Genomic DNA, 141404 nt, shown 5'->3' with positions numbered 1-141404 from the left:
CTCTAAGTTCTCTGATCAACTACTCTAATGTCAAGCGTATCATTATGAAGCTGACTAACGTCATGAATTATATTGAGAACTTTTTGCATAAAAGTAATTATTACCCCATACATCTTTACAAATGTTTTTATGAGCCCTAAAGTTTCGCAAAGTTTACTGTGGAGCAAGTTTTTATAATGTGTTTGTGTCAATCTGACGTTACCTTTGAACCAATGGAAGTTTACCGCAATAGCGAGCTCGACAGCACATTTATTTGCGACTTTGAGCAAATTTTCACAACAGGGCGGCTTTTGTGGCCAAGCGCCCGACCCATATAACAGATTTTATTTGTAAATCGCTCATATTGTAAAAAACAACAAATTCTATGCTCCAAAATTTTTGCACGAGTTAGTAACGCTTGAGCAAACAATAATATTTATACATGTACAAAAACGCAAAAGTTAATTGAAAATAGACTCGAAACTGATGAAGAAGAACGTACACATAATGTGAACTCATACAAACCCGTTGATGGACGACCAATAAATCAGAAGGCGAAAAGGTTTTACGAAGAAAGCGATTTGTGCTGGGGTTAAGGTTTTCTCTGGCGGTCCGGATTAAGTAACATTGTGTGGTGAACTTGAGCGTGACAACGTTGCACGCGAGTCTCTACGAAAAGCTTGTGGAGCCAGATGTGGCGCTGGGTTAAATGCTTGTCATTACTCCTATTTGTACAGAAGTCCTGATAAGTCTTATATATACAGAAATTTTGAGCCAATATACAATTCTAATTATGGTAATTACACAAAAATAAAAATATAAAGTCGTTTTCGTACCACAAATCTTTGTGAAATAACAATGTAGGAAATATAATCATCAAACCGTCAGGCATGGCACACATAATTTTTACATAAGATCAATGGAAGTTTTTCGCTTGGTTGCTCGAAGAGATGGCGTCTAATATGTTCCGTTCGTACTTTATACTGTGTTGCATCTAAAAGTCAGTGAGGCTTCAACAAATTGCAAATATGAATTTGTATGCCATTGGTATGTAAAGCAAAACAAGGTACAACAGAAACTTACATTACCAGAACGGTGAAATAACTTGAACGTTAAGTGCTCTTTGTCCGAGATCACGCGAAAAGGTTTCGCTTGTTTGCCCATCCAAAAATAGGCTACAAAGCTGCATTTGGAGGTGTGCCATGTTTGTATTTGCTGACTTAGGGTTCATTCAGCAGTTTTCCGCAATTTTGGGTTAGTAAGCTCGCACTTACCGACGTTCATTGGACCGTGTTGGACAATTCTTTCTTTTGGTCGAGGACTTAGGAAAATCTGCAATGCCAAACTCTGTGTGGTGATTACAGATACATTTGAAACATTCGACCGATAAATGTTTTTTACTGAAAAGGGTTCCGCTTGCCTGCCCATCCAAAAATCGGATGTGAAGCTGCCAAAGTTGTAATTTGAGGTGTGTCAAGTTTGTTTTTGCTGACTTGTCCTTCACTGAGCAGCGTTCAGCACGAAATTGGGTTGGGCCAGCTTTGTAGTTGTGCATTGGACCATGACATGAAGGGACAAACCTCGCGTTTGGTTTGTTCGTCCATTTCAACTTTAAGTTATCTAATTACTTCCAATGCGCCTATTATTTTTTATAATTTTGTGTTTTGGAGACCAATAATATTTAGTAAACTTGTTCCAGTCCTTACCTATTGATCCACTAGATACACAAGCGGTTCTGAAATGCGTGAAATAACTCAGCAAAGCTCACACAAAACGTTTGTGTTCGGTTTTGTATTTGTTTTTTTACAGCTAAGCCAGATTAAGCCATGTGCTTACAGAAATTGCCAACTTGCGAAATCAAAAATAAAATCGTAATTTTCACTTTATTCAAAGATTAAGGTTTTTACTGTCGTTTGATTTCAAACGTTAATGATTTAAAATGTTTGTCTTCGTAACCATATTCTGAGAAATATTTGGAGTGACAAAATGTAACTTAAATAAACGTCGGCAGGCCTAAACACGGTATACATCAAGCCAAGCTACTACGTTTCATTTGATTTAGTAAAAAATCTTAACGTTTCAATAAGAGTTTAGTATTATTCACAATTTTAGTCCTGGCGTAATCCCAGCGGAGGCGCTATTTTTATGTTTTTGTTGAATCCGACTGGAGGTCTCACCATATCCGAATCTCTTTTTTGTCGAATTTCTGCATTATCCTTGAATCCATTTGGAGGTGCCACCATATCCGAATCTCTTTTTTGTCGAGTTTCTGCATTATCCTTGAATCCCTTTGGAGGTCTCACCATATCCGAATCTCTTTTTTGTCGATTTTCTGCATTATCCTTGAATCGCTTTGGAGGTCTCACCATATCCGAATCTCTTTTTTGTCGATTTTCTGCATTATCCTTGAATCCATTTGGAGGTGCCACCATATCCGAATCCCTTTTTTGTCGATTTTCTGCATTATCCTTGAATCCCGATGGAGGTGCCACCATATCCGAATCCCTTTTTTGCCGATTTTCTGCATAATCCTTGAATCCCAATGGAGGTCTCACCATATCCGAATCCCTTTTATCGTTGAACGCTTTTCCGTGAGAACGAAAGCAGAATCCACACAATATCATGAAAAGTAACGTAATGTGTACTCTACTTTCCATGCTGTTTAAATCCTGACTCTCAATTTGCAATTTCAAATACTCGGGCTTTCATACGTTCCCAAGTATAAGTGATTTTTGTCTGTGAGGAAAAAAGGCTTTATAATAACGGAAAACCAATAGCGCCATCATGTGCTTAACTTTCCATAACGATTCTACTTTGCTGTAGACCAGGCAAATTTTTACGTTTTTTGTCGATAAAAACAATTTTATGTGATGAAAGTAAACATGTACCACATTGTGGTGCCTTTCGGTTAACGTGGATCCGTCAATAGAGACGAACCAGAAAGTATAAAATTTGACTTGAAAAGTTTTAGTTCGAAGGCTAGCGCTATTAAATGGAAAATTACAATGCAATAGTTGGTTAATAATGTGCTTATAGACGTTTGTTGGCTTAGGGTATTTTGCATACTAGGCAGGGAATTTTCATGACAGTTCAAATGATCCGGAAACATTTTTGTCATGAAAAAAGAACAACTGTCAGCTTGCATATGTAGACAACAAACACATTGATGCACTGGGACAATTGGAATAAGCACTAAACAAAGCAATTGCAATGTGTTTATGTATTATAATTATAAAAAAATGATGAAAACTCGGTATTTTCTAACTATAGTAGATTTAAGTTTTTTCCACAATTTGTTTTGCTTTCCTTGATTTATTGTCCTCCATTTGCAGTGCTTCTTCTTTTTTGCAAACTTTTTATGATCATATTATATTATTTATATTGTTGCAAAACTGACAGTTTAATATTTACTATTATTGTGAGTCTCAATGTCTACAATACGGCAAAGATAACAATTGGTTTTACAAACACGTAATTTTGAAATATAATGTTTCTGTTGCTGCCAGGTATATTGTAATTTAATAGTCTGTTCTTCAGGCACAAAAAAACGTAACTTCATTAACCGACGAAACACAGCTATTGTGTTCTGGACCAGTACCATTACCCTGAAGAAGCCTTGTTGGATAACAGGCGAAACGTCGGTCAATAAAGTTACGTTTTTATTGTGCCAGAAGAGAAGACTATTAAATGTAATTTTGATTTGTTAAGTTTTTAATACATGGAAAACAATCATACAGTTAGTGACACTTCCTGTGATGACCACGAATGCAGCATGGCTCTGAATGATATGACTTGCAACCCTGTGCAGGTGGTTAGCATTTGTGAAAAGCACGTTCTTCCAATTTAATTGTCAGTTTATCTCCAAATTCAAATATGTGATAATGGTACATTCAAGCTAATCAATATCCTGCTGTTATCAGTGTGTGGCAGTTTGTATGTGTCTTTTCCTTTTTCTCAGTACAATAAATACATTTGATCAACAATTAAGAAGCATTTCGAAGCTATCAAATATTCTCAGGCTTTCTTCTTTTCAATACTTGACCAACATGTCATGGAGAATAATAAAAATGTCAGTTTTGGAACTGTTTACACACACAGCAGTTGGATTTGGTTTCCCAGCGACCTGCGCAACCAAGCGTAAATTCGAACGATAACGGATACTGTGTACAGTGCCTTTTAACGGATGGTTCGGGACGAAAATTCGTTCCGTTTACGTGCGTAATCTATCGGTCCGTTTTCGCATGCTATTTATGGCCTTAACGCAACACAAATGCTGTGTAGAACTTTATGATTTTTACTGTCGTTAGATTTCAAAGTTTAAAGTTTAACAATTTTGGCTTCATAACAATATTATGAGAAATGTTTGCAGTGAAAAAATGTTACTATGAAAAACGTCGGTAGATATAAACACGGTAATCAGAAAGAAGCTCTTTTTTGTCGAATTTCTACATTATCATTGAATTATATCGAAAGAACACCAATGTTCTTCAAAATCGTTTTTAGCCCAATATCGTTAAACTCTTTTCCGTGCGAACAAAAGCACAATCCACACAAAATTTTTAAATGTCACTTTCCTTTCCATGCTTTAAATCACAATATCGAACAGTCGTGTTTTCATAAGTTCCCAAGTATGACCATCGATCACTTATAAAGTCCTTTTTTCTCCACAGGCATTAATATATTTATGCAAAATTAGGTGGAAATGACCTCATAACTAAATAAAAAAACGCACACATGAGATGAACAATTACAAAGCCCGTTGACGGACGAAGAAAGCGAGTTGTGTGGTTAAGGTTTTCTCCGCCGGTCTAGATGAACTAACATTTTGTGGTGAATTTAAGCGTGACAACGTTGCCCGCGAGTCTCTACGAAAAACATGTGAAGTCAGATGTGGCCTTAGGATTTTAATAACTTATGTTTAAACTCCTTCCATTGTTTTCTATTTGTACAAAAGTCCTGATTAGCCTTACATATGTACAGAATTTTTGCGCTTATATATAATTCCAATCAAGGTAATTACACAAAAATAAAAATATAAAGTCGTTATCGTACCACAAATCTTTGTAAAACAACAGCGTAGGAAATATAATTATCAAACCGTCAGGGATGGCATATATAATTTTTATCTGAGATCAATGAAAGTTTTCCGCTTGGTTGCTCGTAGAGATGGAGGCTAAAATGTTGCGTACGTAATTTTTACTGTGTTGCAACTAAAAGTCAGTTAAGTTTAACAAATTGCAAATATGAATTGGTATGCTATTGGTATGTAAAGCAAAAAAAAGGCACAACCCATACTCTTTTGGCTTAATCTTCAGGAAAACTTACATTGCCAGAACAGTGAAAGAACTGGAACGTTAAGTGTTCTTTGTTCAAGATCACGCGAAAGAGTTCCGCTTCACTGCCCATCCAAAAATAGGCTACAAAGTTGCTTTTGGAGGTGTGTCATGTTTGTTTTTGCTGACTTGGCGTTTACCGACTTGTAAAGGCTGATTCCTGTAGTCAATTTTTTGACGTTTTCTCTATTGGCGTTTACTGAGCAGTGTTCCGCACGAAATACGGTTAGACAGCTATGTGGATGTGCATTGGACCACGACATGGTGGGACAAACCTCTAGTTTGGTTGGGACGAGGATTTTCCGTTGTTTGTAAATCTTAACTTTAAGTTATTAATGTACTTATAATGCGCTTATAAATTTTTATAAATTTTGTGATTGGGAGAGGTATTCGTGACATAACAATATACATCGATTAGATTTGTTAATTATGAATTCGTTGCAAATGCGTTTGCTGCACAGGGGCTTAAATCATATTGGGAACTTTTTGCATCAAACTAGCTACTAGAAGCCCATGAAGCTTTTCAGGTTTTTATGGAACTCTAAAGTTCCGCGAAATCCACTATGCAATTGGCTTTTATAATCTATTGTGTTAATCTGACGTTATGTTCGGGGCATTTGAATTTGACCGCAAGAGCGAACAGACAACACATTCATTTGCGACTTATCGACAATAAAAAAAAGTCAGGGCGGGTGATTGGCAGCATTGGCCAAGCGCCCGACCCGTGAACCAAGAAGAAAACCTGATCGGGATTCGTGCCCAGGATGACCTGGGTTCAAATCCCGGAGTGGTAAAAAAAAATCACTTCAGGGCGGGAATAGTGACCCAGGGCCTGACCCATATTACAGATGGAAAACCTGATTTGGATTTTTTTTCCTGGCTAACCTGGATACAAACATTGGTGTGGGAAAAAAAATTATTTCATAATTAAACTATGCATATTGTAAAAAAAAACAAGATTTATGCAGTCCAATATTTTTGCGCAAGTTACTAACGACATTTCTTTTTGCTTGAATAAACAACAATATTTATAAATGAACAAACTCTAATTTAATTAGTTTGAAATAGACTCAAAACTTATCAAGAAAAGTGCACAAATAACGCCCGTTTGCAGAATGAATCAGAAGGCTACAAGGTTTTCACGACCAAAGCAAGTTGTGCTAGGGATAATATTTTGTCCGCCGGTCCGGATTAAGTAACATTGTGTGGTGAACTTGAGCGTGACAACGTTGCCCGCGAGTTTCTATGAAAAGCTTGTGGAGCCAGATGTGGCGCTGGAATTTAATAACTTATGGTTTAATGCTTCCCATTGCTTTCTGTTTCTACAGAAGTCCCGATAAGTCTTATATATACAGAATTTTTGCGCCCATATTTCATGCTGATCATGGTAATTACGCAAAAATACAAATATAAAGTCGTTATATCGTACCACAAATCTCTGTAAAACAGCAGTGTAGGAAATGTATTTATCAAGCCGTCAGGTATGGCCCATATAATTTTTTTTAAGATCAATAAAAGTTTTCCGCTTGGTTGCTCTTAGGGATGGCGGCTAAAATGTTGCGTACGTACTTATTACTGTGTTGCATCTAAAAGTCAGTTTTAACAAATTTGCAAATATGAATTGGTATGCTATTGGTATGTAAAGCAAAAAAGGGTACAACTCATACTCTTTTGGCTTAATCTTCAGGAAAACTTACATTGCCAGAACATTAAGTGTTCTTTGTCCGAGATCACGCGAAAAGGTTCCGCTTGACTGTCCATCTAAAAAATAGACTACAAAGCTGCATTTGGAGGTGTGTCATGTTTGTTTTTGCTGACTTGGGGTTCACTCAACAGTGTTCCGCAGTTTTGTGTTAGTAAGCTCGCACTTACCGACGTGCATTGGACCGTGTCGTGATTGGACAATTCATTCTTGTGGTCGAGGACTTGAAACCTCAACTATAATTCATTTTATTATACTTTATGCGCTGTAGATATGCCTCTTTTATTTTTTATACCTAATTGTGTTCTGGAGATTTGCAAATTTTGTTGCACATCATCTAATTCTTTTACGTCGCCGTTGAGCTTTTCAGAAATCCTTACAATAAAGAAAAAAGTTCATACCAAAATTTGTTTTGTATTTGCTTTTTACAGCTAAGCGAGGTAAGCGTTGTGTTACAAAAAGGTAATACATCTAAATCGTCATTTACACTTCATTCTCGGATTACAATGGATACAAATCTTGTCGATAGATTTTCAAGGTTTTTGAAAATTTAGCCATCATAACATTATTCACATAAGCGTTTGTGGAGACACAATGTAAATTCGTAAAACATAGCTTTATTTCAATTGAGGTTTCACTTCGTGTTTGGGTATAAGATTGGCGCGACCACGAGTCATCAAACTGTTGCCAAAAATTGAAACTTACTCAGTCGTTCAATGATGTTAAAAATTGCAAAAAAAAATTTGGCATGTCAAAAGTATATCAAGCAAAAAAGCACATATTTAGGAAAGTTTGCAATGCCAAACTCTGTGTTTTGACTACAGATGCATGTAAAACATTAAACGATGAATTTCCTTTACGAAAAAGGGTTCCGCTTGCCTGCCCATCCAAAAGTCGGATACCAAGCTGCAAAGTTGTACATGGAGGTGTGTCAGGATTGTTTTCGCTAACTTGGCGTTCACTTAGCCGTGTTTAGCACGAAATTGGGTTAGACTGCTTTGTGGATGTGCATTGGACCATGACATGATGGGACAAACCTCGCGTTTGATTGGGACGAGGATATTCTGTTGTTCGTAAATCTTAACATTAGGTTATGTAATTACTTCCAATCCGCTTATCAATTTTTATAAATTTCGTGATTTGGAGACCAACATTCAGTATCTACATCTGTTTCATTCCTCAACTAGTACCCCACTAGATCTAAAAGAGGATCTGAAATGTGTAAAATAAATCACAGAAGTTCACATAAAACTTTTGTACTTGGTTTTGTATTTGTTTTTTGCAGCTAAGCCAGATAAGCGTCGTGTTTACGGAAATTTGCAAGTTGCAAAGTCACAGTTTAAATCGTCATTTTTACTTTTTTTAAAGATTAAATATTTCATGTCGTTACATTTTGAAGGTTAGATTTTAAAATTTGTTTCTTTGTTACAATATTATGAGAAATGTTTGCAGTAACAAATGGTTACTTTGAATAACGTCGGCAGGCCTAAACACGGTATATAGAAAGACAAGCTACTACATTTCATTTGAGTTAGTTAAAATCTACACATTTCAAGAAGAGTTTACTATTTTTTCACAATTTTAGTCCTTGCGTAATCCCTCCGGAGGCGCTATTCCTGCGTATTCGTTGAATCCCATTGGGATTTTTGGAGCTGCCACCATATTCGAACTCCTTTTTTGTCGATCTTCTGCATTATCGTTGAATCCGGCTGGATGTCGGACAATATCTGAATCCATTTTACCGTTGAACGCTTTTCCGTGAGAACAAAAGCACATTCCACACAAAATCAAGAAAATTAAGGCAACGTGAACTTTCCTTTCCATGCTTATCGAATCTAGACTTTTAGACCTCTGTATCAAATACTCCTGTTTTCATACGACTTCAAGCATAGGTGATTTTGGTCTGTGAGAAAAAAGGACTTCATAATATTGGAAGTGAAGAAGATGCAATCCTTTAGCGCCATCGTGTGCTATCATTACCATACTGTTTCTATTTTACCACGCCCAATTCCAATAATCTTCTTGAAGCTGTTTGAGAAACTTTTTACGGCATCTCTTATTGCATACATATATTGCTTTTTGTAGTTTTACGTGGTAAATCTCACATATTGATATAAATAGTTTTGAAATCTTACAGCAGAACTTCTCAACACCTTTACAATACTGACAACGCACGAGAATCAACATGGCATTTAATTGTTCGTTAAAAGAATAACTTTATTCTTAGGCGGCAACTTTCAAATACAAGTCTCGATTACGACAGTAAACGTAAATCTCTCCGGTTATTTCCATTATTGATAATTTTGTGGGCTTTTGATATTCAGCTAATTAGATACTCACCTAACACTTTGATACCCACAAATCATACATATTTTTATTGTCCACGACCCAGAGATGGTAGAGTAGATAAGTGATATCAAAACGTTTATGGAAGATATTGGAGTTTTTTTGTTTACCGGTTCAGAGTCCGTGTCGCAATAAAGACGGGCGGTCAAAAACCTGGCCAGGTTAAACAAAAAAAAATTGTAAAATTTAAGTCAGGCGAAGATGGGGAACTTGTCATTCTCAATGAGACATGGTACAACAACATTATGAAAAGAGAACTACGACTAATAAAGCAATTGAACTGAAAACATGAATCCATGAAACCTCACTGGCATAGTAAGGCCTGGTGCGAAAAATTTGTGAAGGATCTACGTCATACTGGTGCCATAAATGATAAAGTTTTGCTTAGACACATAACAAGTATGAAACTTATGAACGGAAAATATGAGCCTGGTCAGACTGCTAAATTCCACACCTGTCAAGGATCTGCATATACATATGCATATGTTTACCTGCTTTGAGGTCACGCAAACTTGAGGTGAACCAACTGCTTAACACGCTTATTAAAGATATACCTGTTAGGCTTGTGCAGGCTGCATGCAATATTACCACCATGCGGACGACTGCTTTTCTCTAATGCATTTCACAGTATACGTAAAAATTTCTGTCGTGTCTTAATTCATAAGTTTTTAAGGTATAGCAGAATATATATTATCAATAGGCCTAAGCTTGACTGGTAGGAAGCTAACAACAACAGCATACCACAACATCTAGAGGCAAATCCGTTAATAATTGTTACGGTCAATGTGTTTTTTTTGTACACAAATGTCAAACATTCTCTTTTGACACTAATAACCAGCACTCTAAGTTCTCTGATCAACTACTCTAATGTCAAGCGTATCATTACGAAGCTGACTAACGTCATCAGTTTTATTGAAAACTTTTTGCATAAAAGTAGTTATTACCCCATACAGCTTTTTAAATGTTTTTATGAGCCCCAAAGTTTCGCAAAGTCTTCTTTGGAGCACGTTTTTATAATCTGTTGTGTCAATCTGACGTTACCTTTGAACCAGTTGAAGTTGACCGCAAGAGCGAGCTCGAGAGCACATTTATTTGCGACTTTGACCAAACTTTCACAACAGGGCGGGTTTTGCGGCCAAGCGCCCGACCCATATAACAGATGGAAAACCTGATTTGTTTTTTTTTCCTGCCGAACCTGGCTTCCAACATTGGTGCGGGAAAAACATATTTCATTTGTAAATTGCGCATAATGCAAAAAACAAAACAAATTCTATGCTGTCCAAAATTTTAGCACGAGTTACTAACGGCAGTTTTCTCGTTTGAGCAAACAATAAAATTTATATTTTTATAAAAACGTAAAATTAGTAGAAAATAGACTCGAAACTTATAAAGAAGAACATACACACAATATGGACTAATACAAACCTATTAATGGGCGACCAATAAATCAGAAGGCGAAAAGTTTTTATGAAGAAAGCGATTTGTACTGGGGTTAAGGTTTTGTCCGCCGGACCTGATGTATTAACATTGTGTGGTGAACTTGAGCGTGACAACGTTGCACGCGAGTCTCTACGAAAAGCTTGTGGAGCCAAATGTGGCGCTGGGTTAAATGCTTTCCATTGCTTTCTATTTGTACAGAGGTCCTGATAAGTCTTTTATATATATACAAACTTTTTGTGCTTATATATAATTCTGATCATGATAATTACACAAAAATAGAAATAAAAAGCCGTTATCGTACCACAAATTTTTGTAACACAACAATTTATGAAATATAATTATTAAACCGTCAGGCATGGCACAAATAATTTTTACCTAACATCAATAAAATATTTCCGGTTGGTTGCTCGTAGAGATGGCGGCTAAAATGTTGCGTACCTACTTTTTACTGTGTTGCATCTAAAGGTCAGTAAAAGATCAACAAATTGCAAAAAATGGATTGACATGCCATTGGTATATATGTTCTTTGTCCGAGATCACACGAAAGAGTTCCGCATGCCTGCCCATCCGAAAATCGACTACAAAGCTGCCAAAGTTGTATTTTGAGGTGTGTCAAGTTTGTTTTTGCTGACTTGGCGTTCAATGAGCAGTGTTCCGTACGAAATTGGTTTAGACCGCTTTGTAGTTGTGCATTGGACCATGACATGGTGGGGCCTTTGGCTGGGAAAAGGATTTTCTGTTGTACGTCCATTTCAACTTTAAGTTATTTAATTACTTCCAATGCGCTTATATTTTTTTAAATTTTGATATTTGGAGGCCAACAATGTTCAGTACATTTATTCCAGTCCTCACCTACAACCCCACTAGATCCATAAGCGGATCTGAAATATGTAAAATAAATCAGCAAAGTCTATACAGCACTTTTGTGTTTGATTTTGTATTTGTTTTTTTACAGCTAAGCCAGACAAGCGTCGTGCTTCCGGAAATTTGCAAGTTGCGTCATCAAAATTAAAATCATCATTTCCACTGTTTCCAAAGATTAGGATATTTACCGCCGTTAGATTTCAAATGTTGAAGTTTTTGAAATGATTGTCTTCATAACAATATTCTGATAAATATTTGCGGTGATAAAATGTAACTTAAAAAAACGTGGGTAGGCTAAAATATGGTATATAGAAAGCCAAGCTATTACATATCTTTTTTGTTAGTTAAAATCTACACCTTATAAGAAGAGTTTAGTATTTTTCCACAATTTTAGGCCTTCCGTAATTCCCGCGGAGGGGATATTCCTGCGTTTTCGTTGAATCCGGATGGAGGTGCCACCATATCCGAATCTCTTTTTTTTCGATTTTCTGCATTATCGTTCAATCCGTTTGGAGGTCCCACCATATCCGAATCTCTTTTTTGTCGATCTTCTGCATTATCATTGAATCCTGGTAGAGGAGGTCCCATCATATCCGAATCCCTTTTTTGTCGATCTTCTGCATTATCATTGAAACCTGGTAGAGGAGGTCTCACACTATCCGAATCCCTTTTTTGTCGATCTTCTGCATTATCATTGAAACCTAGTGGAGGAAGTCTCACACTATCCAAATCCCTTTTTTGTCGATTTTCCACAATATCATTGTATAATCGTGTAAGACCTCCAATGTTTTCCGAGATCGTTTTTAGCCGATTATCGTTCAAATCATTTCCGTGAGAACAAAAACACAATCCACACAAAATTAGGAAAATTAACGTAATGCTAACTTTCCCTTGCATGTTTTTCGAAGTCTCTCAACTAACAATATCAAATACTCGTGTTTTCATAAGTTTCCAAGTATAAGTGATTTTGGTCTGGGAGAAAAAAGGGTCTTGACACTGAAGGAGGTGATGCACATACAACCCTTTAGCGCCATCGTGTGCTATCATTTCCATACAGTTTCTATTTTACTGCGCCCAGTTTCAATATTCTTCTTGAAGATGTTTGAGAAAAATTGTACCACCTTTCTCATTATATATGTATGTGGATTTTCTAGTTTTACTTGGTAAACCTCACTTATTAATATCAATGGTTTTGGAACTTATAGCAATACTTCTCAGCCCGTTTACAATACTGACAGTCATGTGTTGTATCTACATTTTAACGCACAAGAAACAACATTGCATCATGTAGTTTTGTTAAAATAACAATATTTTTTGGTGACCACTTGTAAATGCAAGACTCGATTTCGTCAATAAATGTTAATTTCTCCGGTTATTTCCTTTATTGAAAATTCAATGTGCTTTTAATATTCAGAGAATTATATATGCACGTAACATTTTGCTACACACATAAATTACTTATTTACAATATCCACTACCAAGAGCTGGTAGAGCTCTGCAAATAGGTGATATCTAAACGTTTATTGGAGTTTTTTGGTCCGGTACAGAGTCCGTGTCGCAATGAAGGCGGAAAGGCAAAAACCTAGCCATGTTCCAGGCAAAAGTCAGGTAAGATTAATAGTTTATGCCATCACTGCGCTGAGCACGGTGCAAAAAAAGCCAAACCACTATATTTCAAGTTTTAAGGATAGTTTAGTATTTTTCCACAATTTTGTAATTGTGTAATCCCAACAGAGGTCCTTTTTCTGCATTATTATTGAATCCCTTTTTTGTCGATTTTCTGCATTGTTGTTGAATCTGTTCCACATTACTCGAAGTCCCTGTTTAGTCGAATTTGCATATCATCATTAAATACTTGCGAGTGAACTAAATGTTTTTCAAAATCGCTGTCAGCCGATTATCATCAAACGTTTTTTCCGTGGGAACAAAAGCACAATCCACAGAAAAGTAGTAAGATTACTATACTGCGAACTTTCCTTCCATGCTTTCAATCACAATATCCAAAATCTTTGATCACGCTATCATACAGCCCATTAGCGCCATCGTGTGCTTTCTTTACCATTTTTTTCCTAAAGATGTTAGAGAAAGTTTATCTCATTATTGTTTGTATATACGTACATGGCCTTTAAGGTTATACTTGGTGAACCCCACTCGTTTATACCAATGGACTAAGAAACTTGTAGCAAAACTTCTTTGCAAGATTACAATACTCTCAAACCTGTATTGTATTTATGTTTCAGCGCAATGGAGAAACAACATGCTATTGAATTGCTTTTCTAAATCAATAGTTTTATTATTAGGTGGCAACTTGCAAATGCAATTCTCGATTTCGTCAATAAATATAAATATTTTGAGTTGTTTCCTTTACTGAAAATTCTATGGTCTTTTAATATGTAGCAAATTATATACGCACCTAATCTTTTTTGCATGCTCCTAATGTCCAGAGCAGGTAGGGTTCTGCAAAAACGTGATGTCAACACGTTTTTGGTTTACGGTCGTACCGCAAGAAGGACGGCAAGCAAAAACGTGGTCAGTCTCAAAAAAAAGCTTTTTTTTAATTTCAAGTGCCCTGAGGCGCACGGACGGGCTCTTCGACTATCAGTCCTCAATCAGTGAAAGTAAGGCGCCTTCTACGGCCGCAGATAGCAAAACTTAGCCACGCGAAATTTGCACAGCGATACCCTCGCCTCATAGTGAAGTTGTGAGTAAATTAACCACTATGAGCAGGCATAAGTACTGGAAGGATATGGACCGAATTTGCAGGATATGGAAGATCCATACGTGACAAAACGTTGAAATTACATCATAACGAAAAACAAAAACAAAAAGTGTTACGAATGACACCCGCCTGTGAAGGTTGGTACTGACCTATGGGTTTGCCTTCTACGCGTTTTCTGCAACCTTAAAACGATGATAGTAGGTTACGCTTTTCGAGGAAACTCAAGACAATGAAATAATTACTGTTACTTTGACCTTAAACAGTACAAACAACATAATTTCGCGTAAACCATTCTATCAAGTTACTATATCAATGTTCTTGTACATCGGGGTCTTGTTTATTGTTTACACGCCTGCGATTGGTGAACGTTCTGACTATTAGACCGTAAATTTTTCTGCTTAAGTAGGTTACATCTCGTAATCGTCCAATGAGGCGTAACGGTTAGAAAACAACACGCCTGTGTCAGAAACACAGTTTACGATTCTGGGTACATTGTACAGAAGATGTCAGGTGTATGTAATGTTTTGATTTCTCTCACATTTTAACAAGGGTGAGAAAAGCGTTATCTGCAAAATAAAAAATTTTAATCACCAAACAAGTTTTTTCTGATCAAAAAAATAATTGCAGCGAAACGGTATATAGTCCAATCAAGTGAACGAGAATATTGGAGAATTGGAGATAAAGCCTAGAGCAGAAGGTCAAAGAATTGTTTGACCAATAAAAGAACGGGCTGAGTTGGTAGTAAACGTATTAAAACGAAAAACCTTTAAGAAGCTGTGGTGTGTTTCAGCGGATTTCAGCTTTACTAAGCGATAAAAATGAAGGTGATAGCTGCTGGGTTGCCGAAGACTGGAACAAAAACAATTAATGCTGCTCTGACGCTGCTTGGATACGAAGTTTATGATTGCATGGAACATTTCTGGTACCTTGGTGATGATTGGATCAAACAAGTGAGGGGAGGTTTTAGAATGGAAGATATGAGACGGATGTATGAAAATGTGGACGCAGTGGTCGACAATCCCTGTTGCTATTACTGGGAGGAAATTTTCGACGCGTTTCCGGGTGCAAAAGTAAGAACCATAAGCCACATTTACAAAATACTACAAATCTCATTTTCGATTAGTGTTAAACGCTAAATACCCACTCTCAATTTAGTTAAATAGGCCCTGAAGGCGAAAAAAACAGTTAATTTCTTTCGATTTTTGGCTGACATATACAACATCTATATAGGGCACACACTCTCAAGTTTGGTAAAGAGGATGTTTTTAAAACAACTGCATTTATCTCGTACAGTATTTTTTTTATTTATTATTGTTACGTCAGGTGATTTTGAACGTAAGAGATGAGGATTCTTGGTACCAGAGTTTTCAGTATCAAACTGTCCACACAAATAATGACATTATCATGCGACTTATGGCCCTCCTTACTTACAACGGCCATCGTTGTCGGGCATTCTTTGAAGAAACATGTAATCATATTAATTGCATTTTTAACGTAATTAACTTTATTTTATAGTTAAACTGTGTGCATTTTGTTATCTGTATTTGTAATTGTGACTTCCGACAACAAAGGGAAAATGTACGAATAAATCATCAGACAACTTTTTAGCCGGCGTAAAAGTCAGCATAAGTGGATGCAATCGGTGGCCATGGTACAAAATTTACCCAAAAAACGAGGAGTCGATAAGAAGAATGTATCGGAGACACTGCAAGCACGTGCAACATGTATGTATTTCCCTGTATCTTTCCTAGTTAAGTGATCAATCGCATATGATACTTGGTACTATTTACAACAGCGATTATCAAAGTGGAGCGGTTGAATATCATCCGCTTTGGCCGGAAGGAACTCAGTTTGGCCGACAGGTTAAGCAAGCATATATGCATGTGCTGTTGCCAGCATAATTTCATCGTGGTTCAAAAAGGTTTTAGTGGGTTTGGAGTTTTTCGAAATCAACTTGTTACTTGGTGATGGATGCTGAAGAAAGTTGAACTCAGAAAGCAACTCAAACTACAGGCTGTATTTACAGAAAAATATCCATCGTTGATGGGCACAGTCATTTGTGATTTGATTACAGATCCATTCAGAGAAAGTGATTTTTTGTGTGTGCGTTAAAGTTTGCCTTGAAAAATAATCAATAAACAGTTAATTACTTTTTTAATACTGCACAATTTAAAAAGACAACTTTATGTTTAGGTTGTTCCTAAGGAGCAGCTTTTGGTTTATGAAGTGAAAGAAGGTTGGAAACCGCTGTGTGAATTCCTCGGTCTCCCCATTCCAGATGTTCCCTTTCCTCACAAGAATAAACGAGGAAACTTTGTTCAAGAAATGAGAAAAGAAAATCCAATAATGAAACGATTGGACATGGAGTTAAAATTCTCACTGGGGTGTTTGTTTGCATTGTTTGCCTTCGCTGTTTACAAAATTTTATGCCATATATCAGGGGTTGGCGAACTTGCTCCGTGAAAGAGTCATTTTACCAGCGAGCCACAAAATTAGTGTGTGTATATAGTCGTCAAACTGTAATGTAACAACTCCATGGATAAAGTGGGATTTGGTGGCCTGTACACTTTTCTGAACCGATGCAAAACGTGTTTCTTCTTATTTCAAATAAAGTGCGATTGCAAAAAGTGCGTTGCGTAAATTGATCAATGCGTTAAGCAAGCTGGCTATAATTCTCCCTGGCCACAGCACATGCATGTGTGCTCACTCAATTTTAAATAATACACTCTTGATGGAGCTAGAGAAGTATTTCAATAATATACGCACGATGGAGCTAGAGGTCTACTTAAAGTAACATCCGTATGGTTGGAGCTAGATGGCTATTTTAAATAACATTCGCTCGATGAAGCTTGATTATGATGGCGGGTGAAAGCTTTAGTATATTATTTTTACGTCCGTGTGGTGGAGCTAGTAAATTACAACATTCACGTTGTGGAGTTGAAGATTATTTTGTATGACATCCGTGTGATGTCGTTACACAAATACGCATTTCAACAGAATATTTCAGTATTTAATGACTTGCATGGAAACTTTGAAGTTAACCCGGGACATTAAGGTTCCGCGAAACCCAGTTTGTAGCGCTCTGATCTAAACTCCTATTTTAAAACCACCAAAATAATGGTGGGTGTATTCAAATAATAACTAGTTTTAAGCCGGTCCGCGTTGATTTCCCCGTCTCACCATATATATTATTTTAACACTGCTTCGGTAATTTCCAAATCACATGTAAGCAAACCTTTTTCTCCTAAAAAAGTAGCGGCGACAAAAAATCGTAAAAAGTTTTCGCTGTAACGCCTTGTCTGACGTCACTCAATACAGCGAAAACTTCTTAAGATTTTTTGTCGCCGCTACTTTTTTGCAATTATATCCTTCAAAATTTATCGAAAATATGTTTGATAAGTATATAATGGCTTGCAGTAATACTTAAATGTGTTCATTACCGAATTATGAGCAAAATAAATTAGTGTTGACGAGATTACCAATTGGTATCCCATAATCACGCAAGTGAAAAAGCTGTTCGGTTTAATCTTTGAAAACTGGATTGAAAATTAAACGCGCTGCTTTGTTTGCCGTCCAAAACCTGTTGTATTGCGGTGATTTATTTTACTCCAGGATTATCTGCAATCTTTGCAAAGAGATCCTGTTAATGATCTACGTACGCGCCCCAAAACAGGAATAGGCATGTGTGTTAGGATGCTCACAGGAACAACATTTCACCATATAACGTTAGCAAGATAACAGATTCAAACTTCACGCTTCGAGTATTTTCCACTGAAAAAGAATCTGATCCAGACAAAGTTGTGCTGGAAATCATTCATGCAGAACTTTAACTAAAGGAGAGAGGTATGAGAAACGTTGCAGTTGAGAGTAAAACTTGTTCAACAATCGTCGTACATTATTGCAGCAAGACGGTATATCGTGCATCAAGGGAACGAGAATATTGTAGAATATAGAATAGGAGATACCCCGTAGAGCAGAATATAAAAGAATTTTTTGATCATTAAATACACGGACTGAGTTGGCACCTTGCAAACATATAAACCCTTAAGAAGCTTTGGTGTGTTTCAGCGGATTTCAGCTTAACTAAGCGATAAAAATGAAGGTGATAGTTGTTGGTTTGCCGAAGACTGGAACAAAATCAATTAATGCGGCTCTGACGCTGCTTGGATACGAAGTTTATGACATCATGGAAAACTTCTGGGCTGCCAACCTCATGATCGCGTTACGTTTAGCCAAGAATAGACCTGCGCAGTGGGGCGATCCTGCCTATCGTGCCATTGTATGCAATATTACCTCGTTAGTACTGATAAATTTATAAAAACTAATATAATTAGATGGAAATTGACTCATAACTAATCAAGAAAAACGCACACACCATGTGAACAAGTACAAAGCCCGTTGATGGACGACCGATGAATCAGAGCGCTACAACGATTTTACGAAAAAAGCGAGTCGTGGGATTAAGGTTTTCTCCGGCGGTCCGGATTAAGTAACATTGTGTAGTGAACTTGAGCGTGACAACGTTGCACGTGAGTCTCTACGAAAAGCTTGTGGAGCAAGATGTGGCGCTGGGTTAAACTCTTTCGATTGTTTTCTATTTGTGTAGAAGTCCTGATGAGCCTTATATATACACAGAATTTTTGCGCCCATACATAATTCCGATCATGGTAAATACACAAAAATAAAAATATAAAATCGTTATCGTACCACAATTCTTTGTAAAACAACAGTGCAGGAAATATAATTATCAAACCGTCAGACCTGGCACATATAATTTTTACCTAAGATTAATCAAAGTTTTTCGCTTAGTTGCTCGTAGAGATAGCGGCTAAAATGTTGCGTATGTAGCGACTACTGCGTATTTATCGAACCGTGACATGCGTCGATTGCCTTTTTCTACATGTGTCTCGTTTTATGTTGCTCGTTGAAGTGCCAGTCAGTCTGATTTGTTGGCGCCTGAATAAACATCGCCACACGTACGTACTTTTACTAAGTTTCAACATATTGCAAACAAATTGTATGCCATTGGTATATAAAGCAAAACAAGGCACAATTGATACTTTTTTGGCTTAATTTTCGGGAAAGCATACATTGCCAGAACATTAAAAGAATTTGAACGCCAATTGTTCTTTGTCTGAGATCACGCGAAAGAGTTCCGCTTGACTGCCCATCCAAAAATAAAAAGTTAATACATCACTATCTTAAACGTCATTATTACGCTTCTTTTTCGGATTACAATCTTACCTGTCGATAGATTATCCAAGTTTTTAAAAATTTAGCCATCAAAACATTATTCACAGAAGCGTTTGTGGAGACACAATGTAGATTCGAAAAACATAGCCTTATTTCAATTAATGTCTCACCTCGTGTTTGGGTAAAAGATTGGCGCGACCAACAACTCATGAACCTGTTGCAACAAACTTAAACTTACTCGTTCAATGATGTTGAAAATTGCACAATAATTTATTGGTATGTCAAAAGCATTTTAAGCAAAAAAGCACATATTTAGGAAAATCTACAATGGCAAACTCTGTGTAGTGACTACAGGTACAGTTGAAACATTCAACCGATGAATGTCCTTCACGAAAAAAAGTTGTTATTTGAGGTGTGTCAAGTTTGTTTTTGCTGACTTGGCGTTCACTCAGTAGTGTTCAGCACGAAATTGTGTTAGACAGCTTTGTAGATGTGCATTTTACCATGACATGATGGGACAAACCTCGCGTTTGGTTGGGACGAGGATTTTCCTTTGTTCGTAAATCTCAACTTTGAGTTATTTAATTACTTCCAATGCACTTATCAATTCAGATAATTTTGTGATTTGGAGACCAATAATATTTAGTAAACTTGTTCCAATCCCTACCTATTGATTCACTAGATACACAAGCGGTTCTGAAATGTGTGAAATAACTCAGCAAAGTTCATACAAAACTGCAGATAGGCATTGTTTACAGAAATTTGCAAGTTAATACATCACACTATTACTCTTCATGACGATCGAGTTTACTTTTTTTACGGATTAAAATTTTACTTGTCAACAAATGGGTTTAAAAACTTTAGTTCAAGAACAGTAATTACAGAAATGTTTGTGAAGACAAAATGAAAAATGTCGAACGCCACTGCGCTGAATTGGATACAAAGAAACCAAGCTACTATATTTCTTTTGCGTTAGTAAACAATCTACACGTTTAAATGGAAATTTTAGTATTTTTTTACAATTTTAATCCTTCCGTTATTCCATCGAAGGCCCGTTTGGAGGTCCCACTAAATTCGAATCTCTTTTTTGTCAATTTTCTGCATTGTCGCTGAATCCTGGTGGAGGTATCACCATATCCGAATCCCTTTTTTGTCGATTTTCTGCATTATCATTGAATCCCCGCGGAGGTCTCACCATATCCGAATCTCGTTTTTGTCGATTTTGTACATTATCGTTGAATCCAGCTGGAGGTCGGACAATATCTAAATCTCTTTTATCGTTTAACTCTTTTCCGTGGATACAAAAGCACAATCCACACAAAATCAAGAAAGGTAACGAAATGTGTACTTTCATTTCCATGCTGGTAAAATCCTGACTCTCAACTCACAATATCAAATATTCGTGTTTTCGTACGTTCCCAAGTACAAGTGTCTTGGTCGGGGAGAAAAAGGGACTGATAATGACGGATATTAAGTGGATAAAGTCCTTTAGCGCCATCGTGTGCTATCATTACCATACTATTTCTATTTACTACGCCGAATTTCCATAATCTTCTTGAAGATATTTGAGAAAGTTTATACAACGTCTCTTATTGCATACATATATGGCTTTTCTAGTTAGCTTGGTGAATCTCACATATCAGTATCAATGGTTTTGGAAACTTACAGCAAAACTTCTCAGCACCTTTGCAACACTGACAATCATAATTTGTACCTATATTTTAATGCACGACAAACAACATGGCAATTCACCGTTTTGTTAAAAAAATGTCTCGATCACGAAAGTAAATGTAAATGTCTCCGGTTATTTTTGTGGGCTTTTAATATTCAGCTAATTAGATACTCACCTAACACTTTGCTGCTTACAAATCATACGTATTTTTACTGTCCACGACCCAGAGCTGGTAGAGTAAATAAGTGATATCAAAACGTTTATGGAAGATATAGGATTATTTTTTGTTCACCGGTTCAGGGTCCGTGTCGCAATAAAGACAGGCGGTCAAAAACCTGGCCAAGTTCCAGGTCAAAAAACAGCAGTAAGGAAAGTTTCTGTCATGTTTGAGAAGCACATCCCTGGGTACGGCTACAGGGCAAGCAATGTTTATCGGAACTTGACCCAAAGGTTGACACGTATGTCAAGAATATATTAAGCAAAAAAGCACATGCATTCTTATTATTTTGCGGTTGGTGACACTCATTAACATAGTAAAATTCAAATCAGAAGAAGAACGCGGAACTGGTTATACTTAACGAGACATGGTACAACAACATTATGAAAAGAGAACTACGACTAATAAAGCAATTGAACTGAAAACATGAATCTATAAAACCTCACTGGCATAGTAAAGCCTGGTGCGAAAAATTTGTGAAGGACCTACGTCAAACTGGTGCCATAAATAATGATGTTATGCTCAGACACATAACAAGTATGAAACTTATGAACGGGAAAGTATGAGTCAGGTCAGATTGCTAAATTCCTCACCTGTCAAGGATCTGCATATACATATACATATGCTTACCTGCTTTAAGGTCACGCAAACTGGAGGTGAACCAACTGCATAACACGCTTATTGAAGACATAACTGTTACGCTTGTGCAGGCTGCAGGCAATGCTACCACCACGCGGACGACTGCTTTTCTTTAATGCATTTTACAATCTACGTAAAAATTTCTGTCATGTCTTAATTCATAAGTTTTTTAGGTATAGCAGAATATATATTATCAATAGGCCTAAGCTTGACTGGTAGGAAGCTAACATCAACAGCATACCACAACAGCTAGAGGCAAATCCGTTATTAATTGTTACAGTCAATGTGGTTTCATTTTACACAAATGTCAAACATTCTCTTTTGAGACTAATAACCAGCACTCTAAGTTCTCTGATCAACCACTCTAATGTCAATCGTATCATTATGAAGCTGACTAACGTCATCAATTACATTGAGAACTTTATTTTTTATACTTTATTGTGTTCTGGGGATTAGCAAAATTTGTTGCACATCATCTAATTCTTTTACGTCGCCTTTGAACTTTTCAGAAATCTGTGTGATAAAGTATGAAAGTTCATACCAAATTTTTGTGTTTTGTTTTGTAGTTGCTTTTTACAGCTAAGCGAGATAAGCGTTGTGTTACAAAAAGTTAATACATCACTACAAAAATCGTCATTTACACTTCTTTCTCGGATTACAATTTTACCTGTCGATAGATTTTCCAGGTTTTTAAAAATTTATCCATCAAAACAAAATACACAGAAGCGTTTGTGAAGACACAATGTAAATTCGAAAAACAAAGCCCGCTTTCGATTAAAGGGTTAAGGTCTCACTTCGTGTTTGAGCATAAGATTGGCGCGACCACAACTCATGACACTTTTGCCAAAAATTTATACTTACCGAAATATCTGCAATGCCAAACTCTGTGTGGTGACTACAGATATAGTTGAAACATTTAACGGATAAATTTTCTTCACGAAAAAGGGTTTCGCTTGCCTGCCCATCCAAAAATCGGATTCAAAGCTGCCAAAGTTGTAATTTGAGGTGTGTCAAGTTTGTTTTTGCTGACTTGGCGTTCACTCAGCAGTGTTCCGTACGAAATTGGTTTAGACAGCTTTGTAGTTGTGCATTAGACCATGACATGGTGGGGCCTTTGGCTGGGACGAGGATTTTCTGTTGTTCGTCCATTTCAACTTGAAGTTATTTAATTACTTCCAATGCGCTTATATTTTTTTTGAATTTTGAGATTTGGAGGCCAACAATGTTCAGTACATTTATTCCAGTCCCCACCTACAACCCCACTAGATCCAAAAGCGGATCTGAAATGTGTAAAATAAATCAGCAAAGTTCATACAACACTTTTGTGTTTGGTTTTGTATTTGGTTTTTACATCTAAGCCAGACAAGCGTCGTGGTTACGAAAATTTGCAAGTTGCGGCATCAAAAATAAAATCATCATTTTAACTTTTTTGGATATTTAAGGGCGTTAGATTTCAAATGTTGAAGTTTTTGCAATGATTGTCTTCATAACAATATTCTGATAAATATTTGCGGTGAAAATCTACAAGGGTGTAGTTATAAGAAGGGTTTAGTATTTTTCCACAATTTTAGTCCTTCCGTAATCCCCGCGGAGGGGATATTCCTGCGTTGAATCCCCTCGGAGGTCTCACGCTATCCGAATCTCTTTTTTGTCGATCTTCTGCATTATCATTGAATCTCTTTGGAGGTCCCATCATATCCGAATCCCTTTTTTGTCGATCTTGCGCATTATCATTGAAACCTGGTGGAGGAGGTCTCACACTATCCGAATCCCTTTTTTGTCGATTTTCCACAATATCATCGAATAATCGTGTAAGACCTCCAATGTTTTCCGAGTTCGTTTTCAGCCGTTTATTGTTCAAATCATTACCGTGAGAACAAAAACACAATCCACACAAAATTAGGAAAGTTAACGTGATGCAAACTTTCCCTTGCATGTTTTTCGAAGTCTCTCAACTTACAATATCAAATACTCGTGTTTTCATACGTCTCCAAGTATAAGTGATTTTGGTTTGGGGGAAAAAAGGGACTTGACACTGAAGGAGGTGATGCACATACAACCCTTTAGCGCCACTATCATTTCCATACAGTTTCTATTTTACTGCGCCCAGTTTCAATATTCTTCTTGAAGATGTTTGAGAAAATTTTTACCACCTTTCTCATTGTATATGTATGTGGATTTTCTAGTTTTACTTGGTAAATCTCAATTATTAATATCAATGGTTTTGGAACTTATAGCAATACTTCTCAGCACGTTTACAATACTGACAGTCATGTGTTGTATCTACATTTTAACGCAGGAGAAACAACATTGCATTATGTAGTTTTGTTAAAATAACAATATTTTTTGGTGCCCACTTGTAAATGCTAGTCTCGATTTCGTCAATAAATGTAAATTTCTCCGGTTATTTCCTATGTTGAAAATTCTATGTGATTTTAATATTCAGCGAATTAAATATGCACGTAACATTTTGCTACACACATAAATTACTTATTTACAATATCCACTACCAAGAGCTGGTACAGTTCTGCAAATAGGTGATATCTAAACGTTTATTGGAGTTTTTTGGTCCGGTACAGAGTCCGTGTCGCAATGAAGGCGGAAAGGCAAAAACCTAGCCATGTTCCAGGCAAAAGTCAGGTAAGATTAATAGTTTCTGCCATCACTGCGCTGAGCACGGTGCAAAAAAAGCCAAACTACTATATTTCAAGTTTTAAGGATAGTTTAGTATTTTTCCACAATTTTGTAATTATGTAATCCCAACAGAGGTCCTATTTCTGCATTATTATTGAATCCCTTTTTTGTCGATTTTCTGCATTGTTGTTGAATCTGTTCCACATTACTCGAAGTCCCTGTTTAGTCGAATTTGCACATCATTAAATACTTGCGAGTGAACTAAATGTTTTTCAAAATCGCTGTCAGCCGATTATCATCAAACGTTTTTTCCGTGGGAACAAAAGCACAATCCACAGAAAAGTAGTAAGATTACTATACTGCGAACTTTCCTTCCATGCTTTCAATCACAATATCCAAAATCTTTGATCACGCTATCATACAGCCCTTTAGCGCCATCGTGTGCTTTCTTTACCATTTTTTTCCTAAAGATGTTTGAGAAAGTTTATCTCATTATTGTTTGCATATACGTACATGGCCTTTAAGGTTATACTTGGTGAGCCCCACTCGTTTATACCAATGGACTAAGAAACTTATAGCAAAACTTCTTTCCAAGATTACAATACTCTCAAACCTGTATTGTATTTATGTTTAAGCGCAATGGAGAAACAACATGCTATTGAATTGCTTTTCTAAATCAATAGTTTTGTTATTAGGTGGCAACTTGCAAATGCAATTCTCGATTTCGTCAATAAATATAACTTTTTTGGGTTGTTTCCTTCACTGAAAATTATATGGTTTTCTCATATGTAGCGAATTATATACGCACCTAACTTTTGCATGCTCCTAATGTCCAGAGCAGGTAGGGCTCTGCAAATAAGTGATGTCAAAACGTTTTTGGTTTACAGTCACAATGTTTGTGCCGCAAGAAGTACGGCAAGCAAAAACGTGGCCAGTCTCAAGAAAAACTTTTTTTTTAATTTCAAGTGCCCTGAGGCGCACGGACGAGCTCTTCGACTATCAATCCTAAATCAGTGAAAGTAAGGCGCCTTCTACGGTCGCACATAGCAAAACTTAGCCACGCGAAATTTGCACAGCGATACCCTCGCCTCGTGTCAAAGGTGAAGTTGTGAGTAAATTAACCACTATGAGCAGACAGAAGTACTGGAAGGATATGGACCGAATTTGCAGGATGTGGAAGATCCATACGCGAAAAACGTTAAAATTACAACATAACGAAAAACAAGAAAAAATGTGTCACGAATGACTCCCGCCTGTGAAGGTTGGCATTGACCAACGGGTTTGCCTTTTACGCGTTTTCTGCAACCTCAAAACGATGATAGTAGGTTACGCTTTTCGAAACAACGAAATAAATTTACACTGTAACTTTGACCTTAAACAGAACAAACAACATAATTTCGCGTAAATCATTCTATCAAGTTACAATATCAATGTTCTTGTACATCGCGGTATTTTTTATTGTTTACACGCCTGCGATTGGTGAACGCTCTGCCTATTAGACCGTAATTTTTTCTGCTTAAGTAGGTTACATCTCGTAATCGTCCAATGAGGCGTAACGGTTAGAAAACAACAGGCCTGTGTCAGAAACACAGTTTACGATTCTGGGTTCATTGTACAGAAGATGTCAGGTGTATGTAATGTTTTGATTTCTCTCACATTTTAACAAGGGTGAGAAAAGCGTTATCTGCAAAATAAAAAATTGTAATCAGCAAACAAGTTTTTTTATCATCAAAAAGTAATCTAACATTATTGCAGCGGAACGGTATATAGTCCAATCAAGTGAAAGAGAATATTGGAGAATTGGAGATAAAGCGTAGAGGAGAAGGTCAAAGAGTTGTTTGACCAATAAAAGCACGGACTGAGTTGGCACTAAACGCATTCAACGTAAAACATTTCATAAAACTTTTAAGAATCTGTGGTGTGTTTCCGCGGATTTTAGCTTTACTAAGCAATAAAAATGAAGGTGATAGCTGCTGGGTTGCCGAAGACTGGAACAAAAACAATTAATGCTGCTCTGACGCTGCTTGGATACGAAGTTTATGACTGCATGGAAAACTTCTGGTACCTTGGTGATGATTGGATTAAACAAGTGAGGGGAGGTTTTAGAATGGAAGATATGAGACGGATGTATGAAAATGTGGACGCAGTGGTCGATAGTCCCTGTTGGTATTTCTGGGAGGAAATTTTCGACGCGTTTCCAGGTGCAAAAGTAAGAACCATAACCCACCATAGACAAAATACTACAAAAATCTCGTTTTTGAGTAGTTTTAAACGCTAAATACCCAATTTATATTTCGTTAGTTTGCCGAAAGAAATGACGGGGGTTCTTAACCTGTGAAAGACCACCAACATTTGACGTAAATCTTGACCATTTTGGATAGTTTGGTTGACAAAAAATCGTATAAATATTAGCTAAGTTATCATGACGTCACACTTAATGATAGTCATGTGTGAGAATTTGGGAAAAAAAGACGTGCTGAGAGTAAATATAAAGTGTAACCATTCGCATTTTATGTGCCGTAGAAGATGTTTGTGTAATGTACCATACACTACAAACGAAATATCATTGCATTAAAACACAAAAATTCAAAATACAAGAATTCAAATAATGTCCGGAACAAGCATCCTCAGCAGTAAAAGAGATACGCTATATGACCACAAGGCATGTGGAAACAAGTGTGAGTTTACTCCCAGTTCACCGTGTAAAAGATTTAACTCAGTGAGTTTTTGCTTTTCACTATTTTCCCGCCAGTGGTCAAACGTATCCGACTAAAGGTTGGTTGAAGTTGCACAACTTCACCCTTAATTAGTTTTGATTCATATAAAATAAACTTAGGATAGGACCCGGCCAATTTACGTCGTAAAAGACTCATAAGACGGAAAACATGCTTAGACAATAACTCATTGACGGTGCCAGGTATATTAATAACAAGAAAGAGGCCAATCTGGCGAAACAAAACAGTTAATTTTTACGATTTTTTGCAGTCATATGCAACATCTACATCGTGCTCATTATCAGGTTTCGCAAAGCGGATTATTGTTCATTTGGTTTTTGAGGATGCCGGTTTAAAATCAGGAGCAGGCAGGTTCAGATAACCACGTTACAAAATATTGCACATACATTATTGCACACAAAAACCTGCATTTACCTCATAGAATGATTTTATCTACTTATCATTGTCTCGTCAGGTTATTTTGACCGTAAGGCCAGAGGATTCTTGGTACCAAAGTTTTCAGTATCAAACTGTCCACACAAATAACAACATTATCATGCGACTTATGGCCCTTCTTACTTACAACGGCCGACGTTGTCGGGCATTCTTTGAGGAAACAGGTCATATCATATTATTTACATTTTAACGTAGTTAACTTTAAGGAACAGTTAAGCTGTGTGCATTTTCTTATGTGTATTTGTAATTGTGACTTCCGGCAACAAGGGGAAAATGTACGAGTTAAACATTTGACAACTTTTTAGTCGGCGCAAAAGTCAACGTAAATGGATGCAATCGGTGGCCATGGTACAAAATTTACCCAAGACACGAGGAGTCGACAAGAAGAATGTATCGGAGACATTGCAAGCACGTGAAACATGTATGTATTCCCCTGTATCTTTCCTAGTTATGTGATCAATCACATATGATACTTTGTACTGTTTACAACAGCGATTATCAAAGTGGAGCGGTTGATTATCATCCGCTTTGGCCGGCATGAACTCAGTTTGGCGGGCAGGTTAAGCGAGCATATATTCATGTGCTGTTGCCAGCATGTGTGGTAAAAGATTGAAAGTTTTTGAAAGTTTTTTTGGGAGTGTGGTAAAAGATTGCTTTGGAAAATAATCAATAAACAGATTGTTATTTTTTTATTAATAAAAAACACAACTTTATGTTCAGGTAGTTCCTAAGGAGCAGCTTTTGGTTTATGAAGTGAAAGAAGGTTGGAAACCGCTGTGTGAATTCCTCGGTCTCCCCATTCCAGATGTTCCCTTTCCTCACAAGAATAAACGAGGAAATTTTGTTCAAGAAATGAGAAAAGAAAATCCAATCATGAAACGATTGGACATGGAGTTAAAATTCTCACTGGGGTGTTTGTTTTCATTGTTTGCCTTCGCAGTTTACAAAATTTTATGCCATATATCAGGGGTTGGCGAACTTGTTCCATGAGAGAGTCGTTTGCGAACACCAGCAAGCCACAAAATCAGTGTGTGTATATAGTCGTCAAACTGTAATGTAACATCTCAGTGGGTAAAGTTGGATATTGTGGCATGTACATTTTCCCGATCCGATGTAAAACGAGTTTCTGCTTATTTCAAACAAAGTGCGATTGCAAGGATTTTGTTATCACAAATATAATTTAGTGCAAAAATTTGTAAAGTTCCACCTTAATTACCAGTGCAACCGCTACGTTGTGTAAAATGCAATACAATCTATGTTTTTGTTTAAGCATTGAGAGTAAATGTTAATTTAAACATGAAGCAGTTCACGACAGTTTTGCAGAGCTGCAGACAACGGACTAATAGATACGCCTTAATATCATGCACCAGATGCGTATATGATGGCTTGCAGTAATATAAAATTTGTTTGTATTTAAACAAGTTAAAGTTGTTTCCCAGAATCGAGCAACCGAAAAAGCAGTTTGGTTCATTCATTGAAAACCGTGTAGAAAATTAAACGCGCTGCTTTGTTTGCCAGACAAAATTCTGGTAACTGTTGACAAAGAGATTTGTTAGTAATGTACGTACACGTCCCAGAACAGGGATAGGCATGTTGTTTATGTGTATACTCACTAAAACAACAATTCATCAAAGAACGTTAGCAAGGTAAAGATTTCAACTTCCACGCAGTCACGCTTCGAGTGTTTTCTTACGAATGTGAAAAAACAACTTCAAGAATCTGGTCTGGAAATCATTCATGAAGAACTTAAAACTAACGAAGTGTGGGGAACGTTGTGTGCAAGTGAACGAGAATATTGGAGAATAAGAAATACCCCGTAGAGCAGAATATCAAAGAGTTGTTTCATCATTAAAACCACGGACTGAGTTGGCACTTTGCAAACACATTAAACGTGGACCATCATAAAACTAAAGGTCTATTTAAAGTAACATCCGTGTGATGGAGCTAGAGGTCTATATAAAGTAACATCCGTGTGGTTGAGCCAATAGATTGTTTTAAACATCATTCACTTGGTAGAGTTGAAGAGCGTTTTATGAAACATTCGTGTGATGTCGTTCCACAAATACGCATTTCAACAAAATATTTCAGTATTTAATGACATACATGGAACCTGTGAAGTTGACTCGGGACATTACGGTTCCGCGAAACCCAGTTTGTAGCGCTCTGATCTAAGCTACTATTATAAAATCACCACAATAATTGTGTATTTTTTTAAATAACCACTAGTTTTCCTCCGATTCGCGTTGATTTCCCCGTCTTACTATATATATATTTTGCTTCGGTAATTTCCAAATGAGGCGCTTGTCACATGTAAGCAAAGCCTTTTCTCCTGAGGAAAGGCGCCTTGTCTGACGTCACTCAATAGATTTTTTTGTCGCCGCTACATTTTTGCAATTATATTCTTCAAAATTTATCAAAAATATGTTTGATAAGTATATAATGGCTTGCAGTAGCACTCAAACCTGTTCATTACCAAATTATGAGTGCAATAAATTTGTGTTTCCAAGATTACCAATTGGTATCCCATAATCACGCAACTGAAAAAGCTGTTCGATTCGATTTTGAAAGACTGGAATGAAAATTTAACTGCTTTGTTTGCCGGACAAAAACTGTTTTGTATTGTGGTGATATATTTTACTCCAGGACTTTTTTATGTTCACAAAGAGATCTTGTTAATGATCTTCGACGCGCCCAAAACAGGAATAGGCATGTGCGTTAGGAAGACTCACTGGAACGACATTTCACCATATAACGTTAGTAAGATAACAGATTTAAACTTCACGCTTCGAGTATTTTCCACTGAAAAAAAAAACTCTGATCCAGACAAAGTTGAGCTGGAAATCATTCATGCAGAACTTTAACTAAAGGAGAGGTATGAGAAACGTTGCAGTTGAGTTGAACAGTCGTCATACATTATTGCAGGAAGACGGTATACAGTGCATCAAGTGAACAAGTATATTGTAGAAAATAGAATAGGAGATACCCCATAGAGCAGAATATCAAAGAATTTTTTGAACATAAATACACGGACTGAGTTGGCACTTTGCAAACATATTAAACGTGGATCATTATAAAACCCTGTTTCAGCGGATTTCAGCTTAACTAAACGATAAAAATGAAGGTGGTGGTTGTTGGTTTGCCGAAGACTGGAACAAAATCAATTAATGCGGCTCTGACGCTGCTTGGATACGAAGTTTATGACATCATGGAAAACTTCTGGTACCTTGGTGATGATTGGATCAAACAAGTGAGGGAAGGTTTCAGAATGGAAGATATGAGACGGATGTATGGAAATGTGGACGCAGTTATCGAAAATCCTTGCTGCTATTACTGGGAGGAAATTTTCGACGCGTTTCCAGGTGCAAAAGTAAGAACCATAAGCCACCATTTACAAAATACTACAAATCTCATTTTTGACTAGCGTTAAACGATAAATACCCATCTGTATATTTTGTTGGCGTGCAAAAAAAATGACGGGGGTTCTTATTGACTTGTAAAAGAGCACCACCATTTGAAGTAAATTGGATTACATAAAGCTTATCTTTCTTATAATGCTCCGTATTAACACAAAGCATCCATGCGTAACGATAAGGTGCTGTGCTGTGTTGTGCTGTGCTGTGGTGTGCGAAGTGGCCAGCGGTGTGTGTCTGGCTGTCCTATTCCATCATTATTACACCTTCACACACCGCTACCACCAGAGTATTTTAGCGTAGCATCCTGAACAATCAGAATCTAAAAGTAAACGTGAAATGTTGGGCGAAACAAATAAAACTGAAAAAAATTTCTAAGTTATCATGACGTCACACTTAACCATTGCAATTAATTGTTTTGGTCACGCACGGGCATCAAAGTTAGTCCTGTGTGAGAAGGTGGGAAAAAAGACGTGCTGAGAGTAAATATAAAGTGTAACCATTTGCATTTTATGTGCTGTAGAAGATGTTTGTTTAATGTACCATACACTACAAACGAAATATGTTTGCATTAAAACGTAAAAATTCAAAATAGAAGGGTTTAAATAATGTCAGGAACAAGCATCCTCAGCAGAAAAATAGATACGCTATGTGACCACAAGGCATGTGGAAACAAGTGTGAGGTTACTCCCAGTTCACCATGTAAAAGATTTAACTCAGTGAGTTTTTGCTTTTCACTATTTTCCTGCCAGTGGTCAAACGTATCGGACAAAGGTTGATTGAAGTTGCATAACTTCACCCGTAAATAGGTTTGCTTTTTTAACTCAGAAATATACAAAATAAACGTAGGATAGGATTCCGGCCAATTTTCGCCACAAAAAGACTCACAAGACGGGAATAGACAATATGTCGCTTACGGTGCCAGGTATATATTAATAATAAGAAAGACCAATCCGGCGAAACAAAACAGTTAATTTCTTTCGATTTTTGGCTGTCATTCACAACATCTACATCAGTGGTTCCCAAAGTGGGCGCCAGCGCCCCCCTAGGGGAGCGCTGGAGACTGAATGGGCGATTGGGGGCGCTTGGTGACATGGCAAATTTTCTCTTATAGCGTAAGTCAGTGTTTCCCACGGTGGTACGTTTACCACTAGTGATATGCGACCGCATTCCAGGTGGTACACGAGCACCTTTCCGTAATTTTCTTAGCTTCAACTTGGTGGAACGTGCGTTCAGCGCATACACCACTCTTTTAGATGGAAAAAGAAATCGTCTTGATATCGACAATTGAGGGGACTTACGATTGTTTTTGTCCGACATGAAACCTTATATTGAGAAATTAGTGTCATTGCACCAACCCCACACATCGCGTTAATTGACAACAACAAATAAATTTGTTGTGTTTTTTGTTTGTTCTGTTGGGCGTTGTTAAATGACTAAGGTGTTTTGGGGGCGGTACAGAAAAAAAGTTTAAAAAACACTGATCTACATCGTCCACCTTGTCACACGCTCGGGTTTCGCTAAGCGGACTTTTTCACCTGTTTTTTGAGGATGCCAGTTAAAATCAGAAGCGGACAGGTTCAGAGAACCACGTTACAAAAATATTTCACAGACATTATTGCACACAAAAAACCTGCATTAACATCGTACAGTATTTTTAACTATAAGGTTCACAGGCTTCGCAGCCAAGGCATTACAGCCAAGCTGGATCAGCATTACTTCTGCGTATTTTTAACTACCGATTATTGTTACGTCAGGTTATTTTGAACGTAAGAGATGAGGATTCTTGGTACCAGAGTTTTCAGCATCAAACTGTCAACACAAATAATGACATTATCCTGCGACTTATGGCCCTCCTTACTTATAACGGCCGTCGTTTTCGAACATTCTTTGAAGAAGCAGGTCATATTATATTATTCACATTTAACCGTAGTTAACTTTAAGCAACAGTTAAACTTTGGGCATTTTCTTATGTGTATTTGTAATTGTGACTTCCGTCAACAAGGGGAAAATGTACGAATAAATCATCAGACAACTTTTTAGCCGGCGCAAAATGAAACGTAAATGGATGCAATCGGTGGCCATGGTACAAAATTTACCTAAAACATGAGGAGTCGATAAGAAGAATGTATCGGAGACACTGCAAGCACGTGCGACAGGTATGTATTCCCCAGTATCTTTTCTAGTCATGTGATCGAACGCATATGAAATTTGGTGAACCACTGATTTCGAACACACATTATATTTCTATTGAAATAAGTCTCGCCTGCGGGTTGAGCATATATGCATATATGCATGTACTGTTGCTGACAAGATTTTAACGTGCTTCGAAAATGTATTAGTGGGTTTTTCAAACACCTCGTTACTTCGTGATAGAAGCTGATTTCAGGCGGTAATTACAGATCTGGTTAAATTTAAAGAAAGTGATTTTTTTTTCTGTGTGGTTAAAGTTTGCTTTGGAAAATAAATCAATAAACAGATAATCATTTTTTTTAATACTGCACCATCAAAAAACACACCTTTTAGTTCAGGTAGTCCCTGAGGAGCAGCTTTTGGTTTATGAAGTGAAAGAAGGTTGGAAACCGCTGTGTGAATTCCTCGGTCTCCCCATTCCAGATGTTCCCTTTCCTCACAAGAATAAACGAGGAAACTTTGTTCAAGAAATGAGAAAAGAAAATCGAATCATGAAACGATTGGACATGGAGTTAAAATTCTCACTGGGGTGTTTGTTTGCATTGTTTGCCTTCGCAGTTTACAAACTTTTATGCCATATATCAGGGGTTGGCGAACTTGTTCCATGAGAGAGTCGTTTGCGAACTCCAGCAAGCCACAAAATCAGTGTGTGTTTATAGTCGTCAAACTGTAATGCAACATCTAAGTGGGTAAAGTTGGATATTGTGGCATGTACATTTTTCCGATCCGATGCAAAACGAGTTTCTGCTTATTTCCAAAAAAGTGCGATTGCAAGGATTGTGTAATCACAAACATAATTTAGTGCAAAAATTTGTAAAGTTTCACCTCAATCACCAGTGCAACCGCTACGTTTTGTAAATTACAATACAATCTATGTTTTTGTTTAAGCATTGAGAGTAAATGTTAATTTAAACATGAAGCAGTTCACGACAGTTTTGCAGAGCTGCAGACAACGGACTAATAGATACGCCTTAATATCATGCACCAGACGCGTTTATGATGGCTTGCAGTGATATAAAATTGTGTTTCAAGTAAACCACACCACCAAAAACCCTCATTTCAATATTTAGCGCTGATTGATGACACATTAGCCCTGTTTACATGAAATGGTTTGCGAACGAGCTTGCGGCATCGAGCCGTGAAGAACTAACAGACCATAACGAGCGAGCTTCGGGGCTCAATTTACATGAGCGCGCGAAATTCGGTTCTCGCAAAATGGATATGGCGGTAACAGATAGTTTATTGGAAGTTAGGGCTTTATTTTTGCTTCATAATTATCAAAAACGCTGCAAACGAAGAAAGGCTTTGCTGTTGTTGCATGTCAATGCGTTGCTTTCTCACAATCGAAGACTTGGACGGCCGTGGCGATAACAGAGGTGAGGTATTGGTGGTATATATAGGCCAGGCTTTATGCTTACTGGAATACTGTGCTTCGTTTTGAATCTTGGTTAAGTTAAATGTTATTTTCATTTGTTTTTAGGTCAGGGCAATGGTGGAATGTTATAGTTCCCGGATTTAATGATTCCCAGTGGTTGACCCATTTCAGATTGAGTAAAGAATGCTTTGTGTGAAGAAGTGTGGGATGATATAAAACCTGGTAGGGACGATTACAGATTAATTGTATGCCTCAAATAGATTGTACATAACTTTTAAATTGTTTTTTTTTCAGATGATTTAACAATTAGACAACCAATTTCAGCAACAAAGAGGGCAGCAATAGCACTGTTTAAACTGGCATCTTCTGCCGAATATAGGACTGTTGCTGAACTTTTTGGAGTTAGTTTATCTTCCGTTCACAATTGTTTGAAGTGGTAAGAATAAATTTGAACATCGATTGCATTTAGTACTTGTGCAATATTTCTAGGCTTTGTTTTGCACTTTGCAAAAAAGTGAAAAAGTTTATTTCCATCCCAGTACTTGATGATGCAGTTAAAATTGCAAAACGTGTTGAAGCAAATCACCACTTTCCTCAGGTATGACACATACAAAACTTTTGCTTTTGTGCAACACACGACATATTTCTAGGTGTTTGGTTGTATTGATGGCACACATATTGCTGTAACTGCGCCCAGCATTGGAAAAAAAGATTACACAAACAGAAAGGGTTGGGATTCCCTCATATTACAAGGAGTCGTTGATGACAGTGGAAAGTAAACAATTTGCTTCATAGCCTATTAGGCTGAAATGCAAAAAAAAAACATTTTAATTTGTAGATTTATTGACATCAGTGTAAAAATGCCTGGCAGCTGTCATGACGCTTCCGTCTTCAAAGAATCATATGTCTTTCCTTTTTGTGTAGTACTGTTTTTTGAGATTTCTCCATTTATCACGAACTTCCTCCCTGAAAAAAAAGTTTATAACAAATCTGTATGTATATAGCCTACATGTAGTTTTCTTACCATGAATACATTAATCCTTGATTTAGAAGACTTTCTTCTATTTGTTTATAAAGAATTTGGTTTCTGATCCCCTTTCCATCAATTAAAGTCAGGACTTTTCTTTCTTCAACATTTTTTAACAACTCGTGTATTGCTTCGTTGGTCCAAATTACTGGACTTTTTCGCAATCTTTTTTCATGAAATAAATACTAATACCAAACACAAATTCAAAACCTCAAAAAGAATATCCTTGAAAAACATCAACAAGCAAACCTAACCTAACTTGATTTTACCGCCAAATTTTTCGATCAGCTGATACGCGAAAAGAAGCTAGTTGGGCGAACTAGCTTCCGAACCCACCCCTATTAAGCTAGTTCGCCGAAACCGCTTCCGAACTAGCTTGGGCTGTGATGCGTAACGCTTTTTGCGATAATGGCGGGAAGCGGGTAAGAAGCGTGCCGCGAACCCGCTTTAGACGTCCATGTAAACAGGGCTATTGTAACATACATAAAATTCGTTGTGACTTTAGAATCATAAACTTCTAGTTCAGCATGCGAGAAAAGTCCTAATTGAAGTAGCATAAACCACACAAAGATTGGACGGAATCACTTGGGTCAGTGATTCCCAACTTTTTGTGGTTGAGTACCACTCGGAGGTAAAACAATTTTGTCGTGCACCACCTAATTCAGTGTTGCGAAGTAAGGAAGGTAATGAACAATAGAAAATTTTGACATTACTTACGATTTTTCAATTTCGAACCATACCCGCAAATTACGGAAAGGTGCTTACGTAGCACCTGGAATGCAGTCGCGTACCGCTAGTGGTAAATGTACCTCCGGTTGGGAAATTTGCCACGTCACCACGCGCCAACGATCGACTATTATCTCCAATTTGGTCTCCAGCGCCCTCCGTATACGATTGCAAATGCCTCCAGGGGTGCGCTGGCGCCCACTTTGAGAACCACAGTAAACCTGTGCTTTCACGCACATGGAAAACATAGCAATTTGAAAAGTAAAATTCCTAAATAAACTTGCTGGGAACTTAAACATTTGTTTTACTTTTTTGATCACGAAAAACCTAAAACGAATTTCCTGGAAAATAAGGCGCCAAACCAAAAAACAATTCTTTTTAGCGATTTTATAACAACCACGTGGCCTAAACAAACATTTCCCGCCACTTTCTGCTCTGGTAGAACCGCGTTGGGTGCGGAAGGGTTGAAACATATGACATATGTTTCAACCGTACACCCAAAATGCGCGTAAAATTAAGAAGTATTGGTTACGGTCAAGTATTGGTTACTGCTGGGCTTGATATTGATTTCATCATACTTGAACTATCACCACGTTAGGTACTACATTGTATTTTGTGTTGCTTTAAACTAAATCTATTAAAGAACCGATATTTTGATGGTGTAAATAGTGCAACAACAGACATTTCATGGCGTATTACGAACTATTAAACTCGCTTTCTTCTCCGTCCACACTTGCATCTGTAAACATTAATTGGTGTTGGTTTGCAAAATTAAAGCTTAAGGAAAGTCTGCAGGCGGGATACCATGGTGTGCATCTTGACAATTCCGTTTAGATGCGAATTCGCCACCGGGTACTTGGTCCAGAAATTGATCATTATCTTGATCCCAACCTCTTCCATTTACTCTGCAATTTGTTAACAACTTATTTAAAAAGATATTCTTACCGTCGATAGACCTATAAGTTATAAATTTAACAAATGATTTGTTTCCTAACATTATTACGACCAAACAATATACTTATTCGTAACCACGATAGTAAGACACCAACAAATATACCCTGTCCCTCACAATCAAATATACCCCATGCTAAATTCTCATGGTTAAGTATTTTTAAACATTTTAAAACTATGTCAAAAAAACAACTCTCATAATATCGTTTAATTAGACTTTATCGTGTTTCAATGATCAAAATATTGTTAGTTCAAAACAGGTTATGTGATACAACACACTTACTCTTGGCAAGCAATCATCTTCATTAATCAGGCAACACATACAATAAATTTGATCATTGTTGAAGTAATATCAGAACTTTGATACCTAAATTTTCCGAAAAAAAAAACGCACTTTTCCATTAAGTATTTTCCTTACATTTCTGTCAACTTGCATCAACTGAATACAAACAATACAAACAAACACGCTATAGAAATCATAAGTTCCGTTTCAATCCGTTGCATTGCAGGAGGTTTTTCGCTTCTGTATTCATCCAAAAATCATAATCCTTATTCTTGTGTGGAAAAGGTTGGTCGGGGACTGGAAGGTCCAGGAATTCACACAATGGTTTCAAACCTTCCTTTAATTCGTATATTAGCTGATGCTCTTCGGGAACTATCTAATCTTTCCAGATATAGTTACTACAATAAGGATAGAAGATTTAATGTTTGGCAATTTTCCACACTGAAAACAACCGTTCATTATTTGTACAGTTTTAAATAAAAAACTGATTTATTGCACCTGCTTTATGTTGCGTTCGTGTCTCCTCTAAAACGTGTCAGAGCTTCGTCGCAAAGCGGAATGCTTTTAAAGTTTGGCCACCGTTTGTATCTTGCAGGAAAATGATCTGCAAAGCAAAATTCTCCGTCAAAAGTTAGTAAAAACTTGTTGTGCATTTGTTTGTCAGGGTCAAAGGAGGTCGTGGTTTATTGGCAGGCCCCAAGGATGTCTTGTTTATCTTATAGTTAATCAAGCAATGTACTCCCTAACAGCAGCCGTGAGCGATTGAGAAAAATATCCGTTTATGGTGTTGTAGTAAAGTTAATTTGTAATAAAAAATGTACTGATCTTCTGGCATAAACGTACTGTATTCTTGCGACGTTCCGTCTGCCATGCGGCGAGACTTCATCAGGTATATATATGTTAATTTGTGTTTGAATGCTTTGACGTGTTAGACAGGTCCTTGCGTGGCGACTAAAGTTACTAGATTGGCAGTCAAGGCATTGCAGTCAAGCCGGATCAGCCACTTTTTCCAAACAAGTCGAAACGAGATCTAAAAATATCAAGCTACCGCGGGAAGTTTGAACTCTCGATTCTGAGCTAACCAGGCCCAACACTCTATACCAACTGAGCTGGTTAAACGGTATATGTTGGCGCCAAGACAAACTGGTGCGCAGGCGCACAACTTGCCGGACGACCTTTACACATACGTGGGGAACAAACACAGACGGTTTCGTGCAAACGAATGACAGGCAGGTATGCCCGATTGCGCAAGTCCTTATTTTGCGATTACAGTCAGGCTAGATTGCCTATTAATCGAGGAGTAATGTCAAAATCAAAACCGTGATAAAAAAACTAAAAATGTACTCTTTATTCTAATCAAACTGCATGCGTGTTCAAAGGCATTGATAGGCTTCCTTTCCAGCTAAACAGTCAAGCAAAACTTTCACTTTGTGGTGACTGTACAGTCGCCGTTAATTATTTTGCACCAAACTAGGTGTATCCTGCCGAAACTAACCAAGGTGGAAACACTGTGGCCAAGCAAAAGCTAAAACCAACAGTGCCGTCAGACTCCGCGTCACAAAGACACCACATACAAGCAATAGAGTCAATGGTGTATTTTTTTGCAGTGAGCTGCAGACACGGCACGATCTAATAGCGTTTGTTTTGCTTTTATTCGTATTTGTGAATTTGTTGAAGGTCATATAAGCTGTAATAACTCACATTGAATTTACTGTACAGCATTTGCAGAGAGTAGAAAACATCGAATAGGCAGCTATATAACGTATGAGCAACGACATTCCTTTGAAACATATTACAAAACCTATACCTAAACAAAGCACAAAAGCGACAAGTGAATTTCAATGACGCATAAAATACATGGACGTCGAGTATGGATTCTAATATTCTGTGAGCATTCCTTTGAAGCACAAGCTAACCGCAAGCGAATCGCCGTATCAGCTGAACGAGGCTAATCATTGACCGAATCATTACGCAAACACCGAATTGCTTCCGCCACCTACGCCACTGTCGACAGCGAGGCAATTGGAGCTGTTTATTATGCAGGAAAGTCGCAGAGCAATGAGACGTGTAGACCCACCTGATGGTGGATGGGGTTGGGTTGTAGTTGCAGCAGTTTTTATAACAGCCATGTTAACCTTCGGTTCAATGTCTGTTTACCCATTGTTTTATGAACCACTGATGCGAGAATTCGACGTTGGTCTTGGCGAAGTTACGTGGCTGACTGGGTGTACAGAGTTTGGAAGAATATTTGGATGTAAGACCTACTTCGTACCTAATACCTAAAACCGTTGCCATGCCGAACTTACGTGTATGTAGATGTTACCACTGGAACACTGATAGCTAAGATGGGATTTCGAGGAACAAGTTTATGTGTATCGATATTATGCGGAATTTCCATTTCTGTTGCTTCATTGGCAAATAGTCTGGTACTGGTTTTCGTGTTTGTTGGGCTTGCAACTGGTGAGAGTAGTTTTCATTTCCTTTCTCAGAATATTAATCTCTAAGGTTACAACACGACACCAAAAAAACTTTTTCTGTCAACTTAAATGATATCTATATGGACATATAGTTTTTAAGATATAGAAGAGCAAGCCTTTGCCTGTCTCAAATTGACTTACAAAAGCATCTTATTATATGACGCAAATCTCATTTTATAATATTTTTTTCAGAACAACTATATAAAATTTTTTTAGGTGTAATTCTTTCCATTTGTGGGGTAACATATGCAGCGTTAATCCCCCGATACTTCAAAAAGAAAAGAGTAATGGCTATATCACTAGCATTGTCCGGAACACCTGTGGGTTTATTGGCACTGGCACCTTTCATGCAATTCCTGATCGAATTTTACAACTGGAGAGGAGCTGTATTAATACTAGGTGGCCTGACATTGAATTGTGCAGTGGCTGCGTCTTTGTACAGACCTATATTATTAAATTCTGACCCAACTCCATCGGAAGAAAACTCTACTGAAGACAAGAACTGGAGACAAGCCTTAAAACCACTTAAAGAGGTTTTGGTTTTGCCAAAGTTTTGGATATTTTCGGTGATATGGTTACTCATGCTTAGTACTTGGTTACTCTACATGAGGTTTCTAGTGCCCTATTCACTGTCACTGGATGTGGAACCTATGATGGCGTCACTGCTCCTTTCAATATACAGCGGAGTAAGCATTTTTGCAAGGATAGCATTCGGGATTCTTGGTGACAGGAAGAACGTTAATATTGTTTGGGTTCTGATCATCACCGGAACGATGGGGGCTTTTGTTACAGCTTCTATGTGGTTCGTGCATAACCTTGTGGGTCTTATACTCAACTGCATTGCTCATAGCTTAGTGAGCGGTGGAATACACAGTATGTACGCACAAGTTATGGCCAGTGTATTAGACGACAAAAACTTGACCTGGGGCTTCAACACCAGCGGTCTGTTATACTCAATTTTAGGATCGTGGGTTACCCCACTTGTGGGTAAGGAACCATTGCAAGGTTAATCGCTATATTTGTGTCATATTTTGTTTTTGTTCAGGTATGCTTGTCGATGAGCTCAGCGACATTCGATATGCGTTTATTGTTGCAGCGCTGATGCAACTTTTGGCAATATTTCTCCACATTCCACTGCTAAATATTAAACGCCGCTAGTTTGGAGACTGGTTTTGTGAAAGTTCCAACACCGTTCAGCAGTTTGCACGGAAACTAGTTGTTGTGGAAACTGCGGTTTAACTGCCTTGGTATCTATACAATACGTTGTTGATTCATTTTCGTACACTCGGAATAAACGAACATAAACACTTAGAAGAGGGTGACTTCTCGCGAAAAATGCATTCATTATGTTAAACTTTTCTTTCGTTATTCAACAAAACCTTTAGGATGAAAAATACAGAATGTTTGTTAAGTCGATCAATATTCATTACACATCGCTAAGAATGATAAGAACTTGCCCAGCATCTCTGCATAGCCTGTGTACCAGCACGCATTTTGTTGTTACTACGTAGATCACAGGTCGGCAACACATTACACTTTCATGTTTGAACAAAGCTCAAACATGTTTAGAGCCTAAACAGTTAGAGGGGATTATTTTAAATCTTCAACGCAGAAGAAACAGGAAAGTCGCAGCACAATGATACGTGTTAACCCACCTGATGGTGGATGGGGTTGATAATTTATTTTTACACTTTTCCCCGACAAGTTGCAGCGTGATCTGAAAAATCCACAAATCCACAACAAATATAGGCCACAATAAAATAGGTCACTGCAGTCATTGTTGTTGGCAGCAGCCAGTTCTCCTCATACTCAACAGATATATTCCGAAGATTTTGCCAGAAATTACCTCATGGAACTTTATAGATTTTTTATGTCAAAGTGTCTTAAGTTTGAAATAAAATTGACCGCAAGAGCGAGCTCGAGAGCTTATTGCTATGCGACTTGGGCGGTAACTGGCAGCAATGGTCAAATATCCGACCTATATACCTAGAAGAAAACGTGTTCGGGATAAGAGAAGAGTACAGATTATCCTCGGTTCAAATCCCAGTTTGGTCAAATGAAGTAATTTTTTCATCGTGTAAGATGTTGTTGCTATACCCGTTACAGCGCAAGATATTACTACAACAATTTTTTTCATATTGTAACCTTCCACTTGATTTTCGCATGATTTAGTAATGGTAACTTTATAATATCACGTATTTGCAAAAACTACGAAGATAATTGACAGAAAACTCCATAAGGAAAACGTTGTCCTGAACAAACGCAATGTCCTATGATAGACAGCGGAAGACCACCATAGTCAATGTGCACAACAATGCGGGATGTGGGGTTCGGTTGTTCGGTAGTGCGGATATAGCAACTTTGTGTGGTGCACCTGAGCGTAACGACTTGGCACGCTAGACTCCAAGAAATGCTGGAATATGATTAAGCAATGTTAGAATGTTTTTGTATGGTCACAAGCAATGCTCAGCACAACTTGACACAAAACATGGCGCGACAGACAACTCATAAAAGAGTGACCAAGCATTTAAACTTTCTCAGATGACTTAAAAAGATATTTTATTTTCAAGAAATTACAAAACAATTTATTGAAATGTCAAAAGAAAATGGAGCAAGATGAAGCACAAACCATCTTTTTTATAGCTCCATTTTTAAGGACACCCCACAACGACGAATTTAAAGTGGTGCCTACAGTACAGTGAAAATATTTAAACCGTTGAATATCCTTTGTCGAAGATCAAAGAAAAGGGTTTCGCTTGCCTGCCCATCGAAATATCGGATACAAAGCTGCCAAAATTGTTATTTGGGGTGTGTCAAGTTTGATTTTGCTGACTTGGCGTTCACTCAGCAGTGTTCTGCACGAAATTGGGTTAGACAGCTTTGTGGATGTGCATTGGACCATGACATGGCGGGACAAACCTCGTTTGGCTGGGACGTTGATTTTAAATTAGCTGCAAATCTCAATTTTATGTTAGTTAATTACTCTTAATGCGCTTGCGAAATGCCTGTTTATTTTGAAACATGTTATTATTTGGAGACCAACAACGTTCAGTACATTTGATCCAATCCATACCTAATGATCCACTAGATCCACATGCGGAACTGAAGTGTGCACTGAAACTTAGAAAAATTCATACAAAAATTTCGTGTATTGGTTTCTATTTGCTTTTTACAATGGAAAACGACATAAGCCTTGTGTTTTCTGAAAGTTACTAGATTGCAATTGAAAATTGGTTATTTTCACATTTTTCACGGATTAAAATTTTACTTGTCGATGAATGTTGATGGTGGGGCATAAAATCTTTAGTAATAGAACAATCATTGCAAAAACGTTTGTGAATACAAAATGTAAATTTGAAAAATGTCGCCCTTCACTACGCTAAACTCGATACAATGAAAACCAAACTACTATATTTCCTTTGTATTAGTAAACAATCTACACGTTTTAAGGATAGTTTCGTAGTTTTCCACAATTTTAGTTTTTTCGTAATCCAGTCGGAGGTCCTATTTCTGCATTATCATTCAATCCTTGCGGGGGTCTCACGCTATCCGAATCCCTTTTATGTCGAATTTCTGCATTATCGTTGAATCCAGTTGGAGGGGCCACCATATCCGAATCCCTTTTTTGTCGATTTTCTGCATTATCGTTGAATCCAGTTGGAGGGGCCACCATATCCGAATCCCTTTTTTGTCGATTTTCTGCATTATCGTTGAATCCAGTTGGAGGGGCCACCATATCCGAATCCCTTTTTTGTCGATTTTCTGCATTATCGTTGAATCCAGTTGGAGGGGCCACCATATCCGAATCCCTTTTTTGTCGATTTTCTGCGTTATCATTAAATCCCCTTGGAGGTCGGACAACATCCGAATTCCTTTTATTGTTAGACTCTTTTCCGTGGGAACAAATGCACAATCCACACAAAATCAAGAAAATTAACTCAATGTAAACTTTCCTTTCCATGCTTTCGTATGCTGACTCTCAACTTACAATATCAAATACTCGTGCTTTCCTACGTCTCCAAGTATAAGTGATTGAGGTCTGGGAGAAAAAAAGATTTATATTGACGGAAATTAAGTGGATACAGTCCTTTAGCGCCATCGCGTGCTATCATTACCATACTATTTCTATTTTACTACGCCCAATTTCAATAATCTTCTTGAAGCTGTTTGAGAAAATTTTTACTACTTCTCTTATTACATACAAATATGGCTGTTCTTGTTTTACTTCTCACATAATAATCCATGGTTTCGGAAAGTGAATTGGGTAAGTCAGCTTTGTAGATATGCATTTCACTAAGACAACAATAATTAAGTAAACTTTATGAAAGCAATATGTAACTTTGCAAATGTTTCACACCATTGCGCTAAACACATTGCAAAGGAAGCTAAATTACTATATCCTGTCTGTTAGTAAACAATCTACGCGTTTTAAAGAAAAGTTAGTTGATTTTAACAATTTGATTCCCTGCGTTATCCCGTGGGATGGTCTATTTCTGGATTATTAATAAAATCCCATCGGATGGTCTATTTCTGGATTATCAATAAAATCCCGTCGGATGGTCTATTTCTGGATTATTGATAAAATCACTTTTTTGTCGATTTTCTGGGTTTTTTTTCAATCCGTGTTGAGGTCTCACAAAGTTCGAATCTCTTTTTTGTCGAATTTACACATTATCATTGAATTCTCGCGAAAGAACTCTAATGTTCTTCAAAATGCTTTTCATCTGTTTATCATCAAACTCTTTTCCGTGGGAACAAAAGAATATTCCACACATAATAAGTAAAAGTAACACATTGCGAACTTCCATGCTTTCAATCACAATATCCAAACTCTTCAAACATGATATCGAATATACGTGTTTACATATGTTTCCAAGTATAAACAACGATCATTTATAAAGTCTTTTTTTCTCCCAGACCTAGGGAAAAAAAGTAGTAATTTTCGGTCAAAGTCAATAGTCAGGCCAAGCTGTGACGTCACAAACCAAAGGCTGTTTCTGTCCGATTATTGGCAAATCGAAAGGTACAGCAGCATAACGACATTACCCTGCACCTTAACAAGGCGGCTTTCTTTACTCAGTGTAAAAACAATAAAAACTTGCAATTCCAGACGTTTCGCGCTTTAACATAATCGGTATCTGCTGCTTCCCAAACAAAACAATTTCCCTCATAATCACCCTCTTGAGATGTCTACGTAAGATTTTACGGATGGTGACACGCAATAACATCGTATAATGTAAATCTGACAAAGATGGGGTACTGGTCATTCTCAACGAGACATCGTACAACAACATTATGAAAAGAGAATTATAACGAATGAATAAATTGGACTTGAACCATGAAGTTATAAAACACACTGATGCTACGCTCAGACACGTAACTAGTATGAAACTAGTAAACGGGAAATATGAACGCATATCAGGTCCGATTGCTAAATTCCTTACCTGTCAAGGATCTGCATTTGCATGCCTGATTTTTAGGACACACAAACTGGAAGTGAACCAACTGGTTAACACGCACATTAAAAATATACTTGTTAAGCATGTGCAGGTCGCAAGTAATATTACCATTACGCGGGCCGCTGCTTGTCTGCATTTATAGGAAAAAATTTCGGCCATACCTTAATTCATGAGTTGTGCAGATGAAGCAGATTGTATATTATCAATATGCTGGACTAGAAAAAAGTTAACGTTAACAACATACAACAACATTCAGAGTTATTCCTTTATTTATTGTCGCCATGGTTTCATAAAACCGAAATATCAAACATTCTTTGTTGGCATCTTATGTAAAAACGCAAATGATAACCACTCTAAGTACTTTGATAACGTCAAGCGTATTGTTATCAAAACTCACTAACTTCACCATCGAAAATGTGGTCACCTAATATAAAGATTGACTTGACATGGGCCAAGTTTGGAAGAAGGCAGCGAAACGACGGAACGGCACTTTTACATCACTTGCGTTTGCAACAAGCATTCGCAAAAATGCGCAAAAATAAAAATGATTGCTGTCGTGAGTGTTGCTTACAACCGTTGAAGAACGTATCCCGCAATACGTAGCGTTTAGTTTAGGCATAGAGTTCCCAGGTGAACCTCACACACAAGAGTTTAAGGTCCTTGGCCTTTAAAAAGCATGAGTCTTGGTACTAAAAAATATATACAATTTTTTTCATACCGAGTGCCAATATGAAGACACAAGGCAGGCAATGTTAACTTCAATCCTGTTCACATACGCAGTTTACGTGGCAACCGATGGAGTACAGAAAAAAATATCTGGGCAAACGCAAACTATGTTTAGAGAAGAAATGGCAGCGCCAGTGTGAAACAACGTTGTACAACATACATTGAAGGCAAAGCACACTGGCGTTGACATGGTTAGACTTGGACCTACGCCAGAAACGACGATATACTGGAAATAACACACAACACAACGACCAACTTCGCTTTCGTGACATAGTAATATGACTTTTATGCATCAATTAGATTTGTTAACTATTGAATTCGTTGCAAATGCGTCAGCTGCACAAAGGGTCATATTAGGAACATTTGCATGAACTAGCTATTAGCCCATGAAACTTTCAGTTCAAGTTCCGGAACTCCAGTGTGGAACAGACTTTTATAATCCATTGTGTTAATCTGACGTTATGTTTTAGGGCATTTGAATTTGACCGCAAGAGCGAACTCGAGAGCACATTCATTTGCGACTCATCGACAACAAAATAAATCACCTCAGGGCGGGCTTTGTGGCCCAGCGCCTGACCTATATAACAGATGGAAAACGTGATTGGGATTTTTTCCTGGCTAAACTGGCTTCCAAGATTGGGGTTATAATAATAATTCATTATTAAATCGAACACATTGTGAAAAAAACAACAAGATTTATGCTGAACAAAATATTTGCGCGAGTTACTAACGACAGTTTTTTTGCTTGATTAAACAACAATATTTACAAATTAACAAAATCTAATTTAATTAGTTGGAAATAGATTCAAAACTTTAACAAAAGTGCACATATAACGCCCGTTTGAAGGACGACCAATGAATCAGAAGGCTACAAGGTTTTCACGACCAAAGCAAGTTGTCTTGGGGTTAAGGTTTTGTCCGCCGGTCCGGATGTACTAATATTGTGTGAAACTTGAGCGTGACAACATTGAACGCGAGTCTCTACGAAAAGCTTGTGGAGACAGATGTGGCTTTGGAATTTTAACTTATGGTTAAATGATTTTCATTGTTTTCTATTTGCGTACGTTTTCTATTTGCGTACGTACTTTTTACTGTGTTGCACCTAAAAGTCATTTAAGTTTCAACAAATTGCAAGTATGAATTTGTATGCCATTGTTATATAAAGCAAAACAAGGCACAATTCATAATATTTTGGCATAATTTTCAGAAAAGCCTACATTGTCAAAAAAAAATTATTTATGGAGCCAAAACAGGAAAAAGAACTGAAACGTGAATTGTTCTTTGTCCGAGATCACGCGAAAGAGTTCCGCTTGCTTGCCCATCAAAAAATAGGCTAGAAAGCTGCATAGTGAGGTGTGTCATGTTTGTTTTTGCTGACTTGGGGTTCATTCGACAGTGTTCCGCAATTTTTGGGTTAGTAAGCTCGCACTCCCAGACCTAGGGAAAATTGACTTACATTGATATATTTATGAAAACTTACAAAATTAGGTGGAAATGGACTTGGGTTGAAATGGAAAAGCACACACATGATATGAACAATTACAAAGCCCGTTGACGGACGACCAATGAACCAGAAGGCTACAAGGTTTTCCCGAAGAAAGCGAGTAGTGGGGTCAAGGTTTTCTCCGGCTCTCCGGATTAAGTAAAATTGTGGTGAACTTAAGCGTGACAAGGTTGCCAGCGAGTCTCTTCGAAAAGCTTGTGGAGCCAGATGTAGCGATGGAATTTTAATAAATTATAGTTAAATGCTTTTCATTGTTTTCTATTGGTACAGAGGTCCTGATGAGTCTTATATATATAGAATGTATAGCGCCCATACATAATTCTGATCATGGTAATTACACAGATATAAAAATATAAAGTCGTTATCGTACCACACATTTTTGTAAAACAACAATTTATGAGTAATAAGTATCAAACCGTCAGACATGGCACATATAATTTTTACCTAAGATCAATGAAAGTTTTTCGCTTGGTTGCTCGTAGAGATGGCGGCTAAAATGTTGCGCACGTACATTTTACTGTGTTGCATCTAAAAGTCAGCTAAGTTTCAACAAATTGCAAATATGAATTTGCATGCCATCGGTATGTAAAGCAAAAAAGGGTACAACTCATACTCTTTTGGCTTAATCTTCAGGAAAACTTACATTTCGAGAACAATGAAAGAACTTAAACGTTAAGTGTTCTTTGTCCGAGATCAGGCGAAAGAGTTCCGCTTGCCTGCCCATCCAAAAATAGGCTACAAAGCTGCATTTGGAGGTGCGTCATGTTTGTTTTTGTTGACTTGGAGCAGCGTTCCGCTCGATATTAGGTTAGACAGCTTTGTACATGTGCATTTGACCATGACATGATGGGTCAAACCTCGCGATTGTTGGGACGAGGATATTCCATTGTTCGTAAATCTCAACTTTGATTTATCTAATTACTACCAATGCCCTCATGAACTTTAATAAATTTAAGATTTGGAGACCAACAATGTTCAGTACATCTGTTTCATTCCTCACCTAATACCCCACTAGATCCACAAGCTAATCAGAAAAGTTCACATAAAACTTTTGTTTTTGGTTTTGTATTGATTTTTTTTGCAGCTTAGCCAGATAAGCGTCGTGCTTACGAAAATTTGCAAATTGCGAAATCAAAATCAAAATCGTCATTTTTACATTTTTCCAAGATTAGGATAATAATTGCCGTTAGTTTTTGAAGGTTGAAATTTTATAATTTTTGTTTTCATAACAACAATCTGAGAAATGTTTGCAGTGATCAAATGTAAAAAAAAACGTAAAACCGTCGGCAGGCCTAAACACGGTATACAGAAAGCCAAACTACATTTTTTTTTGGTCAAAATGTACACTTTTTTTAAGGAGAATTTAGTATTTTCCTTAATTGTAGTCCTTCCGTAATCCCCTCGAAGAGGATCTTCCATTTGGAGGTCCCACCATATTCGAATCCCTTTTTAGTCGAGTTTCTGCATTATCCTTGAATCCCATTGGAGGTCCCACCATATCCGAATCTCTTTTTTGTCGATTTTCTGCATTATCCTTGAATCCCAATGGAGGTCTCACCATATCCGAATCCCTTTTATCGTTGAACGCTTTTCCGTGAGAACGAAAGCACAATCCACACAATATCATGAAAAGTAACGTAATGTCTACTCTACTTTCCATGCTGTTTAAATCCTGACTCTCAACTTGCAATATCAAATACTCGTGCTTTCATACGTTCCAAAGTATAAGTGATTTTGGTCTGGGAGGAAAAAGGGCTTTATAATAACGGAAAACCTTTAGCGCCATCGTGTGCTTAACTTTCCATAACGATTCTACTTTGCTGTAAACCAGTCAAATTTTTACATTTTTTGTCGAAAAAACAGTTTTATGTGATAAAAGTAAACATGTATTAAGAGCTGCAGACAGAGGGTAGGCTTCCATATTGTGGTGCCTTTCGGTTAACGTGGATCCGCCAATACAGACGAACCAGAAAGTATAAAATTTGACTTGAAAAGTTTTAATTCGAAGGCTACCGCTATTAAATGGACAATTACAATGCATTAGTTGGTTAATAATGTGCTTATGGTCGTGTGTTGGCTTAGGGTATTTTACATCATAGGCAAGGAATTTTCATGACAGTTCAAATGATCCGGAAACATTTTTGTCATGACAAAAGAACAACTGCCAGCTTGCATACGTAGACAACAAACACATTGATGCATTGGGACAATTGGAATAAGCATTAAATACAGCAATTGCAATGTGTTCATGAAATATAATTATAAAAAATCATGAGAAATAGGTATTTGTCAACTCAAGTAGATATAAGTTTTTTCTACAATTTGTTTTGCTTTCCGTGAATAATTGTCCTCCATTTGCAGTGCTTCTTTTTTATGATCATATTATATTATTTATATTGTTGCAAAACTGACAGTTTAATATTTACTATTATTGTGAGTCTCAATGTCTACAATACGGCAAAGATAGCAATTGGTTTTACAAACATGTAATTTTGAAATATAATGTTTCTGTTGCTGCCAGGGATGTGGTAATTTAATAGTCTGTTCTTCAGGCACAATAAAAACGTAACTTCATTAACCGACGAAACACAACTGTTGTGTTCTGGACTAGTACCCTGAGGAAGCCTTGTTGAATAACAGGCGAAACGTCGGTCAATAAAGTTACGTTTTTAGTGTGTCAGAAGAACAGACTATTAAATGTAATTTTGATTTGTCAAGTTTTTAATACATGGAAAACAATCATACAGTTAGTGACACTTCCTGTGATCACCAAGAATGCAGCATGGTTCTGAATCATATGACTTGCAACCATGTGCAGGTGGTTAGCATTTGTGAAAAGCACGTTCTACCAATTTAATAGTCAGTTTACCTCCAGATTCAAATATGTGATAATGGTATATTCAAGCTAAATATCCTGGTGTTATCAGTGTGTGGCAGTTTGTATGTGTCTTTTCCTTTTTCTCAGTACAACAAATACATTTGATCACAAAATAAGAAGCATTTCGTAGCTATCAAACATTCTAAGGATTTTTTCTTTTCAATAGTTGACCAACATGTCATGGAGAACAATTAAAATGATAGTTTTGGAACTGTTTACACACACAGCAGTTGGATTTGGTTTCCCAGCGACCTGCGCACAAAAGCGTAAATTCGAACGATAACGGATACTGTGTACAGTGCCTTTTAACGGATGGTTCGGGACGAAAATTCGTTCCGTTTACGTGCGTAATCTATCGGTCCGTTTTCGCATGCTATTTACGGCCTTAACTCAACACAAATGCTGTGTAGAACTTAATGATTTTTACTGTCGTTAGATTTCAAAGTTTAAAGTTTAACAATTTTGGCTTCATAACAATATTATGAGAAATGTTTGCAGTGAAAAAATGTTACTATGAAAAACATCGGTTGACATTAACACGGCAAACAGAGAGAATCTATTTTTTGTCGAATTGCTACATTATCATTGAATTATATCGAAAGAACACCAATGTTCTTCAAAATCGTTTTTAGCCCAATATCGTTAAACTATTTTCCGTGCGAACAAAAGCACAATCCATACAAAATAAGTAAAAGTAACTTTTCTTTGCATGCTTTTAATCACAATATCCAAACTCTTAAAACACAATATCGAATATTAGTGTTTTCATAAGTTCCCAAGTATTACCATCGATCACTTATAAAGTGCTTTTTTCTCCACAGGGAATAATATAGTAAAAAAAACTTATAAAATTAGGTGGAAATGGACTCATAACTAATTAAAAAAACGCACACATGATATGAACAATTACAAAGCCCGTTGACGGACGATGAAAGCGAGTTGTGTGGTTAAGGTTTCGTCCGCCGGTCTAGTTGAACTAACATTTTGTGGTGAATGTAAGCGTGACAACGTTGCCCGCGAGTCTCTACGAAAAACAAGTGAAGTCAGATGTGGCCTTAGGATTTTAATAACTTATGTTTAAACTCCTTCCATTGTTGTCTATTTGTACAGAAGTCCTGATTAGCCTTACATATGTACAGATTTTTTGCGCTTACATATAATTCCAATCATGGTAATTACACAAAAAAACAAATATAAAGTCGTTATCGTGCCACAAATCTTTGTAAAACAACAGCGTTGGAAATATAATTATCAAACCGTCAGGCAGGCATATATAATTTTTACCTGAGATCGATAAAAGTTTTCCGCTTGGTTTTTACTGTGTCGCATCTAAAAGTCATTTAAGTTTAACAAATTGCAAATATGAATTGGCATGCTATTGGTATGTAAAGCAAAAAAGGGTACAACTCATACTCTTTTGGCTTAATCTTCAGGAAAACTTACATTGCCAGAACAGTGAAAGAACGTAAACGTTAAGTGTTCTTTGTCCAAGATCACGCAAAAGAGTTCCGCTTGACTGCCCATCCAAAAATAGGCTACAAAGTTGCTTTTGGAGGTGCGTCATTTTTGTTTTTGCTGACTTGGCCTACACTGAGCAGCGTTCCGCACGAAATACGGTTAGACAGCTATGTGGATGGGCATTGGACCACGACGAGACAAACCTCTCGTTTGGTTGGGACGAGGATTTTCCGTTGTTCGTAAATCTTAACTTTAAGTTATTTATGTACTTCCAATGCGCTTATAAATTTTTATAAATTTTGTGATTTGGAGACCAACAATGTTCAGTTCAACTGTTCCAATCCTCACCTACTGCCCTACTAGATCTATAAGCGGATCTGAAATTTGTGAAATCAGAAAAGTTCACACAAAACTTTTGTGTTTGGTTTTGTATTTGCTTTTTACAGCTTAGGCAGATAAGCGTAGTGCTTGCGACATCAAAATTAAAATCGTAATTTTCACATTTTCAAAGATTAGGAAATTAACTTTCGTTAGATTTTGAAGGTTGAAGTTTTATAATTTTTGTTTTCATAACAACATTCTACGAAATGTTTGCAGTAATCAAATCTAAAAAAAACTTAAAACCGTAAGTAGGCCTAAATACGGTATATAGAAAGCCAAGCTACTACATTTCTTTTTAGGTTAGTTAAAATGTACACGTTATTCGGAGAGTTTGGTATTTTTCCACAATTTTAGTCCTTCCGTAATCCCTGCGGAGGGGATATTCCTGCGTTGAATCCTGGTGGAGGTGCCACCATATCCGAATCTCTTTTTTGTCGATTTTCTGCATTATCGTTGATTCCTGGTGGAGGTGCCACCATATCCGAATCCCTTTTATCGTTGAATGATTTTCCGTGAGAACAAAAGCACAATCCACGCAAAATCAAGAAAAGTAACGTAATGTGTACTTTCATTTCCATGCTGTTTAAATCCTGACTCTCAACTAACAAGATCTAAAATTCGTGTTTTCGTACGTTCCCAAGTACAAGTGTTTTGTTCGGGGAGAAAAAGGTATTTTTGAGACGGAAATTAAGTGGATACAATCCTGTAGCGCCATCGTGTGCTAACATTAACATACTGTTTCTACTTTACTATGCCCAATTTCAATATTCTTCTTGAAGCGCTTATAGAGAAAATAACCACTTCTCTTATTACATACAAATATGGCTGTACTAGTTTTACATGGTGATTTATACTTCTCACATATTAATCAATGGTTTCGGAAACTTAATTGGGTAAGTCAGCTTTGTAGATATGCATTTCACTAAGACAACAGTAATTAAGAAACGTTTATGAAAGCAAAATGTAACTTGGCAAATATTGCACATCATTGCTCTAAACACATTGCAAAGGAAGCTAAATTACTATATCCTGTCTGTTATAAAAACAATTTACGCGTTTTAAAAAAAGGTTAGTTGATTTTCACAAATTTAGTTTTAAAGAAAGGTTAGTTGATATTCACAAATTTCCTGCCTAATCCTGTCGGATGGTCTATTTCTGGATTATCATTGAGGTTTCACACTATCCCAATCTCTGTTTATTCTATATTTTACATTGTCACAGAAAGGGAGGTAACAAAATATCCGAATCACTTTTTTGTTGATTTTCTGGGTTATTGTTCAATCCGTGTTGAGGTCTCACAAAGTCCGAATCTCTTTTTTGTCGAATTTTCGCATGATCATTGAATTCTCGCGAAAGAAATCTAATGTTTTCAAAATCGTTTTCACCCGTTTATCATCAAACTCTTTTCCGTGGGAACAAAAGAATATTCCACACATAATAAGTAAAAGTAACATATTGCGAACTTCCATGCTTTTAATCACAATATCCAAACTCTCAAAACATATTATCGAATATTCGTGTTTTCATATACGTTTCCAAGTACAAACGTCGATCATTCATAAAGTCTTTTTTTCTCCCAGACCTGGGGAAAAAAGGACTTCATAAATGATCGAAGTTAAGTTGATACAACCCTTTAGCGCCATCTTGTGCTTTCCTTACCATACCGATTCTATTTTGCTGCAGTCATCTTCCAAATTTTTGAAGATAAACCCTAATTTATGCTGCATTAGAAAACATAAATCTACAGCTGCAGACAGGATGTATACACGGTTTTGACCTGCAAGCTATTATTATTTCAGCTGTTGACTGTGGTATTGCGATAGCAGTTACACTAGCAGGTAAACAGATTTCCATTTCGTAGTACTTTCCGGTCAACCCAACTGGGTACAAACCAATATGGACAAACCACCTATCTGCAGCTCTCAATGAGTATTATGGCCCTAAAAAAACATAAATCGGTCTGTTATGCTTTAATTACAATTACTGGCATTCCAAGTGAATTCTCAGGCGACCAAACTTAAGGTCGTGACGCATTGGTTGAAAAAACTGTAATACAGTTGTAACAATAACATGCGACAATTCGTTTCGAAATTCCGGCCAGGATTAAAGTGCATGTGGTTAGGCTATGGCAACTTAATGAGATTGAAAACTGCACTGAAAATAGCGGCGATCAATGATCATTAACCTTTATCGCTGTAGCGAATTCAAATCTAGAAAACCCCCAAATAACGTTTCATCAAATGTCTGGGCAAGCTGTGACGTCACACACCAAAGGCTATTTCTGACCGATTATTGGCAAATCGAAAGGTTCAGTAGCATAACAACATTACTCTGTACTTCAACAAGACGGGTTTCTTCACTCAGTGCAAAAGAAAAGAAAAACTTTCAATTCCAGACGTTTCGCGCTTTAACATAATCGGTATTTGAAAATCAAGAACTACACGGAATCGATATTTACCAAGGTACTCAATAAACAAGCAGAAGCAGCAAATGCTTCCCAAACAAAACAATTTCCCTCATAATCTCCTTCCTGAGATGCAGTCTACGTAAGATTTTACGGATGGTGACACGAAATAACATCGTATAATGTAAATCTGACAAAGATGGGGTACTGGTCATTCTCAACGAGACATCGTACAACAACATTATGAAAAGAGAAATATAACGAATGAAGAAATTGGACTTGAACCATGAAGTTATAAAACACACTGAGGCTATGCTCAGACACGTAACTAGTATGAAACTTGTAAACGGGAAATATGAACGCATATCAGGTCCGATTGCTAAATTCCTTACCTGTCAAGGATCTGCATTTGCAAGCCTGATTTTTAGGATACACAAACTGGAGGTGAACCGTAGGTCATGTTACCATTACGCGGGCTACTGCCTGTCTACATTTATAGAGGAAAATTTCGGCCGTACCTTAATTCATGAGATGTGCAGATAAAGCAGATTGTATATTATCAATATGCTTGACTAGGAAAAAGTTAACGTTAACAGCATACAACAACATTCAGAGGCAATCGTTTATTTATTGTCGATATGGTTTCATTATACCAAAAAATTTCTGCATTCTTTGTTAAAATCTTCTACAAAAATGCGATTGATAACCACACTAAGAACTATGATAACGTCAAGCGTATTGTTTTCAAACCTCACTAACTTCACCATCGAAAATGTGGTCACCTAATACAATGATTGACTTGACATGGGCCAAGTTTGGAAGAACGCAGCAAAACGACGGAACGACACTTTTACATCACTTGCATTTGCCACAAACATGGTCAAAAATGCGCAACAATAAAATTTATTGCTGTCGTGAGTGTTGCTTACAACCGTTGACGAATGTGCAACGTATGTTAGCGGTTACTTTAGGCATAGACTTCCTAGGTGAATCTCACACACTAGAGTTTAAGGTCCTTGACCTTTAAAAGGCATGAGTCCTAGGACTAAAATTTGGCAATCTCCTTTCGAACTAATCAATCTTCCAATTTGTACATACAATTTTATTCTTGCCGAGTGCCAACATGAAGACACAAGGCAGGCAATGCTAACTTCAATCCTTTTTACATACGCGGTTTACGAGGCAACCGAAATAGTGTAGAACAGAATGTCTGGCACAGCGCAAACGCAAACTATGGTCAGAGAGGAAATGGCCGCGCCAGTTTGAAACAACGTTGTACAACATACATTGAAGGCAAAGCACACTGGCGTTGACATGTTCAGACTTGGGCCAACGACGATATACTGGAAATTACTCACAACACAACGACCAACTTGGCTTTCGTGTCATAACAATATGCATCGATTAGATTTGTTAATTATGAATTCGTTGCAAATGCGTCAGCTGCACAAAGGCTTAAATCATATTGGGATATTTTTGCATCAAACTAGCTACTATAAGCCCATGAAGCTTTTCAGGAGGTTTTTCTGGAACTCTGAAGTTCCGCGAAATCCACTGTGCAATTGGCTTTCATAATCTATTGTGTTAATCTGACGTTATGTTCGTGGCATTTGAATTTGACCGCAAGAGCGAACTCGACAGCACATTCATTTGCGACACATCGACACTAAAAAAAAATCAGGGGGGGTGACTGGCAGCATTGGCCAAGCGCCCGACCCGTGTACAAAGAAGAAAACCTGACCGGGATTCGTGCCCGCTGTTGCAACAAATTTAAACCTACTCAGTCGTTCAATGATATCAAAAATTGCACAATAATTTATTGGCATATCAAAAGTATATCAAGCAAAAAAGCACATATTTAGGAAAATCTACAATAACTCTGCGTGGTGACTACAGATACAGTTGAAATATTTAACCGATGAATGTCCTTTACGAAAAAGCGTTCCGCTTGCCTGCCCATTCAAAAATCGGATACAAAGCTGCCGAAGTTGTAATTTGAGGAGTGTCAAGTTTGGTTTTGGTGACTTGGCGTTCACTCAGCAGTGTTCCGCACGAAATTGGGTTAGGCAGCTTTGTGGATGTGCATTGGACCATGACATGATGGGACAAACCTCTCGTTTGGTTGTGACGAGGATATTCTGTTGTTCGTAAATCTTAACATTAGGTTATGTAACTACTTTCAATCCGCTTATCAATTTGTATAAATTTCGTGATTTGGAGACCAACATTCAGTATCTACATCTGTTTCATTCCTCAACTAATATCCCACTAGATCCACAAGCGGATCTGAAATGTGTACAATAAATCAGAAAGTTCACACAAAACTTTTGTGCTTGGTTTTGTATTTTTTTGCAGCTAAGCCAGATGAGCGTCGTGTTTACGGAAATTTGCAAGTTGCAAAGTCACAATTTAAATCGTCATTTTTACTTTTTTCAAAGATTAATTATTTCATGTCGTTACATTTTGAAGGTTTGATTTTAAAATTTGTTTCTTTGTAACAATATTATGAGAAATTTTTGCAGTAATAAATAGTTACTTTGAATAACGTCGGCAGGCCTAAACACGGAATATAGAAAGACAAGCTACTACATTTCATTTGAGTTAGTTAAAATCTACACATTTCAAGAAGAGTTTACTATTTTTTCACAATTTTAGTCCTTGCGTAATCCCCGCGGAGGCGCTATTCCTGCGTATTCGTTGAATCCCATTGGAGGTGCCACCATATTCGAACTCCTTTTTTGTCGATCTTCTGCATTATCGTTGAATCCTGGTGGTGGTCTCAGCATATCCAAATCCCTTTTTCGTCGATCTTCTGCATTATCGTTGAATCCGTTTGGAGGTAACAAAATATCCAAATCTCTTTTTAGTCGATTTTCTGCATTATCGTTGAATCCGACTGGAGGTAACAAAATATCCAAATCTCTTTTTTGTCGATTTTCTGTATTATCGTTGAATCCGGCTGGATGTCGGACAATATCTGAATCCATTTTACCGTTGAACGCTTTTCCGTGAGAACAAAAGCACATTCCACACAAAATCAAGAAAATTAAGGCAACGTGAACTTTCCTTTCCATGCTTTTCGAATCTAGATTTTTAGACCTCTATATCAAATACTCCTGTTTTCATACGACTTCAAGCAGGTGATTTTGGTCTGTGAGAAAAAGGGACTTCATAATATTGGAAGTGAAGAAGATGCAATCCTTTAGCGCCATCGTGTGCTATCATTACCATACTGTTTCTATTTTACCACGCCCAATTCCAATAATCTTCTTGAAGCTGTTTGAGAAACTTTTTTCCGCATCTCTTATTGCATACAGATATTGCTTTTTGTAGTTTTACGTGGTAAATCTCACATATTAATATCAATAGTTTTGGAAACTTACAGCAGAACTTCTCAGCACCTTTACAATACTGACAACGCACGAGAATCGACATGGCATTTAATTGTTCGTTAAAAGAATAGCTTTATTCTTAGGCGGCAACTTGCAAATGCAAGTCTCGATTACAACAGTAAATGTAAATCTCTCCTGTTATTTCCATTATTGATAACTTTGTGGGCTTTTGATATTCAACTAAGTAGATGCTCTCCTAACACTTTTCTACCGACGAATCATACATATTTATAATGTCCACGACCCAGAGCTGGTAGAATAGATAAGTGATATCAAAACGTTTATGGAAGATATGGGAGTTTTTTTCACAGGTTCAGAGTCCGTGTCGCAATTAAGACAGGCGGTCAAAAACCTGGCCAGGTTTTTTTTAACGTAAAACATGAATCCATAAAACCTCACTGGCATAGTAAGGCCTGGTGCGAAAAGTTTGTGAGGGGGCCTACGACAAACTGTCGCCATAATTGATGATGTTATGCTCAGACACATAACAAGCATGAAATTTATGAACGGAAAAGTATGAGCCTGATGGTCAGACTGCTAAATTCCTCACTTGTCAAGGATCTGCATATACATATGCTTACCTGCTTTTAAGGTCACCCAAACTGGAGGTGAACCAACTGCTTAACACGCTTATTGAAGACATACCTGTTACGCTTGTGCAGGCTGCAGGCAATATTACCACCACGCGGACGACTGCTTTTCTTTAATGCATTTCACAGTCTACGTACAAATTTCTGTCGTGTCTTAATTCATAAGTATTTTAGGTATAGCAGAATATATATTATCAATAGGCCTAAGCTTGACTGGTAGGAAGCTAACATTAACAGCATACCACAACAGCTAGAGGCAAATCCGTTACTAATTGTTACAGTCAATGTGTTTTTTTTTTGTACACAAATGTCTAACATTCTTTTTTGAGACTAATAACCAGCACTCTAAGTTCTCTGATTAACCACTCTAATGTCAAGCTTATCATTATGAAGCTGACTAACGTCATGAATTATATTGAGAACTTTTTGCATAAAAGTAGTTATTACCCCATACATCTTTTCAAATGTTGTTATGAGCCCTAAAGTTTCGCAAAGTTTACTGTGGAGCACGTTTTTATAATCTGTTGTGTCAATCTGACGTTACCTTTGAACCAGTTGAAGTTGAACGCAAGAGCGAGCTCGAGAGCACATTTATTTGCGACTTTGACCAAACTTTCACAACAGGGCGGGTTTTGCGGCCAAGCGCCCGACCCATATAACAGATGGAAAACCTGATTTGTTTTTTTTTTCCTGTCGAACCTGGCTTCCAACATTGGTGCGGGAAAAACATATTTCATTTGTAAATTGCGCATATTGCAAAAAACAAAACAAATTCTATGCTGTCCAAAATTTTAGCACGAGTTACTAACGGCAGTTTTCTCGTTTGAGCAAACAATAAAATTTATATTTTTATAAAAACGTAAAATTAGTAGAAAATAGACTCGAAACTTATAAAGAAGAACATACACACAATATGGACTAATACAAACCTATTAATGGGCGACCAATAAGTCAGAAGGCGAAAAGTTTTTATGAAGAAAGCGACTTGTGCTGGGGTTAAGGTTTTGTCCGCCGGCCTGGATGTATTAACATTGTGTGGTGAACTTGAGCGTGACAACGTTGCACGCGAGTCTCTACGAAAAGCTTGTGGAGCCAAATGTGGCGCTGGGTTAAATGCTTTCCATTGCTTTCTATTTGTACAGAGGTCCTTATAAGTCTTTTATATATATACAAATTTTTTGTGCTTATATATAATTCTGATCATGATAATTACACAAAAATAGAAATATAAAGCCGTTATCGTACCACAAATTTTTGTAACACAACAATTTATGAAATATAATTATTAAACCGTCAGGCATGGCACAAATAATTTTTACCTAAGATCAATAAAATATTTCCGGTTGGTTGCTCGTAGAGATGGCGGCTAAAATGTTGCGTACCTACTTTTTACTGTGTTGCATCTAAAGGTCAGTTAAAGATCAACAAATTGCAAAAAATGAATTGACATGCCATTGGTATATAAAGCAAAGCACAACTCATACTTTTTTCGCTTAGTTTTCGGGAAAAACTTACATTACCAGAAGATTGAAAGAACTTGAGCGTTAAGTGTTCTTTGTCCGAGATCACACGAAAGAGTTCCGCTTGCTTGCCCATCCAAAAATCGACTACATAGCTGCCAAAGTTGTATTTTGAGGTGTGTCAAGTTTGTTTTTGCTGACTTGGCGTTCACTCAGCAGTGTTCCGTACGAAATTGGTTTAGACAGCTTTGTAGTTATGCATTGGACCATGACATGGTGGGGCCTTTGGCTGGGAACAGGATTTTCTGTTGTACGTCCATTTCAACTTTAGGTTATTTAATTACTTCCAATGCGATTATATTTTTTTAAATTTTGATATTTGGAGGCCAACAATGTTCAGTACATTTATTCCAGTCCTCACCTACAACCCCACTAGATCCATAAGCGGATCTGAAATATGTAAAATAAATCAGCAAAGTTCATACAACACTTTTGTGTTTGGTTTTGTATTTGTTTTTTTACAGCTAAGCCAGACAAGCGTCGTGCTTCCGGAAATTTGCAAGTTGCGGCATCAAAATTATAATCATCATTTCCACTTTTTCCAAAGATTAGGATATTTACAGCCGTTAGATTTCAAATGTGGAAGTTTTTGAAATGATTGTCTTCATAACAATATTCTGATAAATATTTGCGGTAATAAAATCTAACTAAAAAAACGTGGGTAGGCTAAAATATGGTATATAGAAAGCCAAGCGATTACATTTCTTTTTTTGTTAGTTAAAATCTACACCTTATAAGAAGCGTTTAGTATTTTTCTACAATTTTAGGCCTTCCGTAATCCCCGCGGAGGGGATATTCCTGCGTTTTCGTTGAATCCGGATGGAGGTCCCACCATATCCGAATCTCTTTTTTGTCGATTTTCTGCTTTATCATTGAATCCTGGTAGAGGAGGTCCCATCATATCCGAATCCCTTTTTTGTCGATTTTCTGCTTTATCATTGAATCCTGGCAGAGGAGGTCCCATCATATCCGAATCCCTTTTTTGTCGATCTTCTGCATTATCATTGAAACCTAGTAGAGGAGGTCTCACACTATCCGAATCCCTTTTTTGTCGATCTTCTGCATTATCATTGAAACCTGGTAGAGGAGGTCTCACACTATCCGAATCCCTTTTTTGTCGATCTTCTGCATTATCATTGAAACCTGGTAGAGGAGGTCTCACACTATCCGAATCGCTTTTTTGTCGATCTTCTGCATTATCATTGAAACCTGGTAGAGGAGGTCTCACACTATCCGAATCCCTTTTTTGTCGATCTTCTGCATTATCATTGAAACCTAGTGGAGGAGGTCTCACACTATCCGAATCCCTTTTTTGTCGATCTTCTGCATTATCATTGAAACCTAGTGGAGGAGGTCTCACACTATCCGAATCCCTTTTTTGTCGATCTTCTGCATTATCATTGAAACCTAGTGGAGGAAGTCTCACACTATCCGAATCCCTTTTTTGTCGATCTTCTGCATTATCATTGAAACCTAGTTGAGGATGTCTCACACTATCCGAATCCCTTTTTTGTCGATCTTCTGCATTATCATTGAAACCTGGTAGAGGAGGTCTCACACTATCCGAATCCCTTTTTTGTCGATCTTCTGCATTATCATTGAAACCTAGTGGAGGAGGTCTCACGCTATCCGAATCCCTTTTTTGTCGATCTTCTGCATTATCATTGAAACCTAGTTGAGGAGGTCTCACACTATCCGAATCACTTTTTTGTCGATCTTCTGCATTATCATTGAAACCTAGTGGAGGAAGTCTCACACTATCCGAATCCCTTTTTTGTCGATTTTCCACAATATCATTGAATAATCGTGTAAGACCTCCAATGTTTTCCGAGATCGTTTTTAGCCGATTATCGTTCAAATCATTTCCGTGAGAACAAAAACACAATCCACACAAAATTAGGAAAATTAACGTAATGCTAACTTTCCCTTGCATGTTTTTCGAAGTCTCTCAACTTACAATATCAAATACTCGTGTTTTCATAAGTTTCCAAGTATAAGTGATTTTGGTCTGGGAGAAAAAAGGGACTTGACACTGAAGGAGGTGATGCACATACAACCCTTTAGCGCCATCGTGTGCAATCATTTCCATACAGTTTCTATTTTACTGCGCCCAGTTTCAATATTCTTCTTGAAGATGTTTGAGAAAATTTTTACCACCTTTCTTATTATATATGTACATGGATTTTCTAGTCTTACTTGGTAAATCTCACTTATTAATATCAATGGTTTTGGAACTTATAGCAAAACTTCTCAGCACGTTTACAATACTGACAGTCATGTGTTGTATCTACATTTTAACGCAGGAGAAACAACATTGCATTATGTAGTTTTGTTAAAATAACAATATTTTTTGGTGACCACCTGTAAATGCAAGTCTCGATTTCGTCAATAAATGTTAATTTCTCCGGTTATTTCCTTTATTGAAAATTCAATGTGCTTTTAATATTCAGCGAATTATATATGCACGTAACATTTTGCTACACACATAAATTACTTATTTACAATATCCACTACCAAGAGCTGGTAGAACTCTGCAAATAGGTGATATCTAAACGTTTATTGGAGTTTTTTGGTCCGGTACAGAGTCCGTGTCGCAATGAAGGCGGAAAGGCAAAATCCTAGCCATGTTCCAGGCAAAAGTCAGGTAAGATTAATAGTTTCTGCCATCACTGCGCTGAGCACGGTGCAAAAAAAGCCAAACTACTATATTTCAAGTTTTAAGGATAGTTTAGTATTTTTCCACAATTTTGTAATTATGTAATTCCAACAGAGGTCCTATTTCTGCATTATTATTGAATCCCTTTTTTGTCGATTTTCTGCATTGTTGTTGAATCTGTTCCACGTTACTCGAAGTCCCTGTTTAGTCGAATTTGCATATCATCATTAAATACTTGCGAGTGAACTAAATGTTTTTCAAAATCGCTGTCAGCCGATTATCATCAAACGTTTTTTCCGTGGGAACAAAAGCACAATCCACAGAAAAGTAGTAAGATTACTATACTGCGAACTTTCCTTCCATGCTTTCAATCACAATATCCAAAATCTTTGATCACGCTATCATACAGCCCTTTAGCGCCATCGTGTGCTTTCTTTACCATTTTTTTCCTAAAGATGTTTGAGAAAGTTTATCTCATTATTGTTTGCATATACGTACATGGCCTTTAAGGTTATACTTGGTGAACCCCACTCGTTTATACCAATGGACTAAGAAACTTATAGCAAAACTTCTTTGCAAGATTACAATACTCTCAAACCTGTATTGTATTTATGTTTAAGCGCAATGGAGAAACAACATGCTATTGAATTGCTTTTCTAAATCAATAGTTTTGTTATTAGGTGGCAACTTGCAAATGCAATTCTCGATTTCGTCAATAAATATAACTTTTTTGGGTTGTTTCCTTCACTGAAAATTATATGGTTTTCTCATATGTAGCGAATTATATACGCACCTAATCTTTTGCATGCTCCTAATGTCCAGAGCAGGTAGGGCTCTGCAAATAAGTGATGTCAAAACGTTTTTGGTTTACAGTCACAATGTTTGTGCCGCAAGAAGTACGGCAAGCAAAAACGTGGCCAGTCTCAAGAAAAACTTTTTTTTTAATTTCAAGTGCCCTGAGGCGCACGGACGAGCTCTTCGACTATCAATCCTAAATCAGTGAAAGTAAGGCGCCTTCTACGGTCGCACATAGCAAAACTTAGCCACGCAAAATTTGCACAGCGATACCCTCGCCTCGTGTCAAAGGTGAAGTTGTGAGTAAATTAACCACTATGAGCAGACAGAAGTACTGGAAGGATATGGACCGAATTTGCAGGATGTGGAAGATCCATACGCGAAAAACGTTAAAATTACAACATAACGAAAAACAAGAAAAAATGTGTCACGAATGACTCCCGCCTGTGAAGGTTGGCATTGACCAACGGGTTTGCCTTTTACGCGTTTTCTGCAACCTCAAAACGATGATAGTAGGTTACGCTTTTCGAAACAACGAAATAAATTTACACTGTAACTTTGACCTTAAACAGAACAAACAACATAATTTCGCGTAAATCATTCTATCAAGTTACAATATCAATGTTCTTGTACATCGCGGTATTTTTTATTGTTTACACGCCTGCGATTGGTGAACGCTCTGCCTATTAGACCGTAATTTTTTCTGCTTAAGTAGGTTACATCTCGTAATCGTCCAATGAGGCGTAACGGTTAGAAAACAACAGGCCTGTGTCAGAAACACAGTTTACGATTCTGGGTTCATTGTACAGAAGATGTCAGGTGTATGTAATGTTTTGATTTCTCTCACATTTTAACAAGGGTGAGAAAAGCGTTATCTGCAAAATAAAAAATTGTAATCTGCAAACAAGTTTTTTTATCATCAAAAAGTAATCTAACATTGTTGCAGCGGAACGGTATATAGTCCAATCAAGTGAAAGAGAATATTGGAGAATTGGAGATAAAGCGTAGAGGAGAAGGTCAAAGAGTTGTTTGACCAATAAAAGCACGGACTGAGTTGGCACTAAACGCATTAAACGTAAAACATTTCATAAAACTTTTAAGAATCTGTGGTGTGTTTCCGCGGATTTTAGCTTTACTAAGCAATAAAAATGAAGGTGATAGCTGCTGGGTTGCCGAAGACTGGAACAAAATCAATTAATGCGGCTCTGACGCTGCTTGGATACGAAGTTTATGACGTCATGGAACACTTCTGGTACCTTGGTGATGATTGGATCAAACAAGTGAGAGAAGGTTTTAGAATAGAAGATATGAGACGGATGTATGAAAATGTGGACGCAGTGGTCGATAATCCTTGCTGCTATTTCTGGGAGGAAATTTTCGACGCGTTTCCAGCTGCAAAAGTAAGAACCATAACCCACCATTTACAAAATACTACAAATCTCATTTTTGACTAGCGTTAAACGATAAATACCCATCTGTATATTTTGTTGGCTTGCAAGAAAAAATGACGGGATTCTTATTGACTTGTAAAAGAGCACCACCATTTGAAGTAAATTGGATCACATAAAGCTTATCTTTCTTAAAATGCTCCGTATTAACACAAAGCATCCATGCGTAACGATTAGGTGCTGTGCTATGCTGTGCGAAGTGGCCAGCGGTGTGTGTCTGGCTGTCCTATTAGATCATTTATACACCTTCACACACCACTACCACTAGAGTATTCTAGCGTAGCATCCTGAGCAATCAGAGTATAAAACTAAACTTGAAATGTTGGGCGAAACAAATAAAACTGAAAAAATACAGAGTGCTGGGAGATAAACGTGAAAATATGTAAGTAAAAGTGACTGAAGAGGTAGGGGGTGAAAATAAAGACAGATAAACCAAATGTGCAAAACGAAAAGCAAGTCGTTAAAAAGTGTTTAAAGAGCCCATGGGAAGAACTTTTTCGAACCTAAAAATAATTACGCCGATATATGTAAGGGGTAAACGTAGTTACCAAAAGGTGTTGTTCTTTGCATTTCGACGCATTATGTTTGTTCTGTAGCTCCATTGACTTTAAATTCAAAAAAGAAAATTTCTAAGTTATCATGACGTCACACTCAACCATTGCAATTAATTGTTTTGGTCACGCACGGGCATCAAAGATAGTCATGTGTGAGAAGATAGGAAAAAAGATGTACTGAGAGTAAATATAAAGTGTAACCATTCGAATTTTATGTGCTGTAGGAGATGTTTGTGTAATGTACCATACACTACAAACGAAATGTGTTTGCATTAGAACGTAAAAATTCAAAATACAAGAGTTGAAATAATTTCCGGAACAAGCATCCTCAGCAGTCAAAAAGATATACGCTATGTTACGCCGCACACTTGGGCAGCGCTTGCCAAACTGCCAGTGCTCGTACAGCTTATTGTCAAAATCAAAAGACGCGCGTCACACAAAATAACGCGGTTTTCTGTAACACAAGGTTTGGGTACATGACACGACCTACCAACAAACAGCGCCACATAACTAAACCAACAAACTTACCGAACTGTGCATTCATTTTAAACAGCGTTATGTTAACCGTCTCCTTATTCAAATAGAATCTATAAAAGCAGCAGATTAAACAGAGCACGTGCACTACGGCCAAAACACGACAACTAAACTAACGAAAGAAAGCCCGCCATCATACCAAGACAATAGCACGTTAATGACCAAGAAAGGCATTGACGTACGCACGCATTATTTTGTAAGTATAATGATTGTGCTCCCAGCACCCATAACCAAAACAATGGAGGCGAAAATCTACAGTATGTAACCACAAGGCATTTGGAAACTGAAGAACAAGTGTGAGGTTACTCCCAGTTCACCACGAAAATCACTCAGTGATTTTTTATTTTCACTATTTTCCCGCCAGTAGTCAAACGTATCGAACAAAAGGTTGATTGAAGTTGCACAACTTCACCCGTAATTCGATTTGCTTTTTTAAAGCATACAAAATAGATATATATTGCCTGGCATATAATAATAATAAAAAAGAGGCCAATCTGGCGAAACAAAACAGTTATTTCCTTCGCTTTTTGGCTGTCATTCACAACATCTACATCGTTCACCTAAAAATCAGGAGCGGGCAGGTTCAAAGAACTACGTTACAAAATATTGCACAGACATTATTGCACACGAAAAAACTGCATTAACCTCGTACGGTATTTTTAACTACTGATTATTGTTTCGTCAGGTGATTTTGAACGTAAGAGATGAGGATTCTTGGTACCAGAGTTTTCATCATCAAACTGTCAACGCAAATAACGACATTATCATGCGACTTATGGCCCTCCTTACTTATAACGGCCGTCGTTTTCGGACATTCTTTGAAGAAGCAGGTCATATTATATTATTCACATTTAACCGTAGTTAACCTTAAGGAACAGTTAAACTGTGTGCATTTTCTTATGTGTATTTATAATTGTGACTTCCATCAAAAAGGGGAAAATGTACGAATAAATCATCTGACAACCTTTTAGCCGGCGCAAAAGTCAATATAAGTGGATGCAATCGGTGGCCATGGTACAAAATTTACCCGAAACATGAGGAGTCGATAAGAAGAATGTATCGGAGACACTGCAAGCACGTGCAACATGTATGTATTCCACTGTATCTTTCCTAGTTATGTGATCGAACGCAAAAGATGTTTGTTGAACCACTGATTTCGAACGCATATCTTTATTTCTGTTAAAATAAGTCTCGCCTACAGGTTGAGCGAGCATATATGCATGTGCTGTTGCTGGCAAGATATTAACGTGCTTCGAAAATGTTTTAGAGGGTTTTTAAATCACCTCGTTACTTGGTGATAGATGCTGATTTCAGGCTGTAATTACTGAAAAATGAATCGCTTATGGGCCCAGTCATTTGTGGTTTTATTATGGATCCTTCCCTTGTCTGTGCATTCTAGACAAATGCTAAGGAAAGAATTTTTTTTTATTTTTGAGTAAAGTTTGCTTTCGAAAATAAATCAAAAAAACAGATAATTAGTTCTTTAATACTGCATCATTTAAAAACACAAGTTTATGTTTAGGTAGTTCCTAAGGAGCAGCTTTTGGTTTATGAAGTGAAAGAAGGTTGGAAACCGCTGTGTGAATTCCTCGGTCTCCCCATTCCAGATGTTCCCTTTCCTCACAAGAATAAACGAGGAAACTTTGTTCAAGAAATGATAAAAGAAAATTGCATCATGAAACGATTGGACATGGAGTTAAAATTCTCACTGGGGTGTTTGTTTGTCTTGTTTGCCTTCGCAGTTTATAAACTTTTATGCCATATATCAGGGGTTGGCGAACTGGTTCAGTGACAAAGTTATTTGCGAGAAAACAGAAACACCATCGAGGCACATAATCAGTGTGTGTATATAGTCGTCAAACTGTAATGCAACATTTAAGTGGATAAAGTTGGATATTGTGGCCTGTACACGTGTTTCTGCTTATTTCAAATAAAGTGCTATTGCAAGGATTTGGTAATAACAAACATAATTTAGTGCAAATATTTGTCACGTTCCACCATATTAGCCAGGGCAACCGCTAGGTTGTGTAAAATGTTTACTGCGTTAAGCAAGCTGGCTAGAATTCTCCCTGGCAACAGCACATGCATATTTGCTCAATTAATTTTAAATAATACACGCGGGATGGAGCCAGAGAACTATTTCAATAACATACGCATAATTGAGCTGGAGGTCTATTTAAAGTAATATCCGTGTGGTGGAGCTAGAGGATAGGCGTCGATTTTTTAACATTTTGGAAAATATTAAGGGTGACCTTTCCAGGTTGTAGAAAAACACAAAAAGCATTTCGTCAGTTGTATTGCCTAAAATATGTGCGAATTCCGTTTCGTGTCACTTTGTTTTTACACTGAACCATGTTGTTGTGGTTGTAGCACTAAGTTTTCAACACTTTTATTACAGACACCCTTACTGAAAGCGGCACATTTTTGTTTTACTCGGTCTATTCCAGATTTGATAATGATCAATTGACAAACAAGTCTATTACGCAACAATGCCGATTCTTACCATTATGCTACATCAATTGCTGCGCTGCATAACAATCCACGAGACACTTGTGTTTGTCATGATTGTGACGGTGATAATACAGGTCGTTTGAAACTAGCTTAACGCATGTATGTCGTTTTTCTGACAATAAATTTTAATTTAAACGAAATCCAGGGGTGACAATACACACGTTGTCACCCCTGTTTGTTTGTGAGGGGTGATATGTCACCCCAATCACCCCTAAATAAACGCCTATGATCTGGAAGAATATCTTTTTTCATTCTCCGTGTGGTGGAGCTGGAGGGCTATTTTTAACAACATTCGCTCAACGAAGCATGATAATAATTTTTACAATTTTTAAGATTATTTGTCGCCGCTACTTTTAGGCAATTATATTCTTCAAAATTTATCGAAAGTATGTTTGATAAGAATATATTGGCTTGCAGTAATACTCAATTGTGTTTATTACCGAATCATGAGTAAATTAAATTTGTTTTTACAAGATTACCAATTGGTATCCCATAATCACGCAACTGAAAAAGCTGTTCGGTTTAATCTTTCAAAACTGGATTGAAAATTAAACACGCTGCTTTGTTTGCCGGTCAAAAACTGTTGTATTGCGGTGATGCATTTTAATCCATGACTTTCCGTAATGTTCACAACGAGATTTTGTTAATGATATACGTACGCGCCCCAAAACAGGAATAGGCATGTGTGTTAGGATGCTCACAGGAACAACATTTCACCATATAACGTTAGTAAGATAACAGATTCAAACTTCACGCTTCGAGTATTTTCCACTGAAAAAGAATCTGATCCAGACAAAGTTGTGCTGGAAATCATTCATGCAGAACTTTAACTAAAGGAGAGAGGTATGAGAAACGTTGCAGTTGAGAGTAAAACTTGTTAAACAATCGTCATACATTATTGCAGGAAGACGGAGTGGATCAAATGAACAAGAATATTGTAGAATATAGAATAGGAGATATCCCATAGAGCAGAATATCAAACAATTTTTTGATCATTAAATACACGGACTGAGTTGGCACCTTGCAAATATATCAAACGTGGGCCATCAAAACACCCTTTAGAATCTGTGGTGTGTTTCAGCGGATTTCAGCTTAACTAAGCGATAAAAATGAAGGTGATGGTTGTTGGTTTGCCGAAGACTGGAACAAAATCAATTAATGCGGCTCTGACGCTGCTTGGATACGAAGTTTATGACATCATGGAAAACTTCTGGTACCTTGGTGATGATTGGATCAAACAAGTGAGGGAAGGTTTCAGAATAGAAGATATGAGACGGATGTATGAAAATGTGGACGCAGTAATCGAAAACCCTTGCTGCTATTACTGGGAGGAAATTTTCGACGCGTTTCCGGGTGCAAAAGTAAGAACCACAACACACCATTTACAAAATACTACAAATCTCATTTTTGACTAGCGTTAAACGATAAATACCTATCTGTATATTTTGTTTGGCGTGCAAAAAAATGACGGGGGTTCTTATTGACTTGTAAAAGAGCACCACCATTTGAAGTAAATTGTATTACATAAAGCTTATCTTTCTTATAATGCTCCGTATTAACACAAAGCATCCATGCGTAACGATAAGGTGCTGTGCTGTGTTGTGCTGTGCTGTGGTGTGCGAAGTGGCCAGCGGTGTGTGTCTGGCTGTCCTATTCCATCATTATTACACCTTCAAACACCGCTACCACCAGAGTGTTTTAGCGTAGCATCCTGAACAATCAGAGTATAAAAGTAAACGTGAAATGTTGGGCGAAACAAATAAAACTGAAAAAAATTTCTAAGTTATCATGACGTCACACTTAACCATTGCAATTAATTGTTTTGGTCACGCACGGGCATCAAAGTTAGTCCTGTGTGAGAAGGTGGGAAAAAAGACGTGCTGAGAGTAAATATAAAGTGTAACCATTTGCATTTTATGTGCTGTAGAAGATGTTTGTGTAATGTACCATACACTACAAACGAAATATGTTTGCATTAAAACGTAAAAATTCAAAATACAAGGGTTTAAATAATGTCCGGAACAAGCATCCTCAGCAGTAAAATAGATACGCTATGTGACCACAAGGCATTTGGAAACAAGTGTGAGGTTACTCCCAGTTCACCATGTAAAAGATTTAACTCAGTGAGTTTTTGCTTTTCACTATTTTCCTGCCAGTGGTCAAACGTATCGGACAAAGGTTGATTGAAGTTGCATAACTTCACCCGTAAATAGGTTTGCTTTTTTAACTCAGAAACATACAAAATAAACGTAGGATAGGATTCCGGCCAATTTTCGCCACAAAAGACTCACAAGACGGGAATAGACAATATGTCGCTTACGGTGCCAGATATATATTAATAATAAGAAAGGCCAATCTGGCGAAACAAAACAGTTAATTTCTTTCGATTTTTGGCTGTCATTCACAACATCTACATCAGTGGTTCCCAAAGTGGGCGCCAGCGCCCCCCTAGGGGAGCGCTGGAGACTGAATGGGCGATTGGGGGGCGCTTGGTGAAATGGCAAATTTTCTCTTATAGCGTAAGTCAGTGTTTCCCACGGTGGTACGTTTACCACTAGTGATATGCGACCGCATTCCAGGTGGTACGTGAGCACCTTTTCGTAATTTTCTTAGCTTAAACTTGGTGGAACGTGCGTTCAGCGCATACACCACTCTTTTAGATGGAAAAAGAAATCGTCTTGATATCGACAATTGAGGGGACTTACGATTGTTTTTGTCCGACATGAAACCTTATATTGAGATATTAGTGTCATTGCACCAACCTCACACATCGCGTTAATTGACAACAACAAATAAATTCGTTGTGTTTTTTGTTTGTTCTGTTGGGCGTTGTTAAATGACTAAGGTGTTTGGGGGGCGGTGCAGAAAAAAAGTTTAAGAAACACTGCAAAGCTGCAGACAGGGTGTGTACACGCACTGTTTCGACCTGTAAGGTCTCATCAGTGCAGCTGTTGTGTGGCACTGTGCTAGCTTTCACACTAGCAGGCACACTAGTCTCCACTTTGTGGTACCTTTCGGTCAACGTCGATCTGCAGGGTACCCTATACTAGGTACCGAACAACAGAGACGACGAACCACTGCGGAGCGCACTATGGCCAAACGGAACTGATTGGTAACCGATAGTGCAAAAGGCATAAAACACCAATGTAATATATGTGCAAAAAAAGCCATAATATTGCAAAGCTGCAGACAGGGTGTCTACACGCACTGTTTCGACCTGTAAGGTCTCATTTACCGTGGCAACCACTTCTATTACTCACCCTACAAGACTGTGACACAAACAACAAACGTTGAACTTCCATCAAACACAATTGAAAGTTATTCCAAATTTGGAAATCCTTCTAAAGAAGATTCTGTCATCAAGTATGGGGACTCTGATGAGTTCGATAACGTTGCTCCAAATTCACAGAATGCAATGAAAGTTCATTATGAAGCCAAGGCATTATTCGCAGCCAAGGCATTACAGCCAAGCTGGATCAGCATTACTTCTGCGTATTTTTAACTACCGATTATTGTTACGGCAGGTGATTTTGAACGTAAGAGATGAGGATTCTTGGTACCAGAGTTTTCAGCATCAAACTATCAACACAAATAATGACATTATCCTGCGACTTATGGCCCTCCTTACTTACAACGGCCGTCGTTTTCGAACATTCTTTGAAGAAGCAGGTAATATTATATTATTCACATTTAACCATAGTTAACTTTAAGGAACAGTTAAACTTTGGGCATTTTCTTATGTGTATTTGTAATTGTGACTTCCGTCAACAAGGGGAAAATGTACGAATAAATCATCTGACAACTTTTTAGCCGGCGCAAAATGCAACGTAAATGGATGCAATCGGTGGCCATGGTACAAAATTTACCTAAAACATGAGGAGTCGATAAGAAGAATGTATCGGAGACACTGCAAGCACGTGCGACAGGTATGTATTCCCCAATATCTTTTCTAGTCATGTGATCGAACGCATATGAAATTTGGTGAACCACTGATTTCGAACACACATTATATTTCTATTGAAATAAGTCTCGCCTGCGGGTTGAGCATATATGCATATATGCATGTACTGTTGCTGGCAAGATTTTAACGTGCTTCGAAAATGTATCAGTGGGTTTTTCAAACACCTCGTTACTTCGTGATAGAAGGTGATTTCAGGCGGTAATTACAGATCTGGTTAAATTTAAAGAAAGTGATTTTTTTTTCTGTGTGGTTAAAGTTTGCTTTGGAAAATAAATCAATAAACAGATAATCATTTTTTTTAACACTGCACCATCAAAAAACACACCTTTTTGTTCAGGTAGTCCCTGAGGAGCAGCTTTTGGTTTATGAAGTGAAAGAAGGTTGGAAACCGCTGTGTGAATTCCTCGGTCTCCCCATTCCAGATGTTCCCTTTCCTCACAAGAATAAACGAGGAAACTTTGTTCAAGAAATGAGAAAAGAAAATCGAATCATGAAACGATTGGACATGGAGTTAAAATTCTCACTGGGGTGTTTGTTTGTATTGTTTGCCTTCGCAGTTTACAAACTTTTATGCCATATATCAGGGGTTGGCGAACTTGTTCCGTGAGAGAGTCGTTTGCGAACACCAGCAAGCCACAAAATTAGTGTGTGTATATAGTCGTCAAACTGTAATGTAACATCTCCGTGGATAAAGTGGGATATGGTGGCCTGTACATTTTCCCGATCTGATGTAAAACGTATTTCTGCTTATTTCAAACAAAGTGCGATTGCAAGGATTTTGCTATCACCATAATAATTTAGCTATCAAATTTGTAAAGTTTCACCTCAATCACCAGTGCAACCGCTACGTTTTGTAAATTACAATACAATCTATGTTTTTGTTTAAGCATTGAGAGTAAATGTTAATTTAAACATGAAGCAGTTCACGACAGTTTTGCAGAGCTGCAGGCAACGGACTAATAGATACGCCTTAATATCATGCACCATACGCGTATATGATGGCTTGCAGTAATATAAAATTGTGTTTGTATTTAAACACGTTAAAGTTGTATCCCAGAATCGAGCAACCGAAAAAACTGTTTGGTTCATTCATTGAAAACCGTGTAGAAAATTAAACGCGCTGCTTTGTTTGCCATACGAAAACTTCTGGTAACTGTTGGCAAAGAGATTTGTTAGTAATGTACGTACGCGTCCCAGAACAGCGATAGGCATGCTATTTATGTACAAATTCACTAAAACAACAATTCATCAAAGAATGTTAGCAAGGTAAAGATTTCATCTTCCACGCAGTCACGCTTCGAGTGTTTTCTTACGAATGTGAAAAACAACTTCAAGAATCTGGTCTGGAAATCATTCATGTAGAACTTAAAACTAATGAAGTGTGGGGAACGTTGTGTGCATCAAGTGAACGAGAATACCGGAGAATAAGTGATACCCCGTAGAGCAGAATATCAAAGAGTTGTTTCATCATTAAAACCACGGACTGAGCTGGCACTTTGCAAACACATTAAACGTGGACTATCATAAAACCTTAATCTTTTTTTATCCTCCCTGTGGTGTAGCTGGAGATCTATTTAAAGTAACATCCGTGTAGTAGAACTAGAAGACAATCTTTTTTATCCTCAGCGTGATGGAGATAGAGGTCTATTTAAAGTAACATCCGTGTGGTGGAGCTAAAGAACTATCTTTTTTGTCATCCGCGTGATGGAGCTAGAGGTCTATTTAAAGTAACATCCGTGTGGTGGAGCTAGAGGACTATCTTTTTTTATCCTCTGCGTGATGGAGCTAGAGGTCTATTTAAAGTAACATCCGTGTGGTGGAGCTAGAGGACTATCTATTTTCATCCCCCATTTGGTGGAGCTAGAGGTCTACTTAACGTAACATCCGTGTGGTGGAGCTAGAGGACTATCTTTTTTTATCCTCTGCGTGATGGAGCTAGAGGTCTATTTAAAGTAACATCCGTGTGGTGGAGCTAGAGGACAATCTATTTTCATCCCCCATTTGGTGGAGCTAGAGGTCTATTTAAAGTAACATCCATGTGGCGGAGCTAAAGGACTATCTTTTTTATCATTCGCGTGATGGAGCTAGAGGGTTATTGTAAGTAATATTCACTCGATTGAGCTAAAAGATAATTTTTTTTACGTCCGTGTGGTGTCGTTTCACAAATACGCCTTTCAACAGAATATTTCAGTATTTATTGACTTATATGGAACCTTTTAAGTTGACAGAACCCCTTGGAGTGCTTCCTGGGACATTAAGGTTCCGCAAAATTCAGTTTGTAGCGATCTAATCTATAGACTGTTATTTTAAAATCACCAAAATAATGGTGTGTGTGTATTCAAATAACAACTAGTTTTCCGCCGGTCCGCGTTGATTTCCCCGTCTTACTATATATATATTTTGCTGCTTCGGCAATTTGCAAATGAGGCGCTTGTCACATGTAAGTAAAGCCTTTTCTCCTGAGGAAACACGCCTTGTCTGACGTCATTCGATACAGCAAAACTTTTTTAAGATTTTTTGTCGCCGCTACTTTTTTTGCAATTATATCCTTCAAAATTGATCAAAAATATGTTTGATAAAGTTGTACCTTCAATTTCAAGTGAAATGTACAAAACGTTGGGTGAAACAAAAGATAATTAATAACCATGTGCGTGCGAAACAAATATACAAAATATATATTGTGGAAAGATTTCCTCCCTAAGTATAACAACACTCGCTTTTATATCATGACTCCTGAGTGCAATACAACCTTTGTTTTTGTTCAAGCATTGACGGTAAATGTTCATTTAAATATGAAGTGGTTTCACAACAACAGTGTTGCAGAGCTGCAGGCAACGTAAAAGTGATTCGCCTTAATATCATGCATCAGACGCGTATATGATGGCTTGCAGTAATACTCAATTGTGTTCATTACAGAATTACCAAGTTAAATTTGTATCCCATAATCGCGCAACTGAAAAGCTGTTCGGCTCAATCATTGAAAACCGTGTTAAAAATTAAACGCCCCGCTTTGTTTGCCGTACATAAACTTCTCGTACCTGTGGGGCCGGGTTACATACACGTATTTTACTCTAGGAATTTCCGAAATCTTTACAAAGAGATCTTGTTAATGATCTACGTACGCGTCCCAGAACAGGGATAGTCATGTAGGTTAGGTAGACTCACTAAAACAACATTTCACCATAGGATGTTAGTGAGGTAACAGTTTTAAACTTAGTAACACTTTTTGCTGATCAAGTTTCACGTGGTCACGCTTCGAGTATTTTCTATTTGAATGAAAACCTCAAGAATTTGGTCGCGTCGAAGCTGAAAGACAGTCCTGTAGAACATGAACTAAAGGAAAAGTATGGGAAACGTTGTAGTTGAAAGTAAGGCTTGTTAAACAAACGTCATATGATTTTTGAGCAGACAGGCCAACGATGGTTTTTGACAAACAAGGGACGTGATTTTTGTTAATGAAAAACACGATTTTTGTAGACAGTCAAATATGGGTAATAGACCATGAATAGGTACTTTATGTTTTGTTTTCTGCATGATGGAAGTATGAGATACCGACAAGACAAACGGAGAGCATCACCTGTTTGTCAATAACAACCGAAGAAGGCAAAAAATGGATGACGATACAGTGGTATGTAAATAATTGCCTAATCGCTATACAGATGAAATGGCATAAAAGCTTCTATTGTGAGGTCTATTAGTCAATGTAAATCGACCAAGTGTTTGTCAATATATAGTAAATCTTTACAAAATTTTGTACATAATAATTTTGTACATAATTATACGGATGAAAGCAGTATATCATTTTATGTCGCAGCGTTTGTTTCAAGTTGTGTAAGGAATACAATATGTGGAGGTCATTATTCATGACTCCGACCACACGTCATCAATCGTTCTGACGTCACAATGTTGCAGATAAAGATTGACTAAATGCATTAATTTAGATAGAGTTATTTTCTGAAACGCGTGTAGCGCAACCCTAAATCACTTTTTTGGGAGATTTTACGCAACAACTTGGCTGTTGTGTGCGGTTTTACTGCGGCGAATAAGTCTTAAACTGACAGCAGACGGACACCAAAGCTCATCTCCTATGTTTTTTGTCTTAGTGTGACCTACAGGATTAGGAGAAAACATTTATAATTTGATTAAGAGTTTTTTGCCTCATATTCTGCGATTTTCGCGCGAGTTGCGCTTAATTCCAGACGATTTACTTCGCCTAAAGGTAAATTTTTGCATTGTGACGTCAGACCCACTGTTGACGCGAAGTCGGAACCATGAATACAAGGTTTTCTTAGTAAAGTTAAAAACTCAGCGACAAAATGTATTTAAAAAAATCACCTCTCATTCCTATTTGCATTTCCAGGACGAGGAGTTGCGTTTTTCGTCACGGTTGAATGACCATGATGCGTGTGAACTAATGACGAGTTTTAACGATGACGATTACCTTGGGTGTGGAACTTTCGGTTCCGCCCGAGTCTGCTATCATCCGGAACTCGGCAAAGTTGTAGTGAAATGCTTCAGCTTAACTGGTGCTAAGGCGGTGATAGAAAAGCGCATCAGAAAGTAAGATTGCCATTCTGGAATGATTTGTTTGTTTATTTATTGATGAGGAATGTGTGGACTTTTTAACTACTATTCCTATCTGGAATCAAAAACATTTTTCAATTTCTTTTAGTGTCAAACGAGAAGCAAACATACTCTCCAGACTTACGGAAAACGATTACATCGTTCAAGTACGCGGAGTTGCAAGTTGGTCAAACAACGTTTGCATTATTCTCGAATACCTGAACGGGGGAAACTTGGATACTTACCTCAAGAATGAAACCGTTCCTAACATCAGTTGGTCAACGAGACTGAAATTTGCCTTCCAGCTTGATTCAGCTTTGGAGTATTTGCACAACTTCGCTCCGGGAAAGGAAGTTTGTCACGAAGACGTGAAGCCAGACAACGTGTTGTTGACCAAAACACTTGATATCAAACTGGGTAGGCAATGAAAAATTTAAAACCATTGTGATTACAAAATAATAATAATATAAACAACATCGTTTTTCCGAAAGCCAATTATATTTTGCCTGTCCTAATTTCCAGCCGATTTTGGAGCTGCAAAAATCATTAGAGCGACAGGCTTGCAAACCACTACAATGGAAGCACCTCCGACCCAACAACATACCCCTGCATACACATCACCAGAATTTCTTCGAAATCCGTGCCAAGCTACGCGCACTCCTGCCACAGATATGTACAGGTGAGATCATCAATACCGGATTACTATGACAAAAACACTGTAGCTATATAGCCCTACCACAGGAATGTATGTTAAAGCGCAAAACTCATAAAAAAGTTAAGGAAATCTTGTGTTCAATGGCCACTAACACACAATTGCAAATGACATTAAAGCTGTTTGGCATTGCTGCCTAGTGAAGAAATTATTATCGCTAATGCTGCCAGTCATGTTTTTATTGCCTCATTACGGCTCCTCTGGCACTAATTTTATTGTATGGTGGCCGAAACGTCGGTGTAATAAAATTATTGCCAGAAGAGCCGTATTGCAGCAATAGAAGAAATTATTGAGTCTTAGTGTTTCAAATGACTTAAAAGATCACAAGGAATGATTTTCTCCGCAGCTACAGTATGGTTTTGTTCGAAATTATCACCAGAAAATCGGTGTACGAAGATTGCGGGCTACGAAACGATTGTCTTTTATTGCTGATCATATCAACCGAACGAAAGCTTCGACCTAATATCTGCCTTGTTGAGGATGTTGAGAAAAAAATTGCAAATCCCGATGACAAGAAAATATTTCAACTACTGAAAGATATCATGACTGTTTGTTGGGACGAAGAACCAAAACGTCGTCACACAAGCAGACAAGGTCCAATATGAAGTAGCATGTAATTCTTTCGTGCAATTAAGATCTTGTAAACAAAACTGCTCTATTGTACAGGGACGCGTCTTCGTTCCATGCTCATATTGAGCGCAACTTAACATGATGCAGTGTGAAAACAATATCACCGTAACTTTATATTTTAAATATTTTATTGATAAACAACGAAAAAATGATTTATTATATTACTAAAATACCTGCAGTTGCAAACATCTTCGAGGAATTTAAGGACACGCACAACATCCATTCCAATGCTGCTCCTATATTTGTTACCAAAAGCCAATCTGCGACTCCAGGCATGAGAGTTGGTCTCCACACTTTCGAATCCCCATTCCGAGATTCAAATGCTCGCTCTTCCCGTATTTTGGAAAGCTTGAAAGGTTGGCTGGGATAATTACTTTGAGTTGATCTATCTCTGGCTGTCTGCAGCTTGATCTCTGCCTTTCCATTACTTGGTACACAAAATCCATTAAAAAATTTAAAAGCTTAACAAATTCTTTGTGATGATAATGAAAAGGTGCCCCTCTTCTTTTTTTCGACGCCCGATCAAAAATATGAAGCAAGATTAAGACAGCGTGCAAATTGTGCTACCTTATAAACTGTACTGTTACAGATTCCCTCTTCCTTTGAAATTTGATACAACATTTAACTTTGATTAAATTATTAGGTTCGTCAATTTTTCCCGTTGATGCTGACGGCGCTTCTGTTGAACTTGTACAATCAACACGCAGGTATTTATTGCTGTTGGCGGAAACGGAAAAATATAAATATTGTTTCGAAAGAGGAGTTTGTTGTGTTGCTTATTTAAAGCTGAGGAATTAAAATGATCTCCATTATAATGAAAACAACTATAGTTATTTTATTTTTGTTTTCGCAACATGTTACGTTCATGTCACAATAACCTTTGTTGTTGCAGGAAAACTTCAAGAATAAATCGAATGTTTAGATCCGTGTTACCGACAAGGTAAAAATAGAAACTACTTTTGTTTTAAATAATGTTTCAGGTTCTACCAGAATCAAATATAACTGTTGTTGTTAGATATACGTTAGACATGTTTAAAGTTTTATTTATTTTTTGTTATTACGGTTTTGAGTATTAATACATCTATTACTGCTACAAACAAGGTAGAGCGCATCCAAAAAACGCTATCCAAACAATAGCGTATCAACCAGACCTAATGGTAAGTCAAAGAAAGCGAATAAGGCATTATTTACCTTTGTAACCATCTTATAACTGGATACTTATAACGAACATTTTTTGCACCACGGAGCGATTTAACGTATTCAACGTATACGGCGATAATTTTACGGACCGTCTTTCAAGATATCACTTCCGAGAGCCTTGACATATACAAGACCTAAAGATTAAGTTTTTTTGTCTTCAATACATTGTTAGTGTCGCATCTATGGCAAGGTTCTGTTCCTTCTTTGGGAACCGGCTCCAAATTACTCACGAACCAAAATACTAAAATGAAAGATGTTGTGTATTCGATATTGCTTGCGGGATTAGGTTGGAGTTTAAGTATATTTATTTTTTATTCCATGCCACAACATTAAAATGTTTATGTTTTTTCTTTTCTTTTCCGCGCTTTGTTCGGCGTTGTTCAAATTTGAGCTTTGAAGGCAGTATTGTCATATATGATACTGCGAAGGCGCCCGTTTGGCGATTTTAGTTTTCCAATACATATCCCAGTTTCTGTGTGGACTCGGTCTTATCAGTTTGCCGCGAAGCTGAATCATAGCCACTAGCTGCACTGATGAGACCTTATAAGTCGAAATAGTGGCCATCTGTATGCAGCTTGCACAATAGCCACTATTTCCTGATAAATGTGTTAAAGCGATATTTGAAAAATTAAGCACGCCACATTGCGCTTAATCAGACAAAAATGTCTTTGATTAAGCAAGACTGTCCTAATCAGTTGTTAAAAAAGGATAAATGCAAACTTGTTTTGAATTAACAAAAGGCAAACCTTTTCTTTTTCTTTCTTACTGAAGGTGGATTCAGGGCAGAAAACACTCTTCATACCATTTCATCGTCAAGCTTGAGCTGAGCGCTGGACATGACAATGGCTACACACTTTTCTACTCCTTCAAAGAGAGTTTCGCGCGCCGCGAACTCTTTCACATCAGCATTACACCGACCAGCGAACACAAAAAAGCAGAAGGTTTGATTCAATTGCTTGATTTCAGCATCAACGACAGCACTTCGAAGCAAGTTTTCGGGCGCGGAAAGGCCCGGCAAGTTTTGAACGAGGCATTTCCAACGGCCAAACGACTGAAGTTAAGCAACCATCGAATTCTGGTCGATTTTCAGCAGCCAGATGAACGTTCGTGTGCGGATTTTGCTTTGAACAGCAAACCTTGGCAGTATCCGTCCATAGCAATGCTAAATGAAAATGGCCTGCTGCTAAAATTGTGGAAAAAGAAGTTGCCTACCGAGTCTTATCATGGTACGCTCATAGGTTCACAGCAAAGGGAATTGGAGGATTTTGCGGAAATTGCGGCATGCTTTTTTGGTCGGGAGTCTCTTGTCTGGCTTCGCTTTGGAGTTTCATCAAATAATCAAAATCGCAACAGCGAACTGATGCTGCTCCCTTAAAAGATTCAATGCATCCTCACAGCCATGGCATAATTTTGGCTACTACTTCACTTAGGTTTTGCAATGAGTTACCTCTATCAACTTCGTGTTTCTAACAATGCTATTGCAAGCCTTTACTTAGCTCTCCCTTGTAGCTGTGTGTACTATGCATATGTTTAATATGTCATTTTGTTACTTAGTGCTAGTTTTGTTGTGCAATATAATAATTTTTTTGGTGTTAAGCAAAGGCGCATTAAACCAGTATTGCATTAAAAATATTGACAAGATTTCCCAATTGAATGATGCTCGGCTGTTGATCGAAGGTCTATAGCGATGAAGTTTGTTTGGAAACCGATATTGTTGTGATAATGAGTGAAAGAACAATTGGCGATTGTTGCAAGAGCATCTGCAACGCGATATCGTGAAGCAGTAATTTACCGTTGGCAAGTTATAGTTGCAGTGATAACTTATAGGCTGTTTACTGGCACCTATTTGTGCATTTTATATGATAAACTCTTTCTGTTTTAGTACATTGGATTTGGTTTCTGGCCAAGCAAATTTACTAAACCGCAGTCCGGTGACCCTGGGACTCAAAACAGTGAAGAAATCCTAAAAAAAGTCAATTTTTAAGAATCGCCTCCAAGTTTTTATAGCCCTTGTTGCCTCAATAGCCTATACAGACACACACAAAAAACATAGGTCTTTATATTATTCCTACATGCCAGTGGAATAAAAGAAGAACAAACTATAAATTAGGTATCATGGCTTATTTACGTAGGGTTACCATTTCGGCCACAATTCCAGACAGAGTTATGCCAGTCACCAACTTTTTGTCTCCAATATTGAAACATTTTTTTGATATATTTTGGTCGTGGTATACTGAACGCTCACACTAACCGTTGTACATGAGGTACAATTTTAGGTATTCCATCAGGTATTTCCCAAAAATAACACATACAATCACGAAGTTGACCCTTCAAGACAAAGTATACGACCTATCATACACAAGATAACTACTTTTGGAAAATTCACAACACGTAGCCTACATTTCAATATAGAGATGCATTCTAATCCAGTCATTAGGTCAAGAGTCTACAACTCTATATAAAATCCCGCCGCAGTCCCCGTTTTTTGTATTCTTAATGCGAGTCGTTTTTTAACCCTTAACATTTAGACATAGCCTATTATAGTTAACAGAGGTTCCATTGATAAAAATGTTGCTTTACAAAAGCGTCATACGTTATAATGCGTCACTTTGTTTATGTTGGAAGTGATAACGTGGTTACGAGGTTCTCGTGTTAATAAACGCTAGGAAACGACTTCCTGTAAGAAAGTTGGGGGGAGGAAATTCCAATAACATACGAGCAGCAATATGACAAAAAAACATGCTGTAACATAAAAATCGTCGTATGTCACTGCTGTGGAATTCCTGACGGTTTGTTTCAGTCTCGGGCGTCACAACCACAGAACGTGACGTTGATTCACAGCCTTTAGCTCATGTTCAAAATTTCGGACATTGGGACATTTCTTGTTATTTTTCTCGGACGCAGGTAGCAAATTTCCACACGTCTGGCAACCCCAGATTTGCATCACGCGGAAAGTTATACAGATCCCTGCTACGTCTGTCTCTATCTGTATCCACACAATATTGAATATTATTCTCTTGAATTATAAAGAGAAAAGTACGCGCCAAACAGTTCAGGTAATGTACGACTGATGAAAAAGGGGAAACACCGAAACCGAAAATTAAACAGGCAACAAATTTTCGTGTCATGGCACTAAAGGGAAATGAAGCAAAAGTCGAGAATAGGGTGAGCGCAAAGGATGTGCCATGCTGGTCCACGTAAAAAGGTGTGTGCGTGGTTCATGCTGTGACACGGGCAACAACAAAATTTGGGGGGCGTATACATTACAGATAACTTAAAAGGTCGAAATCCCTATTAATTTTGATCGACGTATTGTCGGTATACAGCAGATCTTCTCAATGATACTGCACGCAATTTAAGAGGTTGAGTTTGGCAATACTATCATGACTGCTGTATAGCGACCAAAACATCCACGATAACCAAAAGTTTTTCAAGCTTGGGCATTGTGAAATGATCATGAAAATAATTTCAAATGTTGCTTCACAACAATTTTGGAAACCAATCACTTCAATACACCACCTTTTAAAGCGTTGGAAATGCTGAAAAATTCAAATGAACGTCAGAGAATTACGCAGAATATAACACCCTCTGTAATCGTAGATTGAAAAATACTGACGGGTGTTGTAATGGTATTGAAAATTCAAGTAATAAATGTAGCACAGTTAACACAACAATACATAGGTTTCATAACAAACCCATAGTACAGCAAATTTTAAATTATTCTGGACAAATTTGGGGAGTCATAACATAGGCAGTAAACAACACGGATGTAACAAAAATTGGTATAAGTTTAGTATATGTAAAGAACACCAAACAATGTATTGAACCACTGAAAAACACGATACTTTTTTAAATGAGGTTTTAAGTAAACCCTTGCATAACACAAGCCCGTTTATATTTGTATGTAATTAATTGCAACACACATGACTTGAGGCATATAACTCTATTGATTCTTCTTTGCTTCCAGTCTCTTGGATTCGATCAAATTGAAGGTGGGCATGTTGTGTGGTAGTTTTAACATATCTCTCTCTTCAACCATTATTTTCTCAGCTTCAGCTGTAAAAATGGATCACTGGTAAAACTAAATGCGTTGTTAGTGTATCATAGGCTAAAACCTATAAGTTATATGGAGGCCTCAAACCCCACAACTTCTAGAATTTATCAATTTTTGTAACAGTATTTTTTCCACCATTTCAAAGGTTTGGATGGTGAGTCAACAATTCACATCATCATGGACATTTAATGATAGATTTTGTAGGAAATAAACCAGTAACAGTACGTACCAATTCTACAATTTAGATTTAAACAAAGTTTGTGATTGTAACTACTTGTATGTGTGGCTGTATTTTCAAACAATGAAAAGTCACTGTCTGTATTATTGTTGTATGTGACCTCACATTGTTTGAAAAGTCCTTGGGGGCTCAAATAACAAAAGTTTTTTGGTTCATGTTTTAAAGGTTCAACGACAATGCTTTTTGCTGTGTGCAACTTGATCACAAACTGGGCAAAACATCCTGTCTGGGAGGTTGTAGGGCAACTTGTAATACTGGTTTCTACTCAGTTGGAGTCAGGACAAAGACTAGGTATATACTAATTTACATTGCACTGTTTTGTACATAAACACATTCAAGTTTGGGGGAAAGATCAGTATTTTTTGATATAATTTAATTTGAAATTTAACCTAGTGTCAGCATTTGCATAAATTAATTGCATTTTTTGTTCTGTTCTTTTCTGCGAAGTCTTTTTTCTATAATTTACAATTTGTGTTATTAGTTTCCTTTAGGCTTGCAGCTGATTTAGTCGTGGTATATTGAACGTTTACACGGAATGTTGTAAATGAGGTATTCAGTTGATTTACAAAAGCATTAAATCAAATCATAAACTCCACTTTACAGAAGGAGTGGAACAAATAATATTCTTTGCTTAGCAATGTACTGCTCAATGATTACTGGAAACGCATGAACACCAGTAACATGGTAACACATTACTACTTTGAAATAGGAGGTGGCTCATTAAATTCTAGGAAACCACATAAATATTACAGCCATTTACAACAAACAATTCACAATTACATGAAACTCAGCTATTTCACATAGGGAATGGGCCTTAATTATGTACATGCTTAAAAAATTACTACGACTCCTTACTTCTAGCTCTTTGCATCAGGCCTCCATATGCAGAGTCGAGTTGAAAGGCCAAGACAAACCCCAGTGGAACAAGTGGAATTAGGGCAGTGGGTTTCTTCGTCTTCATTGCTCTGTATGGAATCAGGAAATCAAAATGGTAACAGCAACATACACTGATACTATTCATTGTCATATGAAGGTGACCATTAACATTATTGTAAAAAGGGACAGTTTACATCTCCAATGAGTTCATATATATATACTTTTAATACATACAATGAAATTGATGTACATGATAGTTTGGTGCTGAGTATAGACCATGAATATTAGAACAAATGGCTGAAATACTTTAAACTGTTTTTACCCTAAAGTGCAACCAATTGCGAGAACTCCATAAAATGTTCCATAATATTTGACAATTTCTCTTGCTCGTGCAATCTGAAAACTCATCTGTCTTTCACGAATTTCATTCTGCAAAGTTGTAAAATAATCACATGATTTACAGTGTATATATAAAAGCATGTTTTATTGCCAAGACACATCATTTAGTCCGAACAAACCTGCATTGCAAGTTGGCGTTCCAATTGCATTTGAAATGCATCCATCTGGAAATCCATCTGTCGCTTAAAATTTTCATCCATGGTGGTTTTCATGCCAGATTGAATGGAGCTTGCAACTTGTCCCATTTTGTAATATTAGTTTGCCTGTATTTGAAACTACAGTTTACCTATACCTAGATTTAACATATAAAAAGCAGCTCCATTTAAAACACAAGTGAACGCAGGCAATAAAAGTGGGAAGCATTCGAATAAACATTCCTACTAAACAGAACACAACAGAACCAGCCAGCTTTCCAATTGAGGCAGTAGGTTTCCTTTAAAAGTAAATTGTTGTAGCCTAAGGCAAACTTATCAGATTTTATTTTATTCCTATTTTGCACAGTTTTAAACACATTTGCAATAAGCCTTAAAACAACAGATTACCTGTTAACACACAACTAAGGTAAAATATTGACAACTGAGGGCATTTTCCATTTAAATATGACTGTGCACATAAGAATTTTAATACGAATTTTGCAGTGAAAAAAAGTCACAAAGAGGAAAATATATTCCATTATCAACACAGATAAAAAATTTATACATTTGAACAAATTTAGTTGGCAGTGGAATGTCTGTAAATAAACTTGGGTCATCTCCCTCTACTTTACAGCAGGTAAATTTAACATTCCGCTTTTTCATCCATCAGCCATGATACAAATTACTGATGCAATTAAGAACATGCATCAGGACAAAAGGCCCGGAATAAGTTTCTCAGTCTATCTTGTGTGGGAGTCCACTTCATAAATCCCTCATCGTTTTGTAAAAAGAAAACCATTGTTCCATGGACTGCCTTAAAATAAACTTCTTTCACAACTGATGTGACATGTTGCAAACCACTGCGATACTGATGCTCAAAAGCTGGAACCAAAACTTGTTTTCTCTTAAAGCGACTACTTTCCATACGCAATATGGACAGTGGGGTTGGATCCCGCCATTCTGGCACAAAAACAATAAAAGAAAGTGGGCTGTTGGATTGGGCCAAAAGTTTTTCAAAGTGCTCCACCATGGCTTCCATCAGCTCCTCACAGAATGGAGGGTTGGCTTCAAAAGAACCCTGAACAGGGAAAAATTGCATAACAGGGCCACTGGAACCAAAATAGGAGTCCGTATCTGCAAATGCAGACAAATACTGCTTATAGTAACAGTTTAATGGAGAGGCAAAACACTCCATTGCAACACCAAAGTCTTTGTTTAGGCATTTAAACACGGCAGTTGGCAATGACCCGTGTAACATGATGCCTTCATATTGGTTTGGCCCAAAAAAGGTGTGGTACCTTTGCAACAGACACCACATTCGGCCATGTATTAGTTCCATTTTAGGATCATCTTTGCAACTTAGTCTGTACAAATGTTCCAACTTTTGATAATGGAATTCATTTAGTTTGACCATTTCAGAGTTGTACGACAGTGAAACAATTCCTCTTCCTTTCAGAACAGAAATTTCACTTGGGGCAGGACTGGGGCAAATTAATGTAGTTGGTCTTACCGGAACAATTTTTCCATTTGATTGAATTGCGCTTGGCATATTAATGTTCCATTGTCGCAAAATGCTCATGTGTTTATCTAGAATCAACTTTGATTTTTCTTGTGACATATAATACATTTCCCGACAAATGTTTTCAACAGAGGATGTTGATACTTTGGTTAAGTACGGCTGACACTCTCTCCGCAATCTGTGCAAATGTGACAAATAGTCTTCTAATAATGCATTTTCGTCTTTCCTCAGCCACTTTAGAGCTTCATCTGTATGCCATTTAACAATTTTGCTGCTTTCAAAATCAACCACTCTTTTCTCCAAAAGTTTTCTTGCACCTTCTGCATATTTAAACAAATCTTTTCTTGCGTCGGAAGTGCTTTTAATTTTTGAGAGTCTAATAGGTATGTCGTGAATAATTTCACGAAACATGGCTGGTGACACGTCTTCTCTGCATTTAGTTGGAAGCAGGGGATCAAAACCGCTGTCAAACACTTTTCTTTCCATAATCCAGCGATTGAAGGACTCTGCAGGTGCGTCAATACCTTCATGTGATATGCAAAGAGCTTGGTAGGTTTCCCTCATTTCTTTTACAACTCTTGCACGAAGCAATTCCACCTCCGGGATTGGTGGTAGAAGGACACATGGCGACCCTTCTATTACCAGGTAATCTGAAGTAAGGCTAAAATCCCACAGACTACCATTACTTATCCAATTATGATGGGTAATGTGATCATCCATTGTAGGTAAGCCTAAACATACATAACAATGTGTGGTTACAAGAACTAATAGGATATACCACCTGTTTTTCACAGTTGCTTCCTGCCTTGTACTTAAGTTTTGAGTTACAAGATACGCACCCAACTAATAGGCTGTGACGTTCATACATGTGTTGTGGGTGCTGGTTTAAACTATGAAATTTAAATCAACCTTGCTCAAGGCACAAGTTTCCTGACAAAAACTGAAGGCATTAGAAGTTAGGTATTGGATAATTTTACATTCAAGACATCTGCTTCAAAATTGACGCTATCTTTGCTTTCGTATCGCATAAATAAAACATGGACGCAACAGCACAGAAGTAAGCCCGTAATTTATCATACTGTAGGTTTGCACTTTGCAATGTATTTTTCAGGATGTTTATGAAATCAACAACGGATTTTTTTATTGATAAAGTTTGCTTTCTTTACAACGTTTTGCAGCCACTGTTGCAATAAATTACAACAACCTTAAAAAGTGCGTTACGAAAAAGCTCAAGGCACAAGTTTCCTCACAAAAAACGGAAGGCATTAGAAGTTAGGTATTGGATAATTTTACATTCAAGACATCTGCTTCAAAATTGACGCTGTCTTTGACTTCGTATCGCATAAATAAAACATGGACGCAACAGACAGCGCAGCAGTAAGCCCGCAGTTTATCATTTACTGTAGGTTTGCACTTTTGCAATGTATTTTTCAAGATGTTTACAAATCAACAACGGTTTTTTCTAATGATAAAGTTTGCATTTCTTTACAACGTTTTGCAGCCACTTTTGCAATAAATTACAACAACCTTAAAACAAAAAATTGCGTTACGAAAAAGATCTCTACCACAACATTAAACTGCACGCTTGGCTGAACAGCTACATTTAGAATAAAATGCAGATTATGACATCACAAACACCAGTGTTTCTGTGTCTTAGCAACAACATTATGGTTTGCGCGACCAACGTGATAGAGTATTCGAACAGATTAGCCTAATTAACAAGAAAAATAATCAATCTTACAGTGTTGTGCGCCACGCACTGGTTGTAATTTCGTCAATATTTGGTAGTAATTGGTTGTTGTTGTAATTGTATGTTTTTTACCTATTGACAATGTAGCTGATTTGAATTTATGAATAGGCCCATTATGTGCCAGGTTTATCATTGTAGTAATTTAATGTGGTATCCATGAAAATATAACATTCATGCAATGTGCGTAAGTTGTGTATATGTTGAAGCAGAAGTTTTTCACAAAAAATATGTGTTTAATTAAAGAAATGAGGTTGTTTATGCCTGAAAAAATCTTGATATGCTTATCATTGTTAAAATCCTGTGTTAGGTCAGAAAACAAAATGTGAAAATTTGATGTTTTGTTTGTGAAATCATTTTTCTGCCTGAATTTACACCATGAGCCGAAAACGTGGCAAAGAGCGTAGTCAGGCATTCACATCAAGTAATGATGATGACTATTCAGATTATTCCGAGGATTTTGAAAATGATTCACCACCGTCATCACCTGGCCATACTCGTTCAAATATAAGGTAAGTCATACATTTAAACCCACATCTGGATTTAATCTTAAATGTTAATGATCGAATCAGTGAATTTGTTTGCCTTTACAATGTAGTGTTTGTGTAATGTGGTAAAGCACCACAATTAATTTGCGTAAAAATGCCGAAGATATATGTTTATCAATTTATAATATTGGTTTGTCACAGAAACAAAACGCGACTTATTGACAAACATGATTCTGATGATTTAACTTCAAGCAGTATTGCCACAACAACACGCAGTGCCAAGAAATGTAAGAAATATGCTGGTTGATAATTTACTTATAACATGGTGTATATTGTAATACATTGTTTTCCCCAGCAACACAAAGTGAAGGCCGCAGGCGACCTACAAAGCAGTCTGGATATAACAGACATGGGTGGAGATCAAATAGCTTTACCAAAGACTCAAAAAAGAAGTTTAGTATGAAAGTAAGAAAATTTGGACTTTTTTGCTGCACCTTTTATGAATGTTTTCAACACATTGTGGGTTGAAAGTAATATGTATATTCTAAAGACTGCTTGGAATAAAGAAGCATTTTTTCATTTTTAGGATTCCGTCCAGTCGCGGATGTTGTCTGCAAAACGACACCGAATAAACACCCTGAACAACGAACTTTGTGAAGTGCAGATAAAACTTGAAGAACTTACCAAGGAAAACCGGTTTCTTAAAACTTTACAGCATCGCCAGGTAATATCCACTGATTTCACCAAACTGTTGGTATTTTTTGTATGCAATACAAACATGAATAATTTATATACACAATTTAACTAATATGTATGCAGCTACAGCTTACAAATGCAAGGGTAGTTTGCTTATTTTTTTTCGTGTTATATTTTAACACATTATTCATTTCTTGTTTTTCAAACCCTGTGTCCATTTTAGCATATATTACCTCTATGTTAATGTTAGCTTTATGTATTCCTTTAGGATAGAGCTCTGCGTAAATTTGAAGATGAAGAAAATGATCTACCACGCTTAATATCCCAACATTCAGAGGAACAGCGAGTATTAAAAGTCAGGTTACGAAAGTCACAAGACTCAGAACGACATCTTGGTAAGCAAGTTATGGCAAAATCACCTAAAACATGTTATTCATATAAACAAGTGCTGCCATGTTTAATTTACACTTTGCGTGCAAGGCAACATATGGTCAAACCAAACCATAGTGGCACATATTGTGTGGTTATTAAAACTGAGGTCTTCAACTACTTTGTATATACCTATTTTGACACCACAAATACTTTGATGTGGTCATTGGACAAACATTAAATCGATAGTCATAAAAATGTACAAATAAATGCTTGGGTGTGTGCAGAGAAAAGATTGCGAGAAACAAATGAGGAAATGCAGAAAATGGAAAACGTTCTGAGGCGACTGAAAAAGATGGTTTACGACAAAAACCTGGGTGAAAGGTCAGAACTTGCAAGACAACTTTCTGTTGCTGAAACGAGATTAGAAGACACAGAACGAAAAAACAAGGTAATAGTGTGTATTGTTTTCTGCCCCAAAATGTTGCTTATGTGATTTTTGTTTATAATATTTCTCACCAGTGTACATTTACAACAGGTATTGATGTGATTTTATCTTTGTTTCCATTGTTTACATTTCGGTGTAAGTTGTTAATTCAGTGTTCACATATATTGCTAAACTTTTTTGTTCTAGACTGTGCTTGTGGTAACACCAACATATGTCTACCTTTGTGCTGTCACGTTTTGTGGACGTGTGTGTCAAAATACTGTTGTTTTGCTACACTTACTAACTTTTGTGAAGCTACAGTCATATGGCCAAGCCCCATTAGTTTAGGCTTCTATGGCAAACATGCCCCATTCTTTTCCATTGTTTGTCTAGGTTGTGATTTTGTGCCTTAATAGCATTGAAACTTTTGCCAACACATGATGAAAGATTTTCTGTTATGTCTTGTTACCATAGCAATAACATTTCTGGCCAAAAGTCTGCCAACAGCATGCCTGGAATCTGTTAAATTGTTAGTTTCAACTGTTCAGTGGTGATACCGTTTAAGTGCACTGAAGCATTAAGTAAGACTTGCCTATTGTTACAAATAGTTTGTAGACTATTGGATTGCCATTCATGTGTAAGCAGCATGAAATTGCCCAACACAAAGCGCAGGAAATCTTTCCTTAGTATCTTTTTTTGTATTACTTATTCCACTTAAAGTAATACTGTCAATATTCTCAAATTTTAATACCTAATCCAATAGCTTAATACGTAAACATTGGTTAGTTAGATTGTTTGTTTATTTTTGGATGCTTGACTAGTGTATGCTAGTTCCATGGTTCTCAAACCTTTTAGTAACCAGCCCTTTTTTTAAAAAACATCCAAGTCTGCAGACTACTTAATACAATTTATATATATATACCTCTTGTGATGTACAGACAAAGGTGTATATTTCTTTGAATAAAAAATGTGTGCATTATGACATTCAGGAAAGATCAGAAACCAATTTTTGTTTAAATGAACCACCTAGGATCATTCCACAGCCCCCTTGGGTGTCTGCAAACCCCAGGTTGGGAACCATATGCTCACATTTTTAAATTTGTGTTTAGATATTTCAATACATTACTATGGCAAAATTGAATGATGCTTATTTTGATAAAATCTTGAAATGTGAAAGTAGTATTCTCACTTCAATTGCGTTGTTATGTGGTGAATACTTGAGAAAAACTTACACACCTACCTTAAATCAGTTCAAGTGTTTTCTTGCCCACTTAAGCACATGTCATTGGGGTTTGCTGGACAATATGCTGGCCATTCTCCCTTTTCCACTTTTTGTGTAATGATCACCAAACTGTTTGACCACTGATGTACATTTTGGTTCCAGGGCCCTTTCGAAAATTGTGTTTATTCTCTTCTGTTATAGCCAACAGTCCCACTGGCAGCAGATTATGTTTTCAGTGACATAAACCAGACTACCCAAGCTTGCAAAAACAAACTTGGTACTTTCATCAGCTTCTTTCTTGGAGTCCAATTTCTAATATTAATAGTATTTAATATCTATATTATATGACTAATTATCAACTATTTTTATCAGGTTTAATGTAAGTGCTCTTTTTATTTCAAGGAACTTAACAAAAAGCTAGAACTGACGACCAATAGTTTCACTCGACAAATTAATGCCGAGAGAACTCGCCATCGTGACACAAAAGAAAATTTTGATTTATTAAGGGATGAACACCTTGTGCTCCAAGCAAAGCTCAAAGTAAGAGTTCAAGTTTTTTTGCTGCCATCCATTATTTGACACTCGGTCCTCTACAACCAAACAAATACTTATCTTTGGCATGTTTTGTCACAGGAGAAAGAGCGTGCACTTGAAGTGAGCAATATCTATGCACTACGAGTTAAGCAGTCGCCTGAAAAGTCCTTTTTGAGTGGTAAGGTAGCTTTAATCAGCCCCCGTCAAATCGAAAAACATTCGACTCCGAAGGCAGAGACACCACCAAAAGCTTACAAATCACCTCTGGCCATACAAGAGAGCCCAGAGCCCTCATCTTATGAAACAAAAGCCAACAGAGATACAACTGAAGTCAGAAAAACAATTAAATCACCGGAGCCTAGTGTCCGTGAAAATTCTGCACTTCTTGATTTGGCAACGACCCCAAAAGAAAAGGAAATATCAAGAGGGTTGAATGGACTTCACTTGCATGAACAAAAACCCAAACTTGAAAGGAAAGACAAAGAAGGTATTGGCCAATATTTGACCACTTGTGCTACATGTTGGTAACAGTTCTAAATAGTATATTTGTGTTTTGTTGTAATTAGAAACATCCTATTAAACGTTTTTGGCATATAGGTTGAGAAGCGACTGACTATTTTTTTTTATGAAAACACAATTTTACAGATAACTATGTATTTTGCTCTCAAGTTGCAATTCCACTGTTTAAAGGTCGATGACAAAAATACTTTTCATGGCTTACTTTTTAGATCCTAAGAGGCAGTCAGTGTTCTTAACAGCCAACTTTGACTCTCCTTTAACAACTCCTTCACATTCATTTATCCAAGATGAAAAAAAGGTTTGTCAGAAATAGGAAATTTCCAAATTAATTTCTGCTTGAACCAATATTACACACTTGTAACTGCCTTGAATTGTGCGTTTGAAAAACAAATCTACAGTAATTGTGTCTGTTATCCTGGGAAATCAATTAATTGTTTGCGATGTGTGTCTTATTGAACATTGACTCCTACTAGTTATAATACTTATAATACATCTACAACACTGGCACAAATTTTTTATAAATATTGGATCTGTTCATAACTTGTTGGCAAAGCAACAGTGGTGGATAGTGAATATGCATAAAAACTGCGTAATTCATTACGCATGTACTACTTTGTGTATATATTTGAAAATTGCATAATATGATCAGTACTCTTTTTAATAATTTGTATGATATTGTTTCAAACGTAGACAAAGCCAACATCTCCACCAAACCAACCAATTCTTCAAGATAGTCTCAGCAACACACCGCCAGCTTACCTTCCTACAAAGGGTATTAACATGAAACACGAGCTGTCTTAGTTCACATTAAGTAACACAATTTTTTTAACAGAAACCAAAGTTCCTGACTTACAGGAGGCGAGACGAAAGGAGAGACAAGAGGAAATGTCGAGACAAAAGGTTTGTGAAAACAAGTTCTTCATGTTTGTACCATAAATAAATATGTGTTTCACCAACAGATTTGTAACAACATATATGTGCTTGTGGGTGGTGATTAGTTTATGTTTTTCATGTTATGATTGCTTCATGCTTTTATGTTTTAAAGTGTAGTTTCCTTATTTGCTGGATGGTAATATTGACTATGAAACTTTGCTGTTGATGCTGTAAGGCATGTTACTTACGTAAACAGTGCAATTCTGAACAAATTCATATAATTGGTTAATAGACCACAGCGTTAATGAACCACTTGCAAAAGCGAAAATCGCATTTACACCACAAGCAAAACCCATTAAAACGAAAACGCCAATTCGGTTCGCAGAACGTTTTCTTTGATCCAACTGGGTAGTTTTAAGTGAAAAACTGTGTCACAGTGGTTATAGTTGCGTGAACAGAAATGTTTGGAATATTTTTTATGCTTAGGAGGAAGAAGAGCGGCGAAGAAAAGCTGATCTTCTGGCAAAACTTCGTGACCTTGAAGATGACTCCACAAAACCACCCCTTGGTGACATTAAGCCAGCTGTCAATGGTATTAACATGCGAAAGTTGCATAGCAACGGCACCCACGGAAACAAAGTCCTGACCAAGCAAGACAGAGTAAATCCCAACGACCCCAAGGTATAAAAACCTCATTTTTTTTCCATCCTGCTCGCTTTAACAAGGAACTTGTGTAAAAAAGTATTTGATTTGAATTTTCTGGGGCCATAATTGTTTTTTTTTGCACAGTATAGAAGCAATTGAGTTTCACAAGGGCACGTTAGTACGTTTTAATGTAAGGGGAAAATCTGTTGGGAATTTAACTTCAATGTCGACATAACATAGTTGGAAAGGCGAGCGCCGTTTCGCAAGCCAGACATAATCTTCCTGCAATATTATTGTGGAAACCTTCAAACTTTAGATTGTGGCCACAAGTAGCAGTTTAATTTGACCAGTTAAAAGAACAGTCAGCTGAAAATCAGAGTAGACAAAAGCTTGTAGATATGTTTACAGTGTCACAAAAGCACAGAGAGTTCGCCGAATCCAGTGCCTAAAAGAAACGAAATTGGAGTTTCTAGCAGTTTCTCGGGCACGAGTTTAAAAGAAAAAGAAACCCTGGCACGAGGGAATTTGAGCGCAAGGTCTTCGAGGAAATTGTACACTTTCCCAAAAGAGGTTGTTTTAGAAATACGTGCAGTAAATTAATATGTTGAGCATATTTCAGGTAGAGTAATATAGTGGCGCTCTGACACAGCTGTTTGCTGAGTTTTAGTTTACCAAAGCACTTGAGTGAAACTAGGTAAAATAGGGGAGAGAGTTAATGAACCAAGCAGGTTTAAACAAGTCCTGCACTAACGTACTAAAAACTCACATTCCTAAACTAATTTTCAGTTGTTTAAACCAGTGATTCCAACCTTTTTGTGGTTGCGTACCACTTCGAGGTAAAACAATTTCGACGATTATGACCTAGTTAAGTGTTTCAAAGTAACCTAGAGGATGAAGTTCCGAACATTTTGGTGGTGCTCGCGTACCACCTGGAATGCCACTGCGTACCCCCAGTTGGAAAACATTGGTTTAAACTATTGTTGTTTTTTCAAAAGACTTTCGAAATTGAAAGTAATATTTGCGAAATCCGGAGATACTTCGATACTGTTGTAATATTTCTTTCACCAAAAGCGGATTTTTGATCCAACCCTTGTCGCGAAGGTGGAAAATTTACACATGGGCGTTCCGTCAACACACGATGGGGAAAAAAAGAAAAATTCCCGGGAAGCAAGTGAACCTGACATATCGTTCGGCGGTTACGCTCCTTCACTTGGCGTTCAACCTAAACGGAAACCCAAAGGTGTGGATGGCATTTGTTAGTAAATATTTTGTGGACAGACTGTTTCATGAACAAAAGTTGTCACACCTTTTCTGCTGTAATGAATATAAAAATCTTGCGTTGTGAAACAAGACGGTTATTAAAACGAAAGTAGTTAAGCAATGTTTTAGTTGGGGTTTACTTTACAACAGCGTTGTCAATTACCGATTTGTGGACCGCGTCATGTTAATTTTAAGCTCGTGTAAAGTCTAGAGCAGAACAAATTGATGTTAACCGTCCCAAAAATAAGTTAAGTTACGCTCATTATGATGTCATAGGGTTACATTATGACGACGTATAGTGACATTATAACTTAGGTTACCTGCTACCGTTGAGGTTGCTGGTCTGAAAACCATGACGTATTGATTCGATTTAACCACTACAAAGTTGTCTGGTTCGCGCAGTTTCTTGTTAAATAAACCCCACAGCAGTAACTGCGTGTTCCACCCCTTCTGTACGTGGTAGTAAAAACTTTGAAGTTGATTTCAGATAAATGATGAAAAAAAAACAATTTGTTAAAAGGTTTAAATTCAATCTATGGCAAAAACGAGAAGAGAGCAGCTTATATTCAGTCAAACGAGTAAATATGTTCAATTAAAGTTTTGGTTTTGGTTCCTCAGGTCGTCAACAGTTACCATTAAAAAGTCCCCAGTCGAAATCGTCTGAATCTGAATCAGACGAACCGCTCCTGGATCTCACCAGTGGAAAGGCAAAGAAAAGTGACCTTCTATCCCAACTGTTTGGTGAACAAGCGGGAAAACAACCCAGCTCCGTGACGTCACCTAATGGCGTCAAACCTCAATCGGTGTGTGTTTAAATCTAAAACTCTCAATTCACTTTGCGTAGGCCTTTGATCTCTGATTTTTGGGACAACTTAACGTATAATAAGAGAAATGTAATCAGTTAGTTGCTGACTGTGCACTCGATCACCATGGTGATGAGACCTGATAGTTCGACACATTCATTGTCTAAACGTAAATTGTTTTTGTGTGTTCTGTTATCGAACGAGGTCTAAGTTGTTATTCTGCAAGAATTTTTTAAAACGAACTATTGACAGATTTCAAAATTGTCCGAACCGAAGCCGATGCCTCGCGCCAAACCGGTTCATTCCGGTTATCCGTGGGAACAGAACGTTCGCGCCGCCCCCACAGGTGACAAAGGTACCATTGTTGCGTCATAAACAGTTGCCACTTTAAATGTTGCGATTCTCATAGGTAAATTGTTGATCAAACATTTTCGTTGCTAGGAAACGGAGACGCCGGACACACGTTTGCAACTCCCCTCGTCAAACCTGTGACGTCATCCTACAACGATGACGACATCGAGGAGATGACGTTATGATAATTTACTTGACGGTTTATTTCCTCATTTGAAAGTAAAACTTGTTGAAAGTTGTAAAATACACATCGGCTGAAAACCTCAAGAAATTTCCGTGATGTTTCGGTGCGCATGTGCGTATGTGGTATCAAATGTGTGCTTGTTTTGCTTCCCGTATACTATACGCTAGGTGGCGCATGTGCAGTATATGTATGGCCGCTCGTATGCCGCCATGTATAAATTTGTTTTTATATTTTTAACGTTTTTTCCCGGTACGAACCTTTTAATTCTGTTTTTTTTACGCACAATATGAAAGTATGCATGGACGCGTGAAAATGGTTTTTGTGACAAACCGTCAACAACGCTCGTTTCTTGGTTACCCCCAACGTGTTTATTTTCTACTTCCAAAAGTTCGCTTGAAAAAAGGCACTTCATATGAAATTGTTTTTTAATCTTTACAAAACGCCTTTTGTAAAAAAGTGGCACTGAGTTAAATTGGTTAAAAGTAATTGCAATCTTGCCTGTTTCTTTTACGTTCCAGGCACCAAATCGACAATCTCTAATATACTTGTTGTAAACGTTGAGCGTACGATCACCGTCGTCATATCGTGGCATCAATTGTCTGGATTGATGCGATCGATCAACATGAACTGTGATGTTATGTAATAAATATTTTACATTTTGGATTTTTTTTTTCAAAGGAGGCTGCAGGTGCATCAAGTACAGTGTGACCATTTAGTTTAGTGTTTCCCTGCAGGTGTTACGCGAGCACATTTCCGTAATTTGGTGATCTAGTTCAAATTTAAAAAATCGTAAGTGATATCAAAGTGTTGGTTACTTCATCCCCTAGGTTATTTTGTAACGCTCAACTAGGTGGTACGCGTCGAAATTGTTTACCTCCAAGTGGTACGCAACCACAAAAAGGTTGGGAATCACTGATTTAGTTGAATGGTCAACGTATACATTACGCGGCCGTTTCTGCAATAACTGTTGAGCGAAGAAAAAGTGTTCAGTGTTAAATTAGCAGAAAAGCACTGCTAGCTACGGACAAAAAATGCCAAAAGTTTGCAAAACAAAGAAAGTAGCCTTTATAAAACTGCAGTACGAACAATGTTTATACCAGCTCCTGGAAAACCGCATTGAAATATCCAACGGGTCAGATTGGGTGTTTCCATGTCTGGTCTAAATGTACCCAAAGAAGACCCGCGCAGCACTAACAGGGTTTGAGCCCCAAAAAGCCAGAGATTTTAATTAAAATTATTTATTGGAGGAAATTGAGAAAAAAGCGGGCCAAAATGCCCGCCAGTACAAAATGTCCTGCCCTCAAGACATTCAATTTCTGCAGTCTGAAACAGTAAAATTGATCATCATACTGCATGCCAAAAAAAACTCAATTGTTTCTTGAGTAGGTCTATACACATCGTCAGCAATTTAGTAGCTTGCAACATCTGTAGCACCAGTTTGGATGGACGTTATTGTTAATTTTTGCTGCGGAAATTAGTTGAGACCGTGCAAGTACGCACAAAACACACGAAACACCGCAATGACAGAATCTCATTTAATTTCAACCAGCATACGACCAGGGCCTATGCTGACTCATCAAGTCAAGAACCTGCACCGATTATTCTACATGTTGAATGTATTCCAGCATCCATAACTAGGATAAAAAAAATTTTCCGAAACGACATATTTTACCTACGTCCATCAGGACGAAACGCGCTGACCCTTGCATGTCACACCTATTATCCTTGTCCTTCCCCCAGGCTACTGCCAAAATGCTGATAAAGTTAAATGTTTTACATCAGAGGTTTCCTGTAAAGGCTTGCGCATCTGCACAAAATGACAGGGACATTTTTTGCGGTGCTGATTTTGTGCCTTTCCTCGACGGAGGGTAAGTTTTTCATCGATATCATTACAATATGAAAGATAAGCACATGACAAATGTGCATAAAAAATTTATTTGGTTGTAGCGCTTAAATGTATGACGTGCAAAGATGCTGCGAGCTTCGAAGAATGTGACGTGAACGGGTTTGTTAGGGAATGCCTCCAAAACGAGGTAAGCGTTGGTTTACTGCGAAATACTCTATTTGTGTTTCTTGGGTTTGTCTCCAAGTAAGTACGTGCTTTACCATTCTTTGCATACACAAATTAAATGCATTTTTCATCACTTTTCAGGAAACATGTGAAACAGTCGTGAGACGTTCCGGCGATCATATGACCGTCACTAAGGGTTGTAAGCAGGAAAATGCATGCAACAATAACCAAATGCAGACAAGGCCTTTTTCGTTCTTACAAGTGATTTCTTAACAATGGTTGATTTGTGACGTAGTTTTCATCTGACTTTGCAGAATAGTCGTATATCAGGTCGGTCGAGTCAATGCAACTCTGATCAAATTAACTCGTTTTGCACATGTTGCTGTGACCAGGATTTGTGCAATGCTGGGAGGCCGGTTTGTATTGATTTTTACCAGTCAACGCAGCCACGTAAATATTTTTCATTTGCTGCTTTCATTCTTCCTTAATTATTTATTCACAATGTAGACATTTTACCTTTCGATGGCGATTTTCGAAAGAAAATGCTCATTTATTATTGATAGCTGCGAAAATTACTGTTCAATTCAATATTAGTAACAATTCAGTTTCTTAACTAAGATAATAAACTTTAAACAAACACACTTGGTCTTTCCTTTTATCATTATTTTTTGCGTAACATTTGTCAACTTGGAGTACTTTTTATAACTAGGGAACGGTAGTTTTAAACGTAGAAATACTTGAAAAGTACATTCCTTTTTACAAAACATTTTACTTTCATTCACCAAGCAGCAATAGACCCGTAGTGCTAATTACTTTTCATTTTCTGCAGTAAACGACTGCCCGGCCTTGTCACAAACATTACCACACGGAAGGGTCGAGTGTTACAACGAAAACAAGGCTGGAGCTGTGTGCGAATATCAGTGCACTTCCACAGACTATGACGTGTGGCCCCCTAAGCGCAACACGAATGTCTGTCAAGGGAACAGCACTTGGGCCCACGAGGAGCCTTGTTGTGCAAGTAAGGCTACAAAATATCCATGCATGCTTTTATCACTTTTGTAATGGGTTTTGGTTGCTACACACTTGGGCAATGGTTATGCCTATAATTTATTTGTTAGTTGATATTTACTAAATATTTATTTCAAAGTATTAGGCTTTAATTTTTGTCCCTAAACCAGATTAATGTTTTTGTTTTTTGTCCATTTTTCAGGGCCATGTCCCCCTTACTTTCTATTCGACGACGTCATTTTAATGCATTTCGCAAGCTCGAAAGCCGAGGAACAACTATTGGAAATAACCTCCGGACCACAAATGTATGTGCACTATGTTATAAACTCTAAATGCACGGTCCTGTGTAAATGTGTAAGGCTAATTCTTGAAACTTGTGACGTACATGAATAACTACCTCTGTTACTTGACACTTGTTCAGATGCACGACACCAACTCGGGTTGTAAGTATTTTTCAAAAAACAGTCTTTGGGCAATTTAGGGTCAAACAGCAAGAGCAGCATTGAATTAAATAAACTAAGCAATCTCACTAAGAAGGTGCCTAATCCAGTCTGGCTGCAATGCCTTGAATTCAAGCACTTGGCTAATTCCAACATTCAGTTCTTCAACTAGTAGACTTCGCTTTCGTTCAGAATTTTAAGCAAAAGCAAATATTGCGCGGTTGTTACATCACAATGCCCGATTGCGGGGCACCTCCTGTGATGGCGGGAAAGTAAGACATGGACTGTGATGTCAGTAAACCATATGATTTCACCATCAAAAGTGGTTTATTTGCAAAAAAATTTTTGACCTTTTTCCAGAGGTGTTATCGCGGAAGACGCCATGAAAACATCGGTGATGTACTTCAGCGGGCAACCAATCGTATCAAGCATAGTTAAGTTCAATGATTACGGAGCAAATATCACAAGACGAGGAGAACTTATGCGAGAACGAGTAAAACTTGTTAATGAAGGTGGGGAAATTACTGTCATATATTTCTTCAATACCTTTTTGAGTTTAAATTATTCGATCCTTGTGATGCGAAACGATTTTAGTAAAAGGGTAAAATTTTCACCTAGCCTAAACTTTATCGCGATTTTGCAGGACCAGTAAACATGGGTGCCGCGGTTCTATACGCGTTGGAGAACTTATTGACGCCAGAAGCTGGTATGAGAGACGACAGGGTGCAAAAAACCATCACTTTGCTGAGCGACAGAATGCCCGACGATGACGTAGTTGGGCCAGCCAATGAAGCAAGGAGGCGTAACTATCTGGTATTCATACAATATTTTGCCCTACGAGATGTAACATTGTTCATATAACTGTTGCACGTGGATTTTTCGTGAAAATATTTAAGTGCTGCTCGTGAATGTTAGAATGCGACTATATAAAGAACTAACGTGGTGTGTGTGGTAACTGTCAAAATACTCTGTTCTTAGATATGACGCATAATGATTAAATAATGACTTTTAGTATTGTGTGTGGATACAAACCACAACAGTCAACGATAGACTGACGATCATTGCCCTAACAGTGATAGTAGCCAAACTGATCTTTTTTAAATACCCAAACTCATTAAATTATTAGAGTTGTCGTTTACAATTGTAGTTCGTCATTAGATGACCATGTGTTTATAGTTGACGTACGGTTTTTCGCTTAAACCTTATATTCTTGAATTTAAGGTTTACTTCATTGCAATCCAAGTCGACGGCTACAAATTTGACTACGACCAACTGCAAGAAATAACTGGCGCACCAGAACACATTTTCATGCTGGACGAAGGTCTTGGTGGTGTTACCGAAGCACAGGTGGCGGATATGATGGAGCATTTTTGTCAAAGTCCTTGTGATCACGTGCTCCATGACCACCCGCCACAAGGATAAAATTGATTGTGACCTGGACCATTTGTGTATATACGGTTACATTAGTCGAGTAAATGTCACTATACCTGCTAGTTTTATACATTTATCAGCATGCTTGAAACGCTTTCTCGAATATCGTCCCAACGAAATGACTTACGCAATAATAAATTTAACTCAAACTTTGCCTTCTTAAGTTAAACGTGCCTATGGCATAGTAAATTAAAAATTACGATCTAAAAAATACATAACACAAGCCATGTTATTTCCTGGTATGACAAGAATTTCATTTGTATGAAGGTAAAAGCATTCATAAGAGATTTCGGTCGTCTGATTACTGGCGAGGTTGGTGTCGAATCCACCAATTATGGTCTGTGTCTTGTCATCAGTTCATGCCTCTTAGAAAAAAAACGAGCTTTGTCACGAAGGTGAAAAATTCATACATAGGCGTTCCAACATCACTTGACGGGGAAAAAAAAACCAAGAAAATTTCCCGGAAGACATCACTTGGCAGTTATGCTCCTTCACCTGGCGTTCAACTTATAAGGAAGCCCAAATATATTAAGATTGGAAATACAGTTAACATGCAAAAAATCGTGGTTACACCTTTTCAGGCGATCTTGAGCTGTGTAAAGTTGCGTTATAAAACGCAGTGATCATTTGAAACGAAAGTAGTCTTTGAATGGTTTAGTTGGGCAGTTTTAAACATGTACTGCAAAGGTGGCAAACTGGCGGCCTCAAGCCATTCTCCAAACACGCCTCATGTTATATTAGACGAGAGCATGACAAATTAATAATGACTGTCTCAAAAGCCCTTTTTTGTATGAGCAGTATGAGAGTTCTTATTTAAATGGGCGGCAATAATTTTGGGCCGCATAACTGCCAATTCTTGTTTGTATCTCGCTACTCTCAGCAGCGTTGTTCAATGCAATCAAAACGCCACAAAAACCTCAAAAAATGTAAAAACTACACAAAAGATTTTTCAGTCTACTGGAACGTGGAAACTTCAAAGTCTCGGATAATTTTTGGTTCACGACAGAAAATGAAATATTAAAATAAAATTAATGTCATTTTCATTGAATTCGGATTATAATTGAATTTTTGCAACTTTTGATATCGTACGACCTTCCAGTGATAAAAAAAACTATGCTTGGCGAATACAATTAATCATTTTATAAAATAAAGATGCAAGCGTTTGTGTCTAGTCAGCGCACATTGAAGCGCTGCTCTGAAAAAAGGTGCAAAAAACATATTCAAGGTGTACTTGAGCACCCCTGAAACATCGAAGAAACGAAAACTAAGAAAAAACAATGCACGCCATTCCTAAAAATAAGCACATTGGCATTTTCTTATGCACTACTTGTGAAAGTATAGGCAAAATGTTAGTTAGTGCTCGTATTTTCTGGTTTCAATTAAAAGTGTTGGGCCCAATTACAACTCCATATATCGCCTATAGCGTTTATTGTGCGGTTTCGTATTAAATTGCAGTTAAAAAATTCTGTCTGTAATGCAATTCATAATTTCCCCAAAACTAAAGATTCCTTTGCAAAGATTGCAGCTGAAGAATAACGGGTTTAGCTATTTTGTGTGCTAATGTTCTTTTATACGACTTATTTTATCCGTTCTAGTGTTGTTTATCTGTTTGCCAGTATTCAAATTATGGTTGGGTTCTTTAAACAGTTTGATTCGTTTGGCAGCGTTGTGCGGGTGAAACTTTCATGCCAGGAAAAAGTCGGATCGTCTTTTAAAAGATAAAAAGAACTGACTTACGGTACTCAGTGCCATAGTGGAGTTTGTTCTGTTAAAAACAATGACATATCGATTCGATTAAATCATGACAAACTTATTTGGTCCACGCAGTATCTTGTTTGGTAAAAAAAAACAGCACAGTAACCGATATATACATTTAAAAACTATTTTGTATTTTAAAATTTAAACTGAAATGGAGAATGTTTCTGTGCCCGCTAGTTCAAACAAGCGTATAAACTGCCATATTGCACTTGATTAACCATTTATCGTGCTGTAAGCCAAAATAAACCTAATTGTTACTCGAGTTGGCCTATGTACGGCCACAGTAATTCTCAAGCTTGCAACATCTGTAGCACAAGTTTGGTCGGCATTAACGCACATCATTATTCATTTTTGTTATGGAAATTAGTAACCATGAAACCATGACGTTTTAACCGTGTAAGTACGCCAGAAGCACTCTATAAAAAATACCAATCACAGCATTTCATCCAATTATACCAGCATACGAACAATAGATCCCATACACTGACCCAGCAAGACAAGGACCTACACTGATCATCCCTACCTGTTGAATGACTTCCAGCATCCATAACAACGATAATATTTCAGGCATTTTTTACTTCGGACCCGACATACCCTCCATACGTCATCGCCACGACGTAAAATGGTGACCTTTATTTACATGCCTAAATTGCCATGTTGCCCCTCCCCCAGGCTACCAAATGCTATCAAAGTCAGATGGTTATCACGAGGTTGCCTGCAAAAGCTTGCACATAGGTCAGCATCTGTTCGAAGCAGCAAGAGCAAAATGACAGGGGCATTTTTTGCGGTGTTAATTTTGTGCCTTTCCTCAACGGAGGGTAAGTTTTTCCTCAGTATCATTACAATATGAAAGACAAGCACATGACTAAAGTGAATAATAAATTTATTTGGTTTTAGCGCTTAAATGTATGACGTGCAAAGATGCTGCGAGCTTCGAAGAATGTGATGTGAACGGGTTTGTTAGGGAATGCCTCCAAATTGAGGTAAGCGTTGGTTTACTGCGAAATACTTTTGTGTTTCTGGGGTTTGTATGTTACTAAGTAAGTGCTTTACGATGCTTTGCATACATAAATTAAACGCACATTTCATCACGTTTCAGGAAACATGTGAAACAGTCGTGAGACGTTCCGGCGATCATATGACCGTCACCAAGGGTTGTAAACAGGAAAATGCATGCAACAATAACCAAATGCAGGCGAGGCCTTTTTCGTTCTTACAAGTGATTTCCTAATAATGGTTGATTTGTGACGTAGTTTTTATCTGACTTTGCAGAATAATCGTAACTCAGGTCGATCGAGTCAATGCAACTCTGATCAAATTAACTCGTTTTGCACATGTTGCTGTGACCAGGATTTGTGCAATGCTGGGAGGCCTGTTTGTGTTGATTTCTTCCAGTCAACGCAGCCACGTAAATACTTTACATTTGATGCTTTCAATCTTCTTTAACTTTACTTGAAGACATTTTACCTTTCGATGCCAAAACAAAGATTTTGTTCATTTATTATTGATAGATATGAAAGCGACACAATCTTAATAATAAACTTCAAACAAATACACTTACTTTTATCATTATTTTTTGCGTAACATTTGTCAACTTGGAGTACTTTTTATAACTAGGGAACGGTAGTTTTAAATGCAGAAATATTAGAAAAGTAAATACCTTTTTACCTAACCTTTTACTTTCATTCACCAAGCAACAATAGAGGCGAAGTGCTCATTACGTTTTATTTTTTCAGTAAACGACTGCCCGGCCTTGTCACAAACATTACCACACGGAAGGGTCGAGTGTTACAACGAAAACAAGGCTGGAGCCGTGTGCGAATATCAGTGCACTTCCACAGACTATGACGTGTGGCCCCCTAAGCGCAACACGAATGTCTGTCAAGGAAACGGCACTTGGGCCCACGAGGAGCCTTGTTGTGCAAGTAAGGCTATGAAATATTTATGCATGCTTCTATCACTTTTGCAAAGTAATGGGTTTCGGCTGTAACACAACTGGGCAATGGTACGATTATTATTTGTACAAACCACAATCCAGATTAAATTGCATTTGTTTTTCGTCTGTTTTTCAGGACCATGTCCCCCTTACTTTCTATTCGACGACGTCATTTTAATGCATTTCGCAAGCTCGAAAGCCGAGGAAGAACTGTTGAGTGCGACCTCCGCACCCCAAATGTACGTGTACTAGCTATAAGCTTTGAATGTACGGATCATTGAAAATGTGCCAGGGCAATTTTTGAAACTTGTACATGAATAACTTGACATGATACTTGACACTAATTCACATGCATGGAGCAAATATAGGTTGTAAGTGGTTTTGGAACACCGCAGCCTTGGGCAAATTTACACTTGTCATATTCAACCTTTCGGTTCTCCAACTGATAGAATAAGGTTGGTCGGAATTTGACATGTACTTTAATTACAATCACGTCCAGACATCCAAGGTTGTTTCAAATTTGTTCTCGTAAGTGATTTTGTTATGTGTTAGACCTTATTGTAAGCAGATTGGCATCGCATATCATTATAACGGATTTGCGATTCGGCTACATTTGCAATACCTCGCATCAACCTACACTCTACTGTACACATATATCACTGGAAATTACGAAAATTGTCCACTTTACAATACATACCGGTACTAAGTCTCTGAGACAAAGGAAAGCCTTTAACAAGAGGAAAGATATACGAAGGTTGTTACGTCACAATACACCTATTGCAGTGACACAGTGGTGGCGGAACGAATTATTACATACTGGGGAGCTTTATTGTCCGTAACATCTTAACTGCCGCGCCGCGATATTAGTGAACCATGTTATCCCATATCAAAGGTGGTACATTTTTGAAAATATTTTGACATTTTTTCCAGTGGTGCTATTGCGGAAGACGCCATGAAAACATCGGTGATGTATTTCAGCGGCCAACCAATTATATCAAGTATAGTTAAGTTCAATGATTACGGAGCAGATGGCACCAGACTTGGAGAACTTATGAGAGAACGAATTGAACTCATTAATGAAGGTGGGAGACATTACAGCTATATATTCCTTACATTTTTTTTACCAATTTAGGTTTTTCAAACGTTTTGTAAAGCTTTGTGTTGCGGAACGATTTGGTTGAGAGTTTTCAATTTTTGGACTTCTGTTGCTGCCAGGCATATTACAATTTAAAGTAGACTGATCTTCTGGCATAAAATTAATGTACTGTATTCTTCCGACGTTTCGTTTGCCATACGGCCAGACTTCATCAGGGTTTTCAATTTTTGTTTCACAAAGTAAATCGTAATGCGTAACCTTAACTTATTTTCGATTTTGCAGGTCCGGTAAACATGGGTGCCGCGGTTCTATACGCGTTGGAGAACTTACTGACGCCAGAAGCTGGTATGAGAGACGATAGGGTGCAAAAAACCATCACTTTGATGAGTGACAGAATGCCAGACGATGACGTAGTTGGGCCAGCCAACGAAGCAAGGAGGCGTAACTACCTGGTATTCATGCAATATAAGAACTAACGTGGTGTATCGTACCTGTCAAAATTACTTTAGACGTAAGGACATATAATGGTTAACTGACTTCAAATACCACACCAACGATAGCCTGTCGTCCTGGTATCTCCATCCTGTTTATAAGTGGCCAGGCTGATCCTAATTCAACGACAAAACTCATTAAATTATTAGAGTTGTCGTTTACAATTGTAGTTCGTCAATAGATGACCATGTGTTTATAGTTGACGTACGGTTTTTAGCTTAAACCTTATGGTCTTTAATTTTAGGTTTACTTCATTGCAATCCAAGTCGACGGCTACAAATTTGACTACGACCAACTGCTAGAAATAACTGGCGCACCAGAACATATTTTCATGCTGGACGAAGGTCTTGGTGGTGTTACCGAAGCACAGGTGGCGGATATGATGAAGCATTTTTGCAAGAATCCTTGTGATCACGTGCTCCATGATCACCCGACACGAGGTTAATATTAAGTGTGATTTTTGAAACCAGATCTGAATATACATTGTTATACTAGTAAAGTTAATATCGCTATCTTCCAATTTTATACATTTAATATGGTGTAACTTTTTTCTGGGCTATACGGTGTACGCATGTATGTATAGGTTACGCAATAATAAATTTGACTCAAACTTTGCCTGCTGTTGTACTTATGCATACCTGCAGCAAAGTTTAAAAAAGTTTAGTAAATTTACGATCAAACGTTTGGAAATGACTCTTTTTTCAACTGTATGGGATAAATTATGTCCTGACCTTCGTTATTTTTCAATAAGCACGCACAAACAAACTTAATCACTTTCGTTGTTATAACATGAATCAACCGTTTCAGTACAAACTTTGAACAAAAGTTTACAAAAAATTACTTACTATCCAACATTTGGGTCGCGATCATTGTTTGAAAAAAAATGGAATTCGAAAGATTATCTGAGAAAACGATTGCTTGAATTCGTGTGGAAAAGCACTCTCCAATATCAATTTACACAAATGTCATGCACTTTGCTTCACTTCCACAGTTTTAACTTTCATTCCTTTGTCGGTCATCGTAACGGTTGCGTACTTTTTGGTGGTAGTGTGGTGTTTCGCGTGACGTGTACGATGACGTCCAACCTGGCGTGGCATCGCCAGCACTCGTAGAGTGTGAGGTTTCTGGTTCTATCGCAAAAGATTACGTAAAATGCAACTTTACTTACTATTTTTTACTTTGAAATGTGAAGTTCTTATATGGATCATGGAAATGACAACAAAATAAACTGGTTTAAACAATCCGTACGCACGAGTAATTGAAAGGGTGTTGGTTTACCTTTCCATTGTCCTGGCCTTTTTTGACGCTACCGCCCTTCCGAGAACTGCTTTGCTTTGATTCTTGCGAATACCTTCTTCTCTGAGCCAGAGGTTCGATGTTTATATGAAAGTTGTTATCTCCCGCTGGAGTGCGGGGTGGTTTCTCGGGTTGTTTCGTCTTTAGTTCACCTGACATGCTTTTTAAATCCTGCTGCGAATTCAGGCGGCTAAAATCCTGAAAACGACAAAGGTTTGACATTTGCCTATAAAGACTGCATTTTCAGCAATTTTTTTCTATGGTGTTACGACTATCGAAGTTCTCGGGATATTATAAGTGTTGGTCCTACTTTCTTACGGTGTTGTTTAGTTGATCTTTCCATGCAGTATATAGGCCATACACCGTATAATAATAAAAATATATTTTAGTTCGGGCCATATGGACGTAAAATCAGGAAGCTCTTTAGGCTACTACTAGGATAATATTATACCCCAGGTGAATAACTTCTGGAATCCCCAACATTTGTGTCGTCGAGTGGTTCATTTGAAGTAGAAGTTTCTGACTGCTGGGGTTTTAGTATCCCGCGTATAACAGGTGTCTACAAATAAAGCAAACCATGTCATTTCTTGGCACGTATGTTGGACAAGAATTTTATTTGCATTTAATAGCGTTGCGATGAACACACTTTACGTAAGTCAACTGACATGACGCCTGGTTTAGTAGCATTCATTGTTTTGTTGGTGATCATGTGTTTAAAATATTTCCCGAGAATTTACGTTGATCATTCAAGATAAAAATACATGATTTCATTTGTTTAAAAGTGATCTAACCCATGCCTGCAGATAGTGACCTGCGGCTTGTCCTATTTAAGGAAGTGCTGAGTACGTTGTCTGTTTAGGTAAAATACATTCAAAAGAACTCACAGCATCTGATTTCGAGCGTCTTCTGGCTACTGGCGAGGTTGGCGTCGAATCCACCGATTTTGGTTTGTAACTTGTCAACAGGCCATGCTCCTGAGAAAAAAACAAAATTAGCTACGAAAAATTTATTTACAAATTTAACTACATTGCTATCAAATTCTTAATACCAAACTTACTTGTGTTTTTGTGATTACAATCTCCGAAATTTGATGAGGTTCCTTTGATGCCTGCTTTGGACTTGTGTTTAACGATTGTTGACCTTCTGTTTGCGATTCACTTGGAATCCTAAATCTTGAGTGCTGAAAGATTGATAAAGCTTATTTAAAACACAATAATCCACATGTCATGTTGAATCACTGGATATTTATGCTATATTTTTATTAGGATTACAAATGAGAACGCTGTGACACGAAGCTGCTTTGTTTACCTTTATCGTAGCCTTCTTGGGGGTTAAAAATCCAAAGTGTCCCTCTAACGGACTTCCTGGTGCAGCACTGCTAACAGTTTGAATTACTCCAGATCGGTCCTAAAAACACGAGGACCTTTAATTCTACTTTTGCGCTAGTGTTTAATAAGAAATGAAAAACGCAAAAAACGTTATATTTTTTGAAAAATTGTAATGGGTAAAATACACAAGAAGAAACCACAAGTTTTGTGTCAGTTAGCGAGATTTCCGTTTCTTTAATAAACGACGTCCGAAACTAAAAGTGGGTCCAATTATTTTTTTGTGAGGGCTTAACATGCACAACCATGAAATTCATGCAACGTTTTTTTAGTTTTTCCGACCACCTTTATCGTTCATTTTACACTTGTTGTTTATACCATGACATTTTTGGAAATGATATTTTGCAATGCAATGCATTTACTTACCTTGTTTCCTCTTTCTGGAAGTCCGAACCGTTTCCGTACAATAACTGTAACACAAAATATCCAAAATCCAACCTCTATACGTTTTTTATTGCTAAGACCAACATTTCTAAAACATACCAACTAGAACCCAGACTGCCCAAAAACCGCCTAAAACACCGAATATTGTTGCTGCCCAAGCAATGTTGAAACTGTGGCCGAAGTGAAAGTCTTCACCAGCAAAATGACTTCGAATTTTTACCGAGTAGTCAGTTTGAGCCACCAGCAGACATACACCTGTAATTTATGTGTATTTTAACTTACTGCAAGATTGACAACTTTCTACAATATTGCATGGCAATTGCATGAAACATTGTGCGTCTCAGTTTGAAATATACCTTTTTTCGAAAAAATTGCAAATAAAAAGTTAGGCAGTTTTATTTTGACAGTTTAACTGACAAGAAATGTTACTTTTTGTCGAAAATATTTCAAGCTCAAAAGCAATTTATTTTTATACCTTTCCGCATCACAATACATACCTGATGCGAGGACCGATGTTAAGAAAGCGATGAGAATTATCCTCAGTTGAGTTTTGCTGAATCGAGTGCAGATAAATAATAATACGGAAAGAGCTTGCCCCAACCACGACAAAATGCGAAAAGCTTCTGATGTTCTCAACAAATCTGTTAACGAAAAAATCATACATGTGGCAGTTTCACACCTACAATAACGCTTTTATTGTTACATATGTTTTTAAATATAGTCCTATTTAAAGTTAAAATAGAAATAAATGCTTTAATACAAGCCAATATATTACACATTTAACAGGAAATATATCTTACCGCTAGGTGGCAACAAACAGCTGCTTTCATTGAAGCAACCCGAATAACGGGTAATTCCCGTTGGTGAGACAATCCACTCAACTGAGATCGCGGCGGCCGCACTTAGGATTAACGTTATTGTGCTTATAACCAAAGCCGCTAAGGAATATTTTATCTCCCTTTTCATGTTCAAATATACTACTTCAAAACAGAAATATTTGTTAATGAGAAACAGGTATAATACAAAACCCTAGCCTACTAATAGGCTACGTGTTGAAGCTTCAATTTATTGCATACCACATTTTTCCGCCATAAGCTTAAAGGTAACTCAAATAAAATGTCTTGCTGGTGTGAAATTAGGAGCAAGTCTTGACCAAGGTATTGAAAAATTTTGTCGATTTAGCGTCGCAAAATTTCTTCTTTGAGAAATAATCTAATAACTTTATTTCATTTACTTTCCTTCTTTGTTCATCTAACAAACAAAATATCCTCACTCTAAACCTGCTGCAAGCACCGTCGTATATGTAACCTTTTTTTGTAACCAATTGCTTGTGTCGTAAATGTCGCGAATTGAACTTTTCCTGTCCATAAGCAAGTTATACCAGCCAAGGCCAATGTTATTTTTACCGAAATGCATAAGTGAGGTTATACACACCCTGATGGTTACCGGTGCACAACGGTGCAGGCGATATTCTGAGGCAAACACCCCTATTATCATGTTTCAAAACGGGGCGGAACCTCTGACAATGCGATAGGTATAACTTTACACATCTCAATATGAAATACGACACCTTTACTTACGTCCGTAATGTTCACCAATATGGGTGTGCCCCACGTAAACCATTGAGTGATGATAAACACTTGCGAAATGATTTTTTAACATTTTGCTTGCTTCCTACAGTAACGCCTTTTCAGTTTTAGCCGTACAAAACGATTGTAAGTTTTGTCGCAATATTATATCTAAGCCTATCAACAAAACCCTGTATATTCATAAAAGAAAATTTTTGTGGGCAAGTTTATACTGTGAAAATTTTTTTTTTAATGGCAAACTTGACAACACTTTAAAAGTTTCTCTGACATAGACGGAAAAATGTTTTTTTCTTTTAAAGCGTGAGAAAACTACTCATGCATGACGTGGGGAATTCCCTCAAACGTGCGCTAGGGATTGCACCATTGAAGGTAATTTGCGTTTGTTGGGGAAAATGGAATAGCAGAAAGTCCACAATTTGATCAGAATATACTTTGGATTTAAAAACACCATGAACAAAGAGGCGCCTCGTCTCACCACGGCCCTGCACGAATTCGGTGGAATTTCGCAGCATTATCAACCTTTGCAGAATAAGGTGTGATTTTGAAAAGTTTTTTATGATCACATTTTGCTGCAAAACTGCAATTTAGTTTTACTAGCATAGTGTAATTTGCTTATCTGTAAATAAATGTAGATTTTTAAGATTATGTTCTTAGATAAATGTACATTTAATGTTTCACAGGACCATGTTCATGAAGGCCTTCAACCAACATGGGTGGAAGTTCAAGTTTTGCTACGTGAACACACTTCAAACAGACAATCCAACCAAAATCTTAAGCACTGCTTGCGTGATTTTATTGAGATTGTCGCTTCAGTTGGTAGGTCACTTACTTTTTGGATTGCCATTTCATGTTTTTTTCTTGCCTAAAAAACATGTTTTGGGTTTCTTCAGTGGGAGATGACGCGGACATTGCAACAAAACATTCAACAGCTTCATTTCTCTTTCTTAAGCTGTTTGCAATTGAAGAACTTACTGGAGATGTTTTGGGACAAATAAAGTAAAATTTATTCTTGAACTAATTGGTGAATTATAGGTGCCTGATTCGATAATCTTTATGGTTTTGTTGGAACTTCATGGTTTTGTTGGAACTTATGCCTTTTATTTCATTTAAAATGCTCTAATTTTTATTGAAATCAATGATTGTTTTATGTAGAAAATCGTTGGGTGCCATAAGTTCCAAGTGTGTGGAATCGTTGTATTCCAAAACTGTTGAGATTCTCCGACTGACAGATTCATCCACTTTGTCAGAGCTTGAGAAAATGGTTTGCCAGTCTGAGAGTAAAAACATATATGGCCAAGCCACCAAGGTAAAAACCACCAATCACCATTTCACTTATATTCCACACATCGGCAACAGAAAACAACATTGGATTAAGAACATAACTGATGGTTTTATATATCTTTAATACAAACAACATATAGCCAATACAATGGTTGAGGTTTTTACACTGAAAATGATTGTAGAAAAAAATCAACATGTCTGTAGCGTGTAAGTTTTCAACCATTGTATTGGCTATTGTCTTTGTATTAAATATATTGGATTATTTAGTTGTGTCTGTGATTTGGTAAATGTGCTGCTACATGTAGTGTTATTGTTTTGTAGTTAAGCCTTGATTTACCTTCATTTCCAAATGACAACAACTCTGGCTCTGATGATGAAGAGGATTCAGATCTTGGCACCAACATCCTGAAACGATTTCAACAGAATTATGACCAGTTGGTGAATGATTCTTCTGCTCCACAGCCTACAAGTAATGGGGCAACTTCTGATGTTCCCGCTGTCAACAATACAGGACTTTTGTGGTTAAACAGAGAGATCAAAAGGTAAGAATTGGGTTGTCAGATATGGACAGTATCATACAAAATTTAAACTTTTAAAAAATATAAGATGTGAATTGGTATCATTTGGAAAAATTTTTTTTTTCTTTTCTGTCTTTCAGTCACTTTAATTCGGACCAGCTTGTTGAGCCAACTATAGCCGTTCTTAAATCAAAAAGAAACAATGAAGAAATTCAGAACGAGGTAAATACCAACTTCAAAAATGTTGCAAAAAACACACAAATATTCCATTGAACATTTTTCCACTGTATTAGTGATTTGTATGTTCTTCTAAGTGATTTATGTGCTTCAAATAGTGTAGTATTTAAATAGTTTATGACCGGTAACAAATTATATTTCAAGTTATGTGATTTGATTGGGTTTGACCACCTCGATTTGATCACCGAGATCCTAAACAATCGAGAATACTTGCTTCAAGACAAAGAAGCAACACAGCGGAACACGAATCACAAAAAAGGTGATTCTCGTTCACTTGGTGCAAATAACTCCTTTGCATATGTTATTACTGTTTGCAACATTTTGTCCTTGTTGTAAAGTAAATGGGTTTGTTGCAGGTGGGGTGCCAACAAGGGAGATGCAGCCAACCTATGGATGTCAGGTTACAGTTCAGGTAAAATAATTATTTTTGTTTTGGGCATTTGTTTGGAAAGATGAACCAAAATAAAAGAAAATTTTCACGAAAAACTTTCTCCATCGGGTATCAGTCCTATGTTGCCACAGACTGGCTCCAAAGTATAATTTGCTGTTTCCATGCATACTTTAGGGAAAGTTTCTGTTAACATTATTATTGACAGACTGACGCGGAAAAACAACTCGCCAAGGCAATCCGCAAGGAGAGGAAAGCTTATCACAAATACGCACAAAACGTCCCTGAAAATAACGATCAGTTTGATCCATCACTTATGCGAGATCAGAGGTATGTACAAACGTGATAGATTTTAACACATTTCGATATGATCCAATTTGTTAATTTGTACTGGACGTTTGCCCAACTATTTTAGACACAATGCTGTTTTTTAACTTTTTTTTGTCCTATTTATTGTTTGGTTATTATTATCTCATTTTCATTGGCTTAAAATCAACCGATTCACATAAGAATGTGTATGTTAGGTTAACGTCTCTCGCACTGGCGGCATCGGCGCCACTTTTTTCCAACCCAGGACAACTAACATTCAAGGTGGAGAAATTTCCCCACGTTTACGACTCCCAAGTGGATGCACGTAAATCCGCTTCCTTCGTCGGCGGCGTCAAGGTGAGTCACGTCACAGTGATGACGTCATCGTAGCGTTTCAAAAGTGCGTCGTGTTTCTAGATGGCATTGCCCGAAGGTTTTTCAACAAAATCGTGCAAAATGTATGAAGAAGTTCGACTTCCTGCAAACAAGGGATTTCTTGGTGAACCTTGGCCGCTGATCAGAATTAAAGAGCTTGATGACGTCAGTGGTAGTATAAAGTTGTCATAAAAAGTACAGGAAACAGCCTATGTTGCGCGTTGGTGATAGACTTGTCCCTTAGAAACAACATAAATTTCCATTTTTCAAGTCTTTGTTCTTCGGACACGCATTATTACACCATTGTACTAATTAATATTTTTTGGTGATACCTCGCCTTATTTAGGCATTTTTAAATATTTTTACCATTTTTGTTTGTAAAGTTGTATAATGGTGCATGAGCGTTTTTAAGCTCCTTGTTTCACAATAAAATACTGACATCTGGTGCAAAGTCTTTTGCAAGTCTTGGTAACTTTTAATCAAGTTACCAAACCAAATTTATCAGTTGGATATCCAGACTAAATATATATATTTTTTGCAGATCGCCCAGCTGGCGTTCCACGGCATGAAGCGTTTAAACGTGGTTCAATCTTGCGTTTTTGAGACTGCATACAAGAGCAACGAAAATCTGCTCATTTGCGCCCCCACCGGCGCAGGCAAGACCAACGTTGCCATGCTTACCGTTGTTAGGGAGATTATGCAGAATGTGGTTTCGGGCGTTGTGCAGTTGGACAAGTTTAAGGTAAACGAATGGTTAAAATCACACGGGACGTTTATGTTAAGTTAATGCAGTTGACACATTTTTGTAATTCGTCCAAAACACTTGTGCCCAGTAGATTATCGTATTTCTTTTTCAAATACGACAAGTAACTTTGAAACATACAAAAATACAAACAAAGCCCAGTCCATTGCACTGCAAATCAAAATAACTCAAAGCCAGGACAACCTGGGTTCAAATCCCGATCAAACCATGATACGAAAAATATATTTGATTCATTTAATGTGAAACTACTTTGTGCCAACGCTGGTTCTATGGAGGAGGTCTAAGGTGACAAAGCCTGACTTAAAGTAAGTCTATTTTATTCGCAGATAGTTTACGTTGCTCCGATGAAAGCTCTTGCAGCAGAAATGACCGAAAACTTCGGGAAACGCCTCTCGTCACTTGGTGTCGCTGTACGCGAACTCACCGGGGATATGCAACTCACGAAAACTGAAATCGCCAATACACAGGTTATTGTATTATGTGTCATAGTATTTTGTTGGATAAAGCAACAACATGAATGCAAAGTGCCAATATGCAGATGTTTTAGACTGTTTTATCCTAAAATAGGCGTTACTTTAAACAGTAAAAGCAATATAATATCATAGGGTCAAAAAAATCAGTATCTTTGTGGGTAAAATCTGTTTCTGCTTTTTTTTAAAAAAAATGAAAGGACGTCTTACTGTTGCGTCACAGATGTTGGTGACGACGCCGGAAAAATGGGACGTGGTGACGCGCAAATCGACCGGTGACGTGTCACTCGCTCGTCTTGTGCGTTTACTCATAATAGACGAAGTTCATTTGCTTCACGACGAACGAGGTCCAGTGTTGGAAACATTGGTTGCACGAACTCTTCGACAGGTTTTGTGAATGTGTTGATTGATTTTCCAATACCTTATTTTTTTGCTTGGGACTGTGATTTTTTAGATTGGTAATCTCTTGACGGTGACTGGTCATTATTACGGTCTGGGCAAATCGTGTAGTTCGACACAAGCTACATAACCTCATGTATAGCCATATCTGACACATAATGCACTGACAAACCTTTCACAATGTGTATGCAAGCGAAATAAAAAAATTCAGCTAAACAAATCGTTTTGAAACATTTTGGATTTTCAGGACATTTTCCATGCTAAATCAAATAATCTGTTAAATATACCACATTAATAATTCTGTTAATTTAACTGTCTGATGTGATTCAAGGTAGAAACACAGCAGACGATGATACGAATTGTTGGACTCTCCGCTACTTTACCAAATTACATCGATGTCGCCAGATTTCTAAGAGTCAGCCCGTAAGTTGTTGTAGATGTTAATTGTTTTGTAGTCCGTTCGTGAAACATATTGGACAAGTTTCATCCGTAACATATATAACTGTTTGACATGCCAGGGTTCGAATTAGCGGTAAAAAAAACAGATCGCAAAAACGTTACCAACCTAAATTCTAATACTTAAATTTTGCTTAGTACGCGATTGTGCATTACGCTTAAAACCTGCTGTTTTAAACTCGTTGACTCAATATTTGATACGTAATTCTTCTCCATCATTCCATTTTTAAGTATTTATTGCGCAATAGAGGCTTGATAAAATACGAGGTTTGAAAGAAAATAGTCGTTTACATTGCCAAGAAAAGTTTACAATATTGTTTTCATCAGCGTTTGTTTCGTGTGCGAATGAATAGATAAAGAAGGATGCGGCGCCTTATAATCTGCTTCAATTTGCGAATTGCGAGCTTCTAATTCGAACCCCGACATCATTTCAAAAAGAAATCAATCAGCGCTGTGTTTTACCTGTACAGAAAAGCTATGAATCACTTATTACAATAGTCCATAATCACACCAAGCTGCACTGATGAGACCTTATAGGTCGAAACAGTGGCCGTCTGTATGCAGCTCACAAAATTTATATTACTAGCATCATGATTTTTTGCAATAGGATTGAAACTGGTATAAATTCGCATTTGCTGATGAACGTTTAAACTTGGCCAACCCATCTCACACAATTGTTTCTTTCAAAGAAACCAAGTGCATTTATTCTGTAAAGTTTATAGTTAAAACTGCAGTGCAGTGGTCGGGAACCTATGGCTCGCGAGCCAGATGTGGCTCTTTTGATGACGGCTTCAGGTTCGCAGACAAATCTAATTTCTTAGCACGATTGTTACAAATAAAACTTTTTCTGTAATTTTCCAACTTAGATTTTTCGCTTGAACTTTTTTACCAATCGTTAAAAAATATTGTATCTCACAGAAATACAATTAAAAATAGGTAGCTTTTATAGTTCCCTTCGCCGAAAAGGTTCCCGACCCTTGCTGCAGGGCCCCCTCGACCTGATATGGAAAACCTTTCAGCATGATAGTATTAGTACTTTCCGACTATTGACTTCTACTTCATGTTCACCTCCAGACACAAGGGTTTGTTTTTCTTCGACGGTCGGTTTCGTCCTGTTCCTCTTCAACAAACGTTTGTTGGAGTGAAAGCTCGCAGTATGATGCAACAACGTCAGGACATGGACGAAGTTTGTTACGAAATTGTCACCGAAAACCTGGACAACGATAACCAGGTTTTTTCTTTGTTTATTTTTCCAACTTCTGGTGAAATATATCCGGTTAAACTACCAGATATACTCGGAAAATGTTGGGTAACTTCAACGTAGGAAAGGTTTGGATTCGGTGTCGTAAATTCTCTTGTGTGTTTTTACGTCAATTCGAATTTTCGTGCATAAACGCTGACGATCATGCGCAAAGCCGAACGCTGTTTTTTTTTCTTTAAGTTAAACATATTTCATGCAGAATTTGCGGTCAAACACCGATTCGGCCGAATTTGAATATTGTAAAAATGCCCTATGGTGAGACTTTCAACGAATATTCCATATTTTTTGTGCCTAAAGCGAGTGAACGTTGAAAACATATTTTTTATAAATTGTAAGTAGGGTTGTTGCTCTTAAACAGGTTTACTTCCTTGTCAGGTTCTGGTATTCGTGCATGCTCGCATGGCAACGGTTCGAACCGGTCAATCCTTGCTTGAAATTGCTCGAAAAAATACCGAAACTCATAAGTTCTCCTGCCAGACGATGGAGGGATACAACCAGGCAGAACAAAAGGTGAAATGCTCGGTCTATTCTAGAACATTTGTAGGTGTTACCCGTTTTTATACACGTTTTCGGGTTCGTTGTACGCTTATTTTAGGAGAACTCCAAAACTTACCTTTACACAAAACTAACATCACTAAACCGGTTAGCAACACTATTTTCGTTACAACGTTATGCTACACCACCAGTGTATTTACAGTGCATCAAACCAAGTTACCTTGATAAACGCATAAAAATACATTTTACAAGCGTTAGGTTCACTGTCATCGCAGCCAAGCTGCATGCGGACTGTGATTGCGCTTCTGCCTTGCGACAGCTTGAAAGATTTCTGCGTTGTTCTACTAACGTCTGTATTAAATTTCACTCCTGGTGTACTGGGTTATGTCTGTCAGTTACTGTATAAGGAACGTGCTCTATGTTGAAGTTGTGACGTTTTTATAAGTTCTATATTCATCTATGTTTGTTTAAATTTTACTGACAATAAGGGCGCTTTTCAGTGACATGAGTCAAAACAAACAACCCTGCAAAAAACTACATTCAAACTTTTTTCCTATATATAAGCAAGTGGAGCAAACAATATATGTTTACAGCGAGATACATACAGATGGCCACTGTTTCGAACTAGAAGGTCTCATCAGTGCAGTTTGGTATGACTGTTAGACGACTTTGTCGATCAAACGGCCAAGCAAAGACTTCCAAAGTCGTCTAACAGTCACACCAAACTGCACTGATGAGACCTTCTAGTTCGAAACAGTGGCCATCTGTATGTAGCTCACTGATTTTTTTCCGAAATGTAACAAATTTGACAACTTTGAAAACGTTTTTTTCCTCTTCCTGCAGATGCAGAGATCCCGAAACCGAGAGTTAAAGGAGCTCTTCACCTCCGGACTGGGAGTCCACCACGCCGGGATGTTGAGAAGCGATCGAACTCTTGTGGAAAAGCTCTTCTCCCAAGGTCTCATCAAGGTCCTCTGCTGCACAGCCACCCTCGCTTGGGGGGTGAATTTGCCCGCTCATGCTGTTGTCATCAAAGGAACGCAGGTTTACAACGCACAGCAGGGCGCCTTCGTCGACCTAGGAATTCTTGACGTCATGCAGGCGAGTGAATCGAATCCAGTATTCGAATCTTTTTTTTTAATTTATTTTGTGAATTTTAAGTTTTTGGTGCACGGTTTGTGGTTTCGGGTAGAGGGGTTCCTTGTCGAATATTTATTCGATTTGATTTTGTTTGAGATTCGAATATTTCTTCAGATATTTGGAAGAGCTGGCCGTCCGCAATTCGATACAACGGGCGAAGGTACAATCATCACAACTCACGATAAGTTATCGCGATATCTATCGCTGATGACGCGACAAAACCCGATCGAAAGTCAGTTTGTGGATTGTATGGTCGACAATTTAAACGCCGAGGTAAATATTGTAACTCCACAATTGTTAAATGAAATTTCATCCCTTTTTTTATGCAAATGGATAATTTGTTTCTTTTCTGGTAACATCAAGTGAATTGTGTCAAATGCAGAAAAAAAATTGAAGCAAATTTGGTAGAATATTAGTTCTGTTGTCATGACAACAACATCGTCAGTTCGTCTCATATTTGTAAAGAATGCTTACGTGTGCTTTTTTGTTTGAAATAACTAACGCTGTATGTAATGTAACGAGCATGAAACCACCATAGAACATGAAGAAATACTTTTTCCAATTCCCTTACAGATCGCTTTAGGAACGGTTAACAACGTAGAAGACGGGGTGAAGTGGCTTTCTTATACGTATCTCTTTCAACGCATGAGGAAAAACCCGATAGCTTATGGCATCGTACCCAAAGTCATTGAGGTATTTGCTGGATTGTCTACAGGAATTACTTTTATCTGCATATTATTTGTATTTACACTGAAAGTTTTTTCTAAATTTCTCTATGTTTGTATGCGCACAGAAACAACTTTTATAACGATATAACCTGCTTTCTTCAAACAAATTTTGGAACCACATTATTACCTAGAATCAGTATTTTCATTATAACTTACTATCTGATCCAAAAATTAACGTACAATGTTAGATCAATTCGTCTGCTATGCCGCGAAAGCTTATCCAAATTACAGTTTACCTGACAACAACAACAGCAGTGCAAGATTAATCAGATGAGTTCAGCAAATAACTTGATATTTTATTACTAGGACGATCCGTCTCTGGACAAATGGCAACGTGAGATAATCGGAACTGCAGGGAAAAAACTGGACCGAGCAAAAATGGTTAGGTTCGACCAGAGGACAGGTAGCAATTAGCTTCAAACAATTTCTGACAATGTTTAATCAGTTTATGTCAATTTTTCGGTAAGAAAATGACACGTAACATACTTTTCCTCTGCCGCTCAGGATATTTTCACTCCACTGACCTCGGTCGGACCGCTTCGCACTTTTACATCAAATATAAGTCGATTGAAACGTTCAATGAGTCAATTAATCCCATTATGGATATAACTGCCATTCTTTCCATGATATCAAGATCAAGCGAGTTTGAGCAAATCAAGGTAAAACCTACATATATATTCCGAAGTTGACGATTCATTTGGTTTTAGGCTACAAGCTATTGAGTTGTAAAGAATTTTATTAATTTTGCTAAATTTGTTCTTGTCCGCGTTTCGTTAGTTACGCAATATGCGACCAGGCTTTGCCATTTCATTTGGTACTTACACAGTTGGCGATTTATATTGTATATTCAATTTCGTTTTCCTGTTATATTTTAAAAACGATTTTTCTTTACTGACATAGATCGTTCCTGTACCCAAGTGGCTTAAAAATATTTTATATTCCTGAGACTCCAAAAGGAGTAAAGGACGATCAGCGCCAGCATAAAATCTTTAATTTTGAAAAGAAATATTAATTTCGCCCATTGGCATCCCCAGTTTTTGTCTAAAAGAATAGAAATTAAAAATTAAAAAACAAATAATTTTTGGCGCTTTCTTTTGAATGAAGCGAGATGACTCAAAATCGGCGTGTGTCGTCACAGGTTCGTGATGACGAATTAAACGAGCTGGATGAGCTGATAGATGAAAACTGTGTCGTTCAGTTAAAAAGTGGTCCCGAAGACGTGGAGGGAAAAGCCAATATCTTGCTACAAACCTTCATCTCATCCGGTGAAGTGCGAAGTTTCTCCCTCGTATCCGATTTAATGTATATTGCTCAGGTAAGTTTTTTTTAATGTCAAGTTCGATTTCGTAGTGGTTTTATTCAGTAGTTGCTCTGTTTCTGTTAAGAGCTTGTTAAGCATTCAGCAGTTTTTAAACCAGCCCCGCCAAACGTTGATATGAATTATTGTCGCTCGAGAACGCTGCTCATACTCTAATTTTCGTTTACTTTTCTATGGTTTTCAACTTCAACTTTTGGATAGTAATTATTGTAAATACGTTAGTTCATAATCTAAAATTTAAACACCTTTTGTTAACTTTATAACCCCATTGGGTTTTCCTATCAAATTTCTGAAAGTTATTCATTAGTGAGTTTGCCCGAGTTCATAATTTTCAATAACCTGTAAGATTTGACTTTTTCCTAATGAAAAAATAATTTTCTCGACTCGTTTAGCGACCAAATAAACAATATCCCAACTCGAAACTCCACAGAACGCGGCGAGAATCGTCCGGGGGGTATTCGAGATCGTCTTAAAACAGGGAAAAACCCGTCTTGCCGACCGCCTCCTTAAACTTTGCAAGAGCGTAGACCGACGTTTGTGGCCCCACAATACCCCGCTGAGACAATTTGGTTCGCGACTCAACAAAGACATCTACAGGAAAATTGAGGAACAGGATTTGACGATCGATCGAATGCGTGATATGACAGCCAAGGACATCGGTTAGTCGCTATGTTTGGTTTCTATGGCTAAGGATACTTGCTTAGAGGAAAAATATCTTTTGGCCGAGTAGTTCGTGGACCCATCTGCTAAAACAATATGTTATTTCCGCATAAAAAATGATGCATTGAGATCTTTGGTTCAAAAAATAAGTTTGTAGCGCTCTCTTTACCGCTTTGTAACGGAGCGGATTAATTGCCTTTTTTGCCGCATTTCTCTTTTGCTGGTGTTATGTCAACTCGTGGAGTCATTCTTAACTTATCAATGTAATAAAGCAGTACAACGCTGTATTGGTGACTCCGACGTGATGAACACGCAAGCTTCTGATTGTACTGCTTTATTGCTTTGCCAAGTTCACCACGCAACATACAGTTTTATTTTACACTTCAAATATTTAAATTGTATTAAAAGTGTAAGATTTTCTGTAATGAATGGCCTGCAATCCGCTAAAATTTGTTTTTAACATAACCGCTGTTTGGATATATGCTGGAAAAAATATCGTTCGATTGAATTTTTTTACAATGTCATACAGGTCACATGTTACGTCACCCCAACATCGGTGAGAAAGTGGCTCGTTGTGTAGGGGAACTCCCTTACGTGCTTCTGGAAACTTTCATCCAGCCGATAACGCGAACTATTCTCCGCATAAGACTCGCCATTACTCCACAGTTCAAGTGGAACAACCACGTTAGTCGTCGCACTTTTTTCTTTGTTATGTTTCATAAGCGGAAATACCAGAATTGATTCCTGTAGTAAAAATATTTACTCCAGGTTGATAACTGCATCATAATTTCATGTTGAAAGCTCTTGGATATTCTAAATTAGGAATTCAAGCTTCCACACATATCCTGGACAATAGCAACGTTGGGCCACTTCTTTTCCTTGCAAAGATTTCCAGACAAATACTCGTTTTAATACGTACACATACATATTTAGATTATTAGACGTAACGTGCCAGTCTTTATATGTATACGAGCTAAATGTATGCATTTTTCACCATTCGGTTCTGCGGTTCATTATTTTACACTCATCTAAATATGTATACGAGCTAAATTCTCTTTGTTAGGCACTCTTTTGTGAAAGACTGACTTTTGTAAAACAAACATACAAAAGTACTTTGCATTTAGCTCGTATACATATTAAGATGAATGTAAATTAATAAACCGCAGAACCGAATGGTGAAAAAAATGTATACATATTCATTGTTGTTTGGGTTTTAGTCGCACGGTAAAATGAGCGAACCGTTCTGGATGTGGGTGGAGGATCCTGATAGTGAACACATGTACCACAGCGAATACATTCACATACCCAAGAAACTTGTAAGTACACCAGCACTGCCTAGTTGTGCAAACCTATGTTTTTGAAACACAGAATTTTTTTTTGAAAAAACTTAGATTTGGGGTAATTTCAACTTAACATAAAATAACATTTCAATTTCATATTTTATATCCAATCCGATGTGCTGCAAATTAATTGCGTGTTTAAATTCTCGCTTTTAAATTTCATTTTCGTGAACAGGTAAATTAAATTTCTGGGACTCTGACTAAATATACTGTTGAAAGTAATGTACTACATCCAACGAAAGTCCTAATTTTAAAGGTCTGTCAGTTTTACAATGATTTTCTTTAAATCCACATTCTTTCTTAATGTTTCATTATTCTTTCATAAGTATAACAAGCATCTTTTAAACTACCAACTTGCATTGTGACGTAACACAGGTGGTGCGTAACGAACCTCACGTGATCACCTTCACGATACCTCTAGTGGAACCACATCCAACCCAGTATTACGTTCACGTTCAGTCCGATCGTTGGTTTGGATCGAATTCAATTTGCCCGATTTCGTTCAAGCACCTGATTCTACCCGACCGCCACCCCCCACATACAGGTAATATGTACAGTCTTATTTGCAATTGGTTGTTTCGGAAGCCTAGTGGCGACGGAAACGTTTTCCAAAAAGTGTAGACAAATATTATGTAATGTAGAGGCTATAGCAATTGCCTTTAACTTAAAACCGTGTTGGCATTTTTTCTAGTTTTGAATATCAACAGTAGTTATATAATTTAACTACTAGCTGTTACAGTCTGATGACGTGTTACTACTTTAAAGAGTTTTTATAACCCAAAATTTAGTTTTGTGGGTAGTACTTATATTTTACATTTTCCTCACAATATATTTGCGAAAAAGTTCTGCTAGGTTAACTTAATTTGTATATTTGTTGATCGAATCTTTTAACGCCAAAACGCCAAAATCTTTTCCAAAGAACTTTTGGATCTGGAACCACTACCGGTCACAGCGTTGGACAACCAAGATTTCCAATCTGTTTACAACTTCTCTCATTTCAACCCGATCCAAACTCAGATATTCCATTGTCTTTACCACAACAGCACCAATGCACTGATAGGTGACATCTTTTCCCTTTTTTTCAAATTTGTGACTGTGTTTGTGCAAAACGGCTCTTTCGGTAATAATTTTGATAAGATTAATGTTTTTCGTGATGAAGGTTGCTGTATGCTGGCCGATGACATTATAAAATTATTTCCAGAAGAGCCGTATTGTAGCAAAAAAACAATGTTGGCCGCATCAGTAGTAATTTGTTTGTGACTGTATATTTTTGCCTGCTAATATCTTTTGTTTGCACGTTTTTTGGGGGGGTTTGGTGGGGGTCAAAACGCCGCATATGCAGATTCTACTTTTTGGTAGCTCGATCACAGTTAACGGTGTACGGTGACATCGAAAAATTAGGGAATTACATAGGTAAAAATGGAGATGAAAATATGCAGGAAACGCCTATGAGCCTTCGCTTTACTCATTTATCACACATTCATAATGTTCGTGCCGTATCAGGGGCGCCAACCGGTTCGGGGAAGACGGTAGCGGCGGAACTGGCAATTTTCCACATGTTAAACCACCAACCGGGAAGCAAGGCTGTTTATGTTGCCCCACTGAAAGCTTTGGTTCGCGAACGGATGAAGGATTGGACGTCGCGGTTGGCGCCGAAGCTTGGCCTCAAGTAAGTTGATCAATTTGACTCAACTTGTCCATTGGGTCGGAAAATAATGTTGCCAACTTAATTTGTGATAAAAGTTTGTTCACAAAGGGCTGGTGTGTTTCAAAATCCTTGTTCAGAAAATACATAGATAAGACAAGACGTGTAAATAACTTGTTTCTAGTCAGCTTTATGGACAAAATGGTGTTTTCTTCACAATTTAAACATTAGAATAACCACACAAAGTACGAAAATTTGAATAATGAATAAAAAATAAAAAAAATATAAAATAATTAAAAGTTAAGCAAAAATATTTCATTGCAGCGGATAGTTGGGAGATAGACTACAGATTTATAATTTTAATTGTTAATTTGCCATTTTTGGTGTTTTCGCAGTTCACCAAACACGCATAGGTGCTGTATTGGAAAAAACACATTTCGAGATTTTTAAATTTTCATATATTAATAAATCATCTTTCACAGGTTGGTGGAACTTACTGGAGACATCGCCCCAGACATGCGCGCCGTTGCCAGGGCTGACGTCATAATTACTACTCCCGAGAAATGGGACGGAGTATCGAGAAGTTGGCACACGAGGGGATATGTCCGTCAGGTGGCGCTGCTCATTATTGACGAAATCCATCTGCTAGGTAAGTTTGTAAAAAGTGGCGATTGGCAACGTCGGTCGAGCTCCCGATCTATAAATCAAGAGCAAAACCTTATCGGAATTCGTGGCCAGGATAATCCCGGTGTGGTTAATACTATCTTTCAGGTCGCTCCAACTACCTAGCTATATGACAACTTAAGTAAGTTTGGTGCATAGGACAGTCCAACTTCCAAGTGCAGCGAATGTATACTGTAGTGACAATTGATGCGAAACACTTTTTGCGAAAGTGTTTCACCTACTAAACCGTGTTGAAATCTGATTGAAATTTATTGAAATGGTCAAAAGTTTAAATTACATCTTTAAGGTGATTTGTTCTGGCCTGTACAAAGTGAACATAATGCTAGCACCATTGAACTTGTCGATCGTTGAAACATTGTAAAGTAATGCTGACCGTATTTGGCATGCACTACACTGCTTCCAAAACTTTAAATACTTTCGGCAGGCAATTATTTCACCTGTTGTGAACTTTTCGTACTTTGATCTGCAGGACAAGATCGCGGGCCTGTTTTAGAAGTAATTGTTTCAAGAACCAACTTTATTTCGTCACAAACGGAAAAGCCAGTGAGAATTGTGGGACTCTCTACTGCCCTCGCTAATGCACGTGACCTCGCCGACTGGTTAAGCATTAAACAGGTATAGTTACAATATTATAACTTGTGAGTTGTAACGAAGTTAAGCATAGTTCTCGTTTCCTATTCTTTATGTCCCCTTTATTATTTAATTTGTTTTTTTGCTGAAAGTATAATATTTTATTTATTAGGTTTCTTCAAACAAAAAGCTTTTTTTTCAGAATCGAATAAGGCTTTAAAACGCCAAGACAAGATATTTTTGTCTTTTACTTTTGTGACTGTAAAGCGTATTTCCACGCCTAATAATTGTTACTTCACAGATGGGTTTGTTTAACTTCCGCCCCTCAGTTCGTCCAGTTCCCATGGAAGTTCACATCGAGGGTTTCCCAGGAAGACATTACTGCCCACGGATGGCCACCATGAACAAACCATGTTTTCAGGGTAGATTGATATAAATGTTATTATTTGTTTAGCTGTTTGTTAATTGAGGAGATTTTGTTGTTGCGTTACAGCCATAAGAACGCACTCTCCCGCCAAACCGGTGTTGATTTTCGTGGCGTCAAGACGACAGACACGCATCACCGCGCTTGATCTAATAGCACACTTGGCTGGCGAAGCTGATCCAAAACAGTGGATGAACATGGACGAACGGGAGGTAATACACAACAATTGTAACTACACAGTATACACAATACGTTATATGATGTGCATACAAAGTAATTTGCGCCACACATCCAGTAAGTTATTGCATTGTAACAGTTTCGTAACAATTGTTCCTTATGAAACATTACAAAATATAAGGAATGCGATTACAGTACAAAGGCCCTTTTCTTGCTTTTGTTGGATGTTGCGAAATTACTGTACGTGATTGTTTCTTTACCAGTAAGACCTAGCAACACCAATTTACAGTTGCTAACTGTTAAAAAATACTGCATGACGCAAAAAAGAAATTTCAAAACCTTTCATTCTGAATTTTTAAAGCAACATTGGCTAACAAAAGTAACTATTATTGTATTCAGGCAGACGTTACATGCCACTCTTGAGTACATGTAAATATTATGTTTGATGAAATAACTTTTCTATACATTCGAATACACGTCCTGTACCTCGCAAACCATTTCAAAATAATATGTTTCCTGCAGATGGAAGACCTCCTGCATTTAGTTCAAGACTCCAATCTTCGCCTTACGCTGGCGTTCGGTATAGGGCTCCACCATGCGGGCCTGGTGGAACGCGATCGCACCCTAGTGGAGAAACTGTTTGCCGAGCAAAAGATTCAAACCCTCATCGCTACTTCGACCTTAGCATGGGGAGTAAACTTGCCCGCTCATCTTGTCATTGTCAAGGGAACGGAGTATTTTGATGGAAAACACGGACGTTACTGTGATTTTCCTATAACTGGTAAGTGGCTTGCAGATTGTTTTGATATACTGTTGCAACCCTCTTTCTTATAGCGGTTGGTTCGCCTTTTTTGGCAGTATTAAATTATTTTACTTTTATCTTTTAGGTGTGAAAATACCACGTTAATCTTTATCTGTAAGGTTAATACAAATACTGGACTTTTTAATATACGGTTAGGCAAACCTTGGTATGCCTACTTGTATTGCAATGAAAGTATATATGTTTGCTGTGTATATTGCGTTTCATCAAAATTCGACAACTTGCTGCAAAAATAACCCAAAAAGTAATGCTCATTTGTATATGATTTGTTAAAATGTATTGGAAAGTTTAAATGCATGTTTCAGATGTTCTTCAAATGATGGGGAGGGCGGGGCGTCCCCAGTATGACGACAAAGCTGTGGCTGTGATTTTGGTTCATGACGTCAAAAAAGCTTTTTACAAAAAATTCCTTTACGAACCCTTTCCTGTCGAGTCAAGTCTACTCGAGGTAAAAACTATATCGTTTCTTTATTTTACCATTTACACTTTTAAAGCTCTGCCCCTTTCCGAGGAAAATATATTGTAGAAGTCCAGTAGCCAAAAGGATTGCAAAAGTTTGTTGCATACACTAAATTTTTTTCTATGAGCTGCAGACTAAAGTCTCATCGGTGCAGCTTGGTGTGACTCTTCTAGACGACTTTGCCGACAATACTGTTATGAGACCTTATAGGTCGAAACAGTGGCCATCTTTCTGCAGCTCACTGAAATTATTTTATTGTCTCAACTTTGTATATATGACTAAAAACCTGACAAAATCCAAAAACTGATCATCCCTTAATTAAAATATTTCAATCTACACAAGTTGGGTGCTTGTTTGGTGGTTATCACGTTTACGGCAAGAAAAATATATATTTAATTATTACTGTTTGGTTAACACGAATAAGCTGTTTTGTTGCCCCGAATTTAACAATTTTGATAGTTGTTACTCACCAAGAAACTAATGCAAAAATATCACCGAACTGTTTCTGTGCAGGTGCTTCAAGATCATCTCAACGCCGAGATTGTCGCCGGAACAATCGCTAACAAGCAGGAAGCCATGGATTACTTGACATGGACTTACTTCTTTCGCCGTCTGCTCATGAACCCAACATATTATGAACTTCAGGACACGGGTCAGCATTTTAACGTGCTTTTGGAACAGTGATGCGACCAAAATGCAGAAAAAAATTATTCTCTAATTTTTAGTAACTTTGATTTGATTCAAAGAATGTCTCGAACTGTCGGTTAGTATCGTTTTATTTAATGCAGTTTTTTTGTGTTTCAGTAATCAAAACCCAGCATAGGTTATCATTAACTTATTCCAGGACTGGCCAATTCATGGCGCACGTGCCAAAAGTGGCACATTGCATGATTACAAGCAGGGCCATATACCTCACAGATTGGAAAAGGCATTGCAAAGCAGGCCTGTACATAACAAAATTGTGATAACTGATTGCCAGAAAAAAATGTCAGAAATTTGGGAAACTTTTTACTGAAATTAAGTCTAATCTAAAATAAACATACGTTGAAAGATTAAATGGGGGTGGATGTGGCGCATCGTCTAAAATAAAAGTTAAAAATGACATGTGAGAAGGAAAAGGTTGGTCACCGCCTACTTTATCCGTAGCGGAGTCAAATCAAACTCTAGTGTACTTGAAAAACACAAGTGCACAGCATTGCAGCTGTTTAAAAGTCCAACCATGATACTAAATTATCTTATTGCTTTATTTATATAAGTCTCGCAAACCTTTCTGCTTTTACAACGCAGCAATGTTTCATGCAAAGCATGATCGCCCAACTGCGAAGCCGGTCTTTACTTGACGATCACAGCTATCGTATCAAGATTAGTGATGCACCGAAACAGCTCTTTTTATATTCGGCCGAAACCGAATATTCGGCAAAAGTTGCCGAATTAATTCGGCCGAATAAACCGAAACTAATTTTGGTATCCATCTCTTCATACGCAATAAATTTAAACAAAACATATACTGGATTAGATCTTATCCTATCATACAGCCTTTTTGGCGCTTGAAGAATAACCTCGTCTTCTGTACCAACTGCTTAAAGTTGATTTTTATCATTTCTGTGTAAGTGAACAAATGAAACGAACATATTCGTACAATTTAAACAAATATTTTAACCTTTTCTAAACTTTGCGTATCAGCGTTACATGCAGTAAAAAAGTTTCGGTTTCGGCCGAATTTTGCAGAAATATTCGGCCGAAACCGAATAATTGCGAACACCTTAGTTTCGGTCGAATAAATTAGGCAAACCGAACTTTCGGTGCATACCTAATCAAGATCATTAACGTTTACAGGCTTCGCAAACCTTTCTGCTTTTACAGAAATGTTTGTATAAAGCGTAGATCTCCCGCTGACAACTATGATTCGTCTTAGGATCGTGGCACTACAAACACTTTCTGCTTTTTCAGTACCCTTCATTGCGATTTGAATGTAATTAATACTAAAATTTTTGTAGATCACGACTCGGTGAACATTTTCCTCTCCCAGTTGCTGGAGAAGGCTGTGGTGGATTTGCGAACCTCCGGATGTTTGAAGGAACTCGATTATGAAGATGAGAGCTTGTTGGAGGCGACGGGAGGTGGAAGAATCGCATCTTTCTACTACCTCAGTCACTTGACCATTAGGTAAGCTTTTAGATTTCTAATTGAAAATACGTTGAAGATTAGATCAGCAAGATTTAATATTAGGATTTTGATTCACTTATTAGGATTTTTTGAGATCAGTCCTTGCTTTGCAATGAAAGTTAAATGGACAACCCAAATAAAACCATTTACCCAATAATTCGTGGATGTTTTTCCAAACGTCAATATGTTGAAATTCACGAGTTTACCTATTCTTATTCCAAAGGGGCCTCAAGTAGGACTTAAACGGGAAAACGAACCTATTTTTCCTGCACTGGCTTATTTTAATAAAATCAAGTGAATACCACAAGACTGAATTATTTCATTTTCCAGAATGCTTGGCGAAAAAATGAAGCCCGACTCTTCGATTGAAGACATCCTTCAACTTCTTTCCGACGCTCAGGAATTTCATGAACTTCCGGTGCGCCACAACGAAGACGCCGTCAACAGGTACTTCCCCGTGAATTGTGTACGTCACACTTCCCATTATGACGTCATTATTTCGTGTGCAGCGAACTTGCCAATGACCTACCGGTGAAAGTGGACGCAGTTACTTACGACTCGCCACACACCAAAACACTTCTGCTCCTTTACGCCCACTTGTGTCGGACTCCACTGCCTTCTACTGATTACGTCACTGATCTCAAATCTGTTCTCGACCAGGCGATTCGAGTCTTGCAGGTTCGCTGTTTCTGTTATGTGATCTTATTATACTTTGTGTTGGTCGATTTATAGCTTATTACCACTAATATATGTTTGAATTACATTTTTATGTGGTAGCATAACTCACCAGTTTTTTTTATTAGAATGGTTATGTCATTTTTATCAAGTTTGTCCTCCGTACTGAAAGATGGTTTCAGACAAGAGTTTCAATTTATTGGTATTGGTTTCGTCCTATTTAATGGAAAAAAGGCTACATGTAGTCATAGTTAATTGGGAATAAAGTCTTGGAACTTTAAGTGGTCATGGAATACATAGGCTTATAGGCTGTGAAGGCGCAAAAAGGATTGCAAAAGTTTGTCACTAAAAACTTTAAAACCCATCGACGGCAACCATAAATCATTTTTTAGGCTTTTGTTGACGCAAGCGCCGAACGAGGATGGATTGTGACGTCATTAAGGTGTATGCACGTGATCCAGATGGTGACGCAAGCAAGTTGGTTTCAGGAAAGCAGTTTTCTGATTCTTCCACACGTAGAAAGAAGTGGACTTTACGTTTTCGAGTAAACTTCTTTATTCTATGGAGACATTCCGGAAAAATAATTTCGCCTGTTGGCATCAAAGAATGAAAAAATTAAAAACTTGTTGATGCTGATGATGTCAATAGGCCAAATTATTATTTCTGTTTAATAAAATGTAATCCTGACAGGCTGAATCCTGTAGTCATTTCATGACATTTTTTCTTGTTATATGACAACATTAGCTACATTATTTATGACATAGTATTGGTATTTACCAAAATAGAAGATAATATTACAGCAGTGTTGTCCTTACATACATTTCATAAAAGTGTTTTGTTTAATGCGTGGTACTGCCAGCGACGAATGCGTTTTAGGATGTAACTCTTCTTGTATGTCCTAAAAAATGGCAAATTTATAAAAAAAAATTTGGCAACTCTGTTAAAGCGACCAGATAACTCAACGCAAAAAAAAATAATATTTTGTTTTTGCAGCGAAATCCGTTTTGGAAAACGAGTCGTCGAGCAACTTCCAGAGCTGATGACTGTTTATAGAAAACAACCGAATGTTGTGCAAAAGATTCTTTGTCGCAAATTTCCTGAAAGAGAAGCAAAGAAGGTAGGAAGTACACTCACGTTTTGCATCAATATTGTATTTTTATTAACCATGTTTGTTTATTGTATAAATGTTTCCATGTCATTCCAATTTACTGGCAGCATAAACTTTTAAATGATTTTTGACATTTTGGTGAAATAGATTCTATTGTTGCTGCTATATTTCCTTGCTCTTATGTTAGTCCATTGGAATCGTGTTTAATATCGTGCATGTAGCATTCGTTGGCGCATTTGTGTAGTTTACAAAGACTACACTGTGCAGCGTTACCCTATTTAAAACCAATTATTTAAAACACTGGTTGACAATTTAATGTTTTGTAGAAGAATATGTAGCGTGAGTTTATTTGCAAATATCCCTTTTTTCAGATTTGCGACCACCTTAACCGTTTACCTGCTGTGGACGTATCGTTGAGCGTGAGGGGTTGGTGGGCATCGAACACGGTAAACGAGGATCGAAGGAGAGTTCCTCCAAACTACGGTAAAATGACACTATACAAAAGCTTTACCTCGATTTTAGATATCAAACGTCGTTGAATCAAAAGTTTTGTTCATGGCGATGAAAGTATGAACCACATGTACCACTATTCTCAAAATTAAAAGTTTTTTAGCCGTTTATGATTTAATGCATATTTTAGTCTAATGAGTTTGTCTTTATAGAACGGGACATCCGGGACCCCTCGTCATGGTTGAGTGTGCACGCTGATCAGGAATATTTCCTAACTGTGGATCTGCGACGTCGTGGCGTTAAATACTCAGTAAGTCGCTCAAAACAGTTTATAACGCAGCAATATTTCATGCAGTCGCATGATTGGCAGGATCGCCCCACTGCACAGGTCCTTACTTGGCGATCACAGCTATCGTATCGAGATTACGATAGAATTTAAAAAAATATTGCTTCGACTAGTCAGGAAAAAGTGACTGATCCAGCTAGGCTGCAAAGCCTGTGTAAACCAAAAAAAAGTTACGTTACGTTTATATTAGGTACTATACTATGACAGTGTCTTGTTATGTTTTGTTAAGATTTTTGGAAGCTTGGAAATATAATGATCACATTTATCTTAGAACAATTAATCACAAACACGACATGCGCACACATGTCAATACAGAAACGCACCCTATCTACAACGTATAAGGTCTATAATATAATAACAAAGACTCGATTCTGGACAAACAGTTATTTGTGACTATAACGTCTGTACGTTATGTGTTTAGTTCCAATATAGCGTGGTTCGTAACATCTTGGCCTTTTTTCGACATTTGAATAAATCTACACTTTCTTCCACATTATACAGAGGTCAGACGACAAATCCCTTTCTCCTCGTTTTCCAAAACCTAAACTGGAAGGTTGGTTTCTTGTTCTTGGCGACCGTGAACGTCGCGAACTTATAGCACTGAAGCGTATCAGCACATTGAAAAGTCACTCAAGCGAGAGAATGTCCTTTTGCACACCAAAGTTCGTTGGAAGGTAAAATTAATTTTTTCTGACCAAGCTTGTTGTTACGCATTAGCAGTGGTTTTTAGGCGGTAGAATATGTAGGTAGCCATCATGCCCCACTCTGGTGATGAACGAAAATACATCTTAACTCAACTCCGTTGTCTTTGGCAATGTAGCATTTTGTATCACATTTAAAGGCGGGTGATTATCTCATTCGCCCTCACCTAAATCAATTCCTTCACCATTGTTCGATGGAACAAGTTGTTTGGTTATTGTGGTCAATTGTGTCTTCTGGAAAAAGCTGATTAGTTGGCTGACAGCCTAATGTTTTCAATAAAACTTAGCTTGCACTTTCTCTAATCTTTCATGTTAAACGATTGGTTTTCACTTACAGTTAGTTGGGCAAGTTTTAATATTGTGCGCTTTACGTCATTTCCGAAAGTCGCATATTTTTTTACCATCCACAGAACGGTTCTAACCCTCTGGCTTGTCTCCGATTCCTACCTCGGTTTGGACCAGCTGTATGACGTCAGACTTGACGTCATCGAATCGGATATTGCGTCCCAAATGAACCAGGAAGTTTTGGCGCGCGGAGAGGAATTCTAAAGATATTCTACGTGAATTGATACGTTTACTTAATGCTTAATTGTGGTGCAATGTTGTAAGCGTTGTGCGGAGTCGTGGCTTTGGAACAGATAATTTCGAGTAGCACTGCAAAAAGGGAATTTTTCGGCATTAAACCGTCAAGTTTTTTTACTAGTTTTTGGTTTAGCTGCTAACAGTTTTCCATATGAAGCTGTTCCAATGTCTCAAGTTGTTGTATACATAGGGCGTACATGTCTAATATTTAACATTTTTGGTTAAATTAGGAGACGCGCTCATATTGTTGCATATGCAGAACAGATCACTAAACGTTGGTAGGAATCACTTTCTTAAATCAGTTTATTTTCGGTAAAAAATCGATTTCGAAAAGTTTTGTATTTCTGAAATGTTGTTAATTTGGTTTTGACGAAAGGTTTAAAATCATCGGGTTGAAATTCAAACATACTAAACTTCACGCTTGAATGATTTTGCAATTTTATAGTTGGTTGGAGGGTTTGCGCGAATCAGTAAAACAACATACAGCATTTTGTTACGAAACGAAAATTAAGTTCCATCGAATATTTATGTTCCGATCGGTATTTTGTCCCGAATGTTTGTGGTGTATTTCATGTTTATTCAAAATATAATTCCAGCTGCGAGACGTCTTGCTTTTCAGTATTCGCCCAAATCGCCTGGATATCTTGAAAATAATGAACACTTGTGCAGGTCCAAGTTTGATTCATTCGATAGCAGGGGTGTGTAATTCCATTCGCAAAAACGTTTTTCCAAAAAGTTATGACTAGGTATTACGTTTTTCCAAAAAGTCATGACTAGGTATTATTATCACAGTCATATGTGAATTTTAATACAGTTGATCTCATTAGAAAGTGTGCAAACGTCATAAAATTGGTGTTGCTGGTCTATAAACTATATTGTGTGGAAATATCATGCCGCTACCTCATAGAACAGGTTCAAATTTTGTTACGTGGTGTTTTTTGTCGTTGGATACTCAAACCACCTCACGGACGACCAAAAGGATTTTCGCGATTGATGCATAGCTTGTTAACTTGCGTTTCCGCGAAGAAAGTAATAGTATAACTTTTATGTGCAAATGAGTCATAACAACCAATGAGAGCTGCAGACAGATTTCCACTTATGGTAGCCTACCTTCCGCGGTCACTACTGTCATTTTTTTTAAATGATGTATATTTCACGCAGAAATGAACACAACTTCAAACGATGTAGGCTATCAAAAACAAAACACCAGCATACAAATTTAAAAAAAATTTAAATGTAAAGTAAAACACAATAACTACCTAAAAATATCAAATATAACCTTGTCACAACTATGTTTTAACGATAATTTTTGCTAGGTATGTTGAGGCAGAAATACCTGCAATTTTGGTTGCGAGCATCTAAAAAGGCAGATAGTGCTGAAGTCTCCTAATGTAGGCGAACCGTGGGTTTCCGGTCAAGCCAATCACCGATCGGTTGGGAACTTCTGTGTAGCATAGAAATCTGTACGAATACTTACGGTAGTGTAGTATTTCAATGCAAATACACAACTAAAAATAGCAGGAGCTGTGTTTTGAGATTCTCACAGATGTTTATATTACAAAGACTTCTTTGTGGTTCAAGTTTACCGATAAGATGGGTGCCCTTTTTGTCAATCACTTGGTTCGATGAAGCATATCGTGAAAGATCCAGTGTTTCATGACAACAACAAAGCAGTAAACCATGACTCAGCATTAGGGTGCTGATGTTTTGACATTCTCAATTCGCTTGTAAGTCCAATTGTTTGTGCTGAAAACGTACAGAGCTTCGAACGCTTCTTTCTGCAATCAAATCACGATTCGCGCGTTTAGCAGAATGCGGAAGTTTTTATAAACACAGAACATTTCAAACATTGGCACCAATGGCACGTCACATGTGCTTCTAAAATCACCAAAGAGACGATCCTCGTCAAAACTTTTTTGTGGTGGTCAAAAATTAAATGGCTTTAAGTGGCTTAACTTTGATGTACAGAAGAAATACATTTTAGAAATACTATTACCCTGTACAGAAGAAATACTTTTTTGCTAACAAAATTCCTACAGAAATTTAACAAAGTCAGGATTTTTTCTAGCAAGGGTGTTGTAAACCTGTTATTATGCCTTATCTAAAAGGAAAAGTTTGCTTGGTAACTGGAGCTTCTCGAGGCATTGGAAAAGGAATTGCTCTTCAACTGGCATTGAATGGTGCAACATGTTATATAACCGGAAGAAGTTTGGAGAAACTTAACCTTGTTAAAGAAGAGGTTTATACATTATGTATAATACATATAAAAAAGTTTGAAATAGAAATATAACCTAACATATCGACATCAACTGCAAATTCACCGCAAAATGAAATAGTCTTTGTCCTGCTAGATACAGCCTACAAGATTGTTTTCAGTCACCAGCTGCACTGATGAGAAGGAATGCTTACAGCTCTATGCAGCACAGTTACATTTATTTTATGTGACTTTTTGCTAGGCTGAGGAAAGAGATGCATGTGGAAGATGTATCCCCATTCAATGTGATCACAGTGATGATGCTCAAGTTAAACAACTATTTGAACAGATTGCAAATGAGAATGATGGACAGCTGGACTTGCTTGTAAACAATGCCTACTCTGCTGTCAATGTAAGTTGCAGTTGTGCTTACTGGTGCTCATTGGTTATCTGTTAGCTCTGTTGAATTAGACACATTCTAAAGATGCAAAAAAGTATTTACACAGCACATTGGTTTGCCCATTTATTTATATATATACTGGAAATTCAAAACTAATTACATAAAAGAAGCGGTAAAAAAACAAATGAAGATTTGTAATATTGTTCTTTTTTTGCCACACAATAATTTTTTGTATTTGTGTGGTCAAAACTATTGTTTTTATACTACTTTTTTTAATATTGTTGTGCGACTACGTGATGTCTGATGGAGCATATTAAGTGGTATATATTTTCCAGTGGCTGATAGAACATGCAAAAGAAAACTTTTGGGATCAGCCAGATGATGGATGGGATGTACACAACATTGTTGGTTTGAGGTATTGATGTTGCAATCACACTAACTTCAGTTATTCATTTTTTTGTGGGCAGAAAACTTTTGACACTGGTGTCTCAAACTTAATGTGATACAAATCATTTGTGTTTTTATAGGAATAATTACATTTGTGCTGTGCAAGCTTCACGACTTATGGTGAAACGAAGAAAAGGACTTATTGTAAATATTTCTTCAATGGGTAGTGTTATGTATGTTCAAACACCTCCATATTCCATTGGCAAAGCTGGAGTAAGAAACTGTTACTATAACACGTTTGAACATAAAAATATCCAAACCCAAATTCCACAGAAAGATAAAATGACCAGGGATTGTGGAATTGATTTGGAACCATTTAATGTTGCTTTTGTATCTTTGTGGCCGGGGGTGGTTCGAACTGAAACGGTCCTGAGTGCAAAAGAGAGAATAGGATTGGAACCAGATTCACCCGTTGAGTATTGTCATATTATTTATCCATATTGTACCTGTTTGCAAGACAACCAACTTTTTTATGTACATATGCATAAAATTATATGAAATGCCTATTGGCCAGTGCAAATATTTTGTGTAAAATGAACCCAGTCAAATGCATGCACTGAAAAAAGAACTAAATTACAAACAAATATCTTTTTAGAAAATTTAAGTTGTTGCTACAACAGCTGTCATTATAGCTAAATCTGTTTGTCAAGATTGACAGTCGAATGACTTTTAAATTTTCCATGTGGATATTTGTGATCATATTATTCTATTTAAAGCACTGTGTCGTCCGTTTTGAATTACTGTTGTTAAATTGTAATTGAAACTGCATGTTTTGTTTTTACAGCTTGCTTGGCTGCTGGAAAATGGAGAATCAACAGAATTTACTGGAAAATGTATTGCCAGTCTATTAGCAGGTGCATGTTAAGTACTTAAATTTGTGTCCTTGAATATTCTTTTTTGTCTGAGATTTTCAGAGACAAAACTAGAGGTATATTGTACTAACCTAACAAGTGCTTCTCAGCCCTTTTTCCAAAGCAAAACCTGAAGTTTGCAAGACGCTGCATAAGCAAATAGCTGTTGTGATTTAAATTAACTTTCTTAGGTTGGTGTTTTTGTACATCAAATGCACATTTGCAACAGGTTTACAAATGCAGTGTTTATTTTCCAGATCAGAATATAATGAAAAGAACTGGACAGGCTTTTTTCTCTTCAGATATTGCTGCTGAATTTGACATCAAAGATATTGATGGTAATTTACTATGACTGTTTAATATTTCAGAATACTTCCCTATGTTACTAACTACATTTTGTTGGATAAAAGCTTTGTGATTTAAACATGCCCCTCAACCAGCTAAACAACAAAACAAATTGATTTTCTTCATCGGGATAATATAATTGTAACAGACAAGGCTGATTCAACAACACCAGTTTCTCAATGTTTAATTTAAACCCAAACAGATTGCGTAATTTCTCAATGTTTAATTTAAACCCAAACAATGTTTAAATTTTTTAGATTGCGTAACAGTTGTTGCCCACAAATGCCCAAATTGCCCATTTTTTCTCAGAGCCACCTAATATTCTCCACTACCCCCTTATAATTTGTCCCTCAGGGGCGCTGGCGTCCACTAGGAGAGCCACAGATCTGAGCAAACATTATTTTAAACTTACCCAGAGTAAGCAGTATAATGTAACATATTATTGTGATCAGGTCAAATCCCTGCAAACATGAGAAGCATCAAGAGCATGGCAGCTGTTTCTGGAGCAGCGTGGCTCAGTAAATACATACCTTCCTTTATTAAAGTGCCTTTTGGTGTCCTTACAACCTTAGTTTCTTATAACAAACATAATGAAAAAAAGGAACCAACCAAATATGCATGATATGACTTGAGTTCTTAAAATGATAAAGTGCCATGGTATTTTTGGGCCATACTATACGAAGTTAATCGTGCAGTATTTGGCACAATGCACACCTTTTTTTTTACCTGTTGAATGAGACCTCTTATGTCTAAACAACATGCATTTCGCTGCACTGTCTGCAGCTCAGTGATTATTTTATGGCTCTTTTGCTTGTATATGTTGTCAACATTTCTTTAATATTTTCCGTTAATTTGGACTCCTGATGAGCATTCTTTTTTTGATCATTTGTATTTTAACTGTATGCAGCATTGTGGAAGTTGTACTAATTCCCCCATTAAACTATACACGAGTGTGATATAAACTGCCTTTTATTTTGTGTTACTTAAAAGCGACATTCTCTATCTTTATGTTTTTTTGCATTATTCAGTCAAAGACCAGTAGGTTCCATTACATTTTTCCCAATGCATCATTTCTTTTGTTTGAATTACAAAAGTGTAAAGATTTTCAGGTTTACTTATAAAATTGTGTCAACAGCAAATAGTGTTTTATGTCAAAATAATTGTTTAGTATTCAAAAATATCCCACTACGTGTGGCAGACGATTTTTGAATATGAAAGTTTCTGTACAAAAAAGAATAACAACGAAAAACAAAGCAAAGCTAAGCCTAAAGTTCTGGGTAAATTTTCATTACCCTAAACCACATGAAGACGATTATAACATCTCCAACTGGGAGATACCCTTTAACAACGCGAACTGCTAGAAATGAAGTAGAGAAGAAATTCTTTATGACAAAAGCTCGTATGCCGGATGGTGATCGTCAACCACTCTTTGTGCGTAATTTGAATGCAGACCCGTCAGTACTACCAAACAGAACAGACTGATTTCTGTGGTCTTTGTGACATTCTCCATCGGTTTGTATCGAGAATTCCACTAAACCGGAGAATTTGAGCAACATTGAGATAGTAACGATGGCCAGAAATCACCCCCCCCCTCCCCCCCCCCTATTTGTGGGTGCGTCCTTATTGGTCACAATCAAGAAAAAATTTTGTGAGACATACTTGGAATGTGAACTGAGGAATAAAACCTGTATTTGCTTTGGAGACGGAGGCACCGCGGAGTTTGTGCTGACATGCATTTGCAAATACGTACGCTTGAAGGATATATTTAGTTCGACCGAGTGTTAACATTCAGGGGATTAGCAAGGGTGGGTGCAAAACCCTTCTCGGAATT

General features: G+C 37.4%; 16 protein-coding genes across 18 annotated transcripts; 13 read left to right on the top strand and 3 right to left on the bottom strand.

Annotated features, from left to right (window-relative positions):
• Positions 1–15201: 15201 nt before the first annotated feature.
• Positions 15202–16846, top strand: LOC145895769 (uncharacterized). The gene is made up of 3 exons (XM_082984552.1): positions 15202–15453; positions 15707–15877; positions 16577–16846. Exons 1-3 carry the CDS (start codon positions 15202–15204, stop codon positions 16844–16846), a joined length of 693 nt encoding a protein of 230 aa, XP_082840678.1.
• Positions 16847–26695: 9849 nt separating this feature from the next.
• Positions 26696–29728, top strand: LOC145895768 (uncharacterized). The gene is made up of 6 exons (XM_082984551.1): positions 26696–26947; positions 27928–28072; positions 28214–28329; positions 28629–28821; positions 29179–29282; positions 29543–29728. Exons 1-6 carry the CDS (start codon positions 26696–26698, stop codon positions 29726–29728), a joined length of 996 nt encoding a protein of 331 aa, XP_082840677.1.
• A 1295-nt stretch (positions 29729–31023) lies between these two features.
• LOC145895767 (uncharacterized) lies at positions 31024–34524 on the top strand. The gene is made up of 4 exons (XM_082984550.1): positions 31024–31275; positions 33076–33220; positions 33845–34042; positions 34400–34524. The coding sequence occupies exons 1-4, from the start codon at positions 31024–31026 to the stop codon at positions 34522–34524; spliced, it is 720 nt and encodes a 239-aa protein (XP_082840676.1).
• Positions 34525–40592: 6068 nt separating this feature from the next.
• Positions 40593–41515, top strand: LOC145895412 (monocarboxylate transporter 12-like). The gene is made up of 2 exons (XM_082984218.1): positions 40593–41337; positions 41396–41515. The coding sequence occupies exons 1-2, from the start codon at positions 40638–40640 to the stop codon at positions 41506–41508; spliced, it is 813 nt and encodes a 270-aa protein (XP_082840344.1). The 5' UTR covers positions 40593–40637; the 3' UTR covers positions 41509–41515.
• A 23746-nt stretch (positions 41516–65261) lies between these two features.
• Positions 65262–68459, top strand: LOC145895766 (uncharacterized). The gene is made up of 4 exons (XM_082984549.1): positions 65262–65513; positions 67335–67479; positions 67621–67736; positions 68172–68459. The coding sequence occupies exons 1-4, from the start codon at positions 65262–65264 to the stop codon at positions 68439–68441; spliced, it is 783 nt and encodes a 260-aa protein (XP_082840675.1). The 3' UTR covers positions 68442–68459.
• A 1786-nt stretch (positions 68460–70245) lies between these two features.
• LOC145895413 (uncharacterized) lies at positions 70246–73957 on the top strand. The gene is made up of 4 exons (XM_082984219.1): positions 70246–70521; positions 72685–72829; positions 72971–73086; positions 73459–73957. The coding sequence occupies exons 1-4, from the start codon at positions 70270–70272 to the stop codon at positions 73726–73728; spliced, it is 783 nt and encodes a 260-aa protein (XP_082840345.1). The 5' UTR covers positions 70246–70269; the 3' UTR covers positions 73729–73957.
• Positions 73958–76596: 2639 nt separating this feature from the next.
• On the top strand, positions 76597–79034 carry LOC145895408 (uncharacterized). Its single transcript, XM_082984214.1, has 5 exons — positions 76597–76749; positions 77482–77681; positions 77794–78101; positions 78207–78363; positions 78743–79034. Exons 1-5 carry the CDS (start codon positions 76732–76734, stop codon positions 78999–79001), a joined length of 942 nt encoding a protein of 313 aa, XP_082840340.1. The 5' UTR covers positions 76597–76731; the 3' UTR covers positions 79002–79034.
• A 567-nt stretch (positions 79035–79601) lies between these two features.
• Positions 79602–81723, top strand: LOC145895414 (uncharacterized). Its single transcript, XM_082984221.1, has 3 exons — positions 79602–79733; positions 79919–79966; positions 80998–81723. Exons 2-3 carry the CDS (start codon positions 79941–79943, stop codon positions 81599–81601), a joined length of 630 nt encoding a protein of 209 aa, XP_082840347.1. The 5' UTR covers positions 79602–79733; positions 79919–79940; the 3' UTR covers positions 81602–81723.
• A 1511-nt stretch (positions 81724–83234) lies between these two features.
• LOC145895415 (plasminogen receptor (KT)-like) lies at positions 83235–86173 on the bottom strand. Its single transcript, XM_082984222.1, has 4 exons — positions 85913–86173; positions 85717–85823; positions 85374–85483; positions 83235–84282 (listed from the first exon to the last, which is right to left on the bottom strand). The coding sequence occupies exons 1-4, from the start codon at positions 86036–86038 to the stop codon at positions 84170–84172; spliced, it is 456 nt and encodes a 151-aa protein (XP_082840348.1). The 5' UTR covers positions 86039–86173; the 3' UTR covers positions 83235–84169.
• Positions 86087–88173, bottom strand: LOC145895402 (mRNA (2'-O-methyladenosine-N(6)-)-methyltransferase-like). The gene has a single exon (XM_082984207.1). It carries the CDS (start codon positions 88164–88166, stop codon positions 86622–86624), a length of 1545 nt encoding a protein of 514 aa, XP_082840333.1. The 5' UTR covers positions 88167–88173; the 3' UTR covers positions 86087–86621.
• Positions 88174–89495: 1322 nt separating this feature from the next.
• LOC145895399 (uncharacterized) lies at positions 89496–98227 on the top strand. 2 transcript variants are annotated; one of them, XM_082984205.1, is made up of 16 exons: positions 89496–89705; positions 89883–89968; positions 90037–90146; positions 90268–90405; positions 90646–90772; positions 91034–91197; positions 92798–92935; positions 93029–93416; positions 93658–93746; positions 94139–94220; positions 94281–94348; positions 94808–95002; positions 96068–96206; positions 96845–97029; positions 97282–97375; positions 97471–98227. In XM_082984205.1, the coding sequence occupies exons 1-16, from the start codon at positions 89572–89574 to the stop codon at positions 97563–97565; spliced, it is 2232 nt and encodes a 743-aa protein (XP_082840331.1). In that variant the 5' UTR covers positions 89496–89571; the 3' UTR covers positions 97566–98227. The 2 variants fall into 2 exon arrangements, with proteins under 2 accessions (XP_082840331.1, XP_082840330.1); XM_082984204.1 differs by having other exon boundaries at positions 97282–97384.
• A 1153-nt stretch (positions 98228–99380) lies between these two features.
• On the top strand, positions 99381–102445 carry LOC145895765 (uncharacterized). Its single transcript, XM_082984547.1, has 9 exons — positions 99381–99432; positions 99512–99597; positions 99717–99817; positions 99895–100025; positions 100405–100593; positions 100786–100888; positions 101384–101535; positions 101667–101836; positions 102245–102445. Exons 1-9 carry the CDS (start codon positions 99381–99383, stop codon positions 102443–102445), a joined length of 1185 nt encoding a protein of 394 aa, XP_082840673.1.
• Positions 102446–104978: 2533 nt separating this feature from the next.
• Positions 104979–108181, top strand: LOC145895764 (uncharacterized). Its single transcript, XM_082984546.1, has 9 exons — positions 104979–105030; positions 105110–105195; positions 105312–105407; positions 105485–105620; positions 105949–106137; positions 106285–106387; positions 107079–107230; positions 107527–107696; positions 107981–108181. The coding sequence occupies exons 1-9, from the start codon at positions 104979–104981 to the stop codon at positions 108179–108181; spliced, it is 1185 nt and encodes a 394-aa protein (XP_082840672.1).
• Positions 108182–108600: 419 nt separating this feature from the next.
• LOC145895763 (uncharacterized) lies at positions 108601–111767 on the bottom strand. Its single transcript, XM_082984545.1, has 10 exons — positions 111602–111767; positions 111299–111442; positions 110901–111056; positions 110784–110827; positions 110341–110439; positions 110090–110212; positions 109917–110006; positions 109484–109591; positions 109015–109230; positions 108601–108866 (listed from the first exon to the last, which is right to left on the bottom strand). The coding sequence occupies exons 1-10, from the start codon at positions 111765–111767 to the stop codon at positions 108702–108704; spliced, it is 1311 nt and encodes a 436-aa protein (XP_082840671.1). The 3' UTR covers positions 108601–108701.
• A 1010-nt stretch (positions 111768–112777) lies between these two features.
• Positions 112778–135938, top strand: LOC145895397 (activating signal cointegrator 1 complex subunit 3-like). Its single transcript, XM_082984202.1, has 45 exons — positions 112778–112923; positions 113071–113206; positions 113281–113386; positions 113543–113696; positions 113993–114213; positions 114330–114411; positions 114571–114685; positions 114783–114838; positions 115023–115144; positions 115339–115480; positions 115541–115663; positions 116040–116240; positions 116588–116728; positions 116955–117119; positions 117462–117553; positions 118661–118817; positions 119223–119357; positions 120186–120443; positions 120597–120755; positions 121056–121175; positions 121517–121613; positions 121715–121869; positions 122349–122525; positions 122959–123187; positions 123718–123872; positions 124406–124504; positions 124904–125072; positions 125448–125588; positions 126032–126197; positions 126656–126822; positions 127327–127472; positions 127729–127849; positions 127921–128063; positions 128551–128809; positions 129154–129296; positions 129822–129960; positions 131306–131474; positions 131805–131921; positions 131984–132152; positions 132542–132693; positions 133143–133266; positions 133629–133740; positions 133920–134017; positions 134555–134727; positions 135165–135938. Exons 1-45 carry the CDS (start codon positions 112840–112842, stop codon positions 135301–135303), a joined length of 6528 nt encoding a protein of 2175 aa, XP_082840328.1. The 5' UTR covers positions 112778–112839; the 3' UTR covers positions 135304–135938.
• A 1232-nt stretch (positions 135939–137170) lies between these two features.
• On the top strand, positions 137171–140668 carry LOC145895406 (dehydrogenase/reductase SDR family member 1-like). 2 transcript variants are annotated; one of them, XM_082984213.1, is made up of 8 exons: positions 137355–137575; positions 137793–137942; positions 138266–138345; positions 138458–138590; positions 138651–138788; positions 139162–139231; positions 139486–139566; positions 140026–140666. In XM_082984213.1, the coding sequence occupies exons 1-8, from the start codon at positions 137429–137431 to the stop codon at positions 140193–140195; spliced, it is 969 nt and encodes a 322-aa protein (XP_082840339.1). In that variant the 5' UTR covers positions 137355–137428; the 3' UTR covers positions 140196–140666. The 2 variants fall into 2 exon arrangements, with proteins under 2 accessions (XP_082840338.1, XP_082840339.1); XM_082984212.1 differs by having other exon boundaries at positions 137171–137575; positions 138458–138788; positions 140026–140668.
• Positions 140669–141404: the final 736 nt, after the last annotated feature.

The sequence above is a fragment of the Ascidia mentula genome, chromosome 3 (genome assembly GCF_947561715.1).
Source record: "Ascidia mentula chromosome 3, kaAscMent1.1, whole genome shotgun sequence".
In the NCBI taxonomy this organism is placed as follows: Eukaryota; Metazoa; Chordata; class Ascidiacea; order Phlebobranchia; family Ascidiidae; genus Ascidia; species Ascidia mentula.
The sequence above is the reverse complement of the archived record's forward strand: the minus strand, read 5'-3'. Positions and strand labels throughout refer to the sequence as shown.

Coding starts and splice junctions, on each gene's coding strand:
- LOC145895769 (XM_082984552.1), top strand. CDS start 15,202: ATGAAGGTGATAGCTGCTGGGTTGCCGAAGACTGGAACAAAAACAATT. Junction 15,454..15,706: donor ACGCGTTTCCGGGTGCAAAA/GTAAGAACCATA, acceptor TTGTTACGTCAG/GTGATTTTGAACGTAAGAGA. Junction 15,878..16,576: donor ATATTAATTGCATTTTTAAC/GTAATTAACTTT, acceptor CTTTATGTTTAG/GTTGTTCCTAAGGAGCAGCT.
- LOC145895768 (XM_082984551.1), top strand. CDS start 26,696: ATGAAGGTGATAGCTGCTGGGTTGCCGAAGACTGGAACAAAAACAATT. Junction 28,073..28,213: donor GGCATTCTTTGAGGAAACAG/GTCATATCATAT, acceptor ACAACTTTTTAG/TCGGCGCAAAAGTCAACGTA. Junction 29,283..29,542: donor TAATATCATGCACCAGATGC/GTATATGATGGC, acceptor AATTCATCAAAG/AACGTTAGCAAGGTAAAGAT.
- LOC145895767 (XM_082984550.1), top strand. CDS start 31,024: ATGAAGGTGGTGGTTGTTGGTTTGCCGAAGACTGGAACAAAATCAATT. Junction 31,276..33,075: donor ACGCGTTTCCAGGTGCAAAA/GTAAGAACCATA, acceptor TTGTTACGTCAG/GTTATTTTGAACGTAAGAGA. Junction 34,043..34,399: donor GTTAAAATTCTCACTGGGGT/GTTTGTTTGCAT, acceptor TTTTTGTTTAAG/CATTGAGAGTAAATGTTAAT.
- LOC145895412 (XM_082984218.1), top strand. CDS start 40,638: ATGGCTATATCACTAGCATTGTCCGGAACACCTGTGGGTTTATTGGCA. Junction 41,338..41,395: donor GTGGGTTACCCCACTTGTGG/GTAAGGAACCAT, acceptor GTTTTTGTTCAG/GTATGCTTGTCGATGAGCTC.
- LOC145895766 (XM_082984549.1), top strand. CDS start 65,262: ATGAAGGTGATAGCTGCTGGGTTGCCGAAGACTGGAACAAAATCAATT. Junction 65,514..67,334: donor ACGCGTTTCCAGCTGCAAAA/GTAAGAACCATA, acceptor TTGTTTCGTCAG/GTGATTTTGAACGTAAGAGA. Junction 67,480..67,620: donor GACATTCTTTGAAGAAGCAG/GTCATATTATAT, acceptor ACAACCTTTTAG/CCGGCGCAAAAGTCAATATA.
- LOC145895413 (XM_082984219.1), top strand. CDS start 70,270: ATGAAGGTGATGGTTGTTGGTTTGCCGAAGACTGGAACAAAATCAATT. Junction 70,522..72,684: donor ACGCGTTTCCGGGTGCAAAA/GTAAGAACCACA, acceptor TTGTTACGGCAG/GTGATTTTGAACGTAAGAGA. Junction 72,830..72,970: donor AACATTCTTTGAAGAAGCAG/GTAATATTATAT, acceptor ACAACTTTTTAG/CCGGCGCAAAATGCAACGTA.
- LOC145895408 (XM_082984214.1), top strand. Junction 78,102..78,206: donor AACACTTGATATCAAACTGG/GTAGGCAATGAA, acceptor CCTAATTTCCAG/CCGATTTTGGAGCTGCAAAA. Junction 78,364..78,742: donor CCTGCCACAGATATGTACAG/GTGAGATCATCA, acceptor TTTTCTCCGCAG/CTACAGTATGGTTTTGTTCG.
- LOC145895414 (XM_082984221.1), top strand. CDS start 79,941: ATGTTTAGATCCGTGTTACCGACAAG. Junction 79,967..80,997: donor AGATCCGTGTTACCGACAAG/GTAAAAATAGAA, acceptor TTCTTACTGAAG/GTGGATTCAGGGCAGAAAAC.
- LOC145895415 (XM_082984222.1), bottom strand. CDS start 86,038: ATGGGACAAGTTGCAAGCTCCATTCAATCTGGCATGAAAACCACCATG. Junction 85,824..85,912: donor AACGCCAACTTGCAATGCAG/GTTTGTTCGGAC, acceptor ACAACTTTGCAG/AATGAAATTCGTGAAAGACA. Junction 84,283..85,373: donor CCTGATGCAAAGAGCTAGAA/GTAAGGAGTCGT, acceptor CCATTTTTACAG/CTGAAGCTGAGAAAATAATG.
- LOC145895402 (XM_082984207.1), bottom strand. CDS start 88,166: ATGGATGATCACATTACCCATCATAATTGGATAAGTAATGGTAGTCTG.
- LOC145895399 (XM_082984204.1), top strand. CDS start 89,572: ATGAGCCGAAAACGTGGCAAAGAGCGTAGTCAGGCATTCACATCAAGT. Junction 90,406..90,645: donor AAACTTTACAGCATCGCCAG/GTAATATCCACT, acceptor GTATTCCTTTAG/GATAGAGCTCTGCGTAAATT. Junction 95,003..96,067: donor TAAATCCCAACGACCCCAAG/GTATAAAAACCT, acceptor CTTGTCGCGAAG/GTGGAAAATTTACACATGGG.
- LOC145895765 (XM_082984547.1), top strand. CDS start 99,381: ATGACAGGGACATTTTTTGCGGTGCTGATTTTGTGCCTTTCCTCGACG. Junction 100,594..100,785: donor CGAGGAGCCTTGTTGTGCAA/GTAAGGCTACAA, acceptor TCCATTTTTCAG/GGCCATGTCCCCCTTACTTT. Junction 100,889..101,383: donor ATAACCTCCGGACCACAAAT/GTATGTGCACTA, acceptor ACCTTTTTCCAG/AGGTGTTATCGCGGAAGACG.
- LOC145895764 (XM_082984546.1), top strand. CDS start 104,979: ATGACAGGGGCATTTTTTGCGGTGTTAATTTTGTGCCTTTCCTCAACG. Junction 105,196..105,311: donor GGGAATGCCTCCAAATTGAG/GTAAGCGTTGGT, acceptor ATCACGTTTCAG/GAAACATGTGAAACAGTCGT. Junction 107,697..107,980: donor CAAGGAGGCGTAACTACCTG/GTATTCATGCAA, acceptor CTTTAATTTTAG/GTTTACTTCATTGCAATCCA.
- LOC145895763 (XM_082984545.1), bottom strand. CDS start 111,767: ATGAAAAGGGAGATAAAATATTCCTTAGCGGCTTTGGTTATAAGCACA. Junction 110,828..110,900: donor GGCAGTCTGGGTTCTAGTTG/GTATGTTTTAGA, acceptor TTTGTGTTACAG/TTATTGTACGGAAACGGTTC. Junction 108,867..109,014: donor AAGGCCAGGACAATGGAAAG/GTAAACCAACAC, acceptor CTTTTGCGATAG/AACCAGAAACCTCACACTCT.
- LOC145895397 (XM_082984202.1), top strand. CDS start 112,840: ATGAACAAAGAGGCGCCTCGTCTCACCACGGCCCTGCACGAATTCGGT. Junction 125,073..125,447: donor CCGCCACCCCCCACATACAG/GTAATATGTACA, acceptor TCTTTTCCAAAG/AACTTTTGGATCTGGAACCA. Junction 132,153..132,541: donor AGGCGATTCGAGTCTTGCAG/GTTCGCTGTTTC, acceptor ATCATTTTTTAG/GCTTTTGTTGACGCAAGCGC.
- LOC145895406 (XM_082984212.1), top strand. CDS start 137,429: ATGCCTTATCTAAAAGGAAAAGTTTGCTTGGTAACTGGAGCTTCTCGA. Junction 138,789..139,161: donor GATTGGAACCAGATTCACCC/GTTGAGTATTGT, acceptor TTGTTTTTACAG/CTTGCTTGGCTGCTGGAAAA. Junction 139,567..140,025: donor TGACATCAAAGATATTGATG/GTAATTTACTAT, acceptor TATTGTGATCAG/GTCAAATCCCTGCAAACATG.